We start from the raw sequence: 121896 nt of genomic DNA on the forward strand, positions 1-121896 counted from the left end.
ATGTAGTGGTGTGCACCAGTAGTCCTAGCTACTCAGGAGACTGTGACAGAAGGACCGCTTGAGGCCAGGAATTTGAGGTTGCAGTGAGCTATGATCCTGCCATGCACTCTAGCCTGGCCAACAGAGACTCCATCTCTTAAAAAAAAATAAAAATAAAAGCAGTAAATTCTATGAAGCTCCATATAGGTACTGTTACAGTACTGTATAAAGATGAAGATAATTCTTTTGGCTGGGAGAAAAATCAGAAAAGGTTTTTTGGAGAAGGTGGCATCTTAAAGTCTTTCTAAGTGGGTAGAGATGCCTAAATGGTGATGGAGGAACAGACAAATCTAGAGAGTAGATCAAATGGGTAACAGAATAGGCATGCACAGGAACAGCAAAAATAGTTTCGTATGGTTACAACAAATACACAAAGACGCCATTAAAGAATAATCACTATTACAAACCATGGGTTCCGACCTACTAGTGGGACCTGAAAGCAATTTTAACAGGTTGCAATTAGCTTTGTTTTTATTTATTTATTTATTTATTTATTTATTTATTTATTTTTTTTTTTTTTTTTGTGACGGAGTCTCGCTCTGTCACCCAGGTTGGAGTGCAGTGGCGCGATCTCGGCTCACTGCAAGCTCCGCCTCCCGGGTTCACGCCATTCTCCTGCCTCAGCCTCTCCGAGTAGCTGGGACTACAGGCGCCCGCCACCACGCCCGGCTAATTTTTTCGTATTTTTAGTAGAGACGGGGTTTTACCGTGGTCTCGATCTCCTGACCTCGTGATCCGCCCGCCTCGGCCTCCCAAAGTGCTGGGATTACAAGCGTGAGCCACCGCGCCCGGCCAGCTTTGTTTTTATTTATTTTTTATTTTATTTTATTTGAGACAGAGTCTCGCTCTGTCACCCAGGCTGGAGTGCAATGGCATGATCTTGGCTCACTGCAACCTCCACCTCCACCTGCTTGAATTGGGTTCAAGTGATTCTTGTGCCTCAGCTTCCTGAGTAGCTGGGATTACAGGCGTGCACCACCATGCCCAGCTAACTTTTCTATTTTTAGTAGAGACGGGGTTTTACCATGTTGGCCAGGCTGGTCTTGAACTCCTGACCTCAAGTGATCCACCCACCTCAACCTCGCAAAGTGCTGGTATTACAGGCATGAGCCACCGCGCCCGGCCACGCTTTGTTTTTAATGGAATAGGGTGGAACAAATCAGGGTATATCACATACAGAAAGGGTAAATATTGTTTTATGACAGTATTGTTTCAGATGCATATTCATACACAAATCTACATTGAGTCATGATGTAAAATGAATTTCTTATTGTGGGTGTGGTAATTTTGGTTTAAATACTAGCCTAGATCATCACAGACCAAACTATGTAATTACTAAAGGATGAGATTACAAATAAATTTCATTTTCTGGCCAGGCAGGGTGGCTCACGCTTGTAATCCCAGCACCTTGGGAGGCAGAGGTGGGCGGATCATGAGGTCAGAAGTTCGAGACCAGCCTGGCCAACACAGTGAAACGCCGACTCTACTAAAAATACAAAAATTAGCTGGGCGTGGCGGCAGGTGCCTGTAATCCCAGCTACTTGGGAGTCTGAGGCAAGAGAATCGCTTGAACCTGGGAGGTGGAGGTTGCAATGAGCTGAGATTTTGCCACTGCACTCCAGCCTGGGCAACAGAGCTAGACTCCATCTCAAAAAAAAAAAAAAAAACAGAAATTTCATTTTCTAAAATATGTAGTGTTTGAAATTCTTACTAAAATCATGTACTGCTCTGTAATTAGAGGGGGAAAAATGTTTTGGTTTTTTTTTTTTTTTTGAGATGGAGTTTTGCTCTTGTTGCCCAGGCTGGAGTGCAATGGCGCGATCTCGGCTCACTGCAACCTCTGCCTCCCGGGTTCAAGTGATTCTCCCCTTGAACCTCAGCCTACCTAGTAGCTGGGATTACAGGCACCCACCACCACACCTGGCTAATTTTGTATTTTTAGTAGAGATGGGGTTTCACCATGTTGGCCAGGCTGGTCTCGAACTCCTGACCTCAGTTGATCCACCCGCCTCGGCCTCCCAAAGTGCTGGGATTACAGGCATGAGCCCCCGTGCCCAGGCCAAAAATGTTTTAAAGAAAGAAAAATTAGGCCGGGCGCGGTGGCTCACGCTTGTAATCCCAGCACTTTGGGAGGCCAAAGCGGGCGGATCACGAGGTCAGGAGATCGAGACCACGGTGAAACCCCGTCTCTACTAAAAATACAAAAAATTAGCCGGGCGTGGTGGTGGGCTCCTGTAGTCCCAGCTACTTGGAGAGGCTAAGGCAGGAGAATGGCATGAACCCGGGAGGCGGAGCTTGCAGTGAGCCGAGATTGCACCACTGCACTCCAGCCTGAGTGACAGAGCAAGACTCTGTCTCAAAATAAATAAATAAATAAATAAATAAAATAAAGAAAGAAAAATTATGCCAAGATCTTTAAGCTCAGAGAACTGTGAGATGATGTCATTTACAGAAATAGGGATCACAGGAGGAAGGCATTAAATGAAGATGGAAATTTCCAATTTCTTTGTACTAAGTCTAAAATATTCACAGAATATTCTGAAGGCATTGGCTGGAAGGAAGCTATATAACTAGAACTTGGAAGACAGGGTGTAGTACAGGTTGAGTAAACAGCCACATGGGTGATGGGTGAAGCCAGTGACTGTCCAAGGAGAAAGAAGAGGACCAAACCAGACTTGCAGCTCTGGGGAAAACCTGCCATTAGACAGCCAGGAATAGGGAGAAAAGAAAGGAATCAGAGACAGCAGCAAGAGGGAAGTCAGGGGGAAGGGGACAGGAACTCTGAACTGATTCAGGAGAGGGCCACTGGAACAGCCACATTGTCTTCGCATCATGGCTTTATACTTTGTTTTTTGAGATGGAATCTTGCTCTTGTCACCCAGGCTGGAGTGCAGTGGCGCAATCTCAGCTCACTGCAACCTCCGCCTCCCAGGTTCAAGCGATTCTCCTGCCTCAGCCTCCTGAGTAGCTGGGATTACAAGTGCCGGCCACCACACCCGGCTAATTTTTTTTGTATTATTAGTAGAGATAGGGTTTTACCATGTTGGCCAGGCTGGTCTCGAGCTCCTGACCTCAGGTGATCCACCTGCCTCAGCCTTCCAAAGTGCTGGGAATACAGGCGTGAGCCACCATGCCCAGCTTCCTAACTCTTTTAAACAATTAAATGGCTAGGCTCTTATCACCAAGACAGATCCAAAAAAAAAAAAAAAAAAAAAGGGAAACACAGAACACATCCTCAGATTCTCTTCTATGGAGCTTTACTTTTCAAGCCATACAAACCTGTAATGAAGCAAAAGGACTTTCTTATTCATTTCATTCCCAGGAACTGAAATTACCATCAGATTCCTTCCTGATTTATACTGTCATTATATCTAATCAATATTTAAGTTTCATCACAGCAACCTTTCCCGTTTGTCCTATCTAATCTATAACCCCTCTCCATGATCAAGCCCATCCTGTGTGCCCTTCATAAATCTCTTTATAATATCAATGCTGCTTGGTTTCAGCTTTCTAGCATGATCAATACTTCACTTGTCACTATTAGAAAACATGCAGCTGGGCGCGGTGGCTCACGCCTGTAATCCCCAGCACTTTGGGAGGCCGAGGTGGGTGGATCACAAGGTCAGGAGATCGAGACCATCCTGGCTAACATGGTGAAACCCCGTCTCTACTAAAAATACAAAAAAAAAAAAATTAGTAGTCCCAGCTACTCAGGAGGCTGAGGCAAGAGAATGGCGTGAACCCGGGAGGCAGAGCTTGCAGTGAGCCGAGATCGCACCACTGCACTCCAGCTTGGGCGACTCTGTCTCCAAAAAAAAAAAAAAGAAAGAAAACATGCTGGATAACCCTGACTTTAATTATTATTCAGTATTAATAATAATTGACACAGTAAGATCCATTAGTAGAAAAAATTTATTAAATAAAAAACTTCAAGTAATAATTTTAAAAAACACATGAGGTAGAAATAAAAATTTTAACATATTTAACATTCATTAAAAAAAAACCCTCAAGAGAAATGGAAGATTTCCAACCCCCAGAATAATCTGTTACCCAAAGAATCTTTTAACCTTTGTTAAAATCTGTTACTTTTTATATATATAATATAATCACTTTGAGACAATTTTGTTTTACAAAACATCTTTACACAAAAAAGGAAAACTGAGTGATACTCCCAAACATAGGGGCATATGAACATATGTGAAAACAGGAATCAACTTTTTAAATTTATTATCAATTCAGAAAACAAAATTTGTTGCAAAAGATGATGTAAGAATTATTTTCTTTTATATCAAAATCTACTCTAGAATACTGAAATACTGAATACTGAAAACAAAAAAGGGGGATAGTAAGGGAGGATAGAAAATTAACAGGAAGTAATCAATTCATGTCATAAAAGACTAGGTTTAGAGTGAAAACACATCTGATAGCAGAAAAAATCCTAGCAAAATGGGCTTTGGATTAGGGACCTCAAAATACAGAAAAGAATCACACTTATGTTCTCATCATCACAAGACTGTGTTTAAATGATGAAAACAAATCAAATCCCTTTATCCAGTCTTTCAAATAAAGTTCTTACAATGATATCTACAAAATCAAATTAGTCCTGAAATGTCTGACTTAAAAGTTTAAAGCTCAAAGTCGAAAGTTAATCCATCTTCAAAGCTGGTAAAAATTTATCAAACTCTTTCTCTAGGTCAGGCAAAAATGCATGTATAGAACCCATAAATTTAGATTTTTCACAGTTTTTGGTACACCTGTGCTTAAAAACATAAATACTGCATTAAATTTTGTATGGTGATAGAATTTTCTGTATAGGCACTAGCTAGAGGAGATAGTGCCCTAGTATGAAAAGGCAAGGGAAATAGTGTTTTATTCTCTTTGAAAGTCACCCAATATGTAGCAAAGACTTTCATGTTCTCTTGATGGAAGATCAATGATGTAAAATAAATTAAGGAAGAAATATTTAGCACAATATGGAATGGCATAAATTTATGACGTTATTATTTAACATTTTGTAACTTGACCTACAGGACCACAAAAAAAAAATAAGGATCTTTATGGCATTCAATGAATAATTATGCCCCTAAGCAATGAGAGTTATTTATCTGTTTTTTTTTTTTTTTTTTTTTTTTTTTTTTGAGATGGAGTTTCGCTCTTGTTGCCCCGGCTGGAGTGCAATGGTGTGATCTCAGCTCATCGCAACCTCTGCCTCCCGGGTTCAAGCGATTCTCCTGCCTCAGCCTCCCGAGTAGCTGGGATTACAGGCATGCACCACCATGCCCGGCTAATTTTGTATTTTTAGTAGAGACAGGGTTTCTCCATGTTGGTCAGGCTGATCTCAAACTCCCAATCTCAGGTAATCCGCCTGTCTCAGCCTCCCAAAGTCCTGGGATTACAAGCGTGAGCCACCACGCCCAGCCTCAGAGTTATATATCTTAGCCTACTTCATACCTTCATAAGAAGTATGAAGTTCTTATGAAGCCTAAGAACTTCATACACTGTTTTTTTGTTTTGTTTTGTTTTGTTTTTTTGAGACGGAGTCTCGCTCTGCCACCAGGCTAGATCTCGGCTCACTGCAACCTCCGCCTCCCGGGTGCAAGCGATTCTCCTGCCTCAGCATCCTGAGTAGCTGGGACGTACAGGCACACGTCCCATGCCCAGCTAATTTTTGTATTGTTAGTAGAGACGGGGTTTCGCCATGTTAGCCAGGATGGTCTCAATCTCAACCTTGAGATCCACCTGCTTCGGCCTCCCAAAGTGCTAGGATTACAGGCGTGAGCCACCAGGCCAAGCCCATATACGTTTTTAAAAAACGATTTATCTGAAGGCCAGGTGCACTGGCTCACCTCCTATTAAAAATTTTAAAAAATTAGCCAGGCGTGGTGGTACGTACCTGTGGTCCCAGATACTCAGAAAGGTAAGGTGGGAGGACTATTTGAGTCCAGGAGGTCAAGGCTGCAGTGAGCAGTGATCCCGCCACTACACTCCAGCCTGAGTGAAGTTAGGCACCACTTCTTGGGGAAAAAAAAGGCTGAGTGTGGTGGCTGACACCTGTAGTCCCAGCACTTTGGGAGGAGGTGAGTGAATCACTTGAGCCCAGATGTTCAAAACCAGCCTGGGCAACATGGTGAAACTCTGTCTTTACAAAAAAATACAAAAATTAGCTGGGCATGGAGGCATGCACCTGTGGGCCCAGCTACTGGGGAGGCTGAGGTAGGAAGATCACTTTAGCCTGGGAGATTGAGGGTGCAGTGAGCTCTGATCATATCACTGCACTGCAGCCTGGGTGACAAAGCAAGGTCCTGTATTTAAAATAAATAATACTCCATTTTAATCTAATCATTAGTTCTGGATTAAAAAAAGGTTATAGGCTGGGGGCCATGGCTCACGTCTGTAATCACAGCACTTTGGGAGGCCTAGGTGGGAGGATCGCTTGAGCCCAGGAGTTCAAGACCAGCTTATGCAACATAGTGAGAGCTTTAATTTAAACAAGTAAATAAATACAACAGTGCAATCAAATGTGACCATATACAGAAGAAAAAGGATATTAATTTTTCTGAGTTTAAATGATTAAGCAGCTTCTCCAAAGGAGGATAGCAGTTTAGTGAGGGCACACACCCCAGAAGAATCAGTTTATGTTTGGCTCTGGTTATAGCAACATTAAGACGTCGCCAATCTTTCAAGAGTTCACCAACCTGTAAGAAATATAACTTTCAATTATTCAAGTTCAAAGGAATGGTTAAATATATTACAACACGTCCCTACACAATGGACACCTGTGCATATTTAAGAATAGAATGGGGCCAGGTGTAGTGGCTCATGCCTGTAATCCCAGTACTTTGGGAGGCCAGGGCAGGTGGATCACTGGAGACCAGAAGTTCAAGACCAGCCCGTGCAACACAGTGAGACCCGATCTCTATATACAAAAATCAGCCAGGCGTGGTGGTGTGCACCTATGGTCCCAGCTACTCAGGAGGTTGAGATGAAAGGATCACTGAGCCAGGGCTGCTTGAGCCCAGGAAGTCAAGGATGCAGTGAGCCATAACCATGCCTCCACACTCCGACCTGGATGACAAAGGGAAACTCTCTCTCAAAAAAAGAGGAGACTATCTGAGGTAAGAACTGAGTAGATGAGGGATGGAGTACAAAGGAAACCTTTTATTATGTATATTTTAAAGCCATATGGATGTATTATACAGTTGAGAAAAATGAACTAAGGAGGGGTAAAAATAAGAAAACAAAAAAAAAAAAAAAAAAAAACTATTTGGGAGGACAAGGTGGGAGGATTGCTAGAGCTCGGGAGTTGCCCACAAGCCTGGGCAACATGGCTCTCTACAAAAAATACAAAACTTAACTGGGTATGCTGGCGCATGCCTGTAATCCCAGCTACTCAGGAGGCTGAGATGCGAGAATCACTGAGCCAGGGAGGTGGATATTACAGTGAGCCGAGACTGTGCCATTGCACTCCAGTCTGGGTAACAGAGCCAGATCTCATCTCCAAGAAAAAAAAAAAAATCAAACCTGAATTGTCTATAAATTTGAAAGTATACAAGGAAGATTTTATATTAAACAGGCCTCAATTACAACAGCCAAGGGGTGGAAGCAACCATTCCATCTGACAGATGAATGGATAAATAAAATGTGGTATATAGAGACAATGGAATATTATTCAGTCTTAAAAAGGAAGGAAATCCTGTCGCATACTACAACAGGTTGAACTAGCTGGCTAAGTGAAATAAGGTAGTTACAAAAAGGTAAATGCTGTACGATTCTACTTATATGAGGTACTTAGATTAGTCAAATTCAGAGATAGAACGTAGAATCGTGGTTACAGGTGCTGGGGAAGAAGAAAATGGGTGGTTAATCATGAATACAGAGTTTTAGATTTGAAAATGAAAAAGTTCCAGAGATCTGTTGAACAACAGTGTGAATGTACTCAACACTAATTAAACCGTACACCTAAAAATGGTAAGATGGGCCAGGCGCGGTGGCTCACGCCTGGAATCCCAGCACTTTGGGAGGCCGAGGCGGGCGGATCATCTGAGATCAGGAGTTCGAGACCAGCCTGGACAACCTGGTGAAACCCCGTCTCTACAAAAGTACAAAAATTAGCTGGACAAGATGGCGGATGCCTGTAATCCCAGCTACTCGGGAGGCTGAAATGGAAGAGTCACTTGAACCTGGGAGGTGAAGGTTGCAGTGAGCCAAGATCTTGCTACTGCACTCCAGCCTGGGCAACAAGAGGAAACGCCGTCTCAAAAAAAAAAAAGTAAGATGTATGTTTTATGTGTTCTTTTAAACCACAATTTTATTTTCTTTAAAAACAAAAAAACAGAATACATCTGCAGAACGTGCAGTTTTGTTACATAGGTATACATATGCCACGGCGGTTTGCTGCACCTGTTGACCCATCCGCTAAGTTCCCGCCCCTCACCCCCAGCCCCCTCAAGGCCATGGTGTATGTTGTTCCCCTCTTTGTGTCCACATGTTCTCAATGTTAAACCACAATTTTTTCTTTTCTTTTTTTCTGAGACAGAGTCTTGCTCTGTCACCCAGGCTGGGGTCAATGGTGCAATCTTGGCTCACTGCAACCCCCACCTTCTGGGTTCAAGCAATTCTCCTGCCTCAGCCTCCCAAGTAGCTGGGATTACAGGCGCCTGCCACCATGCCCAGCTAATTTTTGTATTTTTAGTAGAGACACGGTTTCACCATGTTGGCCAGGCTGGTCTCAAACTCCTGACCTCAGGTGATCCACCTGCCTCGGCCTCCCAGGGAGCTGGGATTACAGTTGTGAGCCACTGCGCCCGGCCCACAATTTTTAAAGATAGAGAAATGCCCCAAATGAATCAGTAGCAAACACAATTAACTCACAGTTCCATCCTTATTACTTCTAACAAAAGATACCAGGACAATACTTTTGTCCCTTCCTTGGTATTTGTCTACTGTATTAACTTCGACCATCCCAATAGAAGAACGTGCCAATAAATCATTGATGATCTTTAATTGCTGCCTGTATGGTGCAATAATACCAATATCAGAGGGATTGCATCCAGCCTAAATAGAAAAAGACACAATTTAAAAGAAAGAAATCCTGATTAAGTTAAACTTTTCTGAATTTAATAATTAAATGTTTACATTATGTGCCCAACTGATGTTTATAACAGACTTTCCTATCTCAAAGACTGAATACAATTACTGAATTTGCTCTAAATCTGTCCATATTTCCCATGATGAAATAATTCCTTAGACATTGCTCCCTTAATTTTTAGTTTCATGAGAACATAACAGATTATATGCCACTAAAACAGTGCACACACACATACACACACACAGTACAAAGAAATACATTTCACCTGCTATTTCTTTCACAGAAAAATTTCCAATTCCTAATCACTACAACATAATATTGTCTCAGTTAGAATTAGCTGACATTACAAAAAGTTATTATCATAAATGAAAACTCCAAATGTCATTATAAAATAGTACATGTCTTAGATACATTTTCTCAAAATAAAAACAATGGGGCTTCAATCCCCCCCTTATCTTAATAAACGAGAGTTAATGCCAGATCGTAAGTGTCTTACAGTCTAATATTCTATTATTCTGCACTTTAATATTTGTTAGCCTTGAAAATTCTAAATTACCTTAACAAAAATGGAGGTTAGGAAAACTATGAGCTTGGCTTCTGTTACATTGTTCACACCACCTTTTTCAACTTGTTCTGGCGCTGGAACCTAAGTGGAAAAATACACAACCTGCTGATAATACAGTCTCTGAAGAGTACAATAAGTATGCAAGTGGCCATAAAGACTATACTACCAATTTGGAGACGAAAAATAGCTTTGTCTAAAAGATGAAGGTGAAAGAATCAACAAAAACGAATGATATTAATATTAGTCACTTTCAGAAGGCCACGCAGAGGCCACCTACCTTAAACATGCTACGATTGAGGCTAAAATACCTACGAAAGCTGATCACACACTGAGCTTCACATACTTTACTTTGTTATCCCCCATTTTACAGGAATCAAAGGCAGAAAAGAATAAGTAACTTTCCCAAGGCCTCACAATAAACTGTGGCACTACTATTTGAACTTAGGGTGGCCGGGCGCGGTGGCTCACGCCTGTAATCCCAGCACTTTGGGAGGCCGAGGCAGGCAGATCACAAGGTCAGGAGTTCGAGACCAGCCTGGCCAACACAGTGAAACCCCGTCTCTACTAAAAATACAAAAATTAGCTGGGCGTGGTGGTGCGTGCCTGTAATCCTAGCTACTCAGGAGGCTGAGGAAGGAGAATTGCTTGAATCTGGGAGTCAGAGGTTGCAGTGAGCTGACACAGTGCCATTGCACTCCAGCCTGGGAGTCAGAGTGAGACTCCGTCTCAGAATCAAACAAACAAACTTAGATCTGGGTCGTATATCTGTGCTCTTTCCATTTTCTTGTCCCCTTTTATACAAATAATGGAGCAGATAAAACTGCTGCCCTACCTCCTGATACATCTCTTCAAAGACTATTTTCTTCCTACATCATCCCTAAGCAACCTTGATTTTTTTTTTTTTTTTTTTTTTTTTTTTTTTGAGATAACAGGAGATTGCACCACTGCACTCCAGCCTGGGAGACAGAGCAAGACTCCATCTTAAAAAAACAAAAACAAAAAAGTCGTTGTGCAGATTTCTGTTTAATGACTGGTTTGTAAAAAGGTCTTCATGTGCATATGTGGGGGAGGGACGTTATGAGAAACCTCTGTACTTTCCACATAGTTTTGCTATGAACCTAAAACTGCTCTAAAAAAATAAAGCCTTTTTTTTTTTTTTTTTTTTTGAGATGGAGTTTCACTCTGTCACCCAGGCTGGAGTGCAGTGGCGTGATCTCAGCTCACCGCAACCTCCGCCTCCCAGGTTCAAGCGATTCCCCTGCCTCAGCCTCCCAAGTAGCTGGGACTACAGGTGCACCATCACACCCAGTTAAGTTTTGCATTTTTAGTAGAGACAGGGTTTCACCATGTTGGTCAGGCTGGCCTCGAACTCCTGACCCCAGGTGATCCACCCACATCGGCCTCCCAAAGTGCTGAGATTACAGGCGTGAGCCACTCTGCCCCCGTTTAAAGTCTGTTTTTTAAAAAGTCTTTAAAAGGACATCAATTTATTATACCCTCTGTCCATTCGTAAACCCAGACCTTTGATAGTATCAGTGCCATTTCCTTTTCTAGGAAATAGAATTATACCCTTGAGTTCACTTTGTGGCTTTCCTTCTTCAAAAGTCAATTTTGACATCTACTGACCTCCAGAATAAACCTCCTCCAGAAAATACTGGGCCTATAGAAAGAAAGACTATTTTGGGCCAGGCGCAGTGGCTCACACCTATAATCCCAGCACTCTGGGAGGCTGAAGCAGGCAGATCATTTGAAGCCAGGAGTTCAAGACCAGCCTGACCAACATGGTGAAACCCTGTCTCTACTAAAAATACAAAATTAGCCTGGTGTGGTGGTGGGTGCCTGTAATCTCAGCTACTTGGGTGGCTGAGGCAGGAGAATCGCTTGAATCCAGGAGGAGGAAGTTGCAATGAGCCGAGATCACACCACTTGGGCAACAGAGCAAGACTCTGTCTCAAAAAAAGAAAAAGAAAAAGAAAGGAAAAAGAAAAGACTACTTTGGGTTGAAGTATGAGAAGTACATTAGTTTTGCCTTTTTTTTCCCCCCGAGATGGGAGTCTTGCTCTGTCACCCAGGCTGGAGTGCCGCGGCGCGATCTCAGCTCACTGCAACCTCCGCCTCCTGGGCTGAAGCAATTCTCATGCCTCAGCCTCCTGAGTAGCTGGGATTACAGGCGCCCACCACCATGCCCAGCTACTTTTTATATTTTTAGTAGAGACAGGGTTTCACCATGTTGGCCAGGCTGGTCTTGAATTCCTGACCTTGTGATCCACCCGCCTTGGCCTCCCAAAGTGCTGGGATTACAGGCATGAGCCACCACACCCAGCCTAGTTTTGCCTTTTAACTGATAAGCTCTAATTAGGGCATATACTAATGAAAACTGAGAAATTTAAATAATAGGACAAAATGAGAAAAACTAAAGAGAAAAAAAAATTTTTTTTTTACCTTGTCTGTATTAAGAAAACAAACAGGATTGTTGGGTTCAAATACTCCCATCAGCCAAGGATTATCAGAATAGTCAGCATAAAATTCCAGTTCCAGCTTCACATCTTTAAAGTGAGGTAGGTTTATCACTGCATTGGCCACTTTGTCTGATCCACACTCCAGCTTGCCCTCATAGGTCAGCTTATTACTTAAGGACATAATTTTACTAAGGGAATTACAAAAGATAATTTTGGTTTTGGTAGATGGAAACAAACATGAAAACCACTCCTAGCTAACACTGTTACAAATACCTGTTCATTCTGTACTGCACGGTTAACTGTACAACAGCATTCTTATTCTGCTCCAGCCTCTTGAATAAGCTTTCACTCATGCCAAGAGCTCTGTCAATAAATCAGATTCAGGTTTATCAGTGTACTATATCTGTTCCTTGAAAATAATCCAGTTTAAAATTAACACTTAAATGTCTGCCTACCTTGCTTCACGGTTTAGCACCAGGGGTGGAAGCTGCTGATGATCCCCCACTAACACAAATCTCCGTGAAAAAAAAAGGGGGCCCAGACAAATTGGTTGGCTAATTTGAGAGGCTTCATCCACAATACAAAAATCAAAAATTTTACGGGAAAATATTGGATGGTTTATTCCCATACATGTTGTTGCAACTATAAGCTAAAAACAAGGAAAACAGATCAGTTATTTAATATGTAAAAGAAATGTAGTTTTGTTTCTCTCATTTTTGAAATGAAAAGATCAAAAGGTTTTTGTTGTATGGCATCAGGAATCCTCCGATATTATTTAATTCTGAAATATTTATAGCATGCAAATTTTAATTTTTTTTCTACAAATTAAAAATAATCGAGTAAACTTTCCAGATACTATTGAACAATGCTCACATTTGGATATTTCCCAATGGAAATCTGAACATTCAAGAGGTAATAAGTTAGTTTGGTTTTTGTTTGTTTGTTTTTTTAATGTCAACCAGGACTTTGCTTCTGGGAAGATGGAGTACTTTTCCTTATTCTTTCCACAAACGACAACTAAAATCCCTAGGCATTATATATATAAAACAAACAAAAGAAGACTCTGAAAGGTGGAGAGAAGGCAGACCAGCTAGGGAGCTCAGGACCAAAGAAACAACACAGTAGTTGATTCCCTGGGCTTTCTTTTTGCTTGTAGATCACAGATTTGGAACCGAAAGAGCCACAGCACACCAGTGGGTGCTAAAAACAGCTGCAACTGAAGTCTGCTCTCTCTAACTGAAGGAACAGGAAAGGGAAAGCCTAGCCAGACAGAAAACTTTCACACAGTAACTACTCTAGTCAAATATCACTGGAAAAAAAGTACAGCCCCACAACCACAGACACCAGCAAACATGGAGGAGGGTAGATCTCTGCCCTTCTCATGGCTGTAACAAGGTGCCCCACACCCCACCAGGCTGGTGTCAGAGAAAGCCAAGTACGGAGTCAGGTCTTTCATCCCCGATGACTGGTTAACTGGCACCAACACCACATGTTAGTAGAGACCATATCAGAAGCCTAGACTTCCACCCCAACCAAGCGGGCCCAGCGGTAACGAGGAACCTCCCACCTTGGTCAAAGAAGGCTGAGTGGGGAACCCAGACTTCGACTCCTACCTGGCAGGAATGAGGTGGTACCCCCTCTTCCCCTACCACGGCAGTGTGAGAGGAAGCCAGCTAAAACAGAAGTTTTCAGTATCAATAAAATATGCTCATGTTTCAATAAAAAAAATCAATCATTGCAAGACGAACCAGGAAAATCTCAAACTCAATGAAAACAGATGACAATCTATAAATGCCAACACCAGAATGACAGAGATGTCAGAACTATCTGACCAAGATTTTAAAGCAGCCATGGTAACAACATTTAATGAGTGATTATGAACATGCTTGAATATGAACCAAATATTCATGCTTGAATATGAAACAAAGTCTCAGCCAATAAATAGAAGAAAGAATAAAATGGAAACTTTAGAACTAAAAATATGATAACTGGGCCAGGTACAGTGGCTCACGCCTGTAATCCCAACACTTTGGGAGGCCAAGGTGGGCAGACTGCTGGAGCTCAGGAGTTCGAGACCAGCCCGAGCAACATGGCAAAAACCGGTCTCTACAAAAAATACAAAAATAAGCTGAGTATGGTGGCATATACCTATAGTCCCACCTACTTGGAGGGCTGAGGCAGGAGGATCACTTGAGCCAAGGAGGTCGAGGCTGCAGTGAGCCACGATCATGCCACTGCACTCCAGCCTGGGTGACAAAGTGAGTCACTGTCTCAAAAAAAAAAAAAACCAAAACAGGCCTGAGGCCGCTGCTAGCCGGAGTGTCACCATGAAGTTCAATCCCTTCGTGAACTCGGACCGCAGGAGAAACCGCAAATGTCACTTCAGTGCCCCCTTGCACGTGCACAGGAAGATCATGTCATCCCCGCTCTCCAAGGAGCTGCAGCAGAAGTACAATGTCCGCTCCACGCCCATCCGCAAGGACGACGAGGTCCAGGTAGTTCAAGGACACTACAAAGGTCAGCAAATTGGCAAGGTAGTCCAGGTGTACAGAAAGAAAGATATCATCTACATCGAGCGGGTGCAGCGTGAGTAGGCCAACAGCGCAACCGTCCATGTGGGTACTCACCCAAGCAAGGTGGTTATCACCAGGCTAAATATCAACAAGGATCAGAAAAAAATTATTGAACACAAAGCCAAGTCTCGACAAGTCAGAAAAGAGAAAGGCAAATATAAGGAGGAACTTATTGAGAAAATGCAGGAATAAATATAACCTGTTGTGCAACCATGGTTTAACTGAAATTTTTAGGCTAGTGTGTGTTTCTTTGGAACTTTTCAGAATGTCTCTGGAACCTTTCTTTTTTTTTTTTTTTTTTTTTTTTTTTAGACAGAGTCTTGCTCTGTAGCCCAGGCTGGAGTGCAGTGCCATGATCTCGGCTCCCTGCAACCTCCGCCTCCCAGGTTCAAGTGATTCTCCTGCCTAAGACTCCCAAGTAGCTGGGATTACAGGTGCCCACCACCACACCCGGCTAATTTTTTGTATTTTTAGTAGAGACAGGGTTTCGTTATGTTGGCCAGGCTGGTCTCAAATGCCTGACCTCGTGATCCACCAGCCTTGGCGTCCCAAAGTGATGGGATTACAGGCATGAGCCACTGGGCCCGGCCATGTTTGTGTTTTTTTTTTTTTTTTTTTGAGATGGAGTCTCGCTCTGTCTGTCTCCCAGGCTGGAGTACAGTGGCGGCGATCTCGGCTCACCGCAAGCTCCGCTTCCCAGGTTCACGCCATTCTCCTGCCTCAGCCTCCCGAGTAGCTGGGACTACGGGCGCCCGCCACCATACCCGGCTAATTTGTTGTATTTTTAGTAGAGACGGGGTTTCACCGTGTTAGCCAGGATGGTCTCGATCTCCTGACCTCGTGATCTGCCCACCTCGGCCTCCCAAAGTGCTGGGATTACAGGTGTGAGACACTGCGCCCGGCCATCTCTGGAACATTTCATTTCCTGTTTTGTTACCTGAGGCTCTGTAAATCTACTTTTGCAATTTTAATTAATAATTTTATAAATAAAAGTGGGAAATGCTTCATAATTCAAAAAAAAAAAAAAAAACCGAAAAAACAAAATACCAGGCCAGGCACTGTGTCTCACACCTGTAATCCCAGCACTTTGGGAGGCCAAGATGGGTGAATCACTTGAGGCCAGGAGTTCAAGACCAGCCTGGCCACCACAGTGAAACCCTGTCTCTAATAAAAATACAAAAAATTAACCAGGCATGGTAGTGCACGCCTGTAGTCCCAGCTACTTGGGAAGCTGAGGCATCAGAACCATTTGAACCTGGGAGGCAGAGGTTACAGTGAGCCAAGATCGGGCCATTGCACTCCAGCCTAGGTGACAGAGGAAGATTCTGTCTCAGAAAAGAAAACCTTCAGCTCTTGGGGCTAGACAGAGTTCTTAGACTTGAGACCAAAAGTATAATCTATACAAGGAAAAAATGTATACTCTAGACTTCCTCAAAAAAACCTTTTGCGGCCAGGCACAGTGGCTCACGCCTGTAATCCCAGCACTTTGGGAGGCTGAGGTGGGCAGATCACCTGAGGTCAGAAGCTTGAGACCAGCCTGGCCAACACAGCGAAACCTCATCTCTACTAAAAATACAAAAATTAGCCAGGCATGGTGGCTTATGCCTCTAGTCCCAGCTACTTGAAAGACTGAGGCAGGAGAATCGCTTGAATCTGGGAGGCAGAGGTTGCAGTAAGTGGAGATCACACCACTGCACTCCAGCCTGGGTGACACAGTGAGAGTCCGTCTCAAAAAATAAATAAATAGGCTGGGCGCAGTGGCTCACACCTGTAATCCCAGCACTTTGGGAGGCCGAGGTGGGTGGATCACAAGGTCAGGAGATCGAGACCATCCTGGCTAACATGGTGAAACCCCATCTCTACTAAAAAAATACAAAAAATTAGCCGGGCGTGGTGACAGCTGCCTATAGTCCCAGATACTTGGGAGGCTGAGGCAGGAGAATGGCGTGAACCCGGGAGGCAGAGCTTGCAGTGAGCCGAGATTGTGCCACTGCACTCCAGCCTGGGCGACAGAGCAAGACTCCGTAACAAACAAACAAACAAACAAATAAATAAATAAATAAAACCATCTTTTGTTCTGCATAAGACCCTATGAGGAGGATAAAAAGCAAGCAATTGAGTGGGAGAAAATACCTGCAAACCACATATCCATTAAAGGGCTAGTATTAGAATATGCATTTTAAAAATTCTCAAAACTCAACACTACAAAGCATATAATCCAAAATGGGCAAAAACATGAAGTAGAGATACAGATGACAAATAAGCACATGAAAACCTCATTATGGGCCGGGTGTGGTGGCTCAAGCCTGTAATCCCAGCACTTTGGGAGGCTGAGGCAGGTGGATCACCTGAGGTCAGGAGTTCGAGACCAGCCTGGACAACATGGTAAAACCCCGTCTCTACTAAAAAAACAATATATGTGGCGCATGCCTGTAATCCCAGCTACTTGGGAGGCTGAGGCAGGAGAATCACTTGAACCTGGGAGACAGAGGTTGCAGTAAGCCGAGTTCACGCCACTGCACTCCAGCCTGGGCAATAACGTGTCAAAAACAAAAAATCAAAAAAACCCACCACATTATGGCTGGATGCAGTGGCTCACACCTGTAATCCCAACACTTTGGGAAGCAGACAGAGGTGGGAGGATCATTTGAACCCAGGAGTTCAAGACCAGCCTGGACAACATAAAAAAATTTAAAATATTAGGCAGGCATGGTGGTGCATGCCTGTATAGTTCCAGCTACTCAGGAGGCTGAGGCAGAAAGATCTCTTGAGCCCAGAAGGTCAGGGCTGTTGTGAGCCGTGGTCTCACCAGTGCACTCCAGCCTGGGCAACAGAGAGCAAGACCTTGTCTCAAACACACACACACACACACACACACACACACTTTAACTACTGGGTAAATGCAAATTAAAATCTCCAAACACCTACCAAAATGGCTAAAATTAAAAATAGTATCATCTGGGCACAGTGGCTCACGCCTCTAATCCCAGCACTTTGGGAGGCCAAGGCAGGTGGATCACGAGGTCGGGAGCTCAAGACCAGCCTGGCCAACATGGTGAAACCCCGTCTCTACTAAAAATACAAAAAATTAGCCAGGCGTGGTGGCACATGCCTATAATCCTAGCTACTCAGGAGGCTGAGGCAGGAGAATTGCTTGAACCTAGGAGGCAAAGGTTGCAGTGAGCTCAGATCGCACCACTGCACTCCAGCCTGGGCGCCAGAGCCAAACTCCAGCCTGGCGCAGTGGCTCACGCCTATAATCCCAACATTTTAGGAGGCGGAGGCAGGCGGATCACGAGGTCAGGAGATCGAGACCATCCTGGCTAACACAATGAAACCCTGTCTCTATTAAAAATACAAAAAATTAGCCGGGCATGGTGGCGGGCGCCTGTAGTCCCAGCTACTCGGGAGGCTGAGGCAGGAGAATGGCGTGAACCTGGGAGGTGGAGCTTGCAGTGAGCCGAGACTGTGCCACTGCACTCCAGCCTGGGGGACAAAGTGAGACTCCGTCTCAAAAAAAAAAAAAAAATTGTATCGCCACCAAATGCTGAGGAGATCACTCATACATGTGAAATGTTCCTGCTTAGAAAAACAGTTTGGCAGATTAAAAAAAAAAAAAATGAACATGCAACTACCAATCAATCCAGAAATTGTACTACTGGGAATTTATCCCAGGGAAATGAAGACTTATGTTACGCAAAAATCTATAACATGGCTGGGCACGGTGGCTCACGCTTGTAATCCCAGCACTTTGGGAGGCCGAGGCGGGCGGATCACAAGGTCAGGAGATCGAGACCACGGTGAAACCCCGTCTCTACTAAAAATACAAAAAAATTAGCCGGGCGTGGTGGCGGGCGCCTGTAGTCCCAGCTACTCGGAGAGGCTGAGGCAGGAGAATGGCGTGAACCCGGGAGGCAGAGCTTGCAGTGAGCCGAGATTGCGCCACTGCACTCCAGCCTGGGCGACAGAGCAAGACTCTGTCTCAAAAAAAAAAAAAAAAAAAAATCTCTAACATGAGTGTTTACAGCAGCTTTATTCACAATATCCAAAAACTGGAAACAATCCAGATTTTCAGAGGGTGAATGGTTAAACACAATGCAGTACATCCATGCTGTGGAAAAATACTCGGCAACAAAAAGGAACAAACTATTAATACATACAACTATCTGGGGGAAGCTCTGGAGAATCAGGCTGAGTGAAAAACACCAATCCTAAAAGGCTACTACATTTACTTTACATTCTCAAACAACCAAATTATCGAAATGGAGATCAGAGTCTCAGAGTCATGGCTGTCAGAGGTTAAGGAGCGGTAAGGCAGGAGAGTGGATACAACTATAAAAGTGCAACATGAGGAATCTTGTGGTAATAGAATAGGGACTGTATCAATGTCAACATCCTGGGTGTGACATTGTACTACAGACTTGCAAGATGTCACCACTGGATAAAGGGGACACAGGCTCTCTCTAGTATTTCTTACAACTGCATGTGAATCTACAATTACCTCAAAGTAAAATGTTTAATTTAATAAAAATGTTAACCAGATATACATCTTAGCCAGTTCTAAATTTATCAATAATAGGGACAGATATTAGACAAAAATATGCTAGCATTAGACAAGGGAGGTAAAGGTACAATCTATTAAATCTAATTTTTGGGAATTTTTTTTTTTTTTTTTTTGAGACGGAGTCTTGCTCTGTCGCCCAGGCTGGAGTGCAGTGGCGCGATCTCAGCTCACTGCAAGCTCCGCCTCCCGGGTTCACGCCATTCTCCTGCCTCAGCCTCTCCGAGTAGCTGAGACTACAGGCGCCCGCCACCGCGCCCGGCTAATTTTTTGTATTTTTAGTAGAGACGGGGTTTCACCGTGGTCTTGATCTCCTGACCTCGTGATCCGCCCGCCTCAGCCTCCCAAAGTGCTGGGATTACAAGCGTGAGCCACCGCGCCCGGCCGGGAAATTTTTTAAAGACAAAAATATCAGTTAAGCCAGGCACTATAGCCGCGCCCATAATCCCAGCTACTTGGTGGAAGGTTCAATTAAAAAAAAAAAAAAAAAAAAAAATCCGGGTGCAGTAGTTCACGCCTATAATCCCAGCACTTTGGGAGGCCAAGGCAGGAGGATAACCTGAGGTCGGGAGTGCGAGACCAGCCTGACCAACATGGAGAAACCCCGTCTCTACTAAAAACACAAAATTAGCAGGAGGTGGTCACGCATGCCTGTAATCCCAGCTACTTAAGAGGCTGAAGCAGGAGAATCGCTTGAACCCAGGAGGCAGAAGCTGCGGTGAGCTGAGATGGCGCCATTGCACTCCAGCCTCGGCAACAAGAGCAAAACTCTGTCTCAAAAAAAAAAAAAAAAATTAGTCGGGCATGGTGGCGGGCGCCTATAGTCCCAGCTACTCGGGAGGCTGAGGCAGGAAAATGGTGTGAACCCGGGAAGCGAAGCCTGCAGTGAGCCAAGATGGCGCCAGTGTACTCCAGCCTGGGTGACAGAGCGAGACTCTGTCTCAAAAAAAAAAAAAAAAAAAAAGAAAAAAAAATCAGTTAAGAACTCCCAGTATAAACATTAAATAACAAAATAAAATAAAAATTAGGTTCTATATAAAAGCCTAGAGATAGTTATCACAAGACTATTAAGTACCATTGTTTCTAATTCAAACTTACAAAAAACCCGGATTTTTTTTTTTTTGAACCGGAGTCTCGCATTGTCACCTAGGCTGGAGTGCAGTGTCATGATCTCGGCTCACTGCAACATCCGCCTCCCAGGTTCAAGCGATTCTCCTTGCCTCAGCCTCCCAAGTAGCTGGAATTACAGGTGCCCACCACCACGCCTGGCTAATTTTTTTTGTATTTTTAGTGAAGACAGGGTTTCACTATGTTGGCCAGGCTGGTCTTGAACTCTTGACCTCATGATTCGCCCACCTCGGCCTCCCAAAGTGCTGGGATTACAAGCGTGAGCCATCGCGCCCGGCCGAAACCCTGATTATTAGTAGTTTCCTAGGACATTTGAAACTAGAAGAGAGCCCTAAATAATAAACCCAAAACCTTATTTCAGATCAGAAGGAAATAGCAAACTGTAAGTTAATAAACTGGTCATATAGTACATATAAATTAATCATGTGCAAATCCAGTCAATGTGACTAAATTTCCCAGAGTGCAGTTTCTCCTCTCATTCTGGCTGTGGACATTAACTGTTAGTATTATTATACAATAATTGTGCTTACTTGACTATTGTAGAGTTCTTCTAGAAGAGCTAAGGATTTAATGGACTTTGATCTGCAAATTTCTTGCTCCGTAAATTGCTGGATAGCTGGATGAACCTTCTGAGTCTGACCCAAACGCAAAAATCCTATTTTAAACTTGGCTAACTTCAAAAGAATATTGTCAACAGCAGAGTGTGTATAGCTGGTCAACAAAACGCTAAAACCACAGGCGTAGAGAATTCTTACCTAATAATGGGTAAGAGAAAAAAGAAAAAACAGCCTTACTTTTAATTCCAGATAATTTTTAACATGTTTATAAACTTAACAAGAACCATATCTAAGAGCTGAGCCAAGTAAAAATTATGAAGCCAAAACATTTTACAAAAATTACATGACATTATTATACGTTATTAATAATATGTCAATAATACATCATAGGCCAGGCATGGTGGCTCACGCTTGTAATCCCAGCACTTTGGGAGGCTGAGGAAGTGGATCACTTGAACCCAGAAATTCAAGACTGGCCTGGGCAATAAAGTGAGATGCCATCCCTTTTTAAAAAATTCTTTTTTTAATTAGCCAGATGAGGTGGTGCGCCCCTGTGGTCCCAGCTACTTGGGAGGCTCAGGAACGAGGACTGTTTCAGCCCAGGAGGTTGAGACTGCATGAATTGTGATCATGCCACTGCATTCCAACCTGGTCTCAAATACCAATCCCCCTGACTTGGACTCCCAAAGTGCTGGGATTACAGGCATGATCCACCTCGCCTGGCTCGTGTAACAAGACTCCATCTCAAAAAAAAAAAAAAAAAAAAAAAAAAGAAAAAAGAAAAAGAGAAATTTACTGACATGAAAAAAAAAAAATCCAAGAAAAATCTCTAACATCTCTTTTTTTTAGGACAGAGTTTTGCTCTTGTTGCCCAGGTTGGAATGCAATGGCGTGATCGCCCAGGTTGGAATGCAATGGCGTAATCTCAGCTCACTACAATCTCCGCCTCCTGGGTTCAAGTGATTCTCCTGCCTCAGCCTCCCGAGTAAAGCTAGGATTACAGGCGCATGCCACTATGCCCGGCTAATTTTTGTATTTTTAGTAGAGATGGGGTTTCACCATGTTGGCCAGGCTGGTCTCGAACTCCTGACCTCAAGTGATCCGCCCGCCTTGGCCTTCAAAAGTGCTGGGATTACAGGCGTAAGCCACCACGCCTGGCCTCTAACATCATCTTTAAAGGGAAAGGAAAACATATAGTGACAAATATCACATACCACTAACGGAAAGAGATCTTAGAAAATTCTAAATGCGAGAAATCTACATGATTACAACTGTTTGTGCTTCAGCTTTACTATTTCTCGTCATTCTAAAAAGTTCATTTGAAACAAAGACACTGAATTAAAACTCAGCCCTTTTGATATTAAATATTACATCCTCTGAACTGAGGAGAAGCTGATACAAATATTTTGTCTCTAAGCAGAAGAATAATAACCTTACGAGAGTACATATCGTAGTTGTTTTTCCTGTCCCAGGCATACCCACGATGAGTGTGTAGTCTTTTGAAAGAAGCACCTTTTTCATCGCTTGCCTCTGAGGCTTATTCAAACCTACATTTAAATTCAAAAATAACACGAAAAAGAGTGTTGAATTTCAAAGGAAAAGTTAACTATTTTATAAGAAAAGCAGTCTCTATCCAAGTCTATTCTTCAATACAAAACCATTTCCAAAGAGTCTTGGTCTAAACATTGTAATTGCAAGTCTAATCAAGATATTAGACTACAGTATAAATCAAATAGAAACAAGAAAAATTAATCAAAGCAGACATGGTGATTTTAGCATACCCTTTAGAATGCAGGCAACTGTATCCTTTGCATCATGTGGAAGAACAGAACTAAGGTAGGATATAAACTGAGGTTCACGAAAGTCAATAATTAAATCTCGAAGTTTTTTGCTGAAAAGTGAAAAAGCACTTTTAGTAATATTCCTTAGAAAAGTGGAGTGAAATTCAAATTTGCTCATTGTTACAAACCTGACAAACGTGTTTTCCATCAATTTAGAAAGATTTCCTAATGGGGTATCTATATCACAATTTTTTTCTTCTTGGTCTAATCTGAACAAAGTCGATTCTGGAAGGACCGACAAGTTTCTAAAACAACAAAACAAATATACATGAATGTTTTCCATTTTGCATAGTCTGTATAAGAAATATGCTGCTATCTGCTAAAAGAATAAATGGGCCAGAATAGCTATTAAAATAGCTACCAGCCCTCAGTCACACTTGCCAATCAAGGACAGCATGAGGCCCTGGATTGGTGGGAAAAGGCAGAGGGAAGGGGAAGGTTCAAGGCACCAAGGCCAAAGCAATTAATAATTGGGAACCTGCAACATTTGCTGAATATCCATTTACCCTTGCAATCGAACATGGGTTCACCATCCCCAGAGGGATCCTGAATGCATGGCTCTTCCTTCCTCTAACCTGGAGTGCAGGCTTCTTTTCTGCCACCTTCTCCCTGTCTTCTATCTGTCCCTTAAGCTCTGGTATTCCCTAGAGTCCCTTCCCTGGTTCATTGTACTACTCTTTCTCATTGTTTGCCCCAGGGTCCCAGGCCCTCACGTGCCTCCAAATTCCATCTTTAGGCCTGACCTCACACTCCTCTCCCACCTGGTTCCTCACCCAAGCTTTGGGTTTGGATATTTAGTAGGCAGCGAGATCTCTCCACTTAGCTAAACCCAGGCTGTGAAAGCACAGTACTTTCAAAGCAGAACTCCTCCTCATCCCTGCGGAACCTGATGCTCCTTCTCTGGTCCTGATCACAGTTAATGGCATTGGCATTTGCATTTGCACTGATCCTTCCCTCTCCCTCATCCTCTCCCCAACCCACATACCCAATCAGTATCCAAATGCCAGCCAATTTTACTTTCCAAATACTTCTCAAAGTCATTCCATTCTCTCTGCCAACACTACCCTGCCTCAGTTTCCTCTAGCCTGGGTCACTGCAACAGCTTCCAGGTTTGCTTTTAGTTTTTCTTCCATTAATGAACTCAATTCTCTACAATGTAGCCAAAGGAAAATACAAATCCAATGATTATCCACTCTTCTGTTTAAAACCTTTCAATATATCAGAATAAATAAAATCTAACTTTTTTTTTTTGAGAGAGGGTCTTGTTCTATTGCCTAGGCTAGAGTGCAGTGGCATGATCATGGCTCACTGTAGCCTTGAACTCCTGGGCTCAAGCAATTATCTCACCGCAGCCCCCTGAGTAGCTGGGACTACATGTGTACACCACCACACCTGGCTAATTTTTTAATTTTTTGGAGAGATGGGGGTCTCACTATGTGGCCCAGGATGGAAAACTTTTTAACATGGTATATAAGACATTCTATGACCTGATCTCTCTAATTACTCTCTTCCTTGTATTTTATATTCCAGAAATAACGTAATTACCTGCATTTTCCTGAATGCTCCATGTCACACTACATCACACCTTTGTGTAACAGGTTTGCCCAGTAAAGTATTCTCTTCTCACACTGTTTCACCAGACTAATTTATTAATCCACAGGATGAAGATTCAGAATTAGCTCTTCGAAAAGGCTTCCCTTGGCCTGGCATAGTTGCTCACGCCTGTAATCCCAACACTTTGGGAAGCTGAGGCAGGAGGATCACTTGAGATCAGGAATTTGGGACCAGCCTGGCCAACATGGTAAAACCCTGTGTCTACTAAAAATATAAAAATTAGTCAGGCATGGTGGCATATGTCTATAATCCCAGCTACTGGGGAGGCTGAGGCAGGAGAATCGCTTGAGCCTGGGAGGCAGAGGCTGCAGTGAACTGAGATAGTGCCACTGCACTCCAGCCTGGGCAACAGTGAGACAGTGTCAAAAAAAAAAAAAAAAAAAAAAAAAAAAAAGCCTTCCCTGAGCCTCCTAAAATTGAATTAAATACCTCTCCTCTGTGTTCCTATCAATTTGAACACATATCATATTAGATTGAAAATAAGCTGGGTGTAGTAGCTCATGCCTATAATGCTAGCACTTCAGAAGGCTGAAGCAGGAGGATCACTTGAGACCATGAGTTCAAGACCAGCCTGGGCAACATAGTGAGACCCCCATCTCTACAAAAAATTTAAAAATTAGCCGGGTGTGGTGGCATGCACCTGTGGTCCCAGATATGCAGGAGGCTGAGGTAAAAGGACTCCTTGATCCCAGGAAGTCCAGGCTGCAGTGAACTGTGATCATGCCACTGTACTCCAGTCTGGGCTGGAGTGAGACCATGTGTCAAAAAAAAAAAAAAAAAAAAAAAGAAAATACGTATGTCTACACACAAGACCGTAAATTCCTCAAGGATTTGCAAAGTACTTAATACATGGTAGACACTAAATAAATACTGCAAAGGATACACAAATCTGAGCAGACAACTGGAATATTGTGGATCACCATCCCATGTCATGACATCTAGACAAGGGGTGGTTATGACTCAACTAAGATTACTGATCAGTAGGGAACAAGCCTGGACATTTCCATTACAGTTACTCAGATGTCACTGAGTCCCAATTGCTGACCTCTATCCATTAAGAAATGGTCGGGCGTGCCTGTATTAACTGTAAGAAATGCTGGAAAATACAATCCAGCTGACTGTGAAAGAAGAGGGAATATGGATTATTCGTGAATGTGGATATTGGTCTCTGCCACAATTTTTTCTTTCTTTAAGACAGGGTCTCACTCTGTCACTCAGGCTACGTGCAGTGCAGAGGTGTGATCTCAGCTCACTGCAGCCTCAACCTCCTGGGCTCAACTGATCGTCCCACCTCGGCCTCCACAGTACCTGGGACTACAGACATGCACCACCTCCTAATTTTTGTATTTTTGGTAGAGACGAGGTTTTACTTACGTTGCCCAGGCTGGCCTCAAACTCCTGGGCTCAAGGGATATACCCACCTCAGCCTCCCAGTGTGCTAGGATTACAAGCGTGCACCACCTCACCTGCCCAGATTTTCATATCAACTATTCTACTATTAATATTTTTATTTAGGCCAGGCGTGGTGGCTCACCAGGTCCGGCCTAAATAAAAATAGTAGAATATATATACATATATATATATATATATATATATATATATATATATATATATATTTTTTTTTTTTAGACAGAGTCTCGCTCTTGTTGCCCAGGCTGGAGTGCAGTGGCGCGATCTTGGCTCACCAAAACCTCTGCCTCTGGGTTCAAGCGATTCTCCTGCCTCAGCCTCCTGAGTAGCTGGGACTATAGGCGTGTGCGCTACCATGCCCGGCTATTTTTTTTGTATTTTTAGTAGAGACGGGGTTTCACCGTGTTAGCCAGGATGGTCTCAATCTCCTGACCGTGTGATCCACCCAACTCGGGCTCCCAAAGTGCTGGGATTACAGACATGAGCCACCGCGCGACCCGCCTATATATTTTTATTTAAATCAGCCATTTTGTTGTAACTGAAATGGGTACACTTATATCACAACTATAAATGGGAAAAATAAACATTTTTGTTTAAAAAGGGAGAGAACAAAATAGTCAGTGCCCAGCATGCAAGGAGAAATAAGCATTATAGCTAACACAGGGTGGCATCTATGCTGTCTGCTATATATGTGGTTTTAAGAATTAGATAAGATTATGTCCACATCATCACTATGGAACATAATGTACTAAACAAAACTTTAGCAGTTTGGTAGTTCCTCAAAATGTTAAACGCGAAATTAGCACATGACCCATGCCTAGGTAACTACAAAGAAAATGAAAATATGTCTACCTAAAACTATGCATGTCAATGTTCATAACAATATTAATCATTACAGCAAAAAAGTGGAAACAACTCAAATGTCCATCAGCTGGTGAATGGATGAACAAAATATGGTGTATCCATACAACAGAATATATTCAGCCATAAAAAAAATGAGGGTCTCATATATGCTGAAACATGAATGAACTTTGCAAACATTAGGCTAAGTGAAAGAAGCAAGACACAAAAGGTCACATATTGTATGGTTCCACTTACATCATATATCCAGAATGGATGAATCTATACAGAAAGAAAGCCAATTTAGTGGTTGCCAGGGACTTCAGGGAGGAGAGAGTGGGAAGTGACTGCGTAATAGGAATGAGATTTCCTTTTAGGGTGATAAAAGTGTCTTAGAAATAGACAGAAGTGATGTTTGCACAATATTGGGAATATACTAAATGCCACTCAATTATACACATTAAAATAGTTAATGATCAATTTTGTTATATGAATTTTATCTCAATTTATTTAAAATAAAAAGAATGAAATGCTGATGCATGTTATAACATGAAGATGAATTTCAAAAACAGCGTGTGTGTGAAAAAACCCAGTCACCAAAGACCACATATTGCATGATTCCATTTATACAAGATGTCCAGAATGGGCAAATCTACAGAGACAGAAAGCAAGTTAGTGGTTGCCTCGGGCTGGAGAAATTGGAGGAAAATGAGAAGTGACTACTAAAGGGTATAGGGCTTCTTCCCTATACCCTTCCCTATACTCTTGGGAGTTTCTTTTTGGGGTGACAAAAATACTCAAAGTTGATTGTGGTGATGGCTGCACAACGCTGTGAATATACTAAAAACCAGTGAATTGTACATTTTAAATGGATGAACTACACAGATGTGAATTATATATCAATAAAGCTGTTATCAAAAAAAAGTAACACTTCATTACCTGTCTAATAAACAAGTTACTGTGGTCATGTTAATCTCCTTCACATATCCTCTAGACAAAGCAAACAGTGACCTTTCTTCTCCACTTACAATAACTCTGTCACCTGCCATTAGATTTGTGACAGGTATGGCACCATGTTTACGGTGGAAATTATGTAAATATTGCCCATCACAAACTATCTTTACATGTTCCGTTCTAATCAGGTTTCCAATGCAACTGCCACTCTTCTCCCTATGAAAAGACCAAAGAGAAAAAACTTCTGTTTATATTACATACGTAAGTATCATGTCTGCATTTTCCTACAACTTACTTGTTCATCTGACTCCTAAAAATTATTATTGAGGCCGGGTGTGGTGGCTCACGCCTGTAATCCCAACACTCCAGGAGGCCAAGGCGAGTGGATTACCTGAGGTCAGAAGTTCAAGACCAGCCTGGCCTACATGGTGAAACCCCATCTCTACTAAAACAAACAAAAAAAAAAACAAAAAAAAAAACAAATTAGCCAGGTGTAGTGGTGCTCGCCCATAATCCCAGCTACTCAGGAGGCTGAGGCAGGATAATCACTTGAACTCGGGAGATGAAATTTGCAGTGAGCCAATACTGCTCAACAACCTGGGCAACAAGAGCAAAACTACCTCTCAAACAAAAACAAAAACAAAACAAAAAAAAACAAAGACTAATATTGAGCCTGTCATTTTTACATTTTACACAACCTACAGTAAAATGTTAGAAATGTTAAGTAAACATTCTATTAGTTTCTGGGGTTTTTTGAAACACCCTCCGACCCCCTCCCCGTTCAAGCGATTCTCATGCCTCAGTCTCCTGAGTAGCTGGGATTACAGGCATACACCACTAGGCCAAGCTAATTTTTTATATTTTTAGTAGAGACAGGGTTTCACCATGTTGGCCAGGCTGGTTTCGAACCCCTGGACTCAAGTGACCCACCGGCCTCAGCCTCCCAAAGTGCTGGGATTACAGGCCTGAGGCACCATGCTCGGCCCTCTATTAGTTTTAAATGAATTGCTCAACAACAGTCTTGCAAGAAAGTGCTAGGGATCGCCCCACCCTTGCACCCACAGGCTGGGATCTCCAAAAACTGTGTTTTATTGGCACTTTGATCCCTGAAGGGTAGATACCCCCACTTCTTGGGCTGATACATATAATACCATTACAGAAAATGAACCATAATAACCTGCTCCCAAATGCAATATAAAAAAAATTATAGCCAGGCACGGTGGCTCACGCCTGTAATCCTAGCACTTTGGGAGGCTGAGGTAGGCGGATCATCTGAGGTCAGGAGTTCAAGACCAGACTGACCAACATGGAGAAATCCTGCCTCTACTAAAAAATACAAAATTAGCCAGACATGGTGGCACATGCCTGTCATCCCAGCTACTCGGGAGGCAGAGGCAGGAGAATTGCTTGAACCTGGGAGGCGGAGGTTGCAGTGAGCCGAGATCACGCCATTGCACTCCAGCCTGGGCAACAAGAGTGAAACTCCGTCTTGAAAAAAAAAAAAAAAAACATTTAAAATCTCTCCAGCAGCACTACTAAATAACATGCAATCTCAGAGGCTTATTAGTATTTATATATGTATGACAGATTCACTACATATATGCAGTCTAACTAAATTAAATAAACTTTCTCCACAGCAATGTTATCTTGTGTTAAAGTCTAATATTAGGGAAAAAAAGGATCCAATTATTTCCAAAGTCATGTTATTAATATTCATTCTGGGCTGGGCGCCGTGGCTCATGCCTGTAATCCCAGCAATTTGGGAGGCTGAGGTGGGTGGATGACCTGAGGTCGGGAGATCAAGACCAGCCTGACCAAAATGGAGAAACCCCATCTCTACTAAAAATGCAAAATTAGTTAGGCATGGTGGCGAGCACCTGTAATCCCAGCTATTCAGGAGGCTGAGGCAGGAGAATCACTTGAACCTGGGAGGTGGAGGTTGCAGTGAGCTGAGATCATGCCATTGCACTCCAGCCTGGGCAACAGAGCAAGAATCTGTCCAAAAAAAAAAAAAAAAATTCATTCTGGAATGAAAAAAATGAAACTAAAACAATTTAAGTTTTACATAAAAAAAAATTTTGAGGCCAAGTGTAGTGGCTCACACCTGTAATCTTAGCACTTTGGGGGGCTGAGGTGGGTGGATCACGTGAGGTTGAGAGTTCAGGACCAGACTGACCAACATGGAGAAACCCCATCCCTACTAAAAATACAAAATTAGCAGGGTGTGGTGGCGCATGCCTGTAATCCCAGCTACTCGGGAGGCTGAGGCAGGAGAATCGCTTGAACCTCGGAGGCGGAGGTTGTGGTGAGCCAAGATCGCAACATTACTCTCCAGCCTGGGGAACATGAGCAAAACTCCGTCTCAAAAAAAGAAAAAAAAATTTTTGAGGCCAGGTGCAGGGGCTAACGCTTGTAATCCCAGCACTCTGGGAGGCTGAGGCAGCTGGATCACTAAGAGGTCGGGAGATCAAGACGATCCTGGCTAACACGGTGAAACCCTGTCTCTACTAAAAATACAAAAAAATAGCCAGGTGCTGTGGCTCACACCTGTAATCCTAGCACTTTGGGAAGCCGAGGCGTGTGGATCATCTGAGATTGGGAGTTCAAGACCAGCCTGACCAACATGGAGAAACCCCGTCTCTACTAAAAATACAAAATTAGCCTGGCGTGGTGGCCCATGCCTGTAATCCCAGTTTACTCAGGAGGCTGAGGCAGGAGAATCGCTTGAACCCGGGAGGAGGAGGTTTCAGTGAGCCAAGATTTTGCCATTGCACTCCAGCCTGAGCAACAAGAGCGAAATTCTGTCTCAAAAAAAAAAAAAAAAAATTAGCTGGGCGTGGTGGCATGCACCTGTAGTCCCAGCTACTCGGGAGGCTGAGGCAGGAGAATCGCTTGAACCCGGGAGGCAGAGGTTGCATGAGCTGAGATAGTGCCACTGCACTCCAGCCTGGGCGACTGAGCGAGATTCCATCTCAAAAAAAAAAAAAAAAAAATTTTTGGCTGGGTGCAGTGGCTCACGCCTGTAATCCCAGCACTTTAGGAGGCTGAGGTGGGCGGACTGCTTGAGGCCAGGAATTCGAGACTAGCCTGGCCAACACGGCAAAACCCCATCTCTACTAAAAATACAAAAATTAGCTGGGTGTGGTGGCACGTGCCTGTAAACCCAGCTTCTTGGGAGGCTGAGGCATGAGAATTACTGGAACCCAGAAGGGAGAGGTTGCAATGGGTCAAGACACTCCAGCCTGGGTGACAGAGTAAGACTTTTTATTTATTTATTTATTTATTTTTATTTTTTATTTTTTGAGACGGAGTCTTGTTCTGTCGCCCAGGCTGGAGTGTCGTGGTGCAATCTCAGCTCACTGCAAGCTCCGCCTCCCGGGTTCACGCCATTCTCCCACCTCAGCCTCCCAAGTAGCTGGGACTACAGGCATCCGCCACCACGCCCGGCTCATTTTTTTTTTGTATTTTTAGTAGAGATGGGGTTTCACCGTGTTAGCAGCCAGGATGGTCTCAATCTCCTGACCTTGTGATCTGCCCGCCTTGGCCTCCCAAAGTGCTGGGATTACAGGCTTGAGCCACTGCTCCAGGCGTTTTTATTTATTTATTTATTTTTTTGAGAGGGAGTCTCTCTGTTGACTAGGCTGGAGTACAGTGGTGCAATCTTGGCTCACTGTAAGCTCTGCCTCCCGGGTTCATGGGATTCTCCTGCCTCAGCCTTGGGAGTAGCTGGGACTACAGGCACCCGCCACCATGCCCAGCTAATATTTTGTATTTTTAGTAGAGATGGGGTTTCATTGTGTTAGCCAGCATGGTCTCAATATCCTGACCTCGTGATCCGCCCACCTCGGCCTCCCAAAGTGCTAGGATTACAGGCGTGAGCCACTGCGCCCGGCCCAGAGCAAGACTTTGTCTAAAAAAAAAAAGTTTTACATACTACAAAAGGCCTGAGATTAAAAAAATGAAAGCAATTAAATTTTACATAAATTTTACATATGTATAGTATACTCACTACACATACGCATCTATCCACAATTACATAAACTTTCTCCACTGCAATGTTTCCTTGTGTTAAAGTCTAATATTAGGGAAATAATGATCCAATTATTTCTAAAGTCACATCATTAATACTCATTCTGCAAAGAAAAAAATGAAGCTAAAACAATGAAATTTTACATAAAGAAAAATACTATGCAAAGATAAATTCTAGGCCAGGCATAGTGGCTTATACCTATAATCTCAACACTTTGGGAAGCCAAAGTGGGAGGATCACTTGAGCTCGGGAATTTAAGACTATGCTGGGCAACATAGCAAGACCCTGTTTCTATAAGAACGTAAAATAAAACAAAAAAATTAGCCATGGCACAGTGGCTCACAGCTGTAATACCAGCACTTTTGGTGGTCAAGATGGGAGGATCACTTGAGGCCAGGAGTTCAAGACCAGCCTGGGCCATATAGCAAGACCCCATCTCTAAAAAAAAAAAAAAAAAAAAAGTTAGCCAAGTTTGGTGGTGCACACCTATGGTCCTAGCTACTCAGGAGGTTAAGGCAGGAAGACTGTGAACTTTATCCCAGAAGTTCGAGGCTACAGTGAGCCATGATTGCACCACTATACTCCAGCCAAGGCAGCAGAGTGTGACCCTGTCTCTTAAAAAAAAAAAAAAAAAGAAAGAAAAATTCTAACTTTACAGGTGATATATTATTATTATTTTTTTAAATGAATCCCACAAGGACTATGAAATGGACCTTTAGAAAATTTGCATCTGTATCAAAAGTTACTGAAAATATAAACATTTAAAATACGAGTATTTAGACCAGGCAAAGTGGCTCACACCTGTAATCCCATCACTTTGGGAAGCTGAGGTGGGTGGATCACTAAGTCAGGAGCTCAAGACCAGCCTGGCCAAGATGGTGAAACCCTGTCTCTACTAAAACTACAAAAATTAGCTGGGCGCAGTGGCAGGCACCTGTAATCCCAGCTACTTGGAGGCTAAGGCAGGAGAATAGCTTGAATCCAGACAGCGGAGGTTGCAGTGAGCTGACATCACGCCACTGCACTCCAGCTGCTTGGGTGACAGTGTGAGATTCCATCTCAAAAAAGCTAATATTTAAAAAATCAAGTTAATACCACATTGATTTGCATTATGCCAATATATACAATATATAACAATTCACTTTAAGATATACTCAAGTTTATAATGTTATCACCGATGAAAAAGTATATACTGAAAACTTTTAACAGGATTTAAAATAATTTCTTTTTTTTTTTTTTTTTTTTGAGTCAAGGTCTGGCTCTATCACCCAGGCTGGAGTGCAGTGGTGCGATCTCAGCTCACTGCAACCTTCACCTCTGGCTCAAGCCATCCTCCCACCTCATCCTGGGACTACAGGCATGCACAACCACACCTAGGTAATTTTTGTATTTTTTGTAGAGACAGGGTTTTGCCATGTTGCCCAGGCCGGTCTCAAACTCGTGAGCTCAAGCTATCCACCTGCTTCGGCATCACAAACTGCTGGGATTACAGGCATGACACACCGCCCTGACAAAAGTAATTTTTTTTTTTTTTTTAAGACAGAGTCTTGCTCTGTCACCCAGGCTGGAGTGCAGTGGTACGATGTTGGCTTACTGTAACCTCCGCCTCCCGGGTTCAAGCAATTCTCCTGCCTCAGTCTCCCAAGTAGCTGGGATTACAGGCGCCCACTACCACGCCCAGCTAATTTTTTGATTTGGTTTTTTTGAGACAGTTTTGCTCTTGTTGCCCAGGCTGGAGTGCAATGGCACGATCTTGGTTGACTGCAGCCTCCGCCTCCCAGGTTCAAGCGATTCTCCTGCCTCAGTCTCCCAAGTAGCTGGGATTACAGGCACCCGCCCGGCTAATTTTTGTATTTTTAGTAAAGACGGGGTTTCGCCATGTTGGCCAGGCTGGTCTCAAACTCTTGACCTCAGGTGATCCACCCACCTCGGACTCCCAAAGAAAAGTAATTTTTAAAACAAGATTTCTTGAGGCATATTTAGTCTACTGAAACTGTATTACTAACTAGCAATGATTACAGCACATAGGATACACAGGAATGGTGCTCTTCTTAGAAACAATTGAGAGCCACCTGCAGTTGTCATGAATAAATGAAATCGTGTATCTATAACATGCTTCATAACCTGTATTTGTCATAAATTCCAAATGTCACCTCACTAACTAATCCAAATTACTGAAATATTATGGACTACTTACATTTCCGAAGCAGGCATTAGCCAGATATTTTGGTGATTCTTTTTATTATCCTTCGATTGTGACTCCAGGGTTAACATTAGACACCAAAGGCTGAAATATTCTAAGTGTGTTTGCTTCAGATGCTGGGTTTCTTCTTCTATTTTGGGCAGCATCGCAATTGGGACTGAACTACCATCCATCTGTTGTTCAACTGCTCTAAATATAAAGTTCCAAGTTAGAGATGCTTATAAACCATTTCCCTGGCTGGGTACGAAGTGAGATAATTCCAAAATAAGAACACATATATGATCATCATCATAACTCATAACCACAGCCCCTAATGTTCCTTAAAAGCCATTTAAACATAAGTCATATGGCTTTTTATAAAACAAAATGTGTGAGAAATTCAATACTGCATTATTTTGCCTTCAGTGACTATCCCCCAAACAACTCAGGTTGGGTAAACCCTAATCTTCATTCCCATATGCAACAAGTTTTGGCTTTTAATACAACTTCATTTCTTAAAAATCACAATATTTGTACACCTAGCTCAGTGATGTAAGTACACATAAAAACATGGAGAATCATTTGGATTTTGCTTAATACCAGATTAAAATATTTTCTATAGAAACAAACATGCTATAGGACAGCATACAAAACACTGACGATAAACATAAGATTTCAAAGAAATATGCCCAGTCTTCCTACGGTTCACAGTCCTCTGCCATTAAGAGATCCCTTGAAAAAATACCTTAAAGAGTATTTATGTGAGGCCAAGTACAGAGGCTCACACCTGTAATTCTAGCATTTTGGGAGGCCAAGGCGGGCGGATTGACTGAGCTCAGGAGTTCGAGACCAGCCTGGGCAACACACGGTGAAACCCCGTCTCTACTAAAATACAAAAAATTAGCCAGGTGTGGTGGCGGACGCCTGTAGTCCCAGCTACTCGAGAGGCTGAGGCAGGAGAATTGCCTGAACCCAGGAGGTGGAGGTTGCAGTGAGCCAAGATTGCGCCACTGCACTCCAGCCCAAGCAACAGAGCAAGATTGTCTCAAAAAAAAAAAAAAAAAAAAAAGTATTTTGGCATAGTGCAGTGGCTCAAGCCTATAATCCCAGCACTTTGGGAGGCCAAGGCAGGCAGATCACTTGATGTCAGGAGTTCAAGACCAGCCTGGCCAACACGGTGAAACCCTATCTCTATTAAAAATACAAAAAATTGCTGGGGGCAGTGGCTCATGCCTGTAATCCCAGCACTTTGGGAGGCCGAGGTGGGTGGATCACGAGGTCAAGAGATCGAGACCATCCTGGCGAACATGGTGAAACCCCATCTCTACTAAAAATACAAAAATTAGCTGAGTGTGGTGGCGAGCGCCTGTAGTCCCAGCTATTCGGGAAGCTGAGGCAGGAGAATCGTTTGAACTAGGGAGGCGGAGGTTGTAGTGAGCCGAGATCATGCCACTGCACTCCAGCCCTGGTGACAGAGTGAGACTGTCTCAAAAAAATAAATAAATAAAATACAAATAAATAAATAAAAACACAAAAAATTAGCTGGGCGCGGTGGCTCATGCCTGTAATCCCAGCACTTCAGGAGACTGAGATGGTCAGATCACCTGAGTTCAGGAGTTGGAGATCAGCCTGACCAACACGGTGAAACCTCTTCTCTACTAAAAATACAAAATTAGCCGGGAATGGTAGCGCATGCCTGTAATCCCAGCTACTCGGGAGGCTGAGGCAAGAGAATCGCTTGAACCCAAGAGGCAGAGGTTGTGGTGAGCCGAGATTGCACCATTGCACTCCAGCCTGGGCAACAAGAGCAAAAGCTCCGTCTCAAAAAAAAAAAAAAAAAAAAAAAGAAAGTACTGTGTTTTTTTTTTCTATTAATTTTAGAAATAATACGAAGGAAAATATAAAGGAAAAATAACTAAAATGATGTTATCAATGCTGGTCTGGCCACCAATGTTAAACATATTTAATTGAGTTCATACTCAACTAGAAATAATGCCTTTGGTAGACAATATTTACCTGCTATAAAGAGCGCAATTGCCAATTTGTGAACAATATTTACAAGTTTTCTCTTCCTCAATTATTTGTGGCAAAGAAGCAAGCTGTGTCTTCTGTCTAGTAGCAGATTTGCTAATACGGTGAAACAATGAGAATGCCATCTGGTTTCTTAGCGTTAATAATTCTATGAAAAAAAGGTAAATGTCTTTTTAAGAGTTAAATAAAGTTAATCATGTCTTTTTCACTATATATGTAAAACTTTCAGATTTAAAAACATCTTAGGGCCGGGCACAATGGCTTATGCCTGTAATCCCAACACTTGGGGAGGCCGAGATGGGCGGATCACCAAAGGTCAGGGGTTCAAGACTAGCCTAACCAACATGGTGAAACCCCGTCTCTACTAAAAATACACAATTAGCTGGGATTGTTGGTGCATGACTGTATTACAGCTCATCAGGAGGCTGAGGCAGGAGAATCACTTGAACCTGGGAGGCGGAGATTGCAGTGAGCTGAGATCGCACCATTGCACTCCAGCCTGGGTAACAAGAGCGAAACTCAGTCTCAAATAAATAAATAAATAAAATAAAAACATTTTAAAAAGGAGAAAACAGTATTCATATTTCCCACTATACTAGAATAACAACATTTTGGTACATTTCCTTTAAGTTTCTGTTCACTTGATAAATTCTTTAAACTATATATTTCATAACTAGTAAGCATTGTGAAGTTGGTATTAGCTGAATACTGAGGATAAATACAGCTATCTAGAATATCTTTAATATAAAATAGAAAGTTTGAAATAAAGTTTTGCATAATAAAATTTTAAAAGATTAATAATGTTTTCACCTATGGAGTATATTATTAAAATTCTTTTAAAAAAATACCACAATTGGCCAGGTATAGTGGCTCATGCCTGTAATCCCAGCACTTTCAGAGACCAAGGCGGGCAGATCACTTGAGGCCAAGAATTCAAGACCAGCCTGGCCGACATGGTGAAACCCCATCTCTACTAAAAGTAAAACTAGCCAGGCATGGTGGCACATGCCTGTAATCCCAGCTACTCAGGAAACTGAGGCAGGAGAATCGATTCAACCCAGAAGGTGGAAGTTGCAGTGAGCCAAGATTGTGCCACTTCACTCCAGCCTGGGCAACAGAGTGAGACTCTATCTCAAAAAACAAAAATAAAAACACACACATACAAAACAACAACAAAAACCCACAGCTACAAATTATAACCTAATAAGTGCTGTGAGTAGATTGTCAGGTATAAATATGTATCACCAGCAGCTGAAGCGGGGGGTGGGCAAAGAAGTAAAACTAAAAAAAAAATGGCTCAACCTCTTTTATCTAGATGGTTGGCAGGCACAGGGTACATCTGACCAGTCTTGAGGTAGAGAAGCAAGCCAGCCTCTGGATCAGCTCTTCTCTCTTGGCTTAGTAGAGTGTACAGAACAACCTGTGCAAACATTGACATTTGCTCAAACAAAACTATAACTTCTTGTATTTCCCTACATTGTCTTGCAACCAACACATAATTTTAAACTCAAAAGATCAATAAAGCTATTTCTATTTAATAAGTAACATGAGCCAAATTGGTAAAGATAACACAACAAATCTGATGTCAAACATTTAATCTAGGCCAGGCATGGTGGCTCAGGCCTGCAATCCCAACACTTTGGGAGGCCAAGGCAGGAGGATTGCTTGAGCCCAGGAGTTTGAGACCAGCCTGGGCAATATAGTGAGACCAACTGATAGTCATTATGTTAAGCAAAAAAAGCCAGACACAGAAAACTTTGTATGTTCTCATTTACTTGTGGGAGCAAAAAATTAAAACAATTGAATTCATGGAGACAGATAGTAGAAGGTTGGTTACCAGAGGCTGGGAACAATAGTGAGGGTGGTGCGGGGGGGGAGTGGGGATGGTTAATGGGTACCAAGAAAAAAAAAAAAGAGTAATGAATAAGACAGTATTTGCTAGCACAACAGAGTGACTATAGTCAAAAATAATTTAACTGTGCGTTTTAAAATCACTAAAGGAGTATAACTGGGTTATTTGTAACACAAATAATAAATGTTTGAGGGGATGGATACCACATTTACTATATTATGATTATTATGTATTGCATGCCTGTATTAAAATATCTCATGTAATCCATGAATGTATACACCTACTAAGTACCCACAAAAATTTAAAAGCATAAAAACAAAAACATAGTGAGATCCCCATTTCTACAAAAAGAGATGTATGTAAAAAAATTTAAAAATTACCCGGGCACGGCTGGGCATGGTGGCTCATGACTATACTCCCAGTACTTTGGAAGGCCAAGGTGGGCAGATTACTTGAGGTCAGGAGTTCGAGACCAGCCTGGCCAACATAGTGAAACCGTGTCTCTACTAAAAATACAAAAATTAGCCAGGTGTGATGGCACATGCTTGTAATCCAGCTACTTGAGAGGCTAAGGCAGGAGAATTGCTTGAACCCGGGAGGTGGAGGTTGCAGTGAGTCGAGATTGTGCCACTGCACTCCAGCCTGGGGGACAGAAGGAGACTTCATCTCAAAAAAAAAAAATCAGCCAGGCATGGTGATGTGCATCCACAGTCCCAGCTAATCAGGAGGCTGAGATGGGAGGATTGATTGACCCTGGGAAGTAAAGGCTGCAGTGAGCTGAGACCGTGCCACTGCATTCCAGCCTGGGTAACAGAGGGAGACTGTCTTAAAATAAGAAAAAAAAAAAAGGCCGGGCGCAGTGGCTTACGCCTGTAATCCCAGCACTTTGGGAGGCCGAGGTGGGTGGATCACAAGGTCAGGAGATCGAGACCATCCTGGCTAATAAGGTGAAACCCCATCTCTACTAAAAATACAAAAAAATTAGCCGGGCGTGGTGGTGGGCACCTGTAGCCCCAGCTACTCGGGAGGCTGAGGCAGGAGAATGGCATGAACCCAGGAGGCGGAGCTTGCAGTGAGCCGAGATCGCACCACTGCACTCTAGCCTGGGTGACAGCAAGACTCCATCTCAAAAAAAAAAAAAAAAAAAAAAAATTTATTTTACACAAAACATAGTTCATGCTTCTCAGTTTTACTTAGATAACCAAGAATTCTATAGAGAATTTTCTTAGAAAGCAAATATTTAGATATCCAATAAATTGAAGAAGGAAATTAAACTATGATTTACATTTTGAAGTTAACAGTCTGTAGACACTATTTTCTCCATTTAAAATAAATGAACCAAAACAAAAATGATTATCATTTACATGATAGCTACTGTGACAAATAATACTAACTCTACAGAGTTTGTTTCTCCAGAGCATGAAATGTCATTAACCACCCTAGGTTTCATGAAATTCTTCAGAGAAACCATCTAAGACAAGTTAAAAATAGTCCTTTTAGCTCATGTAACAGCTTTAGCTGCAAGTCAACATAGCAAGACCCCATCTAAAAAAAACTTTCTTAAACCTTTTCTTATTATCAAAATTAAAAAGTCAAATCTTTTAAGTAGGGAACCTTATTTTTTTCCTCATACCCAACATAATAATGAACTATCATAATTAATTTTTTAATGTCTTGTCTTGTGCATAATATGCAATATAAATTCCAACATTTTTAGCCTTGTTCTAGCAAATTTCCTCACTTTTTTCAATACAAGAATTACTACTTTATTCTTAAAATTTTCTTGCACTTCTTGCAAAAATAAAATCTCCAATTGAACAAAATTAAATACAGTAATATTCTTTGCCTTGAAGCAATGACGAATTAGAGCAACAATCTCAATGGAAAAAGGTCTTGGAATCTAGATCACTTAAGATATTGAAATGCTTTAATTTATTTATTTATTTATTTATTTTTGAGATGGAGTCTGGCTCTGTCACCCCGGCTGGGGTGCAGGGGCGCAATCTCAGCTCACTACAGCCTCTGCTCCCTAGTTTGAGCAATTCTCAGCCTCCCGAGTAGCTGGGACTACAGGCATGTACCACCACACTAGGCTTTTTTTTTTTTTTGTAGTAAAGATGGGGTTTCACCATGTTGGCCAGGCTGGTCTCAAACTCTTGACCTCAAGTGATCCACCCACCTTGGCCTCCCAAAGTGCTGGGATTACAGGCGTGAGCCACTGTGCTGGCCTGAAATGCTTTTATATTTATCTCCTGTTTAGCATTATAAAGTGATTTCATTCAAACTTGTGATTTTAAAAATCAATTAAAAATTTTCAGTCTCATATACACAAAACACATTCCTTCTGACCCTTGACTTCAAAAACAAGCCTTTCTTCTATTGGCATAATTTTCCTTCCTCCAGAGGGTTATAATTTAGCCAAGTATTTAAGTTTGTAATTTCAGTTATTTCTGTATTATCAAAGTAAAAAGTTCAAGTCTTTAAAAAGGGGAAATATTTTTTCTTCCACTTCCAACATCTACAGAAAACCTAATAATAGGTGAAACAAAGTTACCCTACTTTTCATTCCCAAATGTAAAGCTCTTGTGAAAACCTTCAATATTTCGTATACAATTAATAGCAAAAGGCTGGGTGCAGTGGCTCACGTCTGTAATTCCAGCACTTTGGGAGGCCGAGGTGGGAATATCAGGTGAGGTCACGAGTTCAAGACCAGGCTGGGCAACATGGCAAAACTCGATTTCTACAAAAAATACAAAAATTAGTCAGGCATAAGGCCGGGCACGGTGGCTCATGCCTGTAATCCCAGCACTTTGGGAGGCTGAGGAAGGCAGATCACAAGGTCAGGAGTTTGAGACCAGCCTGGCCAACATAGTGAAACCTGTCTCTACTAAAAATACAAAAAATTAGCTGGGCTTGGTGGCGAGGGCCTGTAATCCTAGCTATTCAGGAGGCTAAGGCAGGAGAATCGCTTGAACCCGGGAGGCAGAGGTTACAATGAGTTGAGATCACACCATTGCACTCCAGCCTGGCGTGAACCCGGGAGGCGGAGCTTGCAGTGAGCCAAGACTGCGCCACTGCTCTCCAGCCTGGGTGACAGAACAAGACTCTGTCTCAAAAAAAAAAAAAAAAACAAGTATAAAACAGACAATTTTCTTATTAACATTTATACCTGACTACGGTGTTCAATAGAATTTGATTCTTTGCCAGTTTTAAGTTCCAGTGGCATTATCTTGTATTTCGTTTTATACCCTCGATGTATTTTCACACCAACTGTAACATCTATTTTGCCTTTCAATCCAAACCTAGGGGACCAAATGCTTTCTTCAATATCTATTGGTTTCACGACTTCAATGTTACATGTTGAATTATCCTTACTATTATCACTTGGCCTGAAAAAAAAAAAAAGCACAAAAACACTTAATTAGAACACTTAGCTCATTTCACATCTGCTGGCTCTGACTGTCTATTACACACAGAGAATGTGGGGAGGGGAAAGAGTCTACCTACCTTTACAGCAGTGATTTTCAAACTGTGGTCCCTGGACCAGTAGCATCAGCATCACCTGAGAACTTGCTATAAAAATAAATCCTCAAGACCCACTCCAAACCTATTCAAACAGAAACTCTAGGGGTGAGGCCTAGCAATCTGTTTAACCAACCCTCCACAATTTTGATGCATGCTCAAGTTTAAGAACCACTGTTCTACGGGCTCTGCTCATGGAATTTAGTCTTTCTCAGTATTTACCATCTGTTCCTTTCAGTCATTCCTACTATAATCTTCTTAACTCAGGCCCTTATTTTCTCAGGCCTAGATTACAACAGTCTTGCTACTTAAATTGCTAGAGCCACAATTCCAATCTGAGTATTCTGATATACAATTATTACTCAAATTAGTATGTAATGGCTTGCATGTGGTTGCACCCTAAGCAATGAGAGATGTATTCCTTCACATAACACTAGATTACACTGATTAAGAATGAGCTGTCTGCTGGGCCTGGTGGCTCACGCTGAGGCAGGCAGATCACCTGAGTTAAGGAGTTCAAGACCAGCCTGGCCAACATGGCAAAATCCTGTCTCGATTAAAAAAATACAAGAATTAGCCAGGCAGGGTGGCACATGCCTGTAATCCCAGCTACTCAGGAGGCTAAGGCAGGAGAATTGCTTGAACTCAGGAGGCGGAGGTTGTAGTGAGCCAAGATAGTGCCACTGCAGTCCAACTTGAGTGGTAGAACAAGACTCAGTCTCAAAAAAAAAAAAAAAAAAAAAAAAAGAAAAAGAGCTATCTCCATCATCTATGAAGTGTGGGGCTCATTCACCCAACACTTCATCCACACACCCCCAGGTGACAATCTTCAAAGGAGCTAATGGTCACTTCCAAGTGTTCCATTTTCTTTACTTAATAACTAAATGAAACCATGTCTACCACTATCAATATTTAAAGTACTCAATTTTTTTATTATAAAAATGAGGTTCTGACTTTAATCTCTTAATTGGTAAATAACCCATGAGCACAGGAAGGAGAAAAAAAGGGAACATATAAATGTTGAAGGAATGAGAAGAGGTGGAAATAACTTACGAACCTCCTCTCTTATCTAAGATTTACTCATTTTCAGAGCAGTTACAGTTATTCTGCAGAAGATAAGAGTTACCTCTTATTAATCCTATCTAATGGAAAAATATTTTACACTTTTAGATTCAAAGCCAGCCACATAAAATACTAAATCTAGTGGAAATCTTACATGAAAAAGATGACTTTTCTAGTAATAAAACATTTCCTATCAAAATGAAGATTTTTAAAAATAGAATAATTCTAGTTGTTAGAATAGATGATTTAGTTGATTTTTGTTTAGTTCATATTATTATGGTCAAGCCCTATTTCTTTTTTTGGACAGCTGTTTCTTCTTTTTTTTGTTTAATAGAGACAGGCTTTTGCCATGTTGTCCTGGCTGGTCTCAAATTCCTGACCTCAAGTGATCCACCTGCTTTGGCCTCCCAGAGCGCTGGATTACAGGAGTGAGCTACCACACCTGGCCATGGACAGCAATTTTTTAACAAATGAGAATATTTTCTAAGAAAAAAAATGCTGTCTTAAATAATTTTTTATAAAAAAAACTACTTCAAGATGCTTCAAATATAATATCATGGAAGATATGTATCCTTCCAGAATCGTTGAAGAAGACAATAGTGAAATTCAGAGAAGCCATAATTTATATAAAATTTCTTTTTCTTTCTTTCTTAGTGAGACAGGGTCTCTCTCTGTTGCCCGGGGTAGAGTGCAGTGACATGAACACGGCTCACTGCAGCCTTGACCTCCTGGGCTCAAGCAATCCTTCTGTTTCAGCCTCCCAAGTAGCTGGGATGAGAGGTGTGTAACACCACACCCCGCTAATTATTTTCAAATTTGTAGAGACAGAGTCTACAAAACGCAGGGCAACATGGTGAACTCAACCAATCCTCTTGTCTTGATCTCCCAAAGTGCTGGAATTACAAGCAAGATCCACCGCACTGGGTCTGAAATTTCTTAAATATTTATATTCTCTCACCAACTGTTACTTGTTCATGGTGTGTATTCAGATATGCTTTTATTAAATTAGGCAAAACTTATTATTTATGAAATGTCACATGTATACCTAATAGAATACAGGTTAAAAAAAACTTTTAAAGTTGTTACTAAAATTCAATGCCCTGGAAAAAGAAGCAATGTGGCTTTATTATTATTATTCTGAGACAGAGTTTCATTCTGTCACCCCTGTCACCCAGGCTAGAATGCAGTAGCACGAACACAGTTTACTGCAGCTTTGACCTCCTGGGCTCAAGAGATCCTCCCGCCTCAGCCTTTCAAGTAGCTGAAACTACAGGCATCTGCCATTATGCCCAGCTAATTTTTTTTTTTTTTTTTTTTTTTTTTTTGGAGAGACAAGTTCTCACCATGTTTCCCAGGCTGATCTCGAACTCCTGGTCTCAAGCAATCCTCCTGCTTTCGCCTCCCAAAGTGCTGGGATTACAGTTATGAGCCACCATGCGTGGCCACTATATGTTTATTACCACAATTTTTTTTTTTTTTTTTTTTTTTTGAGATGGAATCTTGCTGTTGCAGAGGCTGGAGTACAGTGGTGCAATCTCGGCTCCCTGCAACTTCCACCTCCCGGGTTCAAGCAACTCTCTTGTCTCAGGCTCCCAAGTAGCTGGGATTATAGGCGTGCATCACCACACCTGGCTAATTTTTGTATTTTTTAGTAGAGATAGGGTTTCACCATGTTGGCCAGGCTTGTCTCTAACTCCTGACCTCAGGTGGTCTATCCATCTCAGCCTCCCAAAGTGCTGGGACTACAGGCATGAGCCACCACACCCAGCCACCACAATTTTTTTAAATGGCAACAAAAATTAATTTCTAAGTACTACTTTAGCTATAGTCTACAAAATTTGGTATGTAACCACCTATTCTAAATGTGTTAATTTCCTTTATGACTGACCTTTTAAAACATTTATCAACATTTCCTTAGTTTACAAACCATGAGAATTTTAGATACCCTTTTGTTACCAAGTTCAAACCTTGTTACAGTACAGTTGCAGAATATCGTTTCTAAGATACCGATCCTTTAAAATTTATTGGTGTTTCCCTTATGGCATAATGTGTAATCTATTTCAGTAAAAGTTCTGTGTGACTTGAAAAATTATATATACAGTCATCCATTGTATAACAATGATTTCGTCAACCTAGGATAGTGGTCCCATAAGATTATAGTGTAACTAAAAAATTCCATTGCCTAGTGACATCTAGCTATTGTGGTAATACAACACACTACCTTTTCTATATTTAGATATGTTTAGATACACAAATACTTACTGTTGTTACAACTGGCTACAGTATTCAGTACAGTAACATGTTTTACAAGTGTGTAGCCTAGAGGCAACGGGCTATACCATATGGCCTAGGTGTGTAGTAGGCGCTCTACCATCTAGGTTTGCACAAGTACACTCTGATGTTCACACAATGATGACATTGCCTAACACCACATTTCTCAAAACATATCCCCATCATTAAGCTCGCATGAGTGCATTGTATATAAAATGTATATAATTTTGTGTTTTGACAAAAAAATGTGGGATTTGATTTCAAAGATTCCTTGCAGGTCAAAGATGAGTCTGAATTCCACACTCTTTCCTTAGCATCTATGATGCCCTTCTTCCAGGCTGCAAATCCCTTGCTGACCTATCCTAAGCCTTCTTCAACAGATTCTATTATCTCCTTCTGTGCCTTATATGCTGTTACCTGCCAGGGTTCCATGCTGCTTTTGTCACCTACATTTTCTCCACCAGCAAACCCCTTCACTTTTATTATTTTCATCTACCACCAATACACTGGGTTCCTGAGGGCTTTAGTTATCCCTATAACAACAATACCTGGTATAATCCTTGGCACACATACAGCATTGAATAAATGTTTGCAGAATTTATTAACTCAGGATTCTGAGAATCATGCTTATCATTGTAAAAACAATGGGTTAATTTTAACCAAAAAGAAAAAATCACATTTGGGTTAAGACTCCACCAAAGGAAAACAAACAAACAAACAAGCAAAGATGCAGACAGGATGCTAAAACAATTAACAAAAAGTAAAAGAAAAGCTTATGTCCAAAAAAACTACAAAAATAGATATCTACTGTAATTTAAAATGTCAAGCAGCTGGGTGCAGTGGCTCACACCTGTAATCCCAGCACTTTGGGAGGCTGAGACAGGTGGATCGCCTAAGGTCGGAAGTTCGAGACCAGCCTGGCCAGCATGGTGAAACCCCATCTCTACTAAAAATGCAAAAATTAGCCAGGCATGGTGGCAGGCGCCTGTAATCCCAGCTACTCAGGAGGCTGAGGCAGAAGAATCGCTTGAACCTGGGAGGCAGAGGTTGTAGTGAGCCGAGATTGTGCCACTGCACTCCAGACTAGGTGACAGAGCAAGGCTCCATCTCAAAAAAAAAAAAAAAAAATTTTAAGCAAATGTAAATGACAAAAAGAAATAAAGGAGGAAGGAAGGGGAAAAAAAGGAGGGAGGAGGAAGGAGGGTAAATGAGGATAAATAATTAGGAGAAGTTGAGCAGTTGAAGATAAAATTAGCATTCTTTTTTTTTTTTTTTGAGATGGAATCTTGCTCTGTCACCCAGGCTAGAGTGCAGTGGCGTGATCTCAGCTGACTGCAACCTCTGCCTCCCGGGTTCAAGCGATTCTCCTGCCTCAGCCTCCCGAGTAGCTGGGATTACAGGCACCCCCCACCATGCCCGGCTAATTTTTATATTTTTAGTAGAGACGGTGTTTTACCATCTTGGCCAGGCTGGTCTCAAACTCCTGACCTCATGATCTGCCCACTTCAGCCACCCAAAGTGATGGGATTACAGGCATGAGCCACCATGCCAGGCCGATAAAATTAACTTCCTTAGTGTTACAGAACATTCATAGAGACCAAAATGACAGAATATTATAAAGCAAAGCAAGGAACTAGGTGAAGGATGACTACTTGATAAACACAGTTTATCACAGTGAAGCCCAGTATGCATCCCCTATGTCAGTCTGTTCCAAAGAAATAACAAAAAATGAAACATTTATAAATTTATTTTTAAAACACAAGAAAAACTAAACAATCTATTCAGTCTAGCTTTTTTCTAAGTGTAGGGAGCTGGTGGTAAATTTATGACCACTACAGAAATAAAAAATATAAAAAACAAACTCAGCCGGGCACAGTGGCTCATGCCTGTAATCCCAACACTTTGGGAGGCTGAGGCAGGTGGATCACTTGAGGTCAGGAGTTCAAGACCAGCCTGGCCAACATGGTGAAACCTCGCCTCTACTAAAAATACAAAAATTAGCCATGCGTGGTGGCTCATGCCTATAGTCCCAGCTACTCAGGAGGCTGTGTCACAAGAATCATTTGAACCCAGGAAGCAGAGGTTGCAGTGAGCCAAGATCGCACCACTGTACTCCAGCTTGAGCGATAGAGTGAGACTCCATCTCAAAAACAAAACAAAACAAACAAACAACAACAAAAAAAACAAACTCAACTCTAACAGCAAGACAAGCCTTTTTTTAAACTACTAAATATTTTTAAAATACATGTGAAAATCCCATTAGAGGGCAGGGCATGGTGGCTCACACCTGTAACCCTAGCACTTTGGGAGGCCAAGGCAGGAGGATCATTTGAGTCCAGGAGTTCGAGACTAGCCATCCTGGGTGACATGGCAAAACATCATCTCTACAAAAAATACAAAAATTAGCCAGGCAGGGTGGTGTGCACTTGTAGTCCCAGCTACTCAGAAGGCTGAGTTGGAAGGACTGTTTTAACTCAGGAGGCAGAGGTTGCAGTGAGCCTAAATCACACCACTGCACTCCAGTCTGGGCAACAGAGTGAGATCCTGTCTCAAAAAAAAGGAGAGGAAAAAAAAAGTAAATGAGATCAAAGCAGAAACTAGCACACACAAGTTAAGGAGCCTGCTGTAGTTATACAGCTCAATTACGGCCAAACTGGGATTCACATCCAGGCTCATTATATCCTTCAAACCACAAGGAATAGGTCCAAAGAACTAACTACTCCAAAGCTTTATGACTCACAAATCTTAAAGCATTTTTTTTTTTTTGAGACGGAGTCTCGCTTTGTTGCCCAGGCTACAGTGCAGTGGCATGATCTCGGCTCACTGTAACCTCTGCCTCCTGGTTCAAGCGATCCTCCTGCCTCAGCCTCCTGAGTAGCTGGGATTACAGGCACCCACCACCACGCCTGGCTAATTTTCATATTTTTAGTAGAGATGGTGTTCCACCATGTTGGCCAGGCTGGTCTCAAACTCCTGAGCCAGTGGATACAGTGCCTCAACCTCCAAAAGTTCAGGGATTACAGGCATGAGCCACCATGCCGGGACCCCCTTAAAACAAATTTTTTAGATCACAAAATGTTACAAAATATTGAAAATATTGAGAGAACATTGAGAATATTAGTATACATGGAAGTCGTGCCTATTTAAAGAAAAATAAAACTCTGCCTGTTTAAACAAAAAAAAGGAGCCGGGCACGGTGGCTCACGCCTGTAATCCCAGCACTTTGGGAGGCCGAGGTGGGCGGATCACAAGGTCAGGAGATCGAGACCATCCTGGCTAAAACGGTGAAACCCCGTCTCTACTAAAAATACAAAAAATTAGCCAGGCATGGCGGCAGGCACCTGTAGTCCCAGCTACTCGGGAGACTGAGGCAGGAGAATGGCATGAACCCGGGAGGCGGAGGTTGCAGTGAGCCGAGATCACGCCACTGCACTCCAGCCTGGGTGACAGAGCGAGACTCCGTCTCAAAAAAAAAAAAAAATAGAAATCAGATAAAAACCCTCCAATGGCTTCCATTCTAATCAGAGCAGCAGCCAAGTCCTGACCAGGATGATAAGGCTCCAGGGGAACTACTGCTGCTATTCTCCTATTGCACTTTGCTCTAGCCATCACACTGGTTCGCTGAGATACTGCACACACAGCTAGTATGTGTCAGCCACAGGGCTTTTGCCCTGTTTCCCCTACCTGGAACATTCCTCCTACAGACAGCTGTACGGCTCACTACTTCATTTCCTTTAAGCTTCTGCTCAAATGCTACCTTATGAGAAAGGCCTTCCATGAACATTCTATGGAATATCCCTGCCACCACTACCTACCTATTCTCCCTTTCTTCTCGTCTTCCTCATTGTTCGGCACTGCATTAATCACAGTCTGGTCCCCTGCTGTTTACTTGTGCAGTAGTATAGAAACTCCACAAAGTAGGCAGCTGTATGTTTTGTTTTGTTTTTGCTACCATGATCCAAGCACCTAAAACATTACTTGGCATATATTAGACACCCAATAAATATTTGCTAAATGAATAACAGAAAAAAACATATTTCCCCTGTAAAAGTATAACAATGCCACTTTGAGGAAAAAAAAAAAAACTTGAAAATACACGTAATACACATCCATATGACGGTCAACACGTGATACAGACTATATGCTAGTAACACAGAGAAATACACATGAAAGAATCAAATGAGGCCAGGCACAGTGCCTCATGCCTGTAATCCCAGCACGTTGGGAGGCCGAGGTGGGAGGATCACTTGAGGTCATGAGTTAGAGACCAGCCTGGCCAACATGGTGAAACTCCATCTCTAATAAAAATGCAAAAACTAGCCAGGTGTGGTGGCACACACCTGTAATCCCAGCTACTCAGGAGGCTGAGGCAGGAGAATTGCTTGAACCCGGGAGGTGGAGGTTGCAGTGAGCCAAGATCACACCATTGCACTCCAGCCTGGGGGACATAATGAGACTCCGTCTCAAAAAAAAAAAGAAAAAAAAGAATCAAATCAAAAAAATTAGGACCCCCAAAATATTTATAAATTGATTACTTTATAAGAAAATACAGGCCAGGCATAGTGGCTCACACCTGTAATCCCAGTACTTTGGGAGGCTGAGGTGTGTGGATCACCTGAGGTCAGGCGTTCAAGACCAGCCTGGCAAACATGGCAAAACCCCGTCTCTACTAAAAATACAAAAAATTAGCCGGGTATGATGGTGGGCACATGTAATCCCAGGTACTTGGGAGGCTGAGGCAGAAGAATTGCTTGAACCCGGGAGGCAGAGTTTGCAGTAAGCCGAAATCATGTCACTGCACTCCAGCCTGGGCAATAGAGCAAGACTCTGTCTCAAAAAAGAAAAAAAAAAAAGAAGAAAGAGGCTGGGCACAGTGGCTCACGCCTGTAATCCCAGCACTTTGGGAAGTTGAGGCGGGTGGATCACCTGAGGTTAGGAGTTCGAGGCCAGCCTGGCCAACATGGTGAAACCCCGTCTCTACTAAAAATACAAAATTAGCCAGGTGTGGTGGCAGGCGCCTGTAATCCCAGCTACTTGGGAGGCTGAGGCAGGAGAATCGCTTGAACCTGGGAGGCGGAGGTTGCAGGGAACCGAGATCAGTGCCACTGTATTCCAGCCTGTGCGACAGAGCAAAACTCCATCTCAAAAAAAAAAAAAAAAAGAAAGAAAGAAAAAGAAAATACATATCTACATATAAAAAATAAGCTATCATAATAATAAAAATAAAATTTTCTATTCACTGGGTTCTTTTTGTCATGGAAAGATACTTAGGACCATAATTTATAAAATAAGCAAGCAAAACAGCTAATTGTAATTACTCAATCTTTTAAAAACTTTGATTCAACACAGAATGGCATCCTGGTCTAAAAATATGAAGACTATATATATAAACAAAATATGTTTCTTACAGAGAGAGCTGCATCTGAGGGAAGTCAGTCGAAGTGTTTTTATGCATGAAATCTCCTGCCCATTTACAAAATGAGGGAAGATAGTCCTCTACTTCTTGTTTTATTTCATCTTGACTTAGATTTAAGTGGTACCTGCCAAAAATATAATAGTAAATAGACTCAGATTTAAGCAGTACCTGCCAAAAATATGATAGCAAATATGAAAGTATAAATATGAGAAAAGTAAATGAGGACAAAAAAATACATATAAGCAACCCAACTGTTCGTCAGCCAATAAATGGATAAACAAAATGTGGCATACTCCATACAATGCAGTATTATTCAGCTATAAAAAGGAAGGAAATTCTGACATATGCTACAACATTGAAGAACCTTCAGGACATTATGCTAAGTGAAATAGGCCAGTCACAAAAGGACTAATATTCATATGAGGTACCTACAGTAGTGAAAATCACAGAGATAGAAAGTAGAATGGGGGTTGCCAGAGGCTGGGAGGAGGAAAGAAGGGGGCGTTATTGTTTCAAGAGCATAGAGCTTCAGTTCGGGAAGACGCAGAGTTCTGGAGACAGATAGGGTGATGGTTGTACAACAAGGTGAATGTACTTTGCCTCTGAACTGTACCCTTAAAAATGGTTAACATGGGCAGAGAGCAGCGGCTCATATCTGTAATCCCAGCACTTTGGGAGGCGGAGGGGGGTGGATCACAAGGTCAGCAGTTCGAGACAAGCCTGGCCAACATGGTGAAACCCCGTCTCTACTAAAAATAAAAAAATTAGCCAGGTATGGTGGTGCATGCCTGTAATCCCCGCTACTTGGGAGGCTGAGGCAGGAGAATCACTGGAATCCAGGAGGCAGAGGTTGCAGTGAGCCGAGATCGCACCAGTACACTCCAGCCTGGGCAAGAGAACAAGACTCCATCACACATACATACATACACACACACACACACACACACACACACACACACACACACACACCTGGGTAAGAGAACAAGACTCCATCACACATACAGACACACACATACAAGTTAACATGGTAATTTTTTTTCTTCTTTTTCTCTTTTCTTTCTTTTTTTATTTTTTGAGACAGGGTCTCACACTGTCACCCAGGCTGGAGTGCAGTAGCGCTATCTCGGCTCACTGCAACCTCTGCCTTCTAGGCTCAAGTGAGTCTCCCTGCTCAGCCTTCAGAGTAGCTGGAATTACAGGCACACACCACCACGCTAAGCTAATTTTATTGTATTTTCAGTAGAGATGGGGTTTCACCATGTTGGCCAGGCTGGTCTCAAACTCCTGGGCTCAAGCAATCTGCCCACCTTGGCCTCCCAAAGTGCTGGGATGACAGGCATGAGCCACTGCGCCTGACCTAATATGGTAATTTTTTTTTTTTTTGGATACGGAGTTTCGCTCTTGTTGCCCAGGCTGGCGCGATCTTGGCTCACTGCAACCTTTGCCTCCCAGGTTCAAATGATGCTTCTGCCTCAGTCCCCTGAGTAGCTGGGACCATAGACATACAAGACGCCCAGCTTATTTTTGTATTTTTAGTAAAGACGGGGTTTCACCATGTTGGCCAGCCTGGTCTTGAATCCCTGACCTCACGTGATCTGCCCACCTCGGCCTCTGAAAGTGCTGGGATTACAGGGGTGCGCCATCGCACCTGGCCTAACACGGTAATTTTTATGTGCATTTAATCACAATTTTTAAAAAACATCCAAATAACACCAAGCATGGTAGTGTGGAACTATAGTCCCAGCTATTCAGTAGGCTGAAGTGGAAGGATCTTTTCAGCCCAAAAGTTTGAGGTTACAGTGACCTGTGATCTCACCACTGTACTCCAGCCTGGGTGACAGAGTGAGACCCTGTTTAAAAAAAAAAAAAAAAAATCCAAATAACACTGAAACAGTGACATGACATCAAATTTCAGATAATTTGCTCTAATTCATACCATGGTCTAATTGGAAGAGTCCCAGTTACGCCTTCGGGATAAAAAAAATGGAGATATTGCTCCTGAAACCAAGCAATGGAAAGTAGAAATGTAAAAGAGAAAACAGGGTCATATGGACAGAAAGGCAGTAACAGCCTTACAACATGAAAGGATAGTATATAGGAATGTTAACTTCTTTTTTTTTTTTGAGACGGAATCTCGCTCTGTCCCCCAGGCTGGAGTGCAGTGGCGCGATCTCGGCTCACTGCAAGCTCCACCTCCCGGGTTCACGCCATTCTCCTGCCTCAGCCTCCCGAGTAGCTGGGACTAGAGGCGCCCGCCACCGCGCCCGGCTAATTTTTGTATTTTGTAGTGGACACGGGGTTTCACCGTGTTAGCCAGGATGGTCTCGATCTCCTGACCTCGTGATCCACCCGCCTCGGCCTCCCAAAGTGCTGGGATTACAGGCCTGAGCCACCGCGCCCGACCAGGAATGTTAACTTTTTTTTTTTTTTTGAGACGGAGTCTCGCTCTGTCACCCAGGCTGGAGTGCAGTGGCGCAACCTCGGCTCACTGCAAGCTCCGCCTCCCGGGTTCACTCCATTCTCCTGCCTCAGCCTCCCTAGTAGCTGGGACTACGGGTGCCTGCCACCGCGCCCGGCTAATTTTTTTTTGTATTTGTAGTAGAGACGGGGTTTCACCGTGTTAGCCAGGATGGTCTGGATCTCCTGACCTCGTGATCCGCCCGTCTCGGCCGGAATGTTAACTTCTTATGTGAGAAATCTACAGCAACAAAAAAACCCAAGTCTCAATTTTTCAGGGTTCTTACAAGGTTAAAATTATGTTGTAACAATATGAATACATTATTTATCATTTTCCTTTCATGAGATTACAGTTGAATTTTCTGAGGGTACATGACATAAAACATAGAAATATTTTGAATGCGAAGAGAAGCAGATACAAGAATCCACGATCTTATATGAAGTCATACATTTAAAACATTTGCAAAAATAGAGGCTTGGTCTACGCCCATACCACCCAGAACGCAGCCAATCTCATCTTATCTCAGAAGCTACGCAGGGTTGAGCTTGGTTACTACTTGGACGGGAGACCACCTGGGAATATTGGGTGCTGTAGCTTTAAGAAAGAAAAAAAATCAGCCAGGCTTTGTGGCTCATGCCTGTAATCTCAGCACTTTGGGAGGCCGAGATGGGCAGATCACCTGAGGTTGGGAGTTTGAGACCCGCCTGACCAACATGGAGAAACCCCGTCTCTACTAAAAATACAAAATTAGCCAGGCATGGTGGCGCATGCCTGTAATCCCAGCTACTCGGGAGGCTGAGGCAAGAGAATCGCTTGAACCCAGGAGGCAGAGGTTTTGGTGAGCTGAGATTGTGCCATTGCACTCCAGCCTGGGAAACAAGAGTGAAACCCCATCTCAAAAAAAAAAAAAAAAGAAAAGAAAAAAAAAAATAGAGGCTGGAGGATTGTTTGAGGCTACAGTAGGTGATAATTTCATCGCTGCACTCCAGCCTGGGCAACAGAGAGACACCTTACCTCAAAACAAATAAGGAAGAAAGAAAGCAAAAAGAAACTGAAAACAATGTAAAACAATGACATTCATTACATTTTTTTACAATAGTTTTTTTCATTAAAATGTTATGTTAACAAGCATAGATTGATATTTTTAAATGAATATACATTTTAGGCTAGGTGCAGTGGCTCATGCCTATAATCCCAACACTTTGGGAAGCTGAGACGAGCGGATTACTTGAGGTCAGGAGTTCAAGACCAGCCTGGCCAATATGGTGAAACCCCGTCTCTACTTACAAACACAAAAATTAGCCGGGCGTGGTGGCAGGCACCTGTAATCCCAGCTACTCAGGAGGCTGAGGCAGGAGAATCGATTGACCCAGGAGGTGGAGGCTGCAGTGAGCCGAGGTCATGCCATTGCAATCCAGCCTGGGCAACAGAGCAAGACTGTCTCAACAACAACAACAACAACAAAAATGAATAAACATGTTAATTTCAAATGAATTAATAAACATGTTTTACTTTCTAGTACAGTAATTAATCATAGATATAGCCCACATAAACAAAAGCTCTTTCCAGTCTTTAATAAATTTTTAGTGTAAAGGGGTCCTGAGAGCAAAAGTTTTGAGAACTGCTGTTATAAACTTACCCTCCCAGGATGATTATTCCAGTTCCTTCTTTATGTTTAAGCTCTGCAATCTTAATAACTACTCTAGGGTGGTAGGGGCTTATCAGTTTGTATATAAAATCACACCTAGGTTTGAATCCTAACTCTGCACTACCAGATATATGACTAAGAGCAAGTCACTGTTAATTAAGCCTGTTTCCTCATCTGTAAGAAGGAGATAATAACTACCTTACAGAGTCAGTCTGAGGATTAAATAGAACAATGTATGTAAAGAACTTAGCTGATGGTAAGACCTCATTAAAGTATAGGCTGGGCATGGTGGCTCACACCTGTAATCCCAGCACTTTGGGAGGCCAAGGAGGGTGGATCACCTGAGGTCAGGAGTTTGAGACCAGCCTGGCCAACATGGTGAAACCCCATCTCTACTAACAAATGCAAAAAAATTAGCCGGGCGTGGTGGCGCACGCCTGTAATCCCAGCTAAAGAGAAGGCTGAGGCAGGAGAATCACTTGAACCTAGGAGACAGAGGTTGCAATGAGCTGAGATCATGGTGCTGTACTCCAGCCTGGGCGACAGAGCCAGATTCAAAAAGAAAAAAAAAAATCATTAAGATGTAAAAACCTGGCAGGGCATGGTGGCTCACGCTTGTAATCCCAGCACTTTGGGAGGCCAAGGTGGGTGGATCTCCTGAGGTCAGGAGTTAGAGACAAGCCTGGCCAACGTGGTGAAACCCCATCTCTAATAAAAATACAAAAATTCAGCCAGGTGTGGTGGCAGGCGCCTGTAGTCCCAGCTACTTGGGAGGCTGAGGCAGGAGAATGGCGTGAACCCAGGAGGCGGAGCTTGCAGTGAGCTGAGATTGTGCCACTGGACTCCAGCCTGGGGGACAGAGGGAGACTCCGTCTCAAAAAAAAAAAAAAAAAGATGTAAAGACCATGATGATAACCATAAAGACAGTGCTAACTATAGGTCAGCACTATTCCAGGCGTGGTGGCAGGTGCCTGTAGTCCCAGATCAGATACTCGGGAGGGTGAGGCAGGAGAATGGCGTGAACCCAGGAGGTGGAGCTTGCAGTGAGCCTAGTGAGCCACTGCACTCCAGCCTGGACGACAGAACAAGACTCCATCTCAAAAAAAAAAAAAAAAAAAAAAAAAAAAGATACAACTTACAATTTTTCTCACTTGCTTAAGGGAGCACCATAATAACACATTCATCAGACATTGAGACTTCAGGATACTACACATTTACCATATAACTGTGCAATATTTCTAACACCAAATTTAATAAGCTGTTACTTTCCTAGGTTTCTGCCACCTCCAGCTTACCAAGACTGACAGAGCAGAGTTGTGTCAGCCCTCTGAGAGAGCCAGTCCAATAGAGAAGACAAAATTAGCAATGCTAGCTCTGCCAAAATTGTCTTAAGCAAAATAGCAACCACAGGTTGAAAGAGAAGCTGAAAATTCCTCAAGCCAGGAAGCAACTGCTAATACCAAGGCATCCAAAAAGATCTAGAGAAACACACATTTGGCTGGGCACGGTGGCTCACGTTTGTAATCCCAGCACTTTGGGAGGCCGAGGTAGGCGGATCATGAGGTCAGGAGATCGAGACCACAATGAAATTCCGTCTCTACTAAAAATACAAAAAATTGGCCTGTAGTCCCAGCTACTTGGAGAGCCTGAGGCAGGAGAATGGTGTGAACCCAGGAGGCGGAGCTTGCAGTGAGTCGAGATTGTGCCACTGCACTCCAGCCTGGGCGACAGAGCGAGACTCTGTCTCAAAAAAAAAAAAAAAAAAAAAAAAAAAAGAGAAACACATTTAGAGTACTAAAGGTGAAGGTTATCCTTGCAAAAGGCTATTTGAAATCAGGCAGTTTCCAGTTGATTAAAAATTATGTATATGACCATATGGTCTCACAAAGTCTCATATATTGCCAGTAGAAATGTAAATGGGGACAATGTCTATAAAGAGCAGTTTGGTAATATGTATCAAAATTTTAGGCCAGGCCTGGTGGCTCATGCCTGTAATCCCAGCACTTTGGGACGCCGAGGTGGGTGGATCACTTGAAGTCAGTAGCACAAGGCCAGCCTGGCCAACATGGCGAAACCCCGTCTTCACTAAAAGTACAAAAAAATTAGCCGAGTGTGGTGGCTCGTGCCTGTAATCCCAGCTACTCGGGAGGCTGAGGCAGGAGAATTGCTTGAACCCAGGAGGTGGAGGCTGCAGTGAGCTGAGAGCAAGCCACCACACTCCACCCTGAGCGACAGAGCAAGACTCTGTCTCAAAAACAAAACAAAACAAAACAAAAACTGGTAAGGTAGGCCAGGCACGGTGGCTCATGCCTGTAATCCCAGCACTTTGGGAGGCCGAGGCGGGCGGATCATCTAGGTCAGGAGTTTGAGACCAGCCTCAACATGGAGAAACTCCATCTCTACTAAAAATACAAAATTAGCCAGGCGTGGTGGTGCATGCCTGTAATCCCAGCTACTCAGGAGGCTGAGGCAGGAGAACTGCTTGAACCTGGGAGACAGAGGTTGTGGTGAGCCGAGATGGCGCCACTGCACTCCAGCCTGGACAACAAGAGCAAAACTCCACCTCAAAAAAAAAAAAAAAAAAAAAAACTGGTAAGGCAAGCCAGGCATGGTGGCATGTACCTGTTGTTCCAGATACTCAGGAGGCTGAGGTGGGGAGAAACACATGAGCCCAGTCGTTTGGGCACAGCCTGGACAGCATAGCAAGACCCCTATCTCCCCTCCAAAAAAATACTGTAAAGCTGCATTTTTTTTTTTTTTTTTGAGACAGAGTCTTGCTCTGTCACCCAGGCTGGAGTGCAGTGGTGTGATCTCGGCTCACTGCAAGCTCCATCTCCCGGGTTCACGCCATTCTCCTGCCTCAACCTTCCGAGTAGCTGGGACTACAGGCGCCTGCCACCATGCCCGGCTAATTTTTTGTATTTTTAGTAGAGACGGGGTTTCACCATGTTAGCCAGGATGGTCTCAATCTCCTAACTTCGTGATCCGCCTGCCTCAGCCTCCCAAAGTGCTGGGATTACAGGCGTGAGCCACCGCACCTGGCCGTAAAGATGCACTTTGAAACTAGTTTCATCTTATTCCCAACCCCATATAATTCTCAGTATACCACACTGTTTCTAGAACTAATGCAAAAAAGTTCTTTATACATTCTCTGAAAGTAGTTAAGGAATCTGTTATGCACATGTACAAAATATTTAGGTATTTTTACCCAAAAAGTTCCTGTTGGGCAATTTCAGAAACTCTTCACAGAGTTCCAACAGTGTACTAGAACTATGAAATCTGCATTTTAGATTACACTAATTTATATTGGATAGTCTACACAAATACTTTATAGTTTCTAGGACAGAAGTTATATAATAAAATTATACCTGCAGTTCTTCTTATAACTACTTACATTTCCTTCAAATGTCTTAATTCTTGAATTGTTTGAAAAGCAAGTTCTTGTAGCTTTTCTGGGGCAAAGCTATTGTTTATTGCTTTTTGAAACACCTCGTGGAGAACCGTACCAATTAGCATTTGGCGTGTGGCTGGATCAGAGCTCTACAAAAGCAAATCACACAATTTATTTCACAACATATTAATAGACACAATTGTATATTTATTACCTAATCTATTAAACCACCATAGCCAAAATGCACTGGTAAGACGAATGCCAAAATATTAAACAACTTTTTTTCTGGTGGGTGGAATTATAAGTGACTTTAACTTTCTTCTATTCAGAATTATCTGAATTATTGTATGAGTTATCTTTTTTTTTTTCTTTTTTGAGACAGAGTCTTGCTCTGTCACCCAGGCTGGAGCACAGTGGCACAATCTCAGCTCACTGCAACCTTCACCTCCCAGGTTCAAATGATTCTCATGCCTCAACCTCCCAAGTAGCTGGAATTACAGGTGTGTGCCATCATGCCCGGCTAACTTTTTTGTATTTTTAGTAGAGGCAGGGTTTCACCATGTTGGCCAGGCTGAGTATGAGTTACTTTTAAAATCAATGTTCTCCATTTTGAAAAAAATTAAAATAACCAATATTTAAAAATTCAAAATATTCTCAAATAATTAATATTTAAAGTACTGTTCTCTTATTTCACTTGATAATCCACCCAATAGAAAAGTCAATAAAGGCATAGCTGATAAACTCATGTAAGTAAAAGATACCATTCAAACATAAAATGTAAACCTACTTAGCAGTAATGTTTGGGAAGAAAAAAAATTTTTTTTAACCTACAGCAGAGATTTTTGGCAAGAAATTTTTCTCCACTCAAAAAGAAACACTACATTTCTTGATTAATTCTTGTATTAGCCTAGACCTCTTTTTTTTTTTTTCCGAGACGGAGTTTCGATCTGTCACTCAGGCTGGAGTGCAGCCACGCGACCTTTGCTCACTGCAAGCTCTGCCTCCCGGGTTCACACCATTCTCCTGCCTCAGCCCTCTGAATAGCTGGGACCACAGGCGCCCGCCACCACGCCCGGCTAATTTTTTTGTATTTTCAATAGAGATGGGGTTTCACCGTGTTAGCCAGGATGGTCTTGATCTCCTGACCTCGTGATCCACCCGCCTCGGCCTCCCAAAGTGCTGGGATTACAGGTGTGAGTCACCGCGCCCAGCCCAAAGTTTTTTAAAACTTAATATTCAGGCCAAGCACAGTAGCTCATGCCTATGGTCCCAGCTACTATGGAGGTTGAGGTGGGAGGATCGCTTGAGCCTGGGAGGTCAAGGCTTCAGTGACACATTGCACTCCAGCCTGGGTGACACAGTGAGACTCAAAATAAAATAAAATAAAAGTACATGTTTCAAGAAAAATAAATAAAAAGCTGGGTGTTGGGTACATGGGAGTTTATTACAATCATCTCTTTGTATGTTTGAAATAGCCCAAAATACATTGTTTGTTTGTTTGTTTGGACACAGTCTCGCTCTGTCACCCAGGCTAGACTGCAGTAGCATGATCTCAGCTCACTGCAACCTCCATCTCCCGGGTTTAAACGATTCTCCTGCCTCAGCCTCCTGAGTAGCTGGGACTACAGGTGCACACTACCACACCTGGCTAATTTTTCTACCAAAATACATTTTTTAAAAGCGATTTGCACATTTATTTTTAGTTTAGTGGGAATCACATGAAGCCAGGTTTGGAAATGTCTAGGTATGTTTAAAAGTTTATCATTTAAATTAATTTTCTTATTATAATTACTTATTTTATTAAGCCCTGAACAAGATTCGAAGGACTCAGGCACCTGGCCTTTAGTCCTAGCACTGCCACCTCATAGTTATGCGGCTAAGTCACTTAACCTCTCTGAGCCCATTTTCCTCATCTATAAAATGCAGCTGATTAATACCATTTATTTTATAGGGTTGCTGGGAGGATTAAGTGAAATAATAAATGTAAAAGTGCTCCGTAAAACTCTCAGACCCTGCAGAAACATTAACTGTTACTATTACTTACCCTAAAAGTTTCACTCAGGACAGCTCTTCTCATACATCGAATACTACTGGCTATGCTTGTGCCAGAAATCAGCATGTCTGGATACAGAATCAAATATCCAAAATCTTTATCTATTATCCAAGTATCAGATGTGTAGTCTCCCTCCAAATGAATGATATCTCCTGGCTCTACTGGAACAGAACACCTGAAAGTAAAGCAAAGTTAAAGTATAAATACATTGCTTAGGTTCCTACATTTAAACGTATTAGGGAGGCTTCAAAAAAATAAATGAGTATTTTATCTGAAGAAGAAAAAAATATTTCTAAATTTCTGGGTCTTTAAAAAAAAAGTCAAATACCAGGATACAGTCTTCTAAAACAACTCCTAGTCATTCTACCCCTTTCTGTGTGTCAAACACATCTGAGAATACTCAAGGGTCTTCTATAAATCCCAAAGGGAAAACAACTTAGTGCCAGTAAAGTCTATTGCAAAAGCTATCAAAAAACCTTTGCTAATGTAATATATAGCTCCAATTATGAATTGGGTTGTTTTAATAATTAATTCTTTCTTAAGACTTTTAGGAAATCTACAGCTTGTATAAGTCTTGAAGCATGAAGCCAAACCCAGTGTAGCAAGAATAAAATCAAACTCAACTAGTTGAAACTAGGCCAGGCACGGTGGCTCATGCCTGTAATCCCAGCACTTTGGGAGGCCGAGGCGGGTGGATTACCTGAGGTCAGGAGTTCAAGACCAGCCTGGCCAACATGGTGAAACCTTGTCTCTACTAAAAATACAAAAATTAGCCGGGCGTGGTGGCGGACATCTGTAATCCCAACTACTTGTGAGGCTGAGGCAGGAGAATCACTTGAACCCGGGAAGCGGAGGTTGCAGTGAGCTGAGATCGCGCCATTGCACTCTAGCCTGGGCGATAGAGCGAGACTCCATCTCCAAAAACAACAACAACAAAAACAAATTAATTCACGGCTTAGACGAAGAGTCAAAGTTAGACCTCTAGCTTTTCTGCATCTACACTCCACCCCTCACATACCACACTTTGAGTAGAGAAATCTAAGGCCTAAGAATGTTCATATGTTTTAATTAATTTTGCTTTTAGTTAAAACTAACATGCGTTTAAACTGCAATCTTAGAATGTACTGGGAAGGCCGGGCGCGGTGGCTCATGCCTGTAATCCCAGCACTTTGGGAGGCCGAGGTGGGCGGATCATGAGGTCAGGGGATCGAGACCATCCTGGCTAACATGGTGAAACCCCATCTCTACTAAAAATACAAAAAAAAAAAAAAAAGAATGTACTGGGAAATAGGAAGCAGTCATTAATAAGGTCCTTTGTACGTGATTTTCTTTTCTTTTTTTTTTTTTTGAGATGAAGTTTCGCTCTTGTTGCCCAGGCTGGAGTGCAATGGCATGATCTCAGCTCACTGCAACCTCCACCTCCCGGGTTCAAGCGATTCTCCTATCTCGGTCTCCAGAGTAGCTGGGATTACAGGCATGTGCCACCATACCCAGCTAATTTTTTTTTATTTTTAGTAGAGACGGGGTTTCTCCATGTTGGTCAGGCTGGTCTCAAACTCCTGACCTGAGGTGATCCACCTGCCTTGGCCTCCCAAAGTGCTGGGATTACAGGTGTGAGCCACCACGCCTGGCCCACGTGATTTTCAAATGACAACAAAAGTCAATTTTTGGAATATGAGACTTGAGAGACAGGAGTAATAGATACAATTTTCATGAGAATTAGGCTAGGATCAAATCTACTCCCTTTTAAACAATTAAATTGTAGTAACATTCACAGAAGCCATTTGATAAGTTTTACGATGGTACCCTTAAGATTTGAGTCGGTGCTCAAGTCACATAAAAATTACCAGTCATTCCTAAGGATGCATAGTTCTTTATTTTCTAGTGACTGTGAAGCAGTGATGACCAGGCGCTTTTCACAGTTTCCCTCTTTGTTCTGTACAGTATTGACTGCCAACACCAGGTACCGGTTATCCATTCCTCGGCTCAGAACTGTTCTTGGAAAGGAAGCTACCACTTTCTTCTGAAATCTAAAGCATACACATACAAAACTATTTTAGCACAACCATGAAATAAGAATACATCCAATATGTTTTATCTACAAACCAATCTTCCAGTTTTCTAGGTTTCTTTCTTCTGAAAAGCTTATTGCAATGACATTTAGACAAAATAGGTAAAATTAAGAGAGCAAAGGCACAGAAGAATTCCTATTACAAAAACTTCCCAGAAGTAATGCCATTTCAAACACGCTCATGATAAGAGATTTTCCATTTTAGTTTCTGCAAGGAGTTCTGTGGGACACTCATTACAACGAGGATTAAGAATAAACTGGAAGCCAGGCATGATGGTGCACACCTGTAGTCCCAGCTACTCAAGAGGCTGAGGTGGAAGGACTGCTTGAGCCCAGGAGTTTGAGGCTGCAGTGAGATACGATCATGCCACTGCACCCCTTCCTGAGCGACAGAAAAAGACCCCGTTTCTGGGGGAGAAAAAAAAAAGGAAAGTATAAATTGGATAATATTAAAGAAGAAATTTCTACCACTGGTGCAAGCCTTCCCAAAGTACAAGTAAAAGGAGATGTTTTGGACACGATCCTTTTTGTAAATATGAGACTTATGTTACGGAAAAGGGTAGTGTCCGTGGTTCACTGAAAGTCCTATCATGAGCCACAGAATTGTACTTAGAAATAATTTAGTCCAACCGGCTAACGTAAAGCCAGAAATCTTTCGATAAAATCTCACTGGACAGAAAGCGGGCTTAATACTATCAACTTAGCTCAATCCTTTACAGAGTAATTCAGAACTTTATTACTTATATTTATAGTGGGTAAGTCAATTTCTCAATACTTTCATCCATCGGTCCAAGCTGTCTAAAATTATGCAAAATAATAATCTCTCAAGACAACAGCCCTTCTCCTATTAAGTATCTCTTAAGTCTTCCCCGTTTGACTGAGGCATCAGTGAGGGACCAAAGAGGGTCCAAAGTCATTACCTCTCCAGTGATAACATCAAACGCCTTTCACATTACCCTGCAAGTTATCTTGTTACCTGACCGTAGGTTCTAGTATTTTGCAAACGCTTTATTCCTGTACTCCACCTAACCTCAGGCCATGAATTTCCCAAGATTGGCTATGATGCCTTAAAGATGTTTCTCAAAAGGTATTGCTGATCAAAAGCCCAAACGCAAAAGTCCCTCAACGCTAATTAGCATTATTGCTATAATATTGAAAGTAATTCCACATTATGACCGTGGTTAACTTCCTCTGATCATTTATATACACCATGCTGAGGGTGCAAAGATCTCCCAAGGATAAGTTAATCCAACTAAACATCGAGAAAAGCCTAGGGCGGTTGCAATTTCCTGTTATAAAAACATTTCAGGGGCCGAAACTCCTCAACTTAGGGAGAGAGGTGAAATCAAGGGAAACAATGAACTGCTGGGCGAGGGAGAGTCCAGGCTCTGGCTGAATGTGGCCCCAAAGAACACCTTGGGAGGCGGGCCCCGACTCTGGAGGCTCGTCGGGTGCCCAGGGAGCTGCACCGGGTCCCTGGGCCCCGGGCCGGTCAGTCTGAGGCGGTGCGGACGCAGCCTCTCCCGCTCCTTCTTTCAAATCTCCCGCTTTGTTCCCACACCCTCCCCCCTCTCCGCTCACAGCTCCGCCGGCAGCTCCGCCTCCTCCCAAAAACTCTTCTCCATCAGCAGCTCCAGTTCGTTCAGCTGCTCCATCCTGGACGCGGGGATCTCAAACTGTAGACAGAACAGACAGCGGAACCGGGGGAAACACAGAAAAGTTAAAAAAGGGAAAGAGGCGCGAGTCTGCGCGCCTCGCGCGCATGCGCCAACCCGCAGAGGTCCCAAATGACCTGCGCCAGGCCGCCCCTCCCGCGCCGGCGCGTTCCACGTGGGGCGCCTCACCTGAGCAGCAGGACTCTGGCCCCTGCCTTTGCTCCCTTGTTTAGGAGTGGGGATACAGGGAGTCTTCATATCTGAAGCAGACTAAACGCTCCTGCCTTCCCTCTTGACACTCCAACCCGTGTCCGACACACGCTTAGTTTGAACACAACCATTTGTAGTTGCCCAAAACCAGGCGTCCCTGGTTAGCCTTCAGAATTGTGCACTCCCTGGGAAACAGCCTCTCCCCTTTTTTTTCAGAAAACTCGTTGAGAAAATAGAAACTGTCGGACAGGAACTCCTTGATCATGCCACGGCTAAATCTACAAAACTTCTGGCCAGGCATGGAGGCTCACGCCTGTAATCCCAGCACTTCAGAGGGCTGAGGCGGGAGGATCACGAGGTCAGCAGTTGAGACCAGCCTGGCCAACATGGTGAAACCCCATCTCTACTAAAAATACAAAAATTAGCTGGGCGTGGTGGCACGCACCTGTAATCCCAGCTACTCGGGAGGCTGAGGTAGGAGAATAGATTGAAAACGGGAGGCGGAGATTGCAGATCCCGCAACGGCACTCTAGCCTGGGCAGAGCCAGACTCCGTCTCCAAAAAAAAAAAAAAAAAAAAAAATTCTACAAAACTTCTAATATCTGCACCATTCTTCATAACCTCTTTCCACTTTTTCAATAGCAGACAAAGTGTTCTTCTGGTTAAAGGGCAATCGCTCCACTTGCACTTGGCATCCCAGGGCTTCAAGCATTCTCAAAAGCATCACTTCTTCAATTATTCTCTTGTATCATCGGCCTCGCCCTCACTATTGGATTGAGCCTCTAATATGGCCTGGTGTCTCCCATTTTTAAAAGATGTTTCCTTGCTGGGCGCAGTGGTATGCACCGATTTTTGATATTTATATACTTCTCTCTTCTGGAGGCATTGACTAGAACATCCAGAGCCATGTTAAGTATCAGTGGTATAATTCTTATCCTTATTTTTGTTATTCGTTTTTTAAATGGATAAAATGCGCCGGGTGCCCGGTGGCTCAGGCCTGTAATCCCAACAACTTGGGAGGCCGAGGTGGGTGAATCACTTGAGGTCAGGAGGTAAAGACCAGCCTGGGCAACATGGTGAAACCCAGTCTCTACTAAAAATATAAAAATTAGCCGGGTGTGGTGGTGCATGCCTGTAATCTCAGCTACTCAGGAGACCGAGGCAGGAGAATCACTTGAGCCTGGAAGTCAGAGGTTGCAGTGAGCTGAGATCATGCCATGTACTCCAGCCTAAGTGAAAGAGTGACTCAGTCTAAAAAAAAAAAAAAAAAATTGGCAAAAAGTTAATACATTTATCATGTACATGGGCTTTCAAATATGTACACACTGGAATGGGAGTTATTCTATTAGTATTTGTCCCTGATATCAACAGCTTTATGACCTACCTTTGCAAGTGATATAACATCATGGTAGTCACAGGCCTACTCAGCCAGATTCAAGGGAAGGGGAACACAGTTCCTACCTCTTGATGGGATGAGTGTCAATGACACATAAGAAAAGCATATGGGGCCTGGTGGCTCACGCCTGTAATCTCATCACTTTGGGAGGCCGAGGCGGAAGGATCATCTGAGGTCAGAAGTTTGAGACCAGCCTGGCCAACATGGCAAAACCCCATCTCTACTAAAAATACAAAAATTAGCCAGACATGGTGTCACATGCCTGTGATCTCAGCTACTTGGGAGGCTGAGACAGAAGAATCGCTTGGACCTGGGAGGCAGTGGTTACAGTGAGCAAGATTGTGCCACTGCACTCCAGCCTGGGCAACAGCGAGACTCCATCCCCAAAAAAAATAAAACCATATGAATTAGGATGTGTTCTGGTCATTGTTGGAAAGTATAAAGGTATACTCTGACAAAATGTCCTTTATTAGATTGAAGAAGACCCCTTTGTTCTAAATATGATTCATTTTGATAACGAATAAATGCAGGATTTTTTCAAGCAGTTATTGTATCTATAGAAGGACTGTATGGTTTTTCTCCTTTATTCTGTTATTATGAGAAGCTTTACCACCGATTTCACAATGTTAAAAAAAACTTTGCATTCCTAGGATAAACCCAAATTGGTCATGACATAATAAACATTTTATGTATTGCTGGATTTGATTTGCTCTGTTGTTAAGAATTTTTCCATCTATGTTGGTTTTTTGGTTGTTTTATTTCTTGAGACAGGATCTTGCTCTGTCACCCAGGCTGTAGTGCTGTGGCACAATGACAGCTCACTGCAGCCTCGATCTGTCAGGCTCAAGTGATTCTCCCGTATCAGCCTCTCAAGTAGCTGAGACTACAGGAGTGTGCCATCACACCCAGCTAATTTGTTTTTTATTTTTAGTAGACACAAGCTCTTGCTGTGTTGCCCAAGCTGGTCTTGAACTCCTAAGCTCAAGCAATCCTCTCAACTCAGCCTCCCAAAGTGCTGGGATTAGGGGTGTGAACCACTAAACCCAGCCCATCTAAGTTCTTGAAGGATACTGATTTGTAATTTTCTGTTTTATAACAGCATTGTCAGGTTTGGGTATCAGGGTTATACTGGCATCATAAAATGAGTTGGGAAGTGCTCTCTTCTAATTTCTAGAAGTTTCTGAGATTATTCCTTAGCTATTTAGTACACTTCACTACCTAGCCCTGGAGTTTTCTTTGTGGAAAGGTTTTGTTTTGTTTTGTTTTTGAGATGGAGTCTCACTCTGTCACCCAGGCTTGAGTGCAGTGGCGTGATCTCGGCTCACTGCACACTCCACCTCCCGGGTTCACACCATTCTCCTGCATCAGCCTCCCAAGTAGCTGGGACTACAGGTACCCACCGCCACACCCAGGTAATCTTTTGTATTTTTAGTAGAGATGGGGTTTCACCGTGTTAGCCAGGATGGTCTCGATCTCCTGACCTTGTGATCCGCCCGCCTCGACCTCCCAAAGTGCTGGGATTACAGGCATGAGCCACCACGCCTGGCCCTGTGGAAAAGTTTTTGATAATGAATTCAATTTATTTTATTTTATTTTTTTTTAGACAGATGTTTGTGCTTGTTGCCCAGGCTGGAGTGCAATGGTGCGATCACAGCTCACCACAACCTCCGCCTCCTAGGTTCAAGCGATTCTCCTGCCTCAGCCTCTCAAGTAGCTGGGATTACAGGCATGTGCCACCACGCCCAGCTAATTCTGTATTTTTAGTAGAGACGAGGTTTCTCCATGTTGGTCAGGCTAGTCTCAAACTTCCAACCTCAGGAGATCCACCCGCCTCGGCCTCCCAAAGTGTTGGGATTACAGGCATGAGCCACCACGCCCAGCCCTCAAATTCTTAATTTTTTGAGACAGGGTCTCACTCTGTCACCCAGACTGGAATGCAGTACTGCGATCACAACTCCCTGTAGCCTTGACCTCCCTAGACTCAGTTGATCCTCCTACCTCAGCCTCCCAAGTAGCTGAGACTATAAGTGCACATCACTATGTCCAGGTATATTTTTAAAAACAGACACAGGGGTCACTGTGTTGTTTGGGCTGGTCTCAAAATCCTGGGCTCAAGTGATCCTCCCATTTTGGCCTCCCAAAGTGCTGGGATTACAGGCATGAACCACTACGCCTGGCCTCACTTTCTTTAACTGGCTATGCAGATTTTCTGTTTCATCTATGTCAGTCTTGGTTGAATTTTTCAAAGTATTTTTCCATTTCATCTAAATTGTCAAATTTCTTTTTTTTTTTTTTTTTGAGACAGGTTCTGGCTCTATTGTCTAGGCTGGAGTGCAGCCTAATCCCGGCTCACTGCAACTTTCCCCTCCCAGGCTCAAGCCATCCTCCCACCTCAGCCTCCCAGGTAGTTGGGACCACAGGCGTGCTCGAACACACCCAGCTTATTTTTTATTTTTTGTAGAGACAGCGTTTAGCCATATTGGCCAGGCTGTACTCCAACTCCTGAGCTCAAGCTGCCCACACACCTTGGCCTCCCAAAATTCTGGGATTACAGGTATAAGCCACCACACACGCCTAGCCCTTAATATCTTTTAAACATCTGTAGGATCCACAATGATGTCCTCTTTCTCATTCTTGAGATTTGGGGTTTATTTTCTCTATTGTCTTTTTTATTTTTATTTCTGTTTTTCTGTTTGTTTTGTTTGTTTTTGAGACTGAGTTTCGCTCTTATTGCCCAGGCTGGAGTGCAATGGCGCGATCTCGGCTCATTACAACCTTCACCTCCCGGGTTCAAGGAATTTTCTTGCCTCAGCCTCCCGAGTAGCTGGGATTACAGGCTTGTATCACTACACCTGGCTAATTTTTGTATTTTCAGTAGAGACAGGGTTTCTCCATGTTGGTCAGGCTGGTCTCAAACTCCTGACCTCAGGTGATCCACCCGCCTCGGCTCCCAAAGTGCTGGGATTATAGGTGTGAGCCACTGTGCCCAGTCTTTTTTTTTTTTTTTTTTTTTTTTTTTTTTTGAGATGGAGTCTCGCTCTGTCACCCAGGCTGGAGTGCAGTGGCGCAATCTCGGCTCACTGCAAGCTCTGCCTCCCGGGTTCACGCCATTCTCCTGCCTCTGACTACAGGCGCCCGCCATCACACCCGGCTAATTTTTTTGTATTTTTAGTAGAGACGGGGTTTCACCGTGGTCTCGATCTCCTGACCTCGTGATCCACCCGCCTCGGCCTCCCAAAGTGCTGGGATTACAAGCGTGAGCCACTGCGCCCGGCCTGCGCCCAGCCTTTTATTTCTGCTTTAACTGCAAACCATCGCTGACAAAGCAGTGATCTTTGTAAAATCATAATCAGACAATGATACTCACCAGCTGAAAATCTTCAATAGTTTCCCATTGCATTTTTTTTTTTTTTTTGATATGGAGTCTCACTCTGTTACCCAGTCTGGAGTGCAGTGGCGTGATCACAGCTCATTGCAACCTCCGCCTCCTGGGTTCAAGCAATTCTCCTCCCTCAGCCTCCCAAGTGGCTGAGATTATACATGTATGCCACCATGCCCAGCTATTTTTTGTATTTTTAGTAGAGACAGGGTTTCACCATCTTGGCCAGGCTGGTATCAAACTCCTGACCTCAGGTGATTCGCCAGCCTCGGCCTCCCAAACTGCTGGGATTACAGGTGTGAGCCACTGCACCCGGCCTTCCCACTGCATTTAGAATAAAAGACAAAATCACTACCATATCCTGTAGATGGCTACATGATCTGGCCTTTGTCTATTTTTTTTTTTTTTTTTTTTTTTTTTTTTGAGATGGAGTCTTACTCTGTCACCAGGCTGGAGTGCAGTGACTTGATCTCAGCTCACTGCAATCTGTGCCTCCTGGGTTCAAGTGATTCTCCTGCCTCAGCCTCCCGAGTAGCTGGGACTACAGGTGCACACCACCACGCCCGGCTAATTTTTGTATTTTTAGTAGAGATGGGCTTTCACCATGTTAGCCAGGATGGTCTTGATCTTTTTTTTTTTTTTTTTTTGAGATGGAGTCTCACTCTGTCACCCAGGCTGAAGTGCAATGGCGTGGTCTCAGCTCACTGCCACATCTGCCTCCCAGGTTCAAGCAATTCTACCGCCTCAGCCTCCCGAGTAGCTGGGATTACAGGCACGTGCCACCACACCCGGCTAATTTTTGCATTTTTAGTAGAGACGGAGTTTCACCATGGTCTTGATCTCCTGACCTCGTGATCCGCCCACCTCGGCCTCCCCTTGTCTATTTCTTTAACCCCATCTGTTGCTACTCCTTCAGGAACAATACTTCAGTCACACTGGCCTTTTGGCAATTCCATTGTCAAACCAAACTTTTTCCTGTTTCGGGGTTTTTGTACCTGGCGTTCTCTTCACCTGGGCCAGACTTTCCCCAGAACTCTTTGCATGGCTGTTTCCTTTTCATCCTCCATGTGTCTGTTGAATGTATATATAGCACATCAAAGAAACCTTTCCTTGACCATTCTCAGGTAGCTTATTTACTGTTTTCGTAAGCACTTTCCACAAGCTATAATAATTTTATTGCTTGGTATGTTTATTGATGTTCAAATTTAATGACATGTTACAGTTTCATTTGAACAGTGTATTACTGTATAGCATCATAGCTAAAAGAACAGGCTCTAGATTCAGACCGGCTGAATTTGAATCCTAGATCCGCCAATTACGTGAACCTGGCCAAGTAATTTAATCTCCCTAGGAATCTTCCTAGGCCTCGATTATTCCCATCTGTCAAAAAGAAATATTAAATGGTACTCATATCATAGTATTGTAATGGAGATTGAGCTAAGGCATCAAAGGTGCTTAAAACAAGGAATGCCACATAATTCTTCAAGAAATATACATAATTGTTATTATTTATCACTGGTTTCTAGTGCCCAATACGGTGTCTGGGATTCAAAGAATAGATGTGAGGAACTATGTAAAGTGTATGCTTGCTATACAAGTGTGTCAAGTATTATTGATCCAAATCTGCAAGGCACCCCATTAATTGTACATAGTTTGGGAATAATCCTTGGGGAAAAAAATAAATAATTGTACATAGGGTTTTTTAAAAAAACATTTTATATAAAAAAATGAGACAGAGTCTTACAGTGTTGCCCAGGCTGGGCTCGAACACCTAGGCTCAAGTGATCCTCCTCACTCAGCCTCCCAAAGGGCTAGAATTACAGACATGAGTCACTTCACCCAGCCATAAAAACTATTCATAAGTTTTATTATATATATATTAATGATATGTATACATATATATTTTTATTTTATATATTCATTTATTTTATTTTTTTTTTTTGAGACAGTCTCACTCTGTCACCCAGGCTGGAATGCAGTGGCGTGATCTCGGCTCACTGCAACCTCCACCTTCTGGGTTCAGGCAATTCTCCTACCTCAGCCTCCCGAGTAGCTGGGACTACAGGCACCCACCACGCCTGGCTAATTTTTGTATTTTTAGTAAAGATGGGATTTCACCATGTTGGCCAGGATGGTCTTGATATCCTGACCATGTGATCTGCCCGCCTCGGCCTCCCAAAGTGCTGGGATTACAGGCGTGAGCCACCACGCCCAGCCAGGTTTTATTATATATTTGCCACTCATGCTGGCAAATCAGCAATAAGTTATTTCTGCGAAACAAACCAAATGACTTTATTTCTAAATTGTTTATTTCTTGAACTATTTGTGCTTCATTTCTCCCTGCTAGAACATAAAGTCTTCAAAAACAGGGACTAACCCTTCCTTCTACCCACCAGTAAACATCACTGAGTACCACTCTGACGCCATACCCTGTGCTCCCTGCCCTTGAAGGAACCAGATGTTGGGATGTGGGGACATTGATAAACAGGCAGTTAGCATAAAGTGTGGCACATACTCTATTAGAGAAATACCTGGTGTTATATGCTGATTTGGGGACCCAAATCAGATTGCAAGTACAGCTAACAAGCCTCCCAAAGGAAGTCCTTCATAATGCTGACACAAGGTCTGGCACACAATTGGTGCTGAATAAATGAATGGTCAGTACCACGGTGAAGAATGGAATGAGGACAGGAGCACTGGCTCATGCCAGTAATCCCGGCATTTTGGGAAGTCGGGGTGGGCAGATCACTTGAAGTCAGGTATTCAAGACCAGCCTGGCCAACAGGGCAAAACCCAGCTCTACTAAATACACAAAAATTAGCTGGGCGTGGTGGCGGGTGCTTGTAATCCCAGCTACTCGGGAAGCTGAAGCAGGAGAATCGCTAGAACCCAGGAGGTGGAGGTTGCAGTGAGCCAAGATCGCACCACTGCACTCTAGCTTGGGCAACAGAGTTAAGACTCTCGTTAAAAAAAAAAAAAAAAAAAAAAAGAATGTAATGAGATATTATTAAACACATCCAGTAACTTCTCCACCTTCTACAGGTAATCATTGAGAACTAGGAGGTATACCTCACTTATCAATCCAGAAACCAGACCACTGTCCCATTCTACAGACCAGAGAGCTATACCCACTGACAGGTGGAAGAGAGGAACAATAAACATCAAAAAAGAAATAAAATGTCAGTCTTCAAATGGAAGATAACCTGGCAAGATGCATTTTGGGTAAATCTTTGGGTTTATATCTGTGTTTATCAGATATAAACACAGTCATTATTTTAAATATTATTACATTCTGACTTATGTTTAGCATTTGTGCTTCAATATGTAAACGGTTAAAAGAAATTGTCAAAACATGGATAAAATTTATTTTTAATATCCTCTGTATTCTATAACATATAGAATGCAAATTTTTATTTAAAAGATATTTGCAATCCCCTTTTACTGATAACATAACTGAGGTATCTTTTTTTTTGTTTTTTTGAGATGGAGTCTTGCTCTGTCGCCCAGATCTCCGCCCGATCTGGGCCCACTGCAAACTCCGCCTCCCAGGTTCAAGCGATTCTCCTGTCTCAGTCTCCCGAGTAGCTGGGACTACAGGTGCGTGCCACCATGCCCGGCTAATTTTTTGTATTTTTAGTAGAGACAGGTTTTCACCATGTTAGCCACGATGGTCTCGATCTCCTGACCTCGTGATCCACCCGCCTCAGCCTCCCAAAGTGCTGAGATTACAGGGGTGAGCCACCATGCCCAGCTCGATACTTATTTTATATACTTAAATTATCTTAAGATTTAATAACAATAATTAGCTACAGTGTGGTCTAGAAATGAAAATATACAAATGGTTTTAAGAACACATGTATTTCTTTTCTTTTTTTTTTCCTTTTATACAGTCTCACTCTGCCGCCCAGGCTGGAGTGCAATGGCACAGTCTTGGCTCATTGCAACCTGTGCCTCCTGGGTTCAAGCAATTCTCCCTGCCTCAGCCTCCCAAGTAGCTGGGATTACAGGTGCCCGCCACCATGCCCGGCTGATTTTTGTATTTTTAATAGAGACAGGGTTTCTCCATGTTGGCCAGTCTGGTCTCGAACTCCTGACCTCAGGTGATCCACTCACCTTAGCCTCCCAAAATGCTGGGATTACAGGCGTGAGCCACCACATCTGGCCAAGAACACATGTATTTCTACCTACTGGTACACTTATAAATCATACAAAGATACATACTTATTTTTAAAATAAAGACTTTCAAAATGAAACCAGCTCATCAAATTTTTACCAAGGTATGACAAGAAACCTTTTATGTAAAGAAATAAAAATTGAAGCAAAAATAACACTTTCAACTTAGTTTTCCTTCTTTTGTTTGAAAGAAACGGGGTCTCACTATGTTGCCCAGGCTGGTCTCGAACTCCTGGGGTCAAGATATCCTCCCGCCTCAGCCTCCCAAAGTGCTAGGGTTACAGGCAAGAGCCACCATGCCTGGCCTCAACTTAGTTTTCTAATGTCTCCTTTTTTTCTGAGATGGAGTCTCATTCTGTCACCCAGGCTGGAGTGCAGTGGTGTGATCTCGGCTCACTGCAACCTCTGCTTCCCGAGCTCAAGCAATTCTCATGTCTCAGCCTCATGAGTAGCTGGGACTACAGGCACGAGCCACCACACCGGCTACTTTTTGTATTTTTAGTAGAGGTGGGGTTTCACCATGTTGATCTTAAACTCCTGACTTCAGGTGATCTGCTCAACTCGGCCTCCCAAAGTGCTGGGAATAAAGGCGTGAGCCACCACACCCGGCCTTCTAATGTCTTTAAAGTCACATCAAAGGGCCGGGGCGCCGTGGCTCACGCCAGTAATCTCAGCACTTTGGGAGACCAAGGTGGGCAGATCATGAGGTCAGGAGATTGAGGCCATCCTGACTAATACGGTGAAATCTCGTCTCTACTAAAAATACAAAAATTAGCCAGGCTAATTTTTGGTGGTAGGCACCTGTAGTCCCAGCTACTCAGGAGACTGAGGCAGGAGAATCACCTGAACCCGGGAGGCAGAGGTTGCAGTGAGCCGAGATCGCACCACTGCACTCCAGCCTGGGCGATAGAGAGAGACTCCATCTCAAAAAAAAAAAAAAAAAAAAGTCACATCAATTCTACAAATTACTCTTTCTGAACACAGAACTTTAAATATTCCCTTCTCATTTCTGATATGCGTATAATAAATCATAAAAAGTACTCTAAAAAGAATAAATGGAATTCTTACATTTTAAAACATTTTCTTAATATAAAGGATAACAATTCAAATCATATTTTACATTTCTACGTCTTCATATTGCACTAAAATTATTTTACATGGAAGAACTAGTTGATGCATCATAATACCTTAGAAACATTTTCTGATATTCACATCTATATTAATAAATATTTCACAGTCTACTTAAATATTCTAGTATAGAGCAAATCATCTAACAAAAACAAATCTATAGTGCTACTTTGTTTTTAAGAGCAAAGATATTCAGTATTTTTATTTCTGCCTCTGGGAAACACACTGACATTTTAAAACACATATAAGTCACTCATAGTACCTAGTAATAACATTTGAGCAAGACTTAGTCGTTCATTCATTTATTAAGCGGGGTTTCATGATGTTGCATAGGCTGGCATGGAATTCCAGGGCTCAAGTGATCCTCTCACCTCAGCTTCCAGAGTAGCTGGGACCACATGCCCATCCCACCATGCCCAGCTTCTTCATTTATTTTTGTGTCTCTACATGGCTACTTTTTAAATACAACATTAATTTTATTTAAAAAATGAAGGAAAGAAGTGTTTTTCCTATTATCCAGTGGAGCATAATTGTGAGAAGAGAGATAACAAAAATAAAATGTCAATGCTGGCTGTTTTATAGAACTTAAAAATTCAATTCTCATTATTCTATTGCAATATAACCAACCCTGCTTATTTTAATAATAACAAACACTGTCAGTCTTTTAAAAACCATGATAACAATTAAAAACTTTGAACAGCATGACAAAGCTAATGGCAACCTCTTGAACCCCGTTTTAAAGCTAATTCAACTTCCAAATAAAACTTCAAAGCGGTTTAGCCAGCATCAGCTTAGGAATATTTTCTTCAGTGTTCTAAGGTATAATGTTTGGCATCAAAAAGTATGGTAAGCACTTCTGATTTGTGACTAAAGAAAAAATAATCAAGTACTAAAATACCAGTGGCTCCTGTGACAGGGTAAATATCCCCATTCAAGTAATGCTCCCCCCACAATTATAGTAATGTTTCATTTCTCCCTCTGAGAATGTATTACGAAAAACCAACCATAATTTTTTTTTAGTTGAGGTGAAAAAACTGCTTCATAAGTTCGTAAGTTGTAAAAGCCACTGCTTGAGAGGGAATACAGCGAATGTAATTAAGAGATAAACCACGATAGAGTCCTTTTCGAATTCCATGGTGTCCATAGACATACTTCATAGTATCCCGCATGGTACTGAAAGACAATGATTAAATGATGATCTCTATGCCCACTCATGAAGAAACAATTTCAGGATCCATAATATCAATTTTTTTTTTTGTGACGGACTCTTGCTCTGTCACCCAGGTGGGAGTGTGGATTACAGTGGCACGATCTTGGCTCACTGCAGCCTCTGCCTCCCGGGTTCAAGTGATTCTCCTGCTTCAGTCTCCTGAGTAGCTGGGATTACAGGCATGCACCACCATGCCCAGCTAATTTTTATAATTTTTAGTAGAGACGGGGTTTCTCCATGTTGCCCAGGCCAGTCTCAAACTCCTGACCTCAGGTGATCCACCCGCCTCGGCCTCCCAAAGTGCTGGGATTACAGACGTAAGCCACAGCGCCCGGCCCATAATATCAATTTTTAAAGAAGCTTAAATGCTATCTTGAATAGCTTTAGAAAGACAAATGTTATAACAAGTGAAAATTTTTTCATAATAAAAAGGCAAGTCATTCCAAACAAGTACAAGCATTATGCATCAAATTTCAGGACTCATTAGTACAACATATTTTGTTTGTACTATGTCTATGACATTTACTGGACAACATTATTTCATACTTATATTTGAAATATTAATGCAATCCTTTTAAAGGATATATGTTCAGTTGCCCTTTAAGCCTTTATTATAGCTCAAGTTGTATAGCATCAACAGCAGGTGGTTATAGAACTAAAGCTTGAAGGACTATCTTTCAGATTTCAGCAATGAAGACTTTCCTGTTTCAGAGTTGTTCCTTTCCTTCCAAACCAATAATTTGGGCTTGGCCTTTCCCTTTCAGTAGGCAATCTGGACTGAAATCTTTTCAAAAATCTTTTTTTTTTTTTCTTTAAAGAGACAGGTTCTCACTTTGTTGCCTAGGCTGGAGTGCAGTGGCAATCATAGCTCACAACAGCCTCCAACTCCTGGGCACAAGCAATCCTCTCACCTCAGCCTCTTGAGTAGCTGAGACTACAGGCACACACCACCATGCCTCACTAAATTTTTTGTTTGTTTGTTTGTTTGTTTGTTTTTGAGACGGAGTCTCGCTCTGCCGCCCAGGCTGGAGTGCAGTGGCGCGATCTCGGCTCACTGCAAGCTCCGCCTCCCGGGTTCACGCCATTCTCCTGCCTCAGCCTCTCCGAGTAGCTGGGACTACAGGTGCCCGCCACCACGCCCAGCTAATTTTTTTATATTTTTAGTAGAGATGGGGTTTCACCATGGTCTCGATCTTCTGACCTCGTGATCCGCCCGCCTCGGCCTCCCAAAGTGCTGGGATTACAAGCGTGAGCCGTTTGTTTTTAGTTAAACGGCGCCTGGCCGTTTGTTTTTAGTTAAAAAAAATTTTTTTAGAGACAAAGTCTTACAATGTTTTCCAAGCTGATCCCAAACTCCTGGCCTCAAGTGAACCTCCCACCTCAGCCTCTCAAGTAGCTGGATACAACAAGCACAAAGCAATGCTCCCAGCCCAAAAAATCTTTTGGGTGAACACGGCAATCCAAATTCACGAACAAATGTTCTGCTCTTCCCCTGAGACACCAATCAAATGGAATGGTTCTAAATTACTATAAAGAAAACTCTGGAGCTGTGCTATACAATCACAGCAGCCACTAGCCACATATGGCTATTAAGCACTTGAAACGTGGCAGTCCAAATCAAGACGTGCTGTGAGTGTAAAATACACCCTGGATTTCAAATAGTCAGTATAAAAAAAAAGAAACAAAATAATGAAATGTTGAGGTGATAACAGTTTAGGTTAAACAAAAAATATTTTTAACAATTATATATATTTTTTTTCTTCTTTTTCTTTTCTTTTTTTTTGAGATGCAGTCTTGCTGCCAGGCTGGAGCGCAGTGGCATGATCTCGGCTCCTGCAACCTCCGTCTCCTGGGCTCGAGTGATTCTTGTGCCTCAGCATCTCGAGTAGCTGGGACTACAGGTGCACACCACCACATCCAGCTAATTTTTTTGTATCTTTAGTAGAGACGGGGTTTCACCATGTTGACACTGTGATGGTCTCAATCTCCTGACCTTGTGATCCTCCCGCCTCAGCCTCCCAAAGTGTTGGGATTACAGGTGTGAGCCACCGCGCCCGGCCCTTTTTCTTTTTTAGACAGAATCTCGCTGTGTCGCCCAGGCTGGAGTGCAGTAGCGTGATCTCGGCTCACTGCAAGCTCCGCCTCCCAGGTTCACACCATTCTCCTGCCTCAGCCTCCCGAGTAGCTGGGACTACAGGTGCCTGCCACCACACCTGGCTAATTTTTTGTATTTTTAGTAGAGACGGGATTTCACTGTGTTAGCCAGGATGGTCTAGATCTCCTGACCTCCTGATCCGCCCACCTCGGCCTCCCAAAGTGCTGGGATTACAGGCGTGAGCCATCACGTCCAGCCAATATTTCTTTTTATACTTTTTAAAAATTTGGCTACAAAAAATTTTAAATTAAACATGTAGCTCACATTATATTACTTTTTTAAAAAACTGGCTGGGCGTGGAGGCGCATTTTGGGAGACCGAGGTGGGCGGATCACCTGAGGTCAGGAGTACTAGACCAGCCTTGCCAACATGGTGAAACGCCGTCTCTCCTAAAAATGACAAAAATTAGCCAGGCGTGGTGGCAGGTACTTGTAATCCCAGGTACTCGGGAGGCTGAGGCAGGAGAATAGCTTGAACCCGGAAGGCGGAGGTTGCAGTGAGCCGAGATAGTGCCATTGTACTCCAGCCTGGGGGATAAGAGCGAGACTTTGTCTCAAAAAAAAAAAAGCTCTAAAATAATATTTTTTTTATATAGAGACAAGGTCTCACTGTGTTGCCTGGGCTGGTCTTGGAATCCTGAGCTCAAATGATCTTCCCACCTTGGCCTCCCAAATTGCTCAGATTACAGGCATGAGCTACCACAACTAGCCTAAATTTAATATTTTCTTTGTTTTTTTTGTTTGTTTTTGTTTTTTTTGTTTTATTGAGATGGAGTCTCGCTCTGTCGCCAAATTGGCTGACTGCAACCTCCAACTCCCTAGTAGATGGGATTACAGGCGCCCAACACCACATCTGGCTAATTTTTGTATTTTTAGTACAGACGGGGTTTCATCATGTTGGCCAGGCTGGTCTCAAACTCCTGACCTCAGGTGATATGCCCTCCTCGGCTTCCCAAAGTGCTAGGATTACAAGCACGAGCTATCATGCCTGGCCCTAAATTAAATTTTTAACAGGAGGATTAGAACCTGATTATAGACCAGCCAGGCAGGCAGATCACTTGAGGTCAGGAGTTCAAGACCAGCCTGGCCAACATGGTGAAACCTTGTTTCTACTAAAAATACAAAAATTAGCCAGTCATGGTGGTGGGTGCCTGTAATCCCAGCTGCTTGGAAGACTGAGGCAAAAAAATCATTTGAACCCGGGAGGCGGAGGTTACAGTTAGCCAAGACCACGCCACTGCACTCCAGCCCGGGTGACAGAGTAAGACTGCATCTCAAAAAAAAAAAAAAAAAAAAAAAAGAACCTGATTGCCTGATTATAATCTTATAACATTACCAAAATAAACTTTGGGAGATCAAATGGAAGATACAGACTATTGGTCAAACTAGAGTCCTATCTCCTTACTGAGTTTAATGTTACATTTCCTAAAGAAAATGAACAATGACATATATGAACTTACAGGCACTTTTCAAATTCTGGCAGAACAGTTCCTAATTGCATTCGCCGACGAGTCACATCAAATGGGTAGCTAAAAGAAGAAAAAAGACATAAAGAATTAAAAATTTTTGGTTTTCTACTCAACAACTATTGAATACAAAGCCCTATAAACTCAAAGAAATAATGTGTTACTGCTCTTATTGTTCTGTCTAACCTAGGAGTCGGGACATAGGCATATGAATAAAACCAATGAACAAAACAGAGATCTTTGCTTATGTGATCCCTCTGATTAGAGGATTCTTCTCTCCCATCACCGTAATATCAAGTTCTGTTCATTCCTAAAGGCCAAATTGAATGTCAGTTTCTGAAAAAACAAACTGGTTGCTTTTCATTGTTGAACACTAATATACAGTTTCTCAACACTGGCACTACTGACATTTTCGGTTGGATCATCCTTTGTTGTGGGGAACTATCCTGTGCACTAGAGATGTTTAAGCACATCCCTGACCTCTTCCCACTAAATGCCAGTAGCACTCTGCCAGCTGTGACAACCAAAAATGTCTCCAGACATTAACAAATGTCCACTGGTGGTAAAATCACCCCCAGTTGAGAATTGCTCTAATGTTATGCAGCAAGTCCCCTTGAATACAGTAGACCAATACAAAATTTTCCATAAGGGCTAAAACTAATAATACAGATAATTGCCTGAAATTAAATATACAATATACAAATGCAATCTCTTTTTTTTTTTTTTTTTGAGACGGAGTCTCACTCTGTCGCCCAGGCTGGAGTGCAGTGACGCATTCTTGGCTCACTGCAACCTCCACCTCCCAGGTTCCAACAATTCTCTGCCTCGACCTCCCGAGTAGCTGGGATTACAGGTGGCTGCCACCACACCCAGCTAATTTTTGTGTTTTTAGTAAAGACGGGTTTTCACCATGTTAGCCAGATGGTCTTGATCTCTTGACCTTGTGATCCACCCGCCTCAGCCTCCCAAACTGCTGGGATTACAGACGTGAGCCACCACGCCCGCCCTCTTTCTTTTTTTCTTAGGGGCAAGGTCTCACTATGTCTCCCAGACTGGCCTCAAACTCCTGGGCTCAAGCAATCCTCCTGCCACAGTCTCCCAAGTAGCTGGGACAACAGGCAGCGCTACTGCATCCAAACATGTAATTATTTATAATATGCTTAAAGTGCACACACATCTGAAAAAATGTATTAAATTGATACTTATATTTTGCAAGGGATCCTCTTTTTGAATAATCTATTAGAAAAAAATAAATGATTAACCAATGCTGAAAATCAGGACTGGGTAACTATAATTTGATTAAATTAAGTTGGTGAAGAAACTTACGATATTGTCTGCGCTATTGCTCCAGCAACACCACCACAAAGTAAGTTTACGTGAGTTTTCAAAACTAAGACATTAGGATTGTCTGATGAAGGTCTGCCAAGAAGGGTAGGAGCATGGGAAAGCCCAACACTCTTCAAGGTACCAAAAGTAAAAAATGAAACACCTGAAAAACAAAAAATAAATTCACCATGATGCTTAACATAGGGGAGCTGTGAAAAAGACACCATTCTTTTTTTTTTTTTTTGAGATGGAGTCTTGCTCTGTCGCCCAGGCTGGAGTGCAGTGGCGCCATCTCGGCTCACTGCAAGCTCCGCCTCCCGGGTTCACGCCATTCTCCTGCCTCAGCCTCTCCGAGTAGCTGGGACTACAGGCGCCCGCCACCACGCCCGGCTAATTTTTTTTTGTATTTTTAGTAGAGACGGGGTTTCACCATGGTCTCGATCTCCTGACCTCGTGATCCGCCCGCCTCGGCCACCCAAAGTGCTGGGATTACAGGCTTGAGCCACCGCGCCCGGCACCATTCTTAAATAATAAACACATTTCCTAATTTCTGGTGTTTGGCTTAATTTAAAATAGAAAGATTTGTATATATAAATAACCTAAAGATGATAAAATTTCCACCAATAAAAAATTATAGCTTTGGTTTTCATGCACCACTGCAGTTTACTGCACTTAAGGAGGCTATAGTGAATATAATGTCACTTTATATGTGAAAAAAATAAAGTTTCCTAAGGTTTCACATGAGAAAAATTAAATTCATGATTATTAATTACAAGGAAATGTGACAACTTAACATTTAAAATAACAATAATGGCCAGGCGTGGTGGCTCACACCTGTAATCCCAACACTTTGGGAGGCTGAGGTGGGCAGATTACCTGAGGTCAGGAGTTCAAGACCAGCCTGACCAACATAGAGAAACCTGTCTCTACTAAAAATACAAAATTAATCGGGTGTGGTGGCGCATGCCTGTAATCCCAGCTACTCAGGAGGCTGAAGCAGGAGAATCATTTGAACCCAGGAGGCGGAGTTTGCGGTGAGCTGAGATCACGCCATTGCACTCCAGCCTGGGCAACAAGAGCGAAACTCCGTCTCAAACACAAAACAAAACAAAACAAAAAAACAGTTACGGTGATAATGTAAGATACAGGCAAAAATTAAGAAGTGAAAAAGCATTTTTATTTTAACTAAGTGTCTAAGTTTGTCTTCAAGGAAGAATTGTGACCATGAGAGAAGCGTTTATGTTAATTCACAAAACATGTAGAATCTAATAAAAATAGTATGCAGGTAGTGCTTGTTAAATATTACATGATTTTACTAGAACCATTAAGTTTGTTTATTAATAAAATTAAGAATGAAATTCAGGCAGGGAAAAAAGTAAATAAATATGAAATTCAAGCGTTCCTCCCAACTAAGCATTACTCAAGATATTGTAATGTTTATTGAATTGGCTAGGCGCGGTGGCTCATGCCTGTAATCCCAGCACTTTGGGAGGCTGAGGCAGGCAGATCACAAGGTCAGGAGTCTGAGACCATCCTGGCCAACGTGGTGAAACCCTGTCTTTACAAAAAATACAAATATTAGCTGGGTGTGGTGGCACGCGCCTGTAGTCTCAGATACTCAGGAGGCTGAGGCAAGAGAATTGCTTGAACCTGGGAGGCGGAGGATGCAGTGAGCTGAGATTGCAACACTGCACTCCAGCCTGGCAACAGAGTGAGACTGTCTTAAAAAAAAAAAAAAAAAAAAAAAAGATTCATAAGGGATTTCTCTTACCAAATATAAAAACTCATTATGAAACTGCCCTAGCCCATGTGGTAGCTCACACCTGTAATCCTAACACTTATTGAGGCTAAGGTGGGAGGACTGCTCAAGCTCAGGAGTTTGAGACCAGCCTGGGTAATATAGTGAGAACTCATCACTATAAAAAATGTTTTAAAGGAGGTAGATGCAGTGTTACGTGTCTGTAGTCCCAGTTACTCAGACGGCTGACGTGGGGGAGGTCAAGGCTGCAGTGAGCCGTGATTGCACCACTGCACTCAGCTATGATTGCACCACTGCACTCCAGCCTGGGCAACACAGCGAGACTCTATGTCAAAGAAAAAACAAACAAAAAAAAAACTCTGCACTAATATTATTATTTTAAGATGACTGGGAAAAGAAGAGACTTTTTTTTTTTTTTTGAAACAGAGTTTTACTCTTGTCACCCAGGCTGGAGTGCAATGGTACGATCTTGGCTCACTGCAGCCTCCGCCTCTTGGGTTCAAGCGATTCTCTTGCCTCAGCCTCCTGAGTAGCTGGGATTACAGCCGTGCGCCACCACACCTGGCTAATTTTTGTATTTTTAGTAGAGACGGCGTTTCATCATGTTGGTCAGGTTGGTCTCGAACTCCTGACCTCATGATCCACTCCCCCTCGGCCTCCCAAACTGCTGGGATTACAGGCGTGAGCCACTGCACCCGGCCAGGAAGAGACTATTTATAAAATGGTGCCAAGTCAAAAGTGAAGGGGAAAAAAAAAAAACTTCCTTAACAAAGAAAACAAATACTTCCAGACAGATTAGTGGCATATATATAAAATGCTAAACATTAAAAATCATTCTCAGAAGAAAATATTTTTTGACACAATAAAGACTATCCATAAAAGAATAGATTGATGCATTCGACTACCTTAAAATTTGAATTTCTGAACCACTAGAACAGCTAAAAAAAAATACAACTGGGACAGGGTCTTACTCTGTCATTCAGGCTGGAGTATAGTGGCACGATCACAGCTCGCTGAAGCCTCAACCTCCTGGGCTCAGGCAATCCTCTTAACTCAGCTTCTCAAGTAGCTGGGACCACCAAGCCTGGCTAATTTTAGAAAATTATTTGTAGAGACAGATTCTCCCCATGTTGCCAAGGCTGGTCTCAAATTCCTAGGCTCAAGTAATCCTCCTGCCTCAGCCTCCCAAAGTGCTAGGATTATAGGTGTGAGCCACCATGCCTGTCCACACCACATTTTAGTTTGCTATTAGTGCACTGTTTTTTGGTTGTTGCTTTTTTTTTCTTTTTTGAGACAGACTTTTGCTCTTGTGGCCCAGACTGGAGTGTGATGGCGCAATCTTGGCTCACTGCAACCTCTGCCTCCTGGGTTCAAGCAATTCTCCTGCCTCAGCCTCCCAAGTAGCTGGGATTACAGGCATGCACGACCATGCCCAGCTAATTTTGTATTTTTAGTAGAGATGGTGTTTCTCCATGTTGGTCAGGCTGGTCTCGAACTCCTGACCTCAGGTGATCCACCTGCCTTGGCCTCACAAAGTGCTGGGATTATAGGCATGAGCCACCACGCCGGCCCTTGTTGTTGCTTTTTTGTTTGTTTGACTTTTAGAGACAAGGTCTCACTCTTGTCACCCAGGAGGGTGTCCATTCTTTTGGATGAAGCTCCTACACTAGGCCCTAACAGACCAGACTAAAAATCAAAACAGAGTCACCATGCTTAAGTTCCACACTACCAAACTAAAACCAGTTGTTACCTGACCTGAGAAATTAGGAGAAAGAAGTGACAGCCGCTTTCCCTAACAGGCCAGTTTCAATCTTGAATAAGCTTGATAGTAAACTTCTCTCTGCTTGCTTGCTTGCTTGATTGATTGATTGATTGACTGACTGATTTAGAAATGGAGTCTCACTCTTTCACCCAGGCTGGAGTGCAGCGGCGGGATCTCGGCTCACCACAACCTCCACCTCCTCAGTTCAAATGATTCTCCTGCCACAACCTCCCGAGTAGCTGGGATTACAGGCACACGCCACCAAGCCAGCTAATTTTTGTATTTTTAGTAGAGATGGGGTTTCATCATGTTGGCCAGGCCAGTCTTAAACTCGTGAACTCAGGTGATCCACCCACCTTGGCCTCCAAAAGTGCTGGGATTACAGGCTTGAGCCACCACACCCGGCTCCTTTTGCTTTAATACTTACACAAAGAAGGTAGCCTAATATAACCTGAAGTTAACTAGTAATTTTTCTATTTTATTCTTCCTGTCCCCAACTTACAAGGATAGTAACTGTGAACTGAGCAACCAGCTTGTTCATTGTTTCTGCTTTCTTCAACCCTTCCTCTATATAAAATCAACTCCTTCGGGTCTAGTCATTCCAACACTTACTCTATTTTTATGAAATGAAGTATTGCCCAATTCTAGAATTGCAAAATAAAGCCAACTGAGATGTTTAAACTAAACTGGCTGCAATTTTGTCTTGTAACACAACTGTATGTAAATCCACAATTACCTCAAAATAAAAAGTTTAGTTTAAAAAAAAAACAGGACTGCCGGGCACAGTGGCTCACGCCTGTAATCCCAGCACTTTGGGAGGCCAAGTCGGGTAGATCACCTGAGGTCGGGAGTTTGAGACCAGCCTGACCATGGGCAGGAGAATCGCTTGAACCCAGCAGGTGGAGGTTGCAGTGAGCCGAGATCACGCCATTGCACTCCAGCTTGGGCAACAAGGGCGAAACCCCGTCTCAAAAAAAAAAAAAACAAAAAAAAACAAAACAACAACAACAACAAAAAAAAACACAGGACTGTAAACAAGGTAATAAATGGAGACTAGAGAATTACAGGTATCCTTATTTTTCTTCTTTCTACTTTTCTATATTTTCAAAATTTGCCATAAGTCTTCATTATTTATAATGAGACAAAAACCACTTTTCACTCCTATTTTTAATTAACATGCTCATAAAAACTAAATGTTTAACATCATCTAACGTAAGTGTTTGTTAACAAGACTACAGCTGGCTCAGATATTAAGAAAAAGATGTAAAGTACTTTTCCACTTATTATCCATGAATAGTCATCTTTATATCCAAATTATTATGTGACCATGCATAAATCATTTCTTATTAAAAGTACTTAACAGATAGCATCTTTTTATATTACCATTTCAGAAAAAAAAAAAAGGTAACAAATTTTAAACACACAAATTAGGATTCTGGCAAATTTGAAACATACCTGCATATGGAGCCATTCCTAAAATAGTAGGCATCAGACCTCTGTAAAATCCAAAGAAACCACCTTCCTTTTGAGTGAAGGAAAATTGCAAGTGAGATTACATTGTGCTCATTATCATTAACATCAAAGAACAAAATCACACTTTATAACAGAAAAATTATTCTGGGATCCACCCTGAAACACAAAGATGTGTTTTCATAATTATTGTTATTAACATCAATAATTATAAGTAAAAGAATAATTATTTATATGACATTCAAAATATTTTGCTAAGTGTAAAAGGGCATGTTATAGATGAGGAAGGTAAATATGAAATACCTTTGCATAAATTGTTTTGAATGCATGAATAATTCCTGTATAGGTGTGTTCCCCTTTCACCTGGAATGCTAGGCGGACCCTAACCATGTCAAGAGGGTAAGTACAGATAACCGCTGTCATACCTGAAAAGAAAGTAGAAATTTAAAGGTAAAAAAAATTTTGATATATACATATATTCCCCTATCATTAGTATTATTCTCAATATTATGGCAATGGTGAAAACCCAATAAAATCAAAGGTAATATTACTGACAGAATTATACCATATCATTAGATAGAAAACAACCTAGTAAGTGAAGGGTCAGTTTGTAAAAAATGTTTTCAAGTTCTTCTCACTGTGAAGTTATACTGTTAGCACCAAAATGGTACAGTGTACAGTGTAAGGGAATCATGAGATTTTTTTAAAAAACATTATTCTACTATTTATGTATTCCCAGTTAAGATATCAGAAAGGAAACACAGTAGGTCCTCCTGATCCACGGTTTCCACATCCATGGACTGAAGCAATCATGGATGGAAAATGTAGTGAGGTCTACGATGGTTGCATCTGTACTGAACATGTACAGATTTTTTGGTCACTATTTCCTAAACCATATAGTATAACAAGTATTTACATAGCATTTACATTATTTTAGGTATTATAAGTAATCTACACCCAGCCCAACTCCATCTATTTCTTAATTCCTTTTCCCATGTTCCAAGTTTTCTGGTTACTGGCTGAAGGTGGTTTAATAGGCCAGGCATGGTGGCTCACGCCTGTAATCCCAGCACTTTGGGAGGCCGAGGTGGGTGGATTATGAGGTCAAGAGATCGAGACCATCCTGGCCAACATGGTGAAACCCCGTCTCTATTAAAAATACAAAAATTAGGCTGGCGCGGTGGCTCACGCTTGTAATCCCAGCACTTTGGGAGGCCGAGGCGGGCGGATCACGAGGTCAGGAGATCGAGACCACGGTGAAACCCCGTCTCTACTAAAAAATACAAAAATTAGCCGGGCGTAGTGGCGGGTGCCTGTAGTCCCAGCTACTCGGAGAGGCTGAGGCAGGAGAATGGCGTGAACCCGGGAGGCGGAGCTTGCAGTGAGCCGAGGTGGCGCCACTGCACTCCAGCCTGGGCGACAGTAAGACTCCGTCTCAAAGAAAAAAAAAAAAAAATACAAAAATTAGCTGGGTGTGGCAGCCCATGCTTGTAGTCCCAGCTAGTCGGGAGGCTGATGCAGGAGAATCACTTGAACCCAGGAGGCGGAGGTTGCAGTGAGCCAAGATCACGCCACTGCAGTCCAGCCTGGCAACAGAGTGAGAGTCCAGGAAAGGAAAGGAAAGGAGGGGAGGAGAGAGAGAGACAGAAAGAGAGAGAGAGAGAAAGACAGGAAGGAAGGAAGGAAGGAAAGAAGGAAGGAAGGAAGGAAGGAAGGAAGGAAGGAAGGAAGGAAGGAAGGAAGGAAGGATGGAAGGAAGGAAGGAAGGAAGGAAGGAAGGAAGGAAGGAAGGAAGAGGTTTAATAGAAAATCACTGTGGGAGCTAGGCATGCTCACGCCTATAGTCCCAACACTTTGGGAGGCTGAGGTGGACAGATCACCTGAGGTCAGGAGTTCAAGACCAGCCTGGCCAACATGGTGAAACCCCATCTCTACTAAAAATACAAAAATTAGCTGGGCATGGTGGCACGCGCCTGCAGTCCCAGCTACTTGGGAGGCTGAGGCAAGAGAATCACTTGAACCCAGGAGATGGAAGTTGCAGTGAGCCGAGATCATGCCACTGCACTCCAGCCTGGGCGACAAGAGTAAAACTGCATCTAAAAAAATAAAAATAAAAAAAGTGAAAAGAAAAGAAAATCACTGTGGGAGTTACTGTAGTGGTTAAATAATGAACTGGTAGGAAACAAGAGTACCCAGAAATTTGTAAAGGTAAAGGAGGTGTGTGGGTACCATGGCTCACTCTTTTTAATCCCAGCACTTTGGGAGGCTGAGGTGAACAGATCGCTTGAGCCCAAAAGTTCAAGAACAGCCTAGGCAACATAGTAAAACTTAGTATTTATTTAAAAAATAGGCCGGGTGCGGTGACTCACATCTGTAATCCCAGCACTTTGGGAGACCGAGGTAGGCGGATCACTTGAGGTCAGAAGTTCCAGACCAGCCTGGCCAATATGGTGAAACCCCATCTCTACTAAAAATACAAAAATTAACCAGGTGTGGTGGTGGGCACCTGTAATCTCAGCTACTCTACTCAGGAGGCTGAGGCAGGAGAATCCTTGAACCTGGAAGGCAGAGGTTGCGGTGAGCCAAGATCACACCACTGCACTCCAGTCTGGGAGACAAAGCCAGACTCTGTCTCAAAAAATAATAATAATAAACTATTAACTTTTGACTTATAATCAAAATTGACCAAAATGGTCAAAGTTAAAAGAGTATATACTCTAGGGCTGTACACAGTGGCTCACGCCTGTAATCCCAGCACTTTGAGAGGCCAAGGTGGGTGGATCACTTGAGACCAGGAGTTGGAGATCAGTCTGGGCAACACAGTGAAACCCTGTCTCTACTAAAAACACAAAAATTAGCCAGGCGTGATGGTGGGTACCTGTAATCCCAGCTACTCAGAAGCCTGAAGCAGGGAATCCTTGAACCCGGGAGGCAGAGATTGCAGTGAGCCGAGATCATGCCACTGCATTCCAGCCTGGGCAACAGAGTAAGACTATGTCTCAAAAAAAAAGAGAAAAGAGTATAAACTCTAGAGTGCACCTCCTTGCTTCAAATTAGACTCTACTACTAACTAGATATATGACCCTGATCAACTTACTTAACCTGGGTTTCAATCCTGTTATCTGTCAAATGAGTATCATAATAAGTGGGTACCCAAATCAGAGTTTTGTAAAGATTAGGTGAGCTAACATATGTAAATGCTTAAAATAATTCCTGGTACATAGTAAAGGTTAGATGTAAGTGTTAGCTATGATTCTCATGTATTCTATTGAAACTATGTACTTTTTAACCCTTTCCTTTGAGAATCAATTTATTTATCTCCTCTTCTTGCATCCCCTTGCCCCCCCATCTGTCTCCTGCACATCAAAGCTCACAAATTTGAATTAAAAGGGAAGCACAATCAGAGAATTACTGAAGAGGATTATGTAACAACGTGGGAATTCATCTTGCCTGCTGCTAGTGATCAGACTGACATCCACAACAATCATTCAGTGGGTGACTGAGGTTTTCAATTCATGAAGCTACTGTCTCCCATTGGGCCTCTTTTCTCCATTCACACACTCCTTACTATTCTATCTAACACTTATTTTAGGAAGGCCAAAAAAGCCCTCGATGTACAAATAAGGCAAATCAGAAACTGCTTACCTTCAATAGTGGTGGTAACAGCTTTCTTCTTCCCTCAGTTTACAACTACAATCCAATACAAATAGTAGAATATGTTTACCTACCGGGAAGCAATGAGCCTTAATCAAGCTGAGACTTGCTTTCAATTTTTATGAATGTGCAAACTCCTCTCTTTCCCTCCCTTAAGTCAAGAAACTAAGGACATAAAGATGAATCTAAACAAAGTCAGACTTTTTTCTCTAAATTCTCATCATCTTACTGTCTCTATAGTCTAGAATCCCAGGAGTTATGGGAAACCTGAGAACATATTTTAACCAGCAATTACATTAGAGATCATATTTAGAAAGTATGGGAATTATGAATTTTATTGCATTCCAGAAATAAACACAAAAGACTTTTTTTCTTCTTTTTGTTGAGATGGGGTCTCGCTCTGTCACCCAGGCTGGAATGTAGTGGTGTGATCACTGCACACTGCAGCCTCAAACTCCTGGGCTCAAATGTTCCTCCTACCTCAGCCTCCCAAGTTGCTGGGATCACAGGTGTGCATCACCCCACCCAGCTACAAAGGATTTCTTAAAAAAGGAACTAACATTACAAGGAGAGAGTAAAGGGAAAGAAGAAATTAAGATCAGAAATTGCATAACACAGGGTTGAAGTATATGGACATTTACAGACCCTCATCAATTCATCCTCTCCCGCAACTTCTCAATGAATACGTAAGTGGATTTGTTCTCAAAGATGGCTTCTCACCACCCTCCATTCCCATCTGAGGCTGACATAGTGGGAGCAGCATCCAGAGTCCATGTACATATTCAAAGAGATTAAAGTTTGACAAAAATACATAGATTCTAAATATATACTTTAGACAAAAGAAGGGCTCCAAGCATCATAGATACAAAAGCTAAGCCACAAAGCTAAGCAAATTGGTCTGGAGTAGGAGTCCAAGGGAGTCCAGTTCTACAACAGTTTGTCCTTCGGAAACACGTTATTACTTCGAGGTTGACTAAATATCAGTTATGAACAACCAAAATACACCTGTCTATAGTTGTGTGCAATCTCTGATGAGTGTGACAACTAAAATTATGTTCTTAGAGTAGGTTCTAGGGAGAAAAAATTCAGTTATGACACTCATGAGCCACAATAGAAACCATTATAACACAAAAGAATAAATAACTGTATGTCTTTTTCTTCTTACTTCTAACATCTTTTTTTTTTTTTTAATTTTTTTTTTCCAAGACGGATTCTTATTCTGTTACCCAAGCTGGAATGCAGTGATGTGATCTCGGCTCATTGAAACCTCCGCCTCCCGGGTTCAAGCAATTCTCCTGCCTCAGGCTCCCAAGTAGTTGGGATTACAGGCGTGCGTCAAGACACCTGCTTAATTTTTGTATTTTTAGTAGAGACGGGGTTTCATCATGTTGGCCAGGCTGGTCTTGAACTCCTGACCTCGTGATCCACCCCGCCTTGACCTCCCAAAGTGCTAGGATTACCTACTGTGCCCTGCCTTTATTTTTATTTTTGAGGAAATGAGGTCTCATTGTGTTGCCCAGGCTAGTCTTGAATTCCTGGGCTCAAGCAATCCTCCCTCCTTAGCCTCCCAAAGAACTGGGTTTATAGAGTATATGCCTTTTGTACAGGATTCTCACATAGAAATCACAGATCTCTGATACCTGTACAACATAAGTCAAAAAGCCAAAGGACTTAAGAGTAGAGGTCTAAGCATCATGCCACTCGCCCACTCCCACAAACCAGGACTCAAATTCTATTAATCAGAACTTACCTACATTCCAATTTTCAAAAATTCAAGAGTTGGACTACCAGCTCAGAAAAGCAATTTTTCCAAACATGTAGGAAGCTTGTTGCTTTTGAATTCTGGATCAGAGCTCAAGGGAGATATTTTTTTATTTTTAATTTTTTCTTTTCTTTTCTTTTTTTTTTTTTCTGAGACAGAGTCTCATTCTGTCACCGTGCCCAGCCCTAGAATTCTCTTTTAAATATAAAAGTATTTGGAAGGCCAGGCGCAGTGGCACGTGTCTGTAGTCCTAGCTACTTGGGAGGTTGAGATGGGAGGATTGCTTCAGGCCAGGAGTTCAAGACCAGTCTGAGCAAAATAACCTCTCTTTTTTCTGTCTCTACAAAAAAACAGGCATGATGGCATGTGCCTGCAGTTCCAGCTACCCAGGAGGCTGAGCGGGGAGGACTGCTTGAGCCCAGGAGTTAGAGGCTGCAGTGAACTATCATCTCAGCACTGCACTCCAGCCTGGGCAACAGAGCAAAACCCTGTATCTGAAAAAAAAAAAAAAAAAAAAAAGTTATTTGGGAAAGGTGCCTCCAAGCCTCTTTGAGATTCTCAAAGTACAGTCAGCACGTGGTTCTAATAATCATTGGAGTATACCGTACGGTCATTCGGATTGCAGATGTCCAGCCTCTGCTGTGACTGGCTACTGCCTTTGCCATAGTGGTTGTTAAATATTTTGAATATCACCATTATTTACAACTAAAATATTCCCTACATTACAAACGAAACAAAAAGGAGAATAAAGAATTCAGGTTGCTGACTTAAAAGCATCCAAAAAGTCATTGGCATGGAATGATTAATAACATTCCCTTGTGTTCATGGAGGACTTCAGATCTTTCAGACTGTTTTTACAGCAATTCTTTATGCTGACCCTCAGAACAACTGAGATAGAGGAAAAAGAATGGGAAAAAGGAGGGTTGAGGGAGAGAGAGAGAGAAACCACAAGCTCCACTTTAACAAACATAGAGGCAAGTTACAGAGGTTTTGGGTGATCTGCCCATGGTCAAAGGGAAGGTGAGTAATGGAGGCCAGGCAGGATCCTAGCAAGTGTTCTATCCACTCAACCACCAAGCTTTGGACTGGAACATCAAGTAGGAGCAGACCAAAGAGCGCAACAAGCGGAACTCAGCTCATCACTTCCAGGTTCTAACACTTTCCTTCTTTTTTTTCTACCCTTTATCTTGTCACATTCAGTTCCATGGAAACTGGCAGAGCCAGATGGATTTCAGACAACTAAAACATACGTGGGGAAAGAAGCAGACCTTCCTTAAAAATACAAACCCTTCTCTTCCCTTTTGCGGCCATCACCAAAGCAGGAGCGGCCAAAATGAAGTTCAATCCTTTTGTGACTTCCAACCGAGGCAAGAAACGCAAAAGGCATTTCAATGCAACTTCCAACATTAGCAGGAAGATTATGTCTTCCCTTCTTTCCAAAGAGCTGAGAGAGAAGTACAATGTGGTATCCATGCCCATCCGAAAGGTTTTGATGAAGGTCAGGTTGTATGAGGACACTATAAAGGTCAGCAAATTGGCAAAATAGTCCAGGCTTACAGGAAGAAATATGTCATCTACATTGAATGGGTGCAGTGGGAAAAGGCTAATGGCACAACTATCCATGTAGACATTCACCACAGCAAGGTGGTTCTCACTAGGCTAAAACTGGACAAAGACGGCAAAAAGATTCCTGAACAGAAAGCCAAATCTCGCCAAGTAGGAAAGGAAAAGGGCAAATACAGGGAAGAAACAATTGAGAAGAGGCAGGAATAAAGTAATCTTATATACAAGCTTTGATAAAAACTTGAAATAAAAAAAAGAAAATACAAACCTTGATCTCAATCTATAGGTTTCCTTTTGCTGGCCAACTGAGATTGATTATGTATTGGATTGTAGTTGTAGGACGAGGGACAGGGAAAAAGTTTTTAAAAAGCTTTAAAATAAGCTACATTAAAATGATCATAAAAAACACCACTTTTTACTTTGGCAAATATAAAATTTCCGAAGTTACATTTAGAAACCTTATCAAAGTAGAGGAGCAAAGATGCCAGACATAAATTAATCATAAGATCCATTTCAAGTGTTTCAATCACAGGAGAAAAATATAAATTGTAATTACTTAAACATAGTTATACAAAGTCTAGCTCTGTTGCCAAGGGTGGAGTGCAGTGGCGTGATCTGGGCTCACTTGCAACCACCACTTCCCAGGTTCAAGCGATTCTCCTGCCTCAGCCTCCCAAGTAGCTGGGATTACAGGCGCCGACCACCATGCCCGGCCAATTTTTGTATTTTTACTACAGACAGGGTTTCACCATGTTGGCTAGGCTGGTCTCAAACTCCTGACCTCAGGTGATCTACCCGCCTTGGCCTCCCAAAGTGCTGGGATTACAGGCAAGAGCTACTGTGCCCGGCCCTGAATTAAATTTTTAATAGGAGGATTAGAACCTGATTATAGGACAGGCACCATGGCTCACGCCTGTAGCACTTTGGGAGGCTGAGGCAGGTGGATCACCTGAGGTCAGAAGTTCGAGACCAGGCCGGGCACGGAGGCTCACGCCTGTAATCCTAGCACTTTGGGAGGCCGAGGCAGGCAGATCACCTGAGGTCGGAGTTCAAGACCAGCCTGGCCAACATATTGAAACTCCGTCTCTACTAAAAATCCAAAAATTAGCCAGGCATGTGGCACGCGCCCGTAATCCCAGCTACTCAGGAGGCTGAGGCAGAAGAATCTCATGAACCCAGGAAGCGGAGATTGCAGTGAGCGAGATTCCACCACTGCACTCCAGCCTGGGCGACAGAGGGAGACTCCGTCTCAAAAAAAGAAGAAAAAAGGATAATTACAGGATGCATGCGGTGACTCACACCTGTAATTCCAGCACTTTGGAGGGCTGAGGTGGGCGAATCACCTGAGATCAGGAGTTTGAGACCAACCTGGCCAACATGGTGAAACCCCGCCTCTACTAAAAATACAAAAATTAGCCAGGCATGTGGCATATGCCTGTAATCCCAGCTACTCCGCAAGCTGAGGCTGGAGAATCACTTGAACCCAGGAGGCGGGGGTTGCAGTGAGCCGAGATTGTGCCACTGCACTCCAGCCTGGGCAACAGAGAGGGACTCCATCTCAAAGAAAAAAAAACAAAAAAAAGGGATATACAAAATAACACATTGAAAAATTTGGAAACTTTCTAACATTGCTCTTCTGTAAAATGAAAATAAATCATAGAACTTTCCTCATAATATTGTCCTGTGGACTCCATGTCGAGTGTCCAAATATTACAGGTCAGGAGTTCTGTCAGCCAGGCTGAGTGCAAACTCATCCCACCACTCAGCCTGGGTGACAGAACGAGAGCCTATCTTAAAAAAAAAAAAAGGACAGTGACAAAAAGGAGAGAAAGAGGTGAAGAGGAGAGGAGAGACAGAACGAGAGCCTATCTTAAAAAAAAAAAAAAAAAAAGGACAGTGAGAAAAAGGAGAGAAAGAGGAGAAGAGGAGAGGAGAGAATGAAGGGAAGGGAGGGGAGGGGAGGGGAGGGGAGGGGAGGGGAGAGGAGGGAAAGGAAGGGAAAGGAAGGGAAAGGAAGGAATGTTGGGAGAATTTGACTCAAAATTTGAATGTTCAAATGGGTGCAGTAGTGTGTGCCTCTCTAGTCCCAGCACTTTCAGAGGCTGAAGCAGGAAGATCACTTGAATCCAGGAGTTTAAGCCATCCTGGGCAACAGAGCAAGACTCCATCTCTAAAATAACTTTTTCTGGCAAAAAAGTTGCTTGAGCGAATAATGTTGGCACAACTGACAAGTCATATGGAAAACTTATTCCATCCATCCCTCACTCCCTCTATAAAAGTAAACATAAGATCAACATGCCAAAACAAATAGTTTTAGTAGAAAAACATGACTAGGGCTGGGCACGGTGGCTCACGCCTGTAATCCTACATTTTGGGAGGCCGAGGAGGGTGGATACCTGAAATCAGGAGTTCGAGACCAGCCTGGCCAATGTGGCGAAACCCCATCTCTACTGAAAATACAAAAATCAGCCGGGCATGGTGTTGCAAGCCTGTAATCCCAGCTACTGGAGGGCTGAGGCAGGAGGATCGCTTGAACCTGGGAGGCAGAGGTTGCAGTGAGCTGAGATCGTGCCACTGCACTCCAGCCTGGGCAACAGAACAAGACTCCGTCTCAAAAAAAAAAAGAAAAAGTAAAACACGACTAAATGTCTTTACCTTAGAATGGGGAGGGAATTTCTACACACAACACAAAATTTAGAAGTACCAGAGGAGGCCGGGCACAGTGGCTCACGCTTGTAATCCCAGCACTTTGGGAGGCTGAGGCGGGTGGATCACGAGGTCAGGAGATCGAGACCACAGTGAAATCCCGTCTCTACTAAAAATACAAAAAAAAAAATTAGCCAGGCGTGGTGGCGGGCGCCTGTAGTCCCAGCTACTCAGAGAGGCTGAGGCAGGAGAATGGCATGAACCCGGGAGGCGGAGCTTGCAGTGAGCCGAGATTGCGCCACTGCACTCCAGCCTGGGCAACAGAGCGAGACTCCGTCTCAAAAAAAAAAAAAAAAAAAAAAGAAGTACCAGAGGAAAAAAACTAACATGTTTGGCCATGTAAACTTCTGTATAGGGAAAAAAATCTTAGATGATTTTTTTTTTAAATCATAGAACCAAAGGTCAAATCTAAAACTGGGAAATAAAATATTAACAATATCTGAAAGAAAAACAACTAATGTCCTAACTCCCAAACTCAGAAAAATGAATATTTAAAAAACAGGCTGGGTGCGGTGGCTCACGCTTGTAATCCCAGCACTTTGGGAGGCCGAGGCAGGCGGATCACAAGGTCAGGAGATCGAGACCACGGTGAAACCCCGTCTCTACTAAAAATACAAAAAAATTAGCCGGGCATGGTGGCGGGCGCCTGTAGTCCCAGCTACTCAGAGAGGCTGAGGCAGGAGAATGGCATGAACCTGGGAGGCGGAGCTTGCAGTGAGCCGAGATTGCGCCACTGCACTCCAGCCTGGGCGACAGAGCAAGACTCCGTCTCAAAAAAAAAAAAAAAAAAAAACAGAAATAGGCCAGGTGAGAATTTGAGGAGTTTGAGACCAGCCTGGGCAACATGACAAATGCCCATTTCTACAGAAAATATAAAAATTAGCTGGGTATGGTGGCATGTGCCTATAGTCCCAGCTACTTTTGGGAGGCTGAGATAGGAGGATGGCTTGAGCCTGGGAAGTGAAGGCTGCAGTGAGTTGTGATCATGCCACTGCACTCCAGACTGGGAGACAGACCCAGACCCTGTCTCAAAAAGGGAGAGGAGAGGAGGGGAGAGGAGGGGAGCGGAGGGGAGGGGAGGGGAGGGGAGGGGAGGGGAGGGGAGGGGGAGGGGAGGGGAAAGGGAGAGAAGGAAAGGAAAGAAGAAGGAAAGAAATTGCTAATTATGGCTGTCTCTAGAGAATGCAACTATTTTTACTGTATAGGAGTAGTTATTGCTTTAGTCATTATAATTCATTACAATATTTTTAAAGAAAAAAGAAATTTTGAAAAGTAATGGCTGGTCCAAGTGAAGTGCAGTGATGTTTAAAACTCATTGATCACAATCAGTTAGTTTTGTTTTTTTCTCCACTCACACTGCATTACATGACTAGCCTTCAAAAAAATTTTTTTAATTTTTAAACATTTCCAAAAGTTGAATTGTCAAAGAGAATGCAAGCTTTTCACATAGTTATAAGTTGAGACTACTCCTTATCCTCTACTGTAAAATGACTCTTTTTCAGTTGGCGTACTGATAATTTCATATATATAACTGAATATAGAAAAACAACAAATGTGTGCTACTAAATCAATGTCACACTTTTTATTTTAATGCATACCTTTTTTTGAGGATGCACCCAGGAAAAAATACAAGTCACAGGACACCTGCAACCTGTGCTTTCCCCAATGCCACTCATATAATCTAAACCAAATTAAGTATTTTAATAGAAAATTAATCTGTCAGAAATAAAATACACCTAACTCCTCTTACCTGCCATGGATCCAGCCATTAATCTGTGCACATGACCCGAAATTCCCAGCTTCGTAGTAATTAACTAGAAAACAAGAACACTGAATTAAATGAGATATTTTTTAAATGCTGCCCATTTCACTGTTTAATAATGAACATTTATTTCAAGAGTTATAGGACTAATAAAAAGAAAATTAATAAATGTGAACGAAATGAGCACAATTAAATACAGCTTGGCAGTGTTATATCACAGCAGAAGGGGATATTTCCTCTGTAGTCTCTGCTTTAATTTTTTGCATTTCTGCAGAAGCAAGCTAGCTTAGAATTGCTAAGTATACGATACTGTGTATTAAGGAACACAAGCCTTTAACAAGTGACTGGGGGTAGTAGGAATAAACTGCTACTTTTTTTTTTTTTTTTTTTTTTGAGACAGAATCTCGCTCTGTGTCCCAGGCTGGATTGCAGTGGCGCGATCTCGGCTCACTGTAACCTAGATTCAAGCGATTCTCCTGCCTCAGCCTCCCAAGTAGCTGGGACTACAGCCGCACGCCATTATGCCCGGCTAATTTTTTATTTTTTAGTAGAGACGGGGTTTCACCATATTGGTCAGGCTGGTCTTGAACTCCTGACTTCAAGTGATCCACCCACCTCGGCCTCTCAAAGTGCTGGGATTATAGGCGTAAGCCACCACACCCAGCCTAATTTCTTATTTTATTTTTTAAATGCTCTATAGACAATGAAGTCCTGATACACAAATGGCATCAATTCTCTCTGGCTGACTAGCTTAGAATGTTGTTCCGATCTCTGCTGCTTGTTTTTGTTTTTGTTTTTTTTTTTTGAGACGGAGTCTCACTCTGTTACCCAGGCTGGAGTGCAATGGCACGATCTTGGCTCACTGCAACCTCCCTATTCTTGGCTCATTGCAACCTCCCTATCCCGGGTTCAAGCGATAATCCTGCCTCAGCCTCCTGAGTAGCTGGGATTATAGGCATGCGCCACCACATCCAGCTAATTTTGTATTTTTGGTAGAGAAGGGGTCTCTCCATGTTGGTCAGGCTGGTCTCAAACTTCTGACCTCAGCTGATCCTCTCGCCTCGGCCTCCCAAAGTGCTGTGATTACAAGCATGAGCCACTGCGCCCAGCCAGTTTCACTATTTTATTTAATAAGAAAATCCAAAGTCACAGCGTTCCTCTCCTACAATTGAGTAACGAAAAGCACACTAAAGGCTGGGGCCCATGGATGGCTTGGGCCCAGGAGTTCGAGACTAGCATGGGCAACACAGTGAGACCCCATCTCTACAAAATATTTTTTTAAAAATTAGCCAGGCCGCTTCTCCACCACTGAAAAAGAAAGAAACAACAAATTAGCCGGGGGTGGTGGCACATGCCTCTAGTGTCAGTTACTCAGGAGGCTGAAGTGGGAGAATTGCTTGAGCCCATGAGGTTAAGGCTGCAGTAAGCCAGGACCACGTCACTGCACTCCAGCCTAGGTGACAGAGAAACTATCTCAAAAAAGAAAGAAAAGAAAAGAAAAGAAAAGAGGGAGGGAAGGAGGGAAGGGAAACACATTAAAAATATATTAACATTTTATGGATTTATTATTATCTTCTTTAAAGATACTCTAGCTTTCATTCATTAGGAGTGAACATAAAGAATTTACCTGGCCGGGTGCAGTGGCTATGCCTGTAATCCCAAGACTTTGGGAGGCCAAGGTGGGAAGATCACCTGACATCAGGAGTTTCAGACCAGCCTGACCAACATGGTGAAACCCCGCCTTTATTAAAAATACAAAATTAGCCAGGCATCCTGGTGCATGCCTGTAAGAATCTAGAAGGCAGAGATTGCAGTGAGCTGAGATCATGTCATTACACTCCAGCCTAGGGAACAAAAGTGAAACTCCATCTCAAAAATTAAATAAATAAAGGCCAGGCACGGTGCTCAAGCCTGTAATCCCAGCATTTTAGGAGACCGAGGCGGGTGGATCACACGGTCAGGAGTTCAGGACCAGCCTGGCCAAGATGGTGAAACCCTGTCTCTACTAAAACTATGAAAATTAGCTGGGTGTGGTGGCGGGCGCCTGTAATTCCAGCTACTCAAGAGGCTGAGGCAAAGAATTGCTTGAACCCAGGAGATGGAGGTAGCAGTGAGCCGAAAGTGCACTACTGCACTCCAGCCTGGGCAACAGAGTGAGACTCTGTCTCAAAAAATAAAATTAAATTAAATTAAATAAATAACTCATAAATGACTAACAATTCTGGAATCAGTAACTCCAAAGACAAGTTATATTTAAAACCTTAGGCTATCACAAGTCTTCTTCCTTTAAAAAGGCATTGCTATATCCAAAGTAACTTTTTGGCCTGGTACCATGGCTCATGCCTGCAATCCCAACACTTTGGGAGGCCAGGAGTTCGAGACAAGCCTGGCCAAAATGGCAAAACACTGTCTCTACTAAAAATACAAAAAGTAGCCAGGCATGATGGCACAGGCCTGTAATCCCAGCTACTCAGGAGGCTGAGGCAGGAGAATTGCTTGAACCCAGGAGGCGGAGGTTGCAGTGAGCCTTTCAAAATCGTGACACTGTACCCCAGCCTGGGCAGCGAGACTCTGTCTCAAAAATTTAAAAAAAAAAAAATTTAACTTTTTAAAAATATGAAACTTTTACATATTTTTAAATGTCCAAAGCAAATGCCTGGTCAAGCATGCATGATATTCAAGAACGCAAAAGAGAAAAGATCAAAGTTTAACTACCGTTTTATAATGTTCAAATGCCATAAACTGGATTGCACCATAGGGAAAGATTCGAATCATCATTGCACCATTTCCTTTATACAATCCAAGGAATCCTTCTTTTTGAGGAACAGCACGCAATGCAGAAAATACTCCTATTTTTAGAGGAAAAATGCTGTTAAAACAGAGAAAATTATCTAAATCTAAATTTTCATGACAATCACAGAGAAAGATTAATGTGCCATCACTCGGGATATAATTCTGCTTGAGGGATTACATGAATCGTAATTTCTATAAAACAGTTAAACCTACTAAAAATACATCATATATCCAAATAATATAAATAAGCACACCCCATATAAAACCTACTGTAGAAACAGCTACAAATTACAGTAAATTCTATTTATAATAGCAAATTATATTAAACTATAGCAATCTAAAAATAAATATTAACAATAGAAATATATGCAAGGTCCAGGTTTGCACTAAAGATGATCTACTCTTTTTTTTTTTTTTTTTTTTTTCCAGACAGAGTTTCACTCATGTTGCCCCGGCTGGAGTACAGTGGCACCATCTGGGCTCACTGCAACCTCCGCCTCCCAGGTTCAAATGATTCTCCTGCCTCAGCCTCCCAAGTAGCTGGGATTACACGCACCTGCCACCACGCCCAGCTAATTTTTGCAATTTTAGTAGAAACGGGGTTTCACAATGTTGGCCAGGCTGGTCTCGAACTCCTGACCTCGTGATCCACCCGTCTCGGCCTCCCAAAGTGCTGGGATTACAGGCATGACCCACCGTGCCTGGTTCTGAAGATGATCTACTCTTTATCTGGAAGGATGAAGGAAGGTTTCAGAGGCCTACCCAGATACATGTGTTTTGTTTGTTTACATAAAGAGACTTTTAAATAAAACAAGCAAATAAAAAGACAACCTATTAATACTCTTTAAGTGTTGGGGCCAATTTTCATTATTAGGACACTTCAGGAATAATGATAAACAAAGGGCTGAGTTGTAATCTATATACAGTGATATTCTGAGCTTTCCAACTGACAAGTAAAAAATATATAGATACATGTATATATAGTGATATCTTTATTACTCTATTAACATCAGTCACTAATCCTACAAGCAGTATACAGACTTCTCAAAAACACATTACTACTTCCATTACTCAACAATTTAAATTCAGGTTCCCTTTCAAATTTTTCAAGCAAACTTTTGATCAAATATGAAAGGAAATCACCAGGTTCATTTCAAATTTTAGACTGCAAATAACCTTTTCAGCCCTTCTCAGTAATTAAAATTGTAGGTACTTATATAAAGATATATATCCAAAAGATATATCCCAAAAGCAGATAGCTAAATGGACTAACATTCTGGTAAGAAGAATTCTGGCCTTGCGTGGTGGCTCATGCCTATAATCCCAGCACATTGGTAGGACAAGGCAGGTGGATCACCTGAGGTCAGGAGTTTGAGACCAGCCTGGGCAGTATGGTGAAACCCTGTCTCTACTAAAAATACAAAAATTAGGCAGGCATGGTGTCATGCACCTGTAATCCCAGCTACTCAGGAGTCTGAAGCAGGAGGCAGAGGTTGCAGTGAGCCGAGATTGCACCACTACACTCCAGCCTGGGTGATAGAGTGAGACTCCATCTCAAAAAAACAAACAAAAAGATAACTGCTGGTTTGAACAAAAATTATGGCAATGCAATCTGGAGTTTATGACATATGTAAAAAGTAAAATGTATGACTATAATAACAGAAAAACAATTCATACCAATAAAAGTGTCAACTCATCAAGAGAACAGAGGATACAAAATGTGGATAGGAGAGTAACAGGAAGCTTTAAAAAAAAAGAAAAAGAATTCTAGGCTGGGCAGGGTGACTCAAACCTGTTATCTCAGCACTTTGGGAGGCCGAGGAGGGTGGATCACCTACGGTTGGGAGTTTGAGACCAGCTTGACCAACATGGAGAAACCCCATCTCTACTAAAGATACAAAGAAATTATCCAGGCATGGTGGCGGGTGCCTCTGATCCCAGCTACTGGGGAGGCTGAGGCAGGAGAATCGCTTGAACCCGGGAGGCGGAGGTTGCAGTGGGCCGAGATTGTGCCATTGCACTCCAGCTTGGGCAACAAGTGGGAAACTCCATCTCAAAAAAAAAAAAAGAATTCTATTAAAACTTCTTTTTGCTGGAAGCGGACACAAAGGTTAAGCCCTGTTTAATTTGATTCAAAAGTGTTTATAACAATTAAAGGGTAATCAAATTTAGAGCAATGACCTAGCAGAGACAGGAAGGCTAATGATAAGGTAGAGGTATTGAGGGGGTTTCAACTACACTGACAATGTTTATTTCCAAAGCTCTGTTGCAGATCCACATATGTTTATTATGTTATTACTTAAAATTTTTTGATTGTCGCAAATTTTGTTAAAAGCATTTTAAGAGAAACCATTAGTAGAAGTGAAATAGATACATTACTTCTAAAAATAAGGGGTCAGGTGCAGTGGCTCATGTCTTTATTCTCAGCACTTTGGGAGGCAGAGGCGGCGGATCACTTGAGGTCAGGAGTTCAAGACCAGCCTGACCAACATGGGGAAACACGGTCTCTACTAAAAATACAAAAATTACATGGAAGTGGTGGCGGGTGCCTGTAATCCCAGCTACTGGGGAGGCTGAAGCAGGAGAACTGTTCGAACCTGCGAGACGGAGGTTGCAGTGAGCCAAGATCGCGACACTGCACTCCAGCCTGGGCAACAAGAGTGAAACTCTGTCTCAAAGAAACAAAACAAATTGGGACAAGGAGAAATTTTAAATATACTCCTTCCTTATAATTTGAGGAAAATAATTTTAATTTAAAATAAGAACTATAACCAGGCACAGTAGCTCATGCCAATAATCTGAGCACTTTGTGGGGCCAAGGTGGGAGGATTGCTTGAGCCCAGGAATTTGACACCAACCAAGACAACATAGTGAGACACGATCTCTACAAAAAAACATAAAAGTTAGCTCTGTGTGGTGGCGCTCGCCTTTAGTCCCAGCAATTCGGGAGGCTGAGGCAGGAAGATTACTTGGGCCCAGGAGGTAGAGGCTGCAGTGAGCTGTGATCACAACACTGCACTCCAGCCTGGGTGACAGAATAAGACCATGTCTCAAAAAAAAAAAAAAAAAAAAAAAATATATATATAATATACATATATATTTAAAAAAAAAAGACAAAGGCCAGGCACGGTGGCTCATGCCTGTAATCCCAGCACTTTGGGAGGCCAAGGCAGGCAGATCACGAAGTCAGGAGTTCGAGACCAGCCTGACCAACATGGTGAAACCTCGTCTCTACTAAAAATACAAAAATTAGCCCAGCACACACCTGTAATCCCAGCTACTGGGGCTAGGCAGGGAATGCTGAAACCAGGAGGCGGAGGTTGCAGTGGCCACGCACCACCTGGTAACAAAAATCATCCCAAAAGCTAAAACCTTTGGGAAGGCCTATAAGAAGGAGGAAAGAAATCCTGTCATTTGAAAAACCAGAGGCCATGTGCAGGGAGGGGGGATATCTGCGGTTGGAGTCGAGACCAGCTGGCAACATGATGAAACGTCTCTAAAAATACAAAAAAAAAAAATTAGCCAGGTGTGGTGGCAAACACCTGTACTCCCAGCTACTCGGGAGGCTGAGGCAGGAGAATTGCTTGAACCTGGAAGGCCAAGGTTGCAGTGAGCCAAGATCGTGCCATTGCACTACAGCCTGGGTGACAAGAGTGAAACTACGTCTCAAAAAATTAAAAAATGGGCCGGGTGCAGTGGCTCACGCCTGTAATCCCAGCACTTTGGGAGGCCGAAGCAGGCGGATCACCAGGTCAGGAGATCGAGACCATCCTGGCTAACACGGCAAAACTCCATCTCTACTGAAAATACAAAAGATCAGCCAGGCGTGGTGGCATGCAGCTGTAGTCCTAGCTACTTGAGAGGCTGAGGCAGGAGAAATGCTTGAATCCGGGAGGTGGAGGTCGCAGTGAGCCGAGATCATGCCACTGCACTCCAGCCTGGGCGACAGAGCAAGACTCCGTCTCAAAATAAATAAATACATGAAAAAATTTTTCGAAAAGAGCAAAATTAAAAAAACTATCTTTTTTAGCTACCACGCCCGGCTAATTTTTTGTATTTTTAGTAGAGACAGGGTTTCACCATGGTCTCAATCTCCTGACCTCGTGATCCGCCCGCCTTGGCCTCCCAAAGTGCTGGGATTACAAGTGTGAGCCACCGCGCCCAGCTAAAAAAACTATCTTATACCTACAAAAAGTGGGGAGGTACCTGGAATAAAATGCTTAAAAGCATTTTAAAAATAAATTAAAGCCGGGTGCAGTGGCTCACGCCTATAATCCCAGCACTTTGGGAGGCTGAAGCAGGCAGATCACAAGGTCAGGAGGTTGAGACCAGCCTGGCCAACACAGTGAAACCCCGTCTGTACTAAACATACTAAAAATTAGCAGGGCTTGGTGGCAGGCACTTGTAATTGCAGCTACTCAGGAGGCTGAGGCAGGAGAATCTGGCCTTGAACCTGGGAGGTGGAGGTTGCAGTGAGCCAAGATCATGCCATTGCACTCCAGCCTAGACAACAAGAGTGAAACGCCGTCTCAAAAAAGAAAAATTAAATTAAATAAAAAGCCACCAATACAGATTTATTTTTCTGAGGGGGCTTGTATATATTAAAAATAGAGGACACTCCAAAGACTACAACAGTTCACTGTTGCACTCCAGGAATTCTACTCCAAATTTTATATGCCTTGTAGGGTATACTGTAACCAGGGTACACTGTAACCCATGGCATGCAACCCTATAGAGCGTGAAATCTAATATGAATGTGTAACCTAATGATTGCAAATCAGGAAACAAAACAACACACATCAGCACGGGGAGGAGGCTAAAGGAATAAAAGAATCCTGTTCAGACACTGATATGCAGGGTCATTGTAAAACACCCCAAGACACTGGGTAATATCATTCTTCTCCCTTTTATCCTCAATTTAGACAACAAAAGAAAATAATTTCCTTCCTTTCCAGTTTTTTATAATCTCTCAATAAGTTCACAGGTCTAATTCTTTCTTTTTTGGAGACAGTCTCACTCTGTTGCCCAGGCTGGAGTGCAGTGGCACGATCACCGCTCACTGCAGCCTCAAATGCTTGGGATCAAACAAGTCTCCCACCTCAGCCTCCCAAAAGTACTGGGACAACAGGTACATGCAACCACATGCATTTAATTTTTTTTTTTTTAAGATGGGGTCTCGCTCTATCACCCAGGCTGGAGTACAGTGGCACAATCTTGGCTCACTGCAACCTCTACCTCCTGGGTTCAAGCAATTCTCCTGCCTCAGCCTCCTCAGTAGCTGGGATTACAGGTGTGCGCCACCATGCCTGGATAATTTTTGTATTTTTAGTAGAGACGGGGCTTCACCATATTGGCTAGGCTTACACACATTTAATTTTGATTCTTTGTATACATGAGCAATAAACCGTGTGAGGAAGAATTCATTGCAGAGGCAGGGTGCAGTGGCTCATGCCAGTAATCAAAGAACTTTGGGAGGCCAAGGCAGGTGGGTCAGACAGCTTGAGCCCAAAAGTTTGAGACCAGCTTTGGCAACATAGTGAGACCTTGTCTCTCCAAATATTTAAGACACCCTGTCGCAAATAAATAAATAAATAAATAAATCTAATAAAAACTAAATTAAAGATAAAAGATAATTCATTCCTGGATATGAAGATAGTTGCAATTTTTCTATTTGAAAGTACAGACTTCCTCACTATTAAAAATGTCGGCTGGGGCCAGGCACAGTGGCTCACGCCTATAAACCCAGCAATTTGGGAGGCCGAGGTGGTCAGATCAGGAGGTCAGGAGATCGAGACCATCCTGGCTAACATGGTGAAACCCCGTCTCTACTAAAAATACAAAAAAATTAGCCGGGCATGGTGGTAGGCGCCTTTAGTCCCAGCTACTCGGGAGGCTGAGGCAGGAGAATGGCATGAACCCGGGAGGCAGAGCTTGCAGTGAGCTGAGATTATTCCACTGCACTCCAGTCTGGGCGACAGAGTGAGACTCCATCTCAAAAAAAAAAAAAAAAAATGTCGGCTGGGGCTGGAAGCAGTGACTCATGCCTATAATCCCAGCACTTTGGGAGGCCGAGGCGAGTGGATCGACTAAGGTCAGGAGTTCAAGACCAGCCTGACGGCCGGGCGCGGTGGCTCACGCTTGTAATCCCAGCACTTTGGGAGGCCGAGGCGGGCGGATCACGAGGTCAGGAGATCGAGACCACGGTGAAACCCCGTCTCTACTAAAAATACAAAAAATTAGCCGGGCGTGGTGGCGGGCACCTGTAGTCCCAGCTACTCGGAGAGGCTGAGGCAGGAGAATGGCGTGAACCCGGGAGGCGGAGCTTGCAGTGAGCCGAGATTGCGCCACTGCACTCCAGCCTGGGCGACAGAGCGAGACTCCGTCTCAAAAAAAAAAAAAAAAAAAAAAAAAAAAAAAAGACCAGCCTGACCAACATAGTGAAACCCCATCTCTACTAAACACATAAAAAATTAGCTGGTCATGGTGACGGGTGCCTGTAATCCCAGCTACTCGGGAGGCTGAGGCAGGAGAATCACTTGAACCTAGGAGGTGGAGTTTGCAGCGAGCTGAGATCGTGCCATTGCACTCCAGCCTAGGCAACAAGAGAGAGACTCCATTTCAAAAACAAAACAAACAAAACAAAAAAATATTGGCTGGGCAGTGAGGTCCCACGCAGTAATCCTAGCACTTTGGGAGGCCAAGGCAGGAGGATCACTTGAAGTCATGAGTTGCAGACCAGCCTGGGGAACAAGTGAGACCTACTCTCTATTTTTTTTAATAAAAAATAAGAAACCAGCCTGGGCAAACATAGTGAAACCCCATCTTTACCAAAAATACAATAATCAGCTGGGCACAATGGTGCATGCCTGTAATCCCAGCTACATAGGAGGCTGACACAGGAGAATTGCTTGAACCCAGGAGGCAGAGGATACCGTGAGCTGAGATCGCGTCACTGCACTCCAGCCTGGGCAACCGAGCAAGACCATCTCAGAAAAAAAAAAGAGAAAAAAAAAGAAAAGAAAAAATATTGACAAGAAAATGAGTTACAATTAATATACTGCATAAATATCCATTCAGGTTTGTAAGAATGACACTTTTAAAATGCAGTTGGAAAAATAACTGATTGTTATTCACCCTGTTAAACATCTTTCTATAAAATGATATTATAAAAATCAAGCACAGTGGCTGCGCAAGGTGGCTCATGCCTGTAATCCCAGTACTTGGGGAGGACAAGGCGGGCAGATCACCTGAGGTTAGGAGTTCGAGACCAGCCTGGCAAACACAGTGAAACCCCATCTCTAGTAAAAATACAAAAATTAACCGGACATAGTGGCACACGCCTGTAATCCCAGCTAGTCAGGAGGCTGAGGCAAGAGAACAGCTTGAACCCAGGAGGCAGAGGTTGCAGTGAGCTGAGATTGAGCCAGCCTGGGCAACAGAGAAAGACTCCATCTCGGAAAGAAAAAAAACTAACACAAATAATGTTTTGGCCGGGAGCAGTGGCTCATGCCTATAATTTCAGTACTTTGGGAGGCCAAGACAGGCAGATTATTTGAGGTTAGGAGTTCGAGGCAGCCAACATGGCGAAACCCTGTCTCTACTGAGAATACAAAAATTAGCCAGTCATGGTGGCGGGTGCCTGTAATCCCAGCTAGTCATGAGGCTGAGGCATGAGAATGGCTTGAACCCTGGAGGAGGAGGTTTCAGTGAGCCAAGATCATGCCACAGTACTCCAGCCTCTGGGCGACACAGCAAGACTTTGTCTCAAAAAATAGTAATAATAATAGGCCGGGCACGGTGGCTTTCACCTGTAATCCCAGTACTTTGAGAGGCCAAGATGGGCAGACCACAAGGTCACGAGTTCCAGACCAGCCTGGCAAATATGGTGAAACCCCATATCTACTAAAAAATACAAAAATTAGCCGGGCGTGGTGGCGCACACCTGTAGTCCCAGCCACTCAGGAGGCTGAGGCAGGAGAATCGCTTGAACCTGGAAAGCAGAGGTTGCAGTGAGCAGAGATCACACCACTGCACTCCAGCCTGGGCGACAGAGTGAAACTCCATCTCAAAAAATAATAACAATAATAATAATTAATGTTTTGATCCTTGCATATGTATCATTGACCACATTTCTGTTTACTTCCTTAGAATAATCTCCTAGAACTGGAACCGCAAGGTCAAAGAATAGGTACTTTTCGAGACTTTTACGCATATTGCCAAAATGCCCTCCAAAAGACTAAACAATTCTTATTCTCACCAATGACAAGTTATTAAAGTGTCCATGTTAATCAAATGGCTGGTCTGTAAGGAACAACTAAGGTCTTGATTTTTTTTTTTTTTTTTCAGACGAAGTCTTGCTCTTGTCCCCCAGGCTGGAGTGCAATGGCTCAATCTCGGCTCACTGCAACCTCCACCTCCCAGATTCAAGCTATTCTCCTGCCTCAGTCTCCCAAGTAACTAGGATTACAGGTGCCTGCCACCATGCCCAGCTAATTTTTGTATTTTAAGTAGAGACGGGGTTTCACCATGTTGGCCAAGCTGATCTCAGACTCCTGACCTCAGGTGATCCTCTTGCCTCAGCCTCCCAAAGTGCTGGGATTACAGGTGTGAGCCACTGCGCCTGGCCTAAAGTCTGTTTTTTTTGTTTGTTTGTTTGAGATGGAGTCTCGCTCTGTCGCCCAGGCTGGAGTGCAGTGGCGCAATCTTGGCTCACTGCAAGCTCCGCCTCCCAGGTTCACGCCATTCTCCTGCCTCAGCCTCTCCGAGTAGCTGGGACTACAGGCGCCCGCCACCACGCCTGGCTAATTTTTTGTATTTTTAGTAGAGACGGGGTCACCGTGGTCTCAATCTCCTGACCTCGTGATCCGCTCACCTCGGCCTCCCAAAGTGTTGGGATTACAAGCATGAGCCACCGCGCCCGGCCTGGCCTAAAGTCTTGATTGTTTTTTTAACAAAGCAAGTGGCCAGGCGTGGTGGCTCACACCTGTAATTCCAGCACTTTGGGAGGCCAAGGCAGGCAGATTACCTGAGGTTGGGAGTTCCAGATCAGTCTGACCAATATAGAGAAACCCTGTCTCTACTAACAATACAAAAATAAGCTGGCCGTGGTGGTGCATGCCTGTAATCCCAGCTACTTAGGAGGCTGAGGCAGGAGAATCACTTGAACCCGGGAGGTGGAGGTTGTGGTGAGCCAAGATAGCACCATTGCACTCTGGCTTGGGCCACAAGAGCGAAACTCCGTCTCCAAAAAAAAAAAGAAAAAAAAAAGCAAGCACTGGATTCTTCTTGCACAAATATTTCTAGAAGGCTTTTTAAATTAAGCATTAAAAAGGAGTAATTATTTCAGTTTTGCATTTTAAAATTTCATCTCCCATCTCTTATTGCATTTAAAAAATCAGACTGAGGCTGGGCGCGGTGGCTCATGCCTTGCAATCCCAGCACTTTGGTAGGCCGAGGTGGGCGGATCACCTGAGGTCGGGAGTTCGAGACCAGCCTGACCAACATGGAGAAACCCCGTCTCTACCAAAAATACAAAATTAGCCGGGCGTGGTGGCACATGCCTGTAATCCCAGCTATTAGGGAGGCTGAGGCAGGAGAATCGCTTGAACCTGGGAGGCAGAGGTTGCAGTGAGCCGAGGTGGTGCCATTGCACTCCAGCCTGGGCAATAAGAGCGAAACTCCGTCTCAAAGAATAAATAAATAAATAAATAATAAAAACTCAGACTGAGTTATTATGTGTGCCTGTGAACAATGTGACTAATTAATCCCAATAAACACGTAATATTTACTTCAATGATTCCAAGATTTGGGCTAGGAAAATATCAGCATCCTAAGATGATAATATGTATAACCACTACTGCAAATGAAAGGATTATAATGGATAAGAAATATATTCTTTGGAAAATGTGCCCCCTTTCCTTTTTTTTTTTTTTAATTTGCCTCCTTTCAAGTTCCTGAACCTACAGAGAAAAAACAAAGAACAAATTTGCCCGTTTGAAATGCTTGTTTCCTGGTGCCGTAAAGAAATAGTACTTGAACATAAATTTAATTTACTTAGCAAGGTCATTTTTATTTTTTGCAGAAAGGGTATACTCGCCAGCAGTTTTGCCACGAAAGTACACCAAACAAAGGAGACAGGGTCATTTATAACCTGACATGTCTACCCTACTGCTGTGTCCAGTTTCCATTGGCTGGAACGGGACCTCACAGCCTGTATTTGTCCCGATTGGCTAGCAACTGAGAACTTTTTTAAAGAGGCAAGGGCAGAGGAGAACAAAGGAAGGAGAAAGTAACCTGTGGAATGCTGGGGAAGGTAAAAAACACCTTTAAATAAGGAAGAGGAACAAGCTATGACCTAATGCTTGCTTGGAGCAGAATAAGCATTCCAGGGCAAATATTTAGGCTAAATTGTGGGAGCTAACAACATAAAGTACATTGATGTTTTTTACCATGGCTAGCAGACATTTAGAATGTTAGCACAGGTCTTTGAATAAATTTTGCTTTTGAAAGAAGTTACTATTTATTTCTAATTAAATGCGGAAAAAAGTCTTTAAAGAGGAACCTCTACTTTACTTTTTACACCCCCAAACTTAAATTCCCTTTTTTGCCCACTTTCCACAATATTTTCATTCATTTTTATCTTTAGCATCTATTAACTCACCTAAATGCTTGTAATGGTGATTGTGAGCTTGTAATAAAACCTTTACTCGATCCAATGGAGCAACTGTTGTTTTGGCACAGCATCCAGCAATACCTAAAAATTTTTCAAAAGGTCAGGAAGAAATTGCGTACCATTTCTTTCCAGATGGAAATCATTAGTTGTTCAGCCAGCAAACCCTCTAATCTCTAATTCAGCCTCCATGAGTAAATCTGCCTACAGCATACGGATATGCAGATGACTGGTCCCCATTCTCTGTAACTTAATAAGTGAGCATGATTACACTGCTAAAACTTACTAAAACAAGTTTTCGTAGTGTAAATCAGCATCTAATACATGAGGAACGCTGGGAATCTTGCTAAAATGTGGTTATGGAGACAGACACTTGAAGGTATTTATCCAACTGCCAGGTTCTGTTTGAAGTAACCTCCTCTTCTTCTGGATCATTTTTTCATTGAAACAACCAACTTTTACCCATAAAATTAGTCATTCATTTCTTTTTTTTTTTTTTTTTTTTGAGACGGAGTCTCGCTCTGACGCCCAGGCTGGAGTGCAGTGGCGCAATCTCGGCTCACTGCAAGCTCCGCCTCCCGGGTTCACGCCATTCTCCTGCCTCAGCCTCTCCGAGTAGCTGGGACTACAGGCGCCCGCCACCACGCCCGGCTAATTTTTTTTTTTTGTATTTTTAGTAGAGACGGGGTTTCACCATGGTCTCGATCTCCTGACCTCGTGATCCGCCCGCCTCAGCCTCCCAAAGTGCTGGGATTACAAGCGTGAGCCACCGCGCCCGGCTTTAGTCATTCATTTATACATTCAGCAAGTAGGTATTTCGACCCTACCATGTGCCACTGGGGAAAAGTATAGATAAAAGTAGAATAAAGTGCATACATGGGCTTTAGCATAGGTCAGAGTCCAGGCCAGCCCTTCGAGTTTGGCATGCTTCTAAAGCAATAATATAGACTTCTCTACAATAATGTACATCTAGTAATGACTTGATAAAATGGGTTGCACCTTTTATAAAAAGGTGAATAACAGGCCAGGCACAGTAGCTCACACCTGTAATCCCAGCACTTCTGGGAGGTTGAGGTAGAAAAATTACTTGAGACTAGGAGTTTGAGACCAGCCTGGGAAACACAGTGAGACCTCCTCTCTACAAAAAATTCTTAAAAATCGGCTGGGCGCAGCGCTTCATGCCTGTAATCCCAGCACTTTGGCAGGTCGGAGCAGGCAGATCTCCTGAGGTCAGGAGCTCGACACCAGCCTGGCCAACATGGTGAAACCCTGTCTCTATTAAATATACAAAAAATTTAGTGAGGCATGGTGGTAGGCGCCTGTAGTCCCAGCTATTTGGGAGGTTAAGGCAGAAGAATCCCTTGAACCCAGGAGGCCGAGGTTGCAGTGAGCTGAGATCACGCCATTGCACTCCAGCCTGGGCGACAAAGCGAGACTCCGTCTCAAAGAAAAAAAAAAAAATTAGCAAGGCATGGTGGTGTGCCTCCATACTCAGAGACTAAGGCTGGAGGATCACTTGAGCCCACAGTTGGAGGTCGCAGAGAGCTATAATTGTATGGCTTCGCTCCAGCCTGGATAACACAGCAACACCTGGTCTTTAAAAAAACAACAAGTCCGGGCATGCTGGCTCACGCCTGTAATTCCAGCAATTTGGGAGGCCGAGGCAGGCAGATCACTTGAGGTCAGGAGTTCGAAACCAGCCTGGCCAACATGGTGAAACCCCATCTCTACTAAAAATACAAAAATTAGCCGGGCATGGTGGTGGCTGCCTGTAATCCCAACTACTCGGGAAGCTGAGGCAGGAGAATCTCTTTTTTTTTTTTTTGAGACGGAGTCTTGCTCTGTCACCCAGGCTGGAGTGCAGTGGCGGGATCTCGGCTCACTGCAAGCTCTGCCTCCCGGGTTCACGCCATTCTCCTGCCTCAGCCTCTCCGAGTAGCTGGGACTACAGGCGCCCGCCACCACGCCCGGCTAATTTTTTTGTATTTTTAGTAGAGACGGGGTTTCACCGTGGTCTCGATCTCCTGACCTCGTGATCCACCCGCCTCGGCCTCCCAAAGTGCTGGGATTACAAGCGTGAGCCACTGCGCCCGGCCTGAGACTAAGTCTTAAGAAAAAAAAAAACACAAATAAAATAAAATTTTAATTTTAAAAATCCATATGCTGAGATATCCAAAAATAAATTGTGGCTGGGAGCAGTAGATCATGCCTGTAATCGCAGCACTTTGAGAGGCTGAGGCGGGCAGATGACGAGGTCAGGAGTTCAAGACCAGCCTGGCCAACCTGGTAAAATCCCGTCTCTACTAAAAACACAAAAATTAGCCAGGCGTGGTGGTGCGTGCATGTAATCCCAGCTACTTGGGAGGCTGAGGCAGGAGAATGGTGTGAACCCAGGAGGCAGAGGTAACAGTGAGCTGAGATCGCACCACTGCACTCCAGCCTGAGCAACAGAGCAGGTCTCTGTCTCAAAAAAACAAATTAAATAAATAAATAAATAAATAAATAAATAAATAAATAAAATGTATTTTTTACTCAAATATTATATCCACTATGTTTCCATATCAAAGTTGTCTTATCCGAACTAACGAAAATAATAGTTGGCCAGGTGGGGTGACTCATACCTGTAATCCCAGTGCTTTGGGAGGCCGAAGCGGGCGGATCACCTGAGGTCGGGAGTTTAAGACCAGCCCGACCAACATGGAGAAACCCTGTCTCTACTAAAAATATAAAATTAGCCCAGCATGATGGCGCATGCTTGTAATCCCAGCTATTCGGGAAGCTGAGGCAGGAGAATCACTTGAACTTGGGAGGCAGAGGTTGTGGTGAGCCGAGATCACACCATTGCACTCCAGCCTGGACACAAGAATGAAACTCCATCTCAAAAAACAAAAAAAGGGCCGGGCGTGGTGGCTCACGCCTGTAATCCCAGCATTCTGGGAGACTGAGACGGGAGGATCACGAAGTCAGGAGATTCAGACCATCTTGGTTAACACGGTGAAACCCCGTTTCTACTAAAAATACAAAAAATTAGCCAGGTGTGTTGGCGGGCGCCTGTAGTCCCAGCTACTCAGAAGGCTGAGGCAGAATGGTGTGAACCAGGGAGGCGGAGCTTGCAGTGAGCTGAGACCGCGCCACTACACTCCAACCTGGGGGACACAGCGAGACTCCCTCTCAAAAAAACCAAAAACAAACAAAACAAAACAAAACAAAAAGTCTGGGCACGGTGGCTCATGCCTGTAATCCCAGCACTTTGGGAGGCCGAGGCGGGTGGATCACGAGGTCAGGAGTTCAAGACCAACCTGGCCAAGATGGTGAAACCTTGTCTCTACTAAAAATACAAACATTAGCCAGGTGTGGTAGCGGGCACCTGTAATCCCAGCTACTCGGGAGGCTGAGGCAGAGAATTGCTTGAACCCGGGAGGCAGAGGTCTCAGTGAGCTGAGATTCCATCACTGCACTCCAGCCTGGGTGACAGAGTGAGACTCCGTCTCAAAAAAAAAAAAAAAAAAACCGGAGTAAATCATAATCATAGCTATCCAAAATTACGGATAAACTAAAAATAATATGCATTTGGTTACATTCGGTTTCAGAATATTGTATATTATCTTCTCAGTTGTGTATGAATTAACTGTATAATGAATTATTTAGGCCAGGTGCAGTGGCTCTCGCCTGTATTCCCAGCACTTTGGGAGGCCGAGGTGGGCAGATCATCTGAGGTCAGGAGTTCGAGACCAGCCTAGCCAACATAGTGAAACCCCACCTCTACTAAAAATACAAAAATTAGCCAGATGTGGTGGTACATGCTTATAATCCCAGATACTTGGAAAGCTGGGGCAGGAGAATCACTTGAACCCAGGAGGCATAGGTCGCAGTGAGCCGAGATCATGCCACTGCATGGGCGACAAGAACAAAACTCCATCTCAAAAAAAAAAAAAAAGAGAGAGAAATTGTTTCGAATGTATTCAATAAGTACTTTTATTTAATAGTACTTTTTTTTTTTCCCAGGCTAGAGTGCAATGGCAAGATCTCAGCTCACTACAACCTCCGCCTCCCAGGTTCAAGTGATTCTCCTGCCCTAGCCTCCTGAGTAGATGGGATTACAGGAACCCGCTGCCTCGCCCAGCTAATTTTTTTGTTTTTTTTATCTTTAGTAGAGAGAGGGTTTCACCATGTTGGCCAGGCTGTTTTTGAACTCCTGATCTCATCATCCACCCGCCTCTGCCTCCCAAAGTACTGGGATTACAGGCATGAGCCACCACACCCAGCCTATTTAATAGTATCTTAACTTGCTTTCACACTACCGTAGTCCCCCCTTATCTGTAATTGCACTTTCTGCAGTTTCAGTTACCACCAGTCATCCATATTCAAAAAATATTAGATAAACAATCTGTAAATAAACAATTCACCCAGGCACAATGGCTCATGCCTATAATCCCAGCACCTTGGGAGGCCTAGGTGGGAGGATCACTTGAGGTCAGGATTTCAAGAGCAGCCTGGCCAACTTGGTGAAACCCCGTCTCTACTAAAAATACAAAAATTAGGCCGGGCACAGTGGCCCACACCTGTAATCCCAGCACTTTGGAAGTCCGAGGCAGGCAGATCACCTGAGGTCAGAAGTTCGAAACCAGCCTGATCAACATGGAGAAACACCATCTCTACTAAAAATATAAAAATTAGCTGGGCATGGTGGCACATGCCTGTAATCCCAGCTACTCAGGAGGCTGAGGCAGGAGAATCGCTTGAACCCAGGAGGCGGAGGCTGCAGTGATTCACGATTACACCATTGCACTCCAGCCTGGGCAACAAGAGCGAAACTCTGTCTCAAAAAAATAAAAAAATACAAAAATTAGCCAGGCAAAGGGCCGAGCATGGTGCCTCACATCTGTAATCCCAGCACTTTGGGAGGTTGAGGCAGGCGGATCGTGAGGTCAGGAGATCGAGACCATCCTGGCTAACATGGTGAAACCCTGTCTCCACTAAAAATACAAAAAATTAGCCGGCATGGGGCACATGCCCGCAGTCCCAGCTACTCGGGAGGCTGAGGCAGGAGAATCGCTTGAACTTGGGAGGCAGAGGTTGCAGTGAGCCGAGATCACGCCACTGCATTCCAGCCTGGTGACAAAGTAAGACTCCGTCTCCAAAGAAAAAAGGAACACACAGACACATACTCACATTTAATATCAAGTGCCAGCAAGGCAGTGGGGATGCAAAATGGAAGACACTTTAGAAATACTTTGACAGTTTCTAATTAAAACCGGCCAGCTGTGGTGGTTAGTGCCTGTAATCCCAGCACTTTGGCAGGCTGAGGCAGGAGGATCACTTGAGCTCAGTTCGAGACCAGCCTGGCCAACATGGCAAAACCCCGTCTCTACTAACAGTACAAAAATTAGCCAAGCAACACACCTGTAATCCCAACTACTCTGGAGTCTGAGGTGGCAGAATCGCTTGAACCCAAGAAGCGGATGTTTCAGTGAGCGGAGATGGTGCCACTGCACCCAGCCTGCGTGACAAAGCAAGACTCCATCTCAATAAATAAAAAATAAACACAATGAGGATTGGCGCAGTGGGTCACGCCTGTAATCTTAACACTTTGGGACGCCAAGGTGGGCAGATCACTTGAGGTCAGGAGTTGGAGACCAGTCTGGCCAACATGGTGAAACCCGTCTCTACTAAAAATACAAAAATTAGCTGGGCGTGATGGCACGCACCTGTAGTCCCAGCTAATCAGGAGGTTGAGGCAGTAAAATCGCTTGAACTCGGGAGCTAGAAGTTGCAGTGAGCTGAGATCGTGCCACTGCACTCCAGCCTGGACAACACAGCGAGACTCTGTCTCAAAAAAAAGAAAAAAGAAAAGAAGAGAAGGGCCGGGTGCGGTGGCTCACGCCTGTAATCCCAGCGCTTTGCGAGGCAGAGGCGGGCGGATCATGAGGTCAGGAGATCAAGACCATCCTGGCTAACACAGTGAAACCCCATCTCTACTAAAAATACAAAAAATTAGCAGGGCGTGGTGGTGGGCGCCTGTAGTCCCAGCTACTCGGGAGGCTGAGGCAGGAGAATGGCGTGAACCCGGGAGGTGGAGCTTGCAGTGAGCCAAGATTGCGCCACTGCACTCCTGCCTGGGAGACAGAGCGAGACTCCGTCTCAAAAAAAAAAAAGAAAGAAAAGAAAAGAAGGAAATACAAGCTGGGCGCGGTGGCTCACGCTTGTAATCTCAGCACTTTGGGAGGCCAAGGCGGGCGGATCACGAGGTCAGGAGATCGAGACCATGGTGAAACCCCGTCTCTACTAAAAGTACAAAAAAAAAATTAGCCGGGCGTGGTGGCGGGCGCCTGTAGTCCCAGCTACTCGGAGAGGCTGAGGCAGGAGAATGGCGTGAACCCGGGAGGCGGAGCTTGCAGTGAGCTGAGATTGCACCACTGCACTCCAGCCTGGGCGACAGAGCAAGACTCCGTCTCAAAAAAAAAAAAAAAAAAGAAGGAAATACATTACTTATACGTGCAATGTGAATGAATCTTAAATGCATTAAGGGAAGTGATGGAAGTCAAACTCAAAAGGCTACATACTGTATGACTCAATTTATATAACGTTCTGGAAAAGTCAAGACTACAGAGACAGAAAAACAGATCAGTGGTTGACAGGTTGCAGATGAGAGGAGAGGAATGTCAAAGAAAAGTGGAAATAAAGCCAGGCACAGTGGCTCATGCCTGTAATTCTAACACATTGGGAGGCCAAGGCAGGTAGATCACTTGAGGTCAGGAATTCGAGACCAGTCTGGCCAGAATGGTGAAACCCAGTCTCCACTGAAAATACAAAAATTAGGCCAGGCATGGTGGCTCACGCCTGTAATCCCAGCACTTTGGGAGGCCGAGGCAGGCGGATCACCATGGTGGTCAGGAGATCAAGACCATCCTTGCTAACACGGTGAAACCCCGTCTCTACTAAAAATACAAAAAACACACCTATAGTCCCAGCTACTCGGGAGGCTGAGGCAGGAGAATCACTTGAACCTGGGAGGTGGAGGTTGTAGTGAGCCAAGATTGCACCACTGCACTCCAGCCTGGGCAACAGCGTGAGATTCCTTCTCAAAAAAAAAAAAAAAAAAAAAAAAAAAAATTAGCCAGAAGTGGTGGCACCCACGTGTAATCCCAGCTACTCTGGAAGCTGAGACAGGAGGATCATTTGAACACGGGAGGCGGAGGTTGCAGTGATAATCGGGCCACCGCACTACAGCCTAGGCAACAAAGCGAGAATGTCTCAAAAAAAAAAGGCCGGGCGCGGTGGCTCAACGCCTGTAATCCCAGCACTTTGGGAGGCCGAGGCGGGCGGATCACGAGGTCAGGAGATCGAGACCATCCAGGCTAACACGGTGAAACCCCGTCTCTATTAAAAATATAAAAAATTAGCCAGGCGAGGTGGCGGGCGCCTGTAGTCCCAGCTATGCGGGAGGCTGAGGCAGGAGAATGGCGTGAACCGCGGGGGGCGGAGCCTGCAGTGAGCTGAGATCGCGCCACTGCACTCCAGCCTGGGTGAAAGAGCGAGGCTCCTTCTCAAAAAAAGTGGAAATATTTTGGAACTACTCTATATCTTGACTGTGGTGGTCATTACACAACAAGTTTGTCAAAGTGCATTTAACTTAGCCAACAACGATAGCTCTTTTTTTCTCCCTTTCATGGAATCTAGCTCTGTTGCTCAGGCTGGAGTGCAGTGCTGCGATCTGAGCTTACTGCGACCTCCGCCTCTCGCGTTCAAGTGATTCTCCTGTCTCAGCCTACTGAGTAGCTGGGACTACAACAGGTGGGCACCACCATACCCAGCTAATTTTTGTATTTTTTGTACAGACTGGGTGTCACCATGTTGCCCAGGCCGGTCTCCAACTCATTAGTTAAGCTATCCACCCGACTCAGCCTCCCAAAGTGCTGGGAATAGAGGCCCGAACCACTGCACCCGGCCATAGATCTTTTGTTCTCTGATTTATACCAAGCAAATCGGAGGCACATAGCTGGAACTCGAATATTTTCCATGCGAATAAATGTCATTTTTTTTTTAATTGAGAGGGAGTCTCGCTCTGTTGCCCAGGCTGGAGTGCAGTGGAGCAATCTTGTCTCACAGCAACCTCCAACACCCAGGTTGAAGCGATTCTCATGCCTCAGCTTCCCAAGTAGCTGGGACTACAGGCACGTGCCACCAAGCCTGGCTAGTTTTTTTTGTATTTGTAGTAGAGATGGGGTTTCGCCATGTTGGCCAGGATGGTCTTGAACTCCTGACCTCAGGTGATCTGCCCACCTGAGCCTCCTGAAGTGCTGAGATTACAGGTGTGAGACACCTCACCTGGCCTAAATGTCATTTTATCAGCAGAAGAACAAAATAATTAAATTCCGAGGCCTGGATTGGTGGCTCACGCCTTTAATCCCAGCACTTTGGAAGGCAGAGGTGAGCAGATTGCTTGAGGCCAGGAGTTTGAGACCAGCCTGGGCAACATAGTAAAACCCTGTCTCTACTAAAAATATAAAAATTAGGGCCAGGCGCAGTGGCTCACGCCTGTAATCCCACCACTCTGGGAGGCCAAGGCGGATGGATCACGAGGTCAAAAGATCGAGACCAGGCCAGGCCTGGTGGCTCACGCCTGTAATCCCAGCACTTTGGGAGGCCGAGGCGGGTGGATCACGAGGTCAGGAGATCAGACCATCCTGGCTAATACAGTGAAACCCCATCTCTACTAAAAATACAAAAAATTAGCCGGGTGCGGTGGCGGGCACCTGTAGTCCCAGCTACTCGGGAGGCTGAGGCAGGAGAACAGCGTGAACCCGGGAGGTGGAGATTGCAGTGAGCCGAGAGCACGCCACTGCACTCCAGCCTGGGCGACAGAGACTCCAACTCAAAAAAAAAAAAAAAAGATCGAGACCATCCTGGCCAACACGGTGAAACTCCATCTCTACTAAAAATATAAAATTAAGCTGGGTGTGATGGCACATACCTATAGTCCTAGCTACTCGGGAGGCTGAGGCAGGAGAACAGCGTGAACCCGGGAGGCAGAGGTTGCAGTGAGCTGAGATGGCACCACTGCACTCCAGCCTGGGTGACAGAGTGTGACACTGTCTCAAAAATAAATAAATAAATAAATAAATAAGCCAGGCACGGTGGTGAGCACCTGTAATCCCAGCTACTCAGGAGGCTGAGGCAAGAGAATTGCTTGAACCGGGCAGCAGAGGTTGCAGTGAGCCGAGATTGCACCACTGCACTCCAGCCTGGGCTACATAGTGAGACTCCAACTCAAAAAAAAAAAAAAAATTAACTGGGCATGGTGGTGCACGCCTGTAATCCCAGCCACTTGGGAGGCAGAAGCAGGTAAATCACTTGAACCCAGATACGGAGGTTGCAGTGAGCAGAGATTGTGCCGCTGCATTCCAGCCTGGCCGACAGAGTGAGACTCCATATCAAAAAAGAAAAAGGGAAAAAAAAAATTAGCTGGGCGTGGTGGCATTCCCCTGTAATCCCAGCTACTTGGGAAGCTGGGTCAGGAGAATCACTTGAACCCAGGAAGCAGAGGTTGCAGTGAGCCAAGATCATGCCACTGCACTCCAGCCTGGGTGAGGGAGTGAGACTCTGTCTCAAAACAACAACAACAAAAAACACTGCTGCAGTCTTCAGATATTATCTTTCTACAAATCCTCATAACGTGAGTTTTTTTTTGTTTTATTTTATTTTGTTTTTGAGATGGAGTGTCTCTGTCACCCAGACTGGAGTGCAATGGCAGGATCTCGGATCACTGCAACCTCCACAGTGATTTAGGCGATTCTCCTGCCTCAGCTTCCTGAGTAGCTGGGATTACAGGCAAGTGCCACCACACCTGACAAATTTTTGTAGTTTTAGTAGAGACGGGTTCACCATGTTAGCCAGGCTGGTCTCAAACTCCTGACTTCAAGTGATCTGCCCACCTCAGTCTCCCAAAGTGTTGGGATTACAGGCGTGAGCCACCCTGCCCAGCGAATTTTTATTGGTTTTGTTTGTTTGTTTGTTTTTGTTTTTTTCTTCTTTTAGGAGAGGGTCTCTCTCTGTAACTCAGGCCGGAGTGTAGTGGTGTGATCATGGCTTACTGGAACCTCGATCTCCTGGGCTCAAGCAGTCTTCCTGCCTCAGCTTCCCTAGTAACTGGGACTACAGTAGTGTGCCACTGCACACAACTTCAATGTGGAATTTTTAAATTTTTGAATCTTAAATAATTAAGTAATGACAACCCAGAGAAGTAATTAAGGAAGGGTGGAGCTTGAAGGCCCAGGAAATTCCTAAGAGACAATATGAACTTTTTGATCCCAAAGTCACATCAATAATAGGGCTTGACAAGCACTGTGGCACAGTTTACTAGAATCACTGGAACCAGTTTTGGCTGTAGACAGTTTTGCACAATTTTCCAGTCGTCATTAAAAAGCTGATCTCCAATATTTGTTTTCCTTTAAGCAAACAGCAAAATCCAAGTCTACACTGGGTCACTCATGGTTTTTATAAAAGAAAGGAGTGCCCAGACTGTCTCACTAAAACCCTAGGGTCTCTGTAAGGGGTCTTCCTCTTTTCCCTGTTATCCAGCCCTGAAGAATGGGTGCCTGATTCAGACCTTCCACCTCCCCAGCCTCTGCCGGAGTGCCAAAGGTCCCGCTCCCCATGACCTGGCTGTCATTAGTCAAGTGATTACTAGAAAGAGGTTACAGCAGGTCAGGGCAGACATCTAACAGAACATTGAAGCAGCCAGAGTCCAGGAATGTCATAGAGGCCGCTTGCATCCCACTTGCCCACAATCCTGCCCCCGCCACCCAGAGCGCGGCTGGCTCTTCGTGGCATGGACCCACCTCCGGCCAGAAAGGAGCGCAGCCAGTAGAAGTCTCTGCGGGTTGTGGGCCCTCCGGCCCCTGCCGCCTGCGGCATTGCGGGAGGGGGATCGGCCGCAGCCAGGGCTGCCGCGGCCGCCGCCGCCGCCATCAGGACCAGGGTCGCGTCAGGAGCCTAGGTTGCCAACTTACAGAACACCAGATGGGACCATAGCCGGAACAGGCGGTGACAGGAGGCTGACCGCCCCGCCGGCGGGGCAGAGTAACACCCGGCGGCGCGGCGCGGGCTGATGGCGTACTGCGAGGGCGGGGCCTGTGTCACGCGCCACGGGGATCTGGCGGGAGGGGCGGGGCTAGGACGCGGAAGGGGGCGTCACCCAGGCTCCTGAACTCCCCCATCCCGCCTCACCGGGCGTCGCCACTGTCAGTTCACTGCTCAGGCCCCTTCTGTTCCGACTGAAAAAGGAAACGGTAGGCAGTGAGATGGTCCCGTTAAAACCCACAACCTGGCCGGGCGCGGTGGCTCACGCCTGTAATCCCAGCACTTTGGGAGGCCCAGGCGGACGGATCACTTAAGGTCAAGAGTTCAAGACTAGCCTGGAGGCTGGGCGCGGTGGCTCACGCCTATAATCCCAGCACTTTGGGAAGCTGAGGCGGGCGAATCACAAGGTCAGGAGTTCGAGACCAGCCTGGCCAATATGGTGAAACCCTGTCTCTACTAAAAATACAGAAATTAGCCGGGTGTGGTGGCAGACACCTGTAGTCCCAGATACTCGAGAGGCTGAGGCAGAAGAATCACTTGAACCTAGGAGGCAGAGGTTGCAGTGAACTGAGATAGTGCCACTGCACTCTAGCCTGGGTGACAGAGTGAGACTCCGACTCAAAAAAAAAAAAAAAAAAAAAAGACTAGCCTGGCGAATATGGTGAAACCCGTCTCTACTAAAAATACAAAAAAGTAGCCAGACGTGAGAGCAGGCGCCTGTAATCCCAGCTACTGGGGAGGCTGAGGCAGGAGAATTGGTTGAACCCAGGAGGCGGAGGTTGCAGTGAGCCTAGATCGCACCATTGCACTCCAGCCTGGGCGACACAGCGAGACTATGCCTCAAAAAAATAAAAAAATAAAAAAGCCCACAACCTTCGAATGCTATCTCCCGTCTCGCCCCTTGATCTATATTGACCACTGACTAGCAATCGCCTATCACGCTTTTTTTTTTTTTTTGAGACGGAGTCTTGTTCTGTTGCCCAGGCTGGAGTGGAGTACAGTGGTGAGATCTCTGCTCACTGCAACATCCGCCCCCTGGGTTCAAGCAATTCTCTTGCCTCAGCCTCCCTAGTAGGTGGGATTACAGGCGTGTGATACCACCCCTGGCTAATTTTTGTATTTTTAGTAGAGACGGGGTGTCCGACATATTGGCCAAGGCTGGTCTCGAACTCCTGACCTCATGGGATCCGCCCTCCTCAGC

The 121896-nt window shown here is 43.4% G+C and overlaps 2 protein-coding genes and 2 pseudogenes across 8 annotated transcripts; 2 read left to right on the top strand and 2 right to left on the bottom strand.

The window, feature by feature from the left end:
* Window positions 1-3933: 3933 nt before the first annotated feature.
* DNA2 (DNA replication helicase/nuclease 2) lies at window positions 3934-63797 on the bottom strand. Its single transcript, XM_030798144.1, has 22 exons — window positions 63461-63797; window positions 63198-63292; window positions 61393-61575; window positions 59537-59720; window positions 57496-57641; window positions 49988-50119; window positions 40894-41113; window positions 37175-37292; window positions 35858-36020; window positions 33857-34051; window positions 27615-27845; window positions 22940-23056; window positions 22752-22861; window positions 22408-22517; window positions 20944-21168; window positions 12607-12800; window positions 12425-12514; window positions 12135-12339; window positions 9684-9773; window positions 8911-9093; window positions 6588-6734; window positions 3934-4977 (listed from the first exon to the last, which is right to left on the bottom strand). Exons 1-22 carry the CDS (start codon window positions 63527-63529, stop codon window positions 4909-4911), a joined length of 3276 nt encoding a protein of 1091 aa, XP_030654004.1. The 5' UTR covers window positions 63530-63797; the 3' UTR covers window positions 3934-4908.
* LOC100601119 lies at window positions 14399-14993 on the top strand (annotated as a pseudogene). Its single transcript, XR_179712.3, has one exon. The product of XR_179712.3 is annotated as a 60S ribosomal protein L26-like 1 pseudogene (transcript).
* Window positions 63798-64695: 898 nt separating the features above from the next.
* Window positions 64696-120732, bottom strand: SLC25A16 (solute carrier family 25 member 16). 5 transcript variants are annotated; one of them, XM_030798147.1, is made up of 10 exons: window positions 120455-120732; window positions 109605-109697; window positions 98867-99000; window positions 96140-96203; window positions 85008-85129; window positions 84690-84756; window positions 79714-79876; window positions 78382-78450; window positions 74562-74730; window positions 64696-64732 (listed from the first exon to the last, which is right to left on the bottom strand). In XM_030798147.1, exons 1-9 carry the CDS (start codon window positions 120582-120584, stop codon window positions 74574-74576), a joined length of 999 nt encoding a protein of 332 aa, XP_030654007.1. In that variant the 5' UTR covers window positions 120585-120732; the 3' UTR covers window positions 64696-64732; window positions 74562-74573. The 5 variants fall into 5 exon arrangements, with proteins under 5 accessions (XP_030654007.1, XP_030654008.1, XP_030654005.1 ...); XM_030798148.1 differs by lacking the exon at window positions 74562-74730 and having other exon boundaries at window positions 64698-64732; XM_030798145.1 differs by lacking the exon at window positions 64696-64732 and having other exon boundaries at window positions 73482-74730.
* LOC115831192 lies at window positions 90597-92344 on the top strand (annotated as a pseudogene). Its single transcript, XR_004026700.1, has one exon. The product of XR_004026700.1 is annotated as a 60S ribosomal protein L26-like (transcript).
* Window positions 120733-121896: the final 1164 nt, after the last annotated feature.

This window comes from Nomascus leucogenys, chromosome 18 (assembly GCF_006542625.1).
Source record: "Nomascus leucogenys isolate Asia chromosome 18, Asia_NLE_v1, whole genome shotgun sequence".
Classification (NCBI taxonomy): Eukaryota; Metazoa; Chordata; class Mammalia; order Primates; family Hylobatidae; genus Nomascus; species Nomascus leucogenys.

Excerpts from the sequence above, each read along its gene's own strand:
- DNA2 (XM_030798144.1), bottom strand. The coding sequence starts at position 63,529 with ATGAAGACTCCCTGTATCCCCACTCCTAAACAAGGGAGCAAAGGCAGG. Across the intron at positions 41,114-49,987 it reads CCTCAGATGCAGCTCTCTCT|GCCAAGTGATAATAGTAAGG; the intron begins GTAAGAAACATA and ends TTTTTTTTTCAG. Across the intron at positions 27,846-33,856 it reads CTAATGCCTGCTTCGGAAAT|GGAGAAGAGTGGCAGTTGCA; the intron begins GTAAGTAGTCCA and ends GTCTTTTCATAG.
- SLC25A16 (XM_030798147.1), bottom strand. The coding sequence starts at position 120,584 with ATGGCGGCGGCGGCGGCCGCGGCAGCCCTGGCTGCGGCCGATCCCCCT. Across the intron at positions 79,877-84,689 it reads AGGAATGGCTCCATATGCAG|GTGTTTCATTTTTTACTTTT; the intron begins GTATGTTTCAAA and ends TTTGTTTTTCAG. Across the intron at positions 78,451-79,713 it reads GCAATAGCGCAGACAATATC|CTACCCATTTGATGTGACTC; the intron begins GTAAGTTTCTTC and ends TTCTTCTTTTAG.